This window comes from Diabrotica virgifera, chromosome 7 (genome assembly GCF_917563875.1).
Source record: "Diabrotica virgifera virgifera chromosome 7, PGI_DIABVI_V3a".
Taxonomy (NCBI): Eukaryota; Metazoa; Arthropoda; class Insecta; order Coleoptera; family Chrysomelidae; genus Diabrotica; species Diabrotica virgifera.
The window spans coordinates 26,525,372-26,669,550 of record NC_065449.1 but is presented as its reverse complement, the minus strand read 5'-3'; the positions used below and the strand labels follow the sequence as shown (position 1 = coordinate 26,669,550).

Genomic DNA, 144,179 nt, shown 5'->3' with positions numbered 1-144,179 from the left:
AGGTATAAGAGTCAATGGAAAAATCGTGAATAACATCAGGTACGCCGATGATACAGTACTGATTGCCGGCAGTGAAGAACAACTACAAATTCTGTTAGCCAAAGTAGTGCGAGAAGGAGAACTATATGGCCTTAAGGTGAATGTAAAAAAAAAACTAAAACAATGGTAATTTCAAAAAAGCACACACCAGCTAATAAACATACTAGTCAACAACAGTCTCGTTGAATAAGTGAAAAAGTTTAAGTACTTGGGAGGTTGGATACATGAAACCTCAGACCAAGAACAAAAGATTAAATGTAGAATAAAACAGGTAAGAAACACCTTCTTAAAGATGCGAAAGTTTGTAACGAGGTCATTGCGTTGTCGCTCCAGGCAGCTCCAGGTAACTAAATCAGTCGAAGAAAAGAGTTCGCTTCTTCTTTTTATTTGGAATCAAAACATACCAAAGATAAGATAATTAGCCTTAATTACTCGTTAATTTCGTTAATAAAATACTCCAGGCTGTGGGTGAAAAATAGGTCGATTTCAGGATATAATTCAGGAATTTTTGAAACCTATCAGGTATTGTACAGGACGATGCCAGGAATAACTTCTACTAAAATGTGACCAAAAATATTGTGAGCTTTTTTGTTATTGCGATTTTCATTTGTTAAATTTGCAATTTTTAAAGATTTTTAATTTTGCAGCTTAGGATATTCATTCTAGAGAAAAACTTTTTAATAGATAGTTGTAGTAAATTAAAAAACCTACAATTTGAGCTATGGTAAGTTTAATTTCGTTTATTGGTTATTGCAAAACAGCCTGCGAAAGATCCAAAATGGCCGTTTCTACAATTGCGTTATTTATTGTACAAATAATTTTTTTTATTTCTTAAAGCTTTTAAATGAACATCTTTCAATTCCAAACATAAAAAAAAATTGTAAGGCCGGATCAACGAATTTGTTGCTTAGATATTATAAATTGTTTATCCCAAGAGGTCAAATGTCGAAGGCTCTAACTTTTTGAAAAAAAATCTTAGAGAGTTGGTGAAACAACCAATCTCCTTCTAAAGAGTTATATTTTCATATTCTGATATAAATAAATTCGTAAAACATTTTTAAACCTCTAATTTTTGGGTTTGAAAATAAGGGGGCAATTTCGTTATAAACATTTAGAGCTAAAGCGGCCCTGTACATCCTATGAGTTTCTAACTTACAGATTATTGTTGCTGAAGACGAAACGAAGATTAATAAAAAAATAAAAATTTTCTACAATTAACTGAAGCCGAGATAATTGTTTCTTTTTTTTTAAATCGTAGTGCCTTTATTTATAACAATTAAGAAATTATTTTACAGTCGTTGACTAAAGAAAGACTTATATTATCTTAAAATAAAAATTATTATAAAATATAGTTACATTTAATTATTTAAGATTATTTTTAATTCGGTGCTTTTGCGAGCGGCCGAATTTTGCAAATCACCCGGCTCGCTTCAAATTCGCGCCCTCGGAAAATTTTTACGAAACTTGTATTAAATTTTGACTGAAAACAATTTAATAATATTATCATTATAATATACAGTCTATTTACCACTGTATTTGTTTTTCTTGATAAACTTTAATATGTGAAATCTCATTTCTGAAGAAATAATATTACAAAAATGATACATACATATATAATATATGAAATATATAACTATATTTTTAATTTTTTCATTGTTATATAAATATAATAATAATAATGTTACTTCTTATTATACAATATAAAACTTTTTCTTCTTGTAGTGACTATCCGTTTTTGATGTTGGCGACCATCATGGCAATCTGTACTTGCACACGAAATCGGTACCGCTGCTCTAAAAAGATTTGTAGTTGTTATGTCGAACGACGTATGTAAATTTCTAGCAAGGTAATCCTTCGCCTTCCTGGTTCTCAGTTTCCAAATGGGGTTTGCCAAATTGCAATGATGGTCGCCAACATCCAAAACGGATAGTCACTACAAGAAGAAAAAGTATTATATTGTATAATAAGAAGTAACATTATTATTATTATATTTATATAACAATGAAAAAATTAAAAATATAGTAGTTATATATTTCATATACTTATATGTATCATTTTTGTAATATTATTTCTGCAAAAATGAGATTTCACATATAAAAGTTTATCAAGAAAGACAAATACAGTGGTAAATAGACTGTATATTATAATGGTAATATTATTAAATTTTTTTCGGTCAAAATTTAATACAAATTACGTAAAAATTTTCCGAGCGCGCGGATTTGAAGCGAGCCGGGCGATTTGCAAAATTCGGCCGCTCGCAAAAGCACCGAATTTAAAAATAATTTTTAATAATTAAATGTAACTATATTTTATAATAATTTTTATTTTAATATACTATAAGTCTTTCTTTAGTCAATGAGTGTAAAATAATTTCTTAATTGTTATAAATAAAGGCACTACGATTTAAGAAAAAAGAAACAATTATCTCGGCTTCAGTTGGTTGTAAAATTTTTTTATTTTTTTATAAATCGTCGTTGCGTCTTCAGCATTAATAATCTGTAAGTTAGAAACTCATGGGATGTACAGGGCCGTTTCAGCTCTAAATGTTTATAACGAATTTGCCCCCTTATTTTCAAACCCAAAAATTAGAGGTTTAAAAATGCTTTACGCATTTATTTACATCAGAGTATGAAAATATAACTCTTTAGAAGGAGATTGAATGTTTCACCAACTCTCTACGATTTTTTTAAAAAAAGTTATAGCCTTTGACATTTGACCTCTTGGGATAAATAATTTATAATATCTAAGCAACAAATTTGTTAATCCGGCCTTACAATTTTTTTTATTTTTGGAACTGAAAGATCTTCATTTTAAAGCTTTAAAAAATAAAAAAAAATATTTGTACAATAAATAACGCAATTGTAAAAAACGGTCATTTTGGAATTTCGCAGGCTGTTTTGCAATAACCAGTAAACGAAATTAAACTTACCATAGCTCAAATTGTAGGTTTTTTAATTTAGTACAACTTTCTATAAAAAAGTTTTTCTCTAAAATGAATATCCTAAGCTGCAAAACTAAAAATCTTTAAAAATTGCAAATTTAACAAATGAAAATCGCAATAAAAAAAAGAGCTCACAATATTTTTGGTCACATTTTAGTAGACGTTATTCCTGGCATCGTCCTTTACAACACCTGATAGGTTTCAAAAATTCCTGAATTATATCACGTTTTTTCACCCACAGCCTGGGGTAAAATATATTTATAATGTACGCATCGAGCTTTCTGTTCGTGCCGATGTGATGATATTTTGTACATGAATGAATGATTTTGACGATCGCGTGAAATAGGAATTGCTTTTATTAATACGACATGAATGTATAAGAAAACGGAAGAAAGGAAATCTCGCTCAGCTCGCCAGATAAAAAGACATATTAGGGATATACGATCACCACTCGTATAAGGAAAGGTAAAAGAATAGGTAAGAGGAAAACTGTAGGATTCGCTCAGCTCGCCAGAACGACAGCGGAAAATGGTCGGGAAATACTACCTACATAAACTCACCTCTTATACCTCGCTGTTGTTTATTATTCTTCGATCAACGCTCCAAAAATAATAATCAACTAGTCTTTTCGTTCCGACTTTTATATCGTCCGAGACGGTACAAAAACACGTTTTACTTAATTCATTGGCGTACTCTAAACGATAAAATTATATTATCGTCACAAGTTACTCACTGCCCGCAATCTTGATCTGTCCCTACGATACCATATGATAAAGTGTTATGTATATAGTGTAATATTACACGGCGTGAAAGCTTGGACGTTAACGGTCAGCTCGTCACGATGTTTAGAGAGCTTTGAGATGTGGGTATTTCGTCGTATGCTGAAAATTCCATGGACCGACCGCGTTAGAAATAAAGAAGTTTTAAGGCATATGAATAGAGAGCGTGAACTCACAGAAATTGTCAAGAAACGTAAAACATTATCTTGGACAAACATTTAGACACGACAGGCATAACTTCCTTCAACTTATTACAGCAGGGAAAATAGAAGGAGGACGCGTCCCGGGTAGACGACAAATGACCTCAAAGAATAAACAGATAGACAGACAGAATAGACAGAATAGACAGACTATTAGACTAAAGTCTAATAAGAAAAGCCCAAAATAGAGGAGACTTTGCAGACGTCATCGCCAACCTTCGCTAAGAAGACGGCACCCAAAGAAGAAGAAGTAATATCCACGAAAGCAAGAACAGAATCCAGATTAGATACGCAAGTTCGTTTTTATTATTGTTAATAAAATCTTTATTTTGCAATGAATGTTAAAATAATATAAAAAATATCAACAAACACAATAAAATTCAAACTTGTATTAGTCCATTCTTTCACGGTTTTTGCTCTAAATTTTAAAGAACCGCTTGGATTGAATACGTGATCATGAAATATCATGGAATATCATGAAATTTGGCATACGTATAGCTTACATGTAAACAGCGTTTCTCAACGTTTTACCATTTGCGCCCCAATATTCCATAATTATTTTCACCGCGCCCCCCCCCTCGTTCAATAACAATATATCTATGCAATAATAATAGCATGAAACCTAATAAACTAAAAAGACATTGGGAAACGCTTCATAGTGAGTTCATTAACAAACCCCGAGAATTCTTCGAGTTAAAATTAAAATGGCGTGAAAAGCAAAAATTAGTTTTAATAAAAACTTTGACTGTGAATGAAATAGCTACTTGCCTCTTATAAAGTCTGATAATAAATAGCCAGATCTAAAAAGCCTAACACTATTGGTGAAGATCTTATATTACTAACTGCAATCAAAATTGTAGAAACTGTGTTTGGAGATAATTTTGCTAAAAAATTGGAGTTTATACCTCTATCAAATGATACTGTTGCCCGCCGAATTGGTGATATAGCTGAATATGTACAGGATCAGCTAATCAGGAAGTTGCGTGAAAAGCTGTTTTCGATTCAGCTTGATGAGGCAACAGTAGCAATAAATATGCTCATTTTATTGCCTACGTTCGATTTTGTGATGGCAGATCAGTAGCAAAACTACTTTTCTCCAAACCAATAGAATTGATAGCAAAGTCGCTTGCATTATTTGCTATGTCAAATGATTATAGTAAGTAAGTAAGTAAGTAAGTAAGTAAGTAAGTAAATGATTATATAGATGAAGCAAAAATAGAGACACTGTATGATCAACAGAGAAGCTCTGGCTTGAATATTGTGCTAACTACGGTTGTAAAAATAGCTAATTATCTACATAAAAATGAGACCTTTGAAAACTAGAATCTTTTCTGTACTTTGCAAAGACATGGATGCGGTACATTCAGCATTATTATTTTATTGTGAGGCAAGCTGGTTATTACGTGGGAAATTTTTACAACGTGTTTTGAATTAAGACATGGAATCGCCATTTTTCTAGAAGAAGAAAAGAGGCCGCAAGCCAAGATGTTTCACGATGGTTTATTTTTGATGAAATTGAGTTAGTTGGTTAATATATTCGAGGAACTAAATATTTTGAACTTACAACTTCAAGGGGCCAATACACATATATTTGATACGAATGATAAAGTTAACGCTTTCTGTAGAAAATTGAAATTGTGGAGCAGAATTTTAAAGCAAAAAACCTAGATATATTTGAAAATGTGGATGAATGTTTTAAAACTTACCAGGTTGAAGAACAACACGTGAATTTTTTTTTTGTAACCATTGAAAATCATTTAGCAATGCTGACAAAAAATTTTAGAAAATACTTTTTTGTCGACGACCAATTATTAATACGTACCTAATAGTTATGAGTGGGTCGGGACTCCGTTTCAAATTACACCCGAAGAGCTCTCTACTTCAGAAGAAGAAACCTTCATAGACTTCACAGCAAATGCCGAAATCAAGAAACAGTTTAATGTTAGATCCCTCTTTGAATTTTGGGCAGGGGTAAATGATGAGATTTCTGCACTGAAAACCAGAGCGTTCCGTATACTGTTACCGTTTTCACCATACTACCTTTGCGAAACAGGATTTTCCGCGAGGGCTGCTTAAAAGACCAAATAGAGATCGCAGCTAAATATAGAGAAAGAACTGAGAGCGTCTATTTCTAATATTACACCCTGTTTCGATATGCTTTGCTCTGCCAAACAGGCCCAAGGAAGTCACTAATTTACATTAAACTAGTTGATTTAGTATTCAGTGCTCATAACTATGTATAGCTTCTTGTTCATGGGTATTTTATTTTTTTGTTTGTCAGAATTTTGTTTTGCTTTGATTTTAGTAAATTAGTCAATGTTTTAGGTGTTTTTTTATATTTTCACGCCCCCTCATTGCTAAAAGCGCGCCCCCCTAGGGGGGCGCGCCCCACAGGTTGAGAATCACTGAGTAAGAGAAAAAAGTGGTATGGTGCCGATGTGTTCTTTTGCCCTGGGGGTGACTTTCACCCCCTCTTGGGGGTGAAAAAATATATGTCCAAAATAAGTCCGGAAATGGGTAAACTGACTAATTATAAGTAACTTTTGTTCTATAGAGCTTGTTTGCCAAGTCAACACTTTTCGAGTTATTTGCGAGTGAATATGTTCATTTTTCAACAAAATAACCACATTTTTAGACGGTTTTTCGCAAATAACTCAAAAAGTAAGTATTTTGTCGAAAAAAACGTTCCCAGCAAGAATATAGCCTATAAAAAAGTAAAAAAGATGGTGTAAGCGTTAGGTCTCTGGATCCCGCAGAACCAGAGTTATAGCTAATGAAAAATAGATTCATATTCACCAAATTTCAATCGACGTGAAATATCCAAAAAATTACGCACTTTTGGGGGAAAATCCACTATAACTTTTTTAAATTGTTTAAAAAAGCTTCATTTCTGTTTTTACAGAAAGTTTTTAGCATTAAATGTAAGCAAGTTACGCTCAAAATAAACTTGATCCCTTTTGTTTTTGCAAAAAAAAAATCGGGAAGATCACCCCCTAATTAGCAACTTAAATGAAATTAATCATTACAGCTCCACAAATTATTTTACTTATGTTGTGTTTATATGATCTGTAAGTTTCATCGATTCAAAGTGCTTATTTTTGAAAAAAATTTGGTTTTAAAGTAAAATTTTTAAAAATCTAAGTTTTGAGAAATATGCTTTTTTCAAAATAACTTAAAAATTGTTAGAGATACCAAAAATCTCGAAAAACAAAAAAAGTCAGATTTGCTTTTCTGGATATCATGTATTTTTTTGTTTTTCTGTTAGACAAAAATTGATTAAGATTTGGTGTTTCTAAATTTGCATACATTCGTGATCAGTGACTCGTTCAACCCCTTTTAAATACAGCCATTTCAATAATAAGGAGTTTGAACTGATGAAACTTACAGATCATAAAAATAATATATACACGAGTCAGGAAACTTGTGAAGTCGTAACGATTAAGTTCATTTAAGATAATAATTAGGGGGTGCTTTTCTCGATTTTTTTACCAAAACCCAAATGGATTAACTTTATTTTGAGCGTAACTTGTTTAATTTTGATGCTAGAAATTTTTTTTATAAAACAAAAATGAAGCTTTTTTTAAACACTTTAAATAAGTTGTAATGAGTTTTCCTCGAAATGTGCTTCATTTTTAGTTATTTCACGTTAAAGTATTCCATTTGGAATTTGACGAATATGAACCTATTTTTCATTAGCTATAACTCTTGTTCTACTAAGTGTAGAGACGTGATTTATACACCATTTTTTTAAATTTTTTACAGGCTATATTTTTCCTAGGAATATTTTTTCGACAAAATACTTACTATTTGAGATATTTACGAAAAACCGTCTAAAAGCGTGGTTATTTTGTTGAAAAAATAAACATATTCACTGCCAAATAACTAAAAAAGTATTGACTTAGTGAAAAAACTCTATAGAACAGAAGTTACTTAAAATTAGCCAGTGTATCCATTTCCTGACTTTCTTTGGACGAACATTTTTTCACCCCAAATAGGGGGTGAAAACCACCCCCAAGTCAAAAGCACATATCGGCACAATATCAATTTTTTTGTTTGACTTGTTAGCTATGTGTATGCCAAATTTCATGTCAATCCAAGAGGTTCTTTAAAATTTAGAGGTTTTGCAATATTTTACCGTTAAAGGACGGACTATATTGAGTTTACCATATACCCACACCCAAACTTATATGGAATCACCATGTATTTCAAAGTAATATATATTTCTTTAAAAAAAACTTGTTATTGTTGCGAAAAATAAAGATTTTTATTGAAAATAAATAAATATATAAGACAATCGAATAGTACAACTATTGCAATATTTTATCGTTAAAGGACGGACTATATTAAGTTTACCATATACCCACACCCAAACTTATATGGAATCACCATGTATTTCAAAGTAATATATATTTCTTTAAAAAAAAACTTGTTATTGTTGCGAAAAATAAAGATTTTTATTGAAAATAAATAAATATATAAGACAATCGAATAGTACAACTATTGCAATATTTTATCGTTAAAGGACGGACTATATTAAGTTTACCATATACCCACACCCAAACTTATATGGAATCACCATGTATTTCAAAGTAATATTTATTTCTTTAAAAAAAACTTGTTATTGTTGCGAAAAATAAAGATTTTTATTGAAAATAAATAAATATATAAGACAATCGAATAGTACAACTCGGTACGGTATAGGTTATTTGCTTGAGTTGCAAATTGAACGAAAATAAATAAACTAACTTTTGCGTCCAAAAACAAAAATATGCCTCATGTGGGGTTATAGAACTTACAACGAGAAAAGATTATTGGTCTTGTAGAAAAAGTAACGTTCTCAGAGGGACATAGCTGTAGAGCTAGGCGTAATAGAGAGAGTTCTGTCCAAAACCTATGCTAGGTAACAGGAACTAGGAAAGCTCAAAAATAAAGCAAGGGAAAGTCGCCAAAAGTAATAACGGCTCTCCACGATGGTTTGATTGTCCAGTCAGCTGGAAGACACCCAACCATTTCTCACCTGCAGCTCCAAAGGCAGCTTTTAGAAGCTACAGGTGTAACTGTTTCAGTTGAAACGATAAGAAGAAGAGTTCGTAACAAGTAGTATACAGCAGGAGATCGTTATGAGTTCCCGAGTTATCCAGGAAGCACAAGATTGATCACCTAAATTGGTGTCTTCTCAAATATGCTATTTTCAAAAAAAGGTAGGATTTGTGTAAAATCAAATGACCCACGAAATCGTGTACTTAGAGGTCGAGGAAGACAAGCAAGAACGAAAACTGTCAGATCTGTTCACAAATATACAAGGGGAAGTGTAATGTTCTTGAGAGAAATTGTGATCCGTAAAAAAACTGCTTTAATTGTCATCCAATCAACTTTAGCTACTCACAGGTATATTGATAATCTCTAGTCAGGCTCTAGAGAGATGCAACAGGAGAAAATTTAATTTTATTGCATGATAATTGACCTCCACATACCATTAGAGTGACTACAGACATCATTGAAGCAGAAGGTATCCATTGTTTGGAGTGGCCTGCTTGCTCACCCGAGCTTAATCCTATAGAGTATTTGTGAGATATTCTTAAAAGAAAAATTAGAGCTCGCTGGGATAATCCACAAAACACCGCACGGCTAGTACAAGCTGCTCTTAAAGGATGGAGCAACCTACCACAACAAAATGTTGATAATTTGATTAGGAGGGTGCCGACGCAAACTGAAGCTTGCATAAGGACTAGAAGTGATAAAGCAAGAAACCCATTATGAACGCCCGGCACGGCACAGCACAGGCCGGCACGTCCAAAAACCCATTTGTAACGGCCGGCACGGCACGGCACCGGAAAAATGATCATATATTTTAAAAACTATCGTAAAATAAAAGTTTTTAGAAGAAATAAACTACACAATTTTAATGAATATGCATCATGTTAAAAAAACGAATTCATGGTTAAAAGATAATGTACGTACCTGTCTATTGATCAAAATTTTCGGATATTTGTACCCATGTATTGTCCTTTTTCTTACTATCATGATAACTTAAGTCCGATGCATCATACAAAAATGGCTATTCTCTGACACTCTCAATGAAAAGTTTTTCCATATTATTTTATTTCAAAAGAAACAACGCGCTTTCAATTAAAAAATCAACAATATATCTGCTTATTACCAATTATGACGCACTGGCGCCGACTGGCCGTTCAGGCCGTTCGACTTCAACGGATTTTATTCTCCTCGGAGAATTTTGGCCGTTCCGTTTGCGTGCTGGCCTGTGCCGGGCCGGGCTGGCTGCTCATAATGGGTTACGTTGCATTTAAAACTATACAAATGAATTTGGACTGTCCTGTGCCGGGCCGGGCTGTGCCGTGCCGGCCGTTACAAATGGGTTTCTTGCTTAACTCTGACTACCACAAAATACAAAAAAAAAAATAAATAAAAACAATTTAAATTTTGTATGCTATTGACTTTAAAACAACTACTTTCAATTTGTTTGTTAAATACTTTATTGTTTTATTTATTTGTTATGTATTTGTTATTAAATTGCTTTAAAATAAATATTGTTTGACTTTGTGTGTTTGTTTTTTTTAAATTCACACGAAATAGTAAGAAATATTAGATGATTCCATATAAGTTTGGGTGTGTGTATATTCCAATCTTCCAAAATAATACTCCTAACAAAATTCTCTATCCCGATATCAGAAAAATATGACTTCTGACAAAACACTTACAAAGTTTGAGCAAGAATTGGTACAATTTTTTTATTAAGGGACAATTTTTGGCTGTGCGAATAACAGCATAAATAAAGATAGAAACGCGAAGGCTTCATACGAAGGGATAAAGAAAGCTATCCATAATACAGCAATAACTCCATTCATTGATCCAGCAATATAGTTCAGAGAAATAAGGGAAAAAAATATCGTGTTGGTGACACATCCCCCTCCAGGCTGAAACCAAATTTTTCGAGTAATATGGTCATCTATAATAATAACCTATATGTTTCCTGCAGCCGATTTTGATGATATACATAGTTATAAACAAATGAAGATCAAAAAACGGTAAATTTTTGCTTTTTTCGTCTCTTACTAAAAAATTGGGCATTTTAAACAAATTTGAGAGTAACAAACTCATAAACCGTATAAAAAACTTCAATATGGCGTTCGCAGAATATGTCTATCCTTATTGGTTACTTAAAAAATTGCCAAATAAATCATAAATTTTGAGTTTTTATAAATATTCATAACTTATGTAAAAATTAACTTAGAACCTTCTTATTACATGGAATGGTGAGACTTATGGTGCTTAAGTTACACCCTAAATTCCAAAGCAATTGGTCAAATAGTTTAAAAGTTATTTAATTTGTTTATCCAAAATTAATTTTTTTTGCAACACTGTAAGTCAGAAAATGATGAAGTTACAGTAATATTTTGGATAGTTTATGAAAGAAGAAAATTTACAGTATTAATTTAATTTAAAAAAAATGACAAAAAATAATTATAGATATTGCAAAATAATTTTGCAAAAACATGTAAATTAAAAAATTGGGGGGGCTAACTTTGTCCCTAAACGTCCTAGAACAGTTGTTTTTCTTTCTAAATGTGTATAAAAATTCAGTCTTTCTAAATATGAAAAAATAATTTTTCCACGGGTAACGGTTAAAAAGTTATTCTAATTGTTTATAAGTAAGCAAAAAATGGACATGTTTTTGCAAAATAATTTTACACTGTTTAAAATTATTTTTTGTCATTTATTTTCAATTAAGGTAATAGTATAAATGTTCTTCTTTCATAAACTGTCCGAAGTATTATTGTAACCTCATAATTTTCTGACTTATAGTGTTGCAAAAAAAATGAATTTGGGAAAAATAAATTAAATAACTTTTAAACTATTTGACCAATTGCTTTGAAATTTAAAATATAATTTAAGTACAAGAAGTCTCGGCATTCCGCATAATAAGAAGATTCTAAGTTAATTTTTACCTAAGTTACGAATATTTATAAAAACTCAATATTTATAATTTATTTTACAATTTTCTAAGCAACCAATAAGGTTGGACATATTCAGCGAATGCCATATTGAAGTTTTTTATACGATTTATGAGTTTATTAATCTCAAATTTGTTTAAAGTGCTTAACTTTTTGGTAATAGACGAAAAAAGCGATAATTTACCGTTTTTCGATCTTCATTTGTTTATAACTATGTATATCATCAACATCGGCTGCAGGAAACATATAGGTTAATAATATAGATGTCCATACTACTCAAAAAATTTGGTTTCGGCCTGGAGGGGGATGTGTCACGAGAAAAACCTTATTTCTCTGGACTAATAAAGCATTTCGAATACTTCGAAACATTTTTCTTTATCACTTGTACCGATATAGGAACGTTTTTATTTCTAACTTTGTGAAACCAATTATAAACTATTTGTTCAAAAGGAAAAGTGTTGGTTTTGTCTCTTTTTAAATTATAAATTAACTAGTTTTTCTATTATTTTACATGGTTAAAATATACCTTAAGGCTATGGGTACATAATTCGCAAATATTTTACGCGTATCCCTACTTTTTCTGTCTTTACACGGCAAATTACGTGTAGTAAAATTCACACTGGTACTGATATGTAAACATTACTAGAATGTCATTCTACTTGAAAATGTCATCATTAATTTAAAGAGATGGGTTTTGAATGTTCTTGGATAACTGTTATTTTTATAATTGGAAATTATTAATTCAGTTAATAAATGTGATAATTTTTTCACTAACTATGTATTCAGTGATTGTAATAATTTATTTGTACAACAAAGACTAATACTCAATCGAGAAAAGAAGAAAAGTGTTAAAGTGATTTTTTAATAATATATTGTTATGGAAAGCTTACAATTTTGAACATCTTTAACAACAAAATACTTGGATCACAGAATATATTATCCTGATGTATTCTCTGCTTGGATCTTCCACAAATAATACACAATAAATAACTTTTTATTAAGTTCACGTCTTAAATCAATTATTTATCAAATACACTATATTTCAATAATATTTAATCAATAACTCAACATATTCCCGATGCAATGTCAAATATTTAAAATTGTCACTGATTGTCAGTGTCTGACTGACAATATATGCTGACAATATTATATTCGGCTGAGTGCGTTGTAAGACAAAGATAGATTTGGAAAATATTACCACGGCATTGTGTTTATTTTTTTCGAATCCTGAAAAAACCAATAAATATTTTTGAAAAATTTAAACGCAGAATGAAAGACTAAATTATTACCGAGGGCCGAAAGTCCCTTAGAATAAATAAAAAGTTTATTTTAAATAATATATTTGAAATTAAAAATCACACTAAATTTTCTCTTAGTTTTTCACCCCTGTAACTTATTAACATAAACATTATAGAAGTTCTCAGGGACTTCCGGCCCTCGCTAATAACGTGATCTTTCATTCTGCGTTTAAATTTTTCAAAAATACTTATTAGTTTTCTCAGGATTCGAAAAAAATGAATCCCCATTTGAATAGCATTGCAGCCGAAAATACGTACCGATCCTCTTAAACATAATGTTCTCTTTTAAATCCAACTACTCTACTTATCCAGCTTTAGAATATTTACTTCATTATTCTCACAGCCAGCTTCACAACATGTTTATATTTACATGTTTTGGAACACTGATTAGTAGTTCACGGTCCTTAATATTTTTTGTTTTCTTCCACCCATCTTCGCGAAAGCAGGCCACAAATCCTCAATTTGCTTTATAACACCAGTTGCATCAGCACATTTGCTGATGATCTGACGATCTTAGCGAGAACCGTGAAAGAAGCGAGAACCGCGAAATTATTGAAGAAGCACATATCTTCGAATTGGAGCTAAATGAGGACAAAACCAAATATATGATCATGGGAAGGACAGAAGAAAAAAGAAGATTTTAGTGAGGTCTATAAGTGGTAGAAGCTATAGTTTTAAAAGGATAAACAATTTTGGATATCTTGGTGTAGTATTCGATGAAAATGAAAAAGTGGAAAGGAGTTTAATGCCAGAATGGCAAATGGAAATAAAAAATTAGGCAGTTTAAGAGCTCTAATGAATTCCAAGTACGTGTCAAGAAAATGCAAACTCTGAATATATAAAGCAGTAATTAGACCCACAGTAACCTATGCCTGAGAGGCATGGACATTAAGTAAAAAAGAATAGGATACTATGGATAGATGGGAAAGAAAAATATTGAGATGCATATTCAGAAGAAGGAACACGAACACAGAAGACGGGTGGGAGAGGAGAACCAATAACGAATTAATTTATACAAGGAACTTACCATCACAAGGTTAGTCAAGTCACAAAGAATCAGATGGTTGAGACATGTAGGAAGAATGGCAGCCCACAGCCGGTTTCCGAAACGTTATTCAAATCTCCGATCATCTAATCGGCTGTCAGATTTGATCAACTGTTAACCTGTGATGGGTTTCTCAAACGCCAATTATTGTAAAATTGCATGATCATAGATCATGTAATCGATGATCTGACATACGATTTGGTAGCGATACTGTCACAATTGGCTGTTATCCTTCAAAATTTCAATTATATTAACCTTTAAATCCATACTTGTATCTTTAGATTCTAAAGGTGCATTCTCTCTTACGTACTGTCACTTTTGTTTGGAGCAAGAATTGAACGAGAGCATTTTAAAAATGAGGCTAGATATTGTGACGAAAGTTGGAGATATAAAACAGTTTATTTATGATCTATAATATTTTATAATCTTATTTTTATTTTTGGTCTATATATTTACTTTTTATATTTATTTTTAATTTATTTACCGGCTGTTTTATTGTCTTCAAAGTTAGCTGCTATAATTTCTCACACGTTTTCCCTCTTATTTACATCGCTATAATCATTATGTTCTGCTTTTTAGAGCTCTGGCCTCTCAAAAAATAGCTCCATGAGTCTAGCATCCTTGTTACCTTACATTTTTAAAAGAAAAAAAATATAAATTATATAATCAAATATAAAAAATGTCCGAGATATCCATGTTCTGCAAGTTAAATAAATATTTTAAATTATTTCTTCCATAAAAAAATCTTATTTTTATTGAATAATATGATTTATATCATTTATATATGTGTTATTTGACAATTTTTTTCCGGAATTTTTTAATTACAGTAATTAAAAAACTAAAAAAAACTCTTAACAGCCCGTTAATCGACGGATAGTCGCAGATTAGGTAACAGTCCATTTTTGCCGTCGTTTGACAAGCGAAACTGGTTAATCGACCTTTCGCAGACTCAAAACACTCATGATCGGCTGTTAACTAACGATTAATCTTTTGTCAGGTGATCGACTGTTGTTAAAACTAGTTTGTTTGACGTTTCTGACGCATTTAATCTATTGTTAATCGTCGATTACATAATTTTTGAGATGATCATCCTTTCGGAAACCGGGCGTAAGTTTTTCAACCTAATAAAAATATTTGTAAATTAAATATTTTTAAAAGATTTTTAATTGAAATACTTTATTGGCCCATTTCCTGGTGACAACCTCCAAGGCTTCTACAATATGCAAGCACATGGATGCTGCAGTGAAGACTATGGGGAAGGAATTCTACACTATGCAATTCACAGATAAGAATGCTGGCTGCACTCTCTGATCTGAGTAAAAATTAAGACAGTTTTGGTTTCACACCGCAACTGAATGAATAAAAATGGTATACATTTTTATTTTTATTAGTATTACTCCTATAGAGTAACTAGGTCCATTTTCCGCTGGAACTTTACCACGCTGCAGACGGGGGTTGTGAATTGCATAGTGTAGAATTCCTTCCCCATAGTCTTCACTGCAGCATCCATGTGCTTGCATATTGTAGAAGCCTTGGAGGTTGTCACCAGGAAATGGGCCAATAAAGTATTTCAATTAAAAATCTTTTAAAAATATTTAATTTACAAATATTTTTATTAGGTTGAAAAACTTAGTCTTTTATTTAGCAGATGCCGCTAGGCACCTACTACCATCTCGTCAGTTGCGGTGGGAGATGGATATGTCGAAGATTTTTGCCTGGGCCAGAGAAAAGCAGCCTAGGCAGTCTCTGATGAACCTCTAAAAAGAGGTGAAATCGTCGATAAGAATGCTGGCTGCACTCTCTGATCTGAGTAAAAATTAAGACAGTTTTGGTTTCACACCGCAACTGAATGAATAAAAATGGTATACATTTTTATTTTAAATTTGTTTATACTTAAATTTGAGTTTTGTTTTAAATAATTGTAATTAGGTAATCTTATGATTGGTTTATGAAAATGCCCTAGGTCTTAACAACCTCTTGTGCGCATAAATAAATAATAATAATTTTTATCCTATTTTATGGTCAAAATATATTTTAAAAATAAAATATTCTTTCTTAAACCCCTCTACCACATTTATTCAGCTTCAAAATATCTACATCATTTAGCACCATATTCTCACAGCGAGCTTTACAAAAATTCTTATATTTACATGTTTTGGAACATTGATTAGTTTACGGTCCTTAATATTTTTTGTTTTCTTCTACCCATCTTCGCGAAAGCAGACCACAAATCCTCAACTTGATTTATAGCACCAGTGCTTGACATTTGCTGATGATCTAACGATCTAACCAGTTTCTTTCTTGAAGATTTCTTTCTGACAAGGCTTTTGTAATTCCTTGTTTCCAGGAGGTCGGTGGCCTCCCTCTTTTCCGTTTTTCTGGCGGTATCCATCTCATTGTAATTTTTGGTAATCTTTCATCTCCCATTAGTTGGACGTGTCCATACCAAATAAGTTGGTTTCGTTGTACCTCTTCCACTACTTTTTCTCTGATCTGTTCATTTCGAACATGGTCACATCTCGATATTCTGGCAGATCTTCTAAAAAACTTCATTTCAGTAGTAAGCAGCTTATTTTCGGATTTTTTTGTCATTTGCCACACTTCGGAGCCATTTTTGTACATCCTCATTTTTGTATTCAAATTTATCTTATGCTGCCATAAGACAGAGTTTAGGGCTCTAGTAACCTTTCTAGTCTTCGATGAAAATTAAAAAGAGAAAAGGGAGAAAAAAAATTAAAAAGAGAAAATTAAAAACTCTGAATACATAAAACAGTAATAATACCCACAGTAACCTATGCCTGAAAGGCATGGTTATTAAATAAAAAGGAAGAGGATACTCTGGTTAGATGGAAAAGGAAAATATTGAGAGGCGTATTCAGAATAAGTAACACAGAAGACGTGTGGGAGATAAGAACCAATAACGAATTAATGGCTTTGTACAAGGAACCTACCTTCTATGGGAAATAAGCCACAATTTTACTAAAAAATGAATTTATTAACGTTTCGAAGCCCAAATTTTGGCTATAAGGATTTAATGATTCCCTTTTTAACGTTGATGTTGTGATTTGATTTGTAAAAATTAACAAAATTACTTGTTCTAACGAAAATTCATTTTTAGAAGAAAAAAAATTGTTGAGATCTGTTTTATTAAAAAATGATTATCCTTTATCGTTTATACATAAGGAATTGACAAGATTGGATCGAATGGAACAGAACAACTTAGAACGGGATCCTACAACATTCACAAGAAATAATACGAGGAAAATAACAATACCATATATAAAAGGACTATCCGAGAAACAAACAATAGGAAATAAATTCAACATTTCAACAACATTCAAAACAACAAACACATTGAGATCTATTCTATCTAAAACTAAACTTAACAATGAACAAGAAAGAACAAAGAATTGCATTTATAAAATACCGTGTGAATGTGAACAATTTTATTTAGGTGAAACATTAAGACCATTAAACGTTAGAATAAGTGAACATCAGTTTTATATTAAAAATAGAGAATTTGATAGATCTCAAATATGTCAACACGCATGGGATAATGAACATAGAGTTCAGTGGAGAGTTTCAAGTATAGTCCTGAAAGAAACAGATAGTAAAAAGAGAAAAATCAAACAAGCGGCTCTAATTATACTAAATGAAACCAATTGTGTCGCAAATTCCTCGGTAGAATGCAGTAGGATGTGGTTACCCATACTGGAAGAGGAAGTCAATAGAAAGAAAATACCACGATTAGTATGTCAATAACATATCGAGTTAGTACAAATTTTATATTTTAGTATTACTTATTGTATATCTATGTATTATTAATATTATTTATAATTCAAACATATTAAAGTCAGAATTTGGTATTAGATTTTTGAAGGTAAATTAAATGTAAGACCAAATACTTACGATGTCGGGATAGTTTCACGAGGTTTTTTCCTGGTTTTCCCTCTGATTTACTATGGAATTTCTAACGCGAGAATTTTACTGTCATCGTTGCATTTGGTTGTCTTTTTAAAGACAGATCACATGTTACGATTTTTTTGCGACGAATATTCTTGAGTTGGGATTGATTTCATGTAATCGAATGAACTATCTTTTAGTAAAGTCGTCCCAGGAACGCAACTCATAAATATTGGCGATATCATTTTAAAGTCTTCTACTTTAAAATGTATAATATACGTCTGAATTGCCAATATAAATGAGTCAGATTAAATAAATTATTAGAAGAATTTTTTTAATTAGCAACAACATTTTTGTTTATTTTAATAGTATTTTGTATTTTGACAACGAAACTCGATTTGGGCTTCGAAACGTTAATAAATTCATTTTTAAGTAAAATTGTGGCTTATTTCCCATAGAAAATACTTCATTATAAAAATGCCACAAGGAAATGGCTTCAGAACAACATTAAGGAACCTACCATCACCAGAATATTCAAGCAGGGACGCGCGAAGTAACTTCGGCGCCGTCGTGCGAAATATTGATAAGCGCCTTTACCAAAATTATCAGGGTAGAAATACTATAATCAATCACTCCTTCACATTTCAACGTGGAAATCTATGAAATTTCTTCTACATCTACCTAGATTTTTTAAGGAAACAATAAGTACACAGTACCTACACTTATAAAAAATAATAAGTATAGTAAACACTATATTGCACAATAAAACAGAACAGAATAAAAACTATGTTAAGATTATAAAACATTACTTAAAATTATTAAAAAACTGAAGATCATATAAAACATATTAGATTGCGATTTTTTTTTAAAGAAATACACTTAGTATGATGAAAACCAATGGAAATTTCTTGTAGAAATTGAATTTATCTTGTTTAACCTTTGGCAAATTCATTAATTAGATTTTGAATATTCAAGTCCTTTAAAAACTCCGATTCTATAGAAATAATAGCCGCTTTCTATCCGCTCCTGACCCAATCTAGATCTTATTAAGGGGAAAGGTGCAAAATGTCGCCTGTCAAAATTTTCAATGAGTTTTAAATGTATTCATGTCTTTCGAACCCTCATAATAAGTATTATGAGGGCCGAAAGTCCATTAGAAGAAAAAAAAGTTTCTTTTGAATAAAATATTTGCAATTAAAAATCACACTAAATTTTCTCTTATATTTTTTTTTTTTTTTATTGAAAATTTACCGCATCCACCAAGAGGTGATTAGCGGGAATACAGTGTAGGAGTACAGTTCCAATAACTTACAATCTATAATATAATTCTATGAGTTTTAAATAATTATCGATATTATTATCTATAATTACAGTATGTATCTTAAATTAAGAATACAGTGTAGGTATAACTTCCAGTAATTTAGATTCTATAATATAGCCCTATACATTTTAAATAGTTTGCGATATTGTCATAGTAACCATCTGTGCCTAAAAGTTTGTTGATGTTGTTAGGAATATTGAATCTAATTCGTTCATTTGCAAAAAGTGGACAGTCAATTAAAAAATGTTTTACATTATTTATTTCGTCACAAATTTCACATTTAGGGGGATCGTCTCTTGTAAACAGGTGAGAGTGCGTGTATCTTGTGTGACCTATACGCAGACGTGTGATAACAGTTTGAAGTTTTCGGGCTCGTATTCTCGATAGCCGCGGGTAAACATTATCCTTGATTGTTCTTAAAGATGTCTGTGAATATTTCCATTCTTGGTTCCATTTACACGTGATTCTCTTATATTTTTACTTCTGTAATTTATTAAAATAAACATTAAAGAAATTTTCAGGGACTTTCAGCCCTCAGTAATAATGTAATCTTTCATTCTGCGTTTAAATTTTTCAAAAATATTTATTAGCTTTCTACGGATTCGAAAAAAATTAATACATTTAAAACACATTGAACATTTTGACATGCGACATTTGCGCCTATGACCTTAAGTAGGTAATTCTTAATTAGTTTTAGTTTAGAAAATGATATCCCTGCTGAAGCTACAGAAATCGGTATAGTTAATAATATACGTAACGCAATAGTGAGAATGAGTGGGCTAAGTTATTTTTTGTAATGTAATTAAGTGTTTTTTCCACCTACCTCTACCGAAAGTATACTTTTCCGGACCTGATTTTAGGGAACAAAGTTGTACTTTTCCTCCCTAGGGAGGAAAATATTTTTCCTCCCTAGGGAGGAAAAGTAAAAGTGACGTCATAGTATTTCATTCATGAAATATAACTTATTGACGCCCTGTACAATACCTATTTTCTATTACGTAAGTATCTATACATTTTAACGTTTATTTAAAAACACTCTGTATTTTGCAGAATGGTAAAAAACAGTAAATTGTTATTCTGATTTAACAATGTTTACATTAATAATTTGACTTATATTTGACAGTTGACAGTTATATTGTACCTACTTGTTAGTTTTAGTTCTAATAAATTTTGTTGGTTAGTTACATAAATAAATTAAGTAAAAACGAAAAAATGACTTGTTATTTGAGAAAGGTGGAAAAACCATATGTATAACATGGGAGTAAAGTGCCTTTTCTTCCCTTGAATGATTACTGCCCTCCGCTACGCGTCGGGCAGTAAACTTTATTCTCGGGAGGAAAAGTAGCACTTTCCTCCCTTGTTATACAAATAGCTATTACTACAGATGTTACCTTTCCGTTGCAAATTTGTAGCAATTGTAGTTCGGTGAAAAGTTTCGTTCCGTCTATGTCTCTCTCGTTTCGATTTTTGTCAGTTTCTTCGCTTCTTCAAGTTTTTTATAAAAATTAAATTGATCTTCATCAGAATAGTTGCCGAAATCCTCAGTATTCCACAATAATTTGAAAACATTGACATGGGAGGATAACAGCTCAAACCTCTCATTTACAGATAAAAGAGTAATATCTAGCATTCCAAAAAACAGTTGACTTTGAATTTTAATTATTGGTTTTCAATTGGCTGATCTTCACTTTCATAGGAAAATTGTTTTTTATTCTTCGAGGCCGTAAGGTTTCTGCATTTTTGAATTTCGCATCTACGTCCAAGGCAGTTTTTCTCGATAGAATATTGTAAGCAATAGAGAAGACAAGTAAGTAGGTAGTTAAAACAGCATTATTTCACGACCGGTGCCGGTCAGTATTGGTGGGTAATAAAATTTCACCATTGGTATTAGTAGAAAATTTTTTGTTTTTTTATGTTTATTTTTTGTTTTTTAAGCTTAAAAAAATATTTAGATGGTTGAGATGGTTGAGACCTGTAGAAAAAATGGCAGCCAATCGAATGTCTAAACTAGTTATTAACAGAACTCTAATTGGTACCGTACCAAAAGAAGAAGTAGACCCAGAACAAGGTGGATTAATAAATTTGAGGAAGACCTTAAATACGTGAATGTAAGGGAATGGAAAAGAAAAACACAAAACAGAAGCGAATGGGGAAATATTGTTCATAAGGTTCTTCAGAGTGGTCAAGAAATTTGTATATACTTAAGTTTGAGTTTCGTTTTAAATAATTGTAACTAGTTAATATTTGTTAAATTATTGAAGTTATACTTCTCTAGGCACGAGGGTGAATTTTTACATTCCCTGGCGCATGCGCACACCGACAGTATGGTATTAGTCGCTACATCTTTTAAGTTATGTAGCGCAAATAATTTGTGCGTGAAAAGAATATTATATTATTAGTGTTTTTAGTAAATATATTTATTATTATTTTTGTGTCTTTGGACTTGTCTTCCTCTTGAACAAGATATTTTATAATAATAGTAAGTATATTTAAGGTATTTTTGTATACTTCACTTGGTCTATTAAATTTGTCAGTATGTATAAGAAATCTTGTATCCTGCCAAAACAAAGGGAATATAGCTCAGTGGTAGAGCGTGTGACCGGAGATCGAGAGGTCCCCGCTTCAAATCCATGTGTTTTCTATTTTTTTTATTTTTGTTATTGTTTTAATAAAATTTTTTGGAAAGTAGTAAGTAAAAATTAGTTTAATCTTTAAATAAAATACAAATAACCTGTTGAAAGTATATTTATTTCGTTGAAATCATATAATAGAAGTATAACTTCTTACCTACGTACAAAGTACACACACATTCTTTTTTGTTTTATAAAAATGCCCTAGATCTTATCCTATTTTATGGTCAAAATATATTTTAAAAATAAAATATTCTTTTTTAAATCCCACTATCATATTTATTCAGCTTCAGAATATCTACTTCATTTAGCACCATATTCTCACAGCGAGCTTCACAACATTTTTATATTTACATGTTTTGGAACATTGATTAGTTCACGGTCCTTAATATTTTTTGTTTTCTTCCACCCATCTTCGCGAAAGCAGGCCACAAATCCTCAACTTGATTTATAGCTTCTGAGGGGGGTGGTGTGCTGTTATCACTTCCTAGGACAAAATTAAAGGCCGTACGTGTTCAGTTCGCAGTATACAAGGGAATTGCTTTCGTATCTGCAAAAAAATTGAAACGATTTGTATCGGGATAAATAATGTTTCATTAAAAAGTAATTTAGAAAGCGAAACAGAAAGTGCTTGATTACAGCTGACTCGTATAAGGTATACAAAACAAATATGTTTATAGTGTAACATAAACTAATAATACGGGGGTATTTTTTAATAAATAAAATAATGTACTAAATTCATTATGGAACGGGGTATTCATCGAAAAGGGAATGGTAATAAATAAAAGCAAGACCAAACTAATACAGATCGGTGAAGAGAGAAAGGAGTTAAGAATAGAAATTTAAAGAACACAAATTGTACAAGTGAATACTTTCTGTTATCTAGGTGTAATAATTAATCAGGCAGGCACTCAAGAAACAAAAGTAAAAGTAAAAAGACTAAGTTTTCACTCTAATGGCATATAAAACAACATAATGCTATTCTACATCCCACCAGAATGAAAACAATGGGAACCTTCTCTGGTTACACCTCCGAGGCTTCTACAATTTGCAAGCCATACGGATGCTGAGACTAAGGAAGATGAGGGAATTCTACAATTTACAATTCACGTCCCATCTGCTCAGCGCGGTAAAGTTCCAATGAGAATGGTTCCCTTCATACTCCAATCAGAGTAAATGTAAATCAAAAATGAATAACCATTTTCAATTTCGTTGCAAAACGAAAATACAGCCGAACCATATTCTAGTCTAATCAGAGAGTGCAGCAAGCACCTCCACCGGTTTCGAAACTTATTAGTCTCTCATCAGGAGGCACATATGCTGCTCTCTCTGATCCAACCAAAACAAACCCCCAGCGTGCAGTCCCGGATTGCAACGAACGAAATGGCATAGATGCCCTAGCGGCAACTGCTAGCAAAAAGACTAAGTTTTCACTCTAATGGCATATAAAACAACATAATGCTATTCTACATCCCACCGGAATGAAAACAATGGGAACCTTCTCTGGTTACACCTCCGAGGCTTCTACAATTTGCAAGCCATACGGATGCTGAGACTAAGGAAGATGAGGGAATTCTACAATTTACAATTCACGTCCCATCTGCTCAGCGCGGTAAAGTTCCAACGAGAATGGTTCCCTTCATACTCCAATCAGAGTAAATGTAAATCAAAAATGAATCACCATTTTCAATTTCGTTGCAAAACGAAAATACAGCCGAACCATATTCTAGTCCAATCAGAGAGTGCAGCAAGCACCTCTACCGGTTTCGAAACTTATTAGTCTCTCATCAGGAGGCACATAAAAAGTAAAAGTGTTCAAATAAATTTATAGACCAGTACTAACGTTCGGCAGCGAACCTTGGGTCTTATCAAACCGACAAAAAAGCAAGATCCAAGCCGTGGAAATGAAGTTCCTGAGAAGAGTAAAAGGTGTCACAAAATTAGACCGACTGCGAAATGAATAAATAAGAAGTGAGTTAAAAATACCATCCACATTGGAGTATATAGAGCAAAGACAATTATGTTGGTGGGGACATCTACAACGAATGAAAGAAACTAGACCAGTTCGTAGAGTATGGGAAGCACAAATATGAAAAACCAAGAAGAGAGAAAGACTTAGACAATCGTGCGATAAAACAATAGGAGCTATTCTGCAAAAGAATCAGGATCAACATGGCAACATGGAAAAACTGGATCACAATGGCTGCTTTAAAATTTAACAATAATATGCTCAATAATGTCCCGCCTGTACATCCTACCATTTGACACCAGAGGAACCATCTAACACGGTCTTTGATTTCTTGGTACCCTTGGTCTTGTCCCTACAAGTACTCGACGCCTATCTGAATATCGTCAAAATCTAAGACTCAACTGTGATCAATACTGAATGCCCTTTATTTCTCCATTTTAAATGTGCCCTAGCCCAATCTAAACTTTGACGCCGATATCGTAAGGACAATGCTACACGTCTAAAAGGACGCCTAGATACCAAATCAAATGTTTTATAACATTTTCGAATCTATCATCCAGCCTCAAAAGTCCACTGCTGAACATAGGCCTCCTCCCCTCGTTTCCAACCCCATCTATCCTGCGCCGTCCTCATCCAGTTTTTATTTACCTTTCTTAAGTCGTCAGTCCATCTTGTAGGTGGTCGACCGACGCTTCTCTTGTCTTCTCTTGGCCTCCATTCCAATAACCTCTTCGTCCATCGCCCATCTGTCATTCTGGCTACGTGTCCTGCCCATCTCCACTTCAACCTGGCTATCCTCTCGATGACGTCAGTCACCTTTGTTCTTCTCCTGATTTCTTCGTTTCTGATTTTGTCTCGCAGAGTTATTCCTAACATTGACCGCTCCATTCTTCTCTGCGTGACACTTAGTTTGGTAGCCGAGGCTTTAGTTAAGGTAAGTGTTTCTGATCCGTACGTCAAGACTGGGAGGACGCACTGATCGAATACCTTTCTCTTTAGACATGTGGGTAACTCACTTTTAATTTTCGAATAGATCGAGTGGAAACAAGGATACCAGTGGCATCTTGAAGAGACTGTTACAGTGTTCGTGTAGTAAAAAGGCTCCCTTTGCTCAGTTAGTGATATGTCATCCTGAAGCGTGGTAATTCTAGGCCGACCTCTTCTTTGTAGTTCAGCAATATTTTCGGTATTCTGAAATCTAGACGAAAGTCTAGAAAAATTTTGGCAACTTCGATTCAACACTTTTAAAGACATTGACAATTTTGGCAACTTCGGCTTATTAGGTCTGGACCCCGCGTACCAAAAAATAGCAAGATTAACAGCAAGCTAAAAATTTGTTAATAGCTTAACGGTGTCTAGTCGGACAAACTTTGATGTATGGGAAAACTGGAACAGGGGAAGTTTAATTGTGGAACGTGTCATCCTGACAAGTTCATGATTGTAGAGACTAGCTACCTACATATTTAAGTTTATTCAATAGCAAACTTTATATAATATATGAAAAAAATTTTGTATAACAAATATGTTGGTCATTTTAATTAGCGGTGTGCAAGTACTTGGAGGGGATACGGGAAACGATCGTGCAAGAATAGCGGAGAAATATTGCAACTTTCTTAAATAATATAATTCATGTTGTCAATTGAAATTGTCAAATTGACGTATATTTCATACCTACTGTCATTGAAGAAGAAAAATTATATATTGCTCCACAATATTGATATGATATGCAGTTATTATATGAAGGTAAATTTAATTAATTGTATTTTTCTTGCAGTACTGCATTTTAATAACTAATTTTATTTACTACATACAATTGTTTGCGTTTTAATAACATAACCTGAATCTTATTTTTTCTTCTTATTATTTTTTTGGACTATGGTCTTGACAATTATCCAGTAACCAGGACTAATATAATTGGCCAATATAATTAAAAGTGCGAATATTGTTGCTGAGCGTAGAAACCAGGTGTTGCTTTGCCGAACTTGCACGGTCCCAATAAGTCCGACAGGTAACACTTGTCAAATAGCAGGAATTATATTGGTGGTAAATAGCAGTCTGATTTTTGCATGAGAGTTTAATGAAAAGGTAACAAATCAATTGGAAGTTATGTCCGACAAAATACATGGGACGTTTTCATAGTCTGACGTTCGAAACCTGTAACCCGTTCCACAATTAAAATTTCCTCTGTTCCAGTATTCCCATACATCAAAGTTTGTTGACACTGTTAAGCTATTAACAAATTTTCAGTTTGCTATTAATCAACTTTTTTTTGGTACGCGGGATCCAGGCATATATAGGGCACCATTGTGAAGCATCTCCACAGCCCTGTTGGCTTCATCATGATTTAATTTACGAAGATGCATTATTATTATTATCAACTAATTTATTTGGAGCTTCTAATATAATATAAACAAATCATTGATATTTTATTTTAACTAAAAACGTTGATAATAGGGAACATGCACATTTTTTTTATTACATAATAATGTTCAGTTTTGTTTAAAAATGAGATTTCCAAAATTTCAAGCATCAAAAACTCATACATTTTTTTTTTCTCTCTGATTCTGGCCTTGGTTTAGAACTAGAACCTTTAGCCACGTAATTGTATAACTTATCACTAAATCAGGTGTAATGTGTATTGTGTGTCTTGAGTAAGTGTCTTGATACTTTGCAAAGTCGACGTCATTGTCTTTGCAAAGAGACGCTAATTGTATCTGAACGTCTGCGGTCCCTCCGGTGAGTACCGATCCCACAAGGACAGAAACTATAACTCATACATATTTATATAAAATCTTAAATTTAAAACTTAGAAATACAAATTTAAAATCTTCTGTGTTTTAAAATAGTTCAAAAAACCCGTGATGTCACATAGTTCAACTTTATGGTTATATTTATATTTATGGTTATATTTAGGTATATTCTTCTTCTCATTCTTTAATTTATTGGCCTCCACCGCTCATCGTCGTGGAATAAGGGAAAATATTTATATTCTAATGACATTTATCGTATGTTATTGTAATAATATATACCAGTTTGTTGAGATTGGAGTTTGATACAGTTTTTGAAGGAAAAGAAAGAAAGTTAACTATGGAAAATAAAAGAAAACACTATAAGTATTGTTTAGTGCCATTTTGTAAAAGTACAAGTTTTCTATGTATTTAAAATAGTTCAAACTATCAAACGTATTTTCTACTGACGTTTCTAATGTCTAATTTAAAATCATATACAATTTTGTATACTTTGTTGGTGCCGAATGTAAACACACAACCATATGACGTCACGACGCGTTTTTTGCTAGCTGCAATAATTTGAATTTAGTATCGTCTTTAGGGGTCAAATGGAACACAAAAACAACTTTTTTATCTTTGATACATGTGATTTATAGCATTTTTTTCGAATTTAAAATTTTATGCAAGTTCCCTATTGTTGATGTAGATAAGTGACATGGGCACAATTTTATTGTATTTTTATTTATCTAATTTTTAGCTATATCCCTAACTTATGCCTCACGGTATAATTCCTATTGACCAAATTCTTTATAATTGGTTTTACAAAGCCGTAAATAAAAACGTTCCTACATCTCGGGACAAGTGATAAAGAAAAATGTTTCGAAGTATCCGAAATGCTTTATTGCTGGCTCAATCATTGCTGTATTATGGATGGCTTTCTTTATCCCTTCGTATGAAGCCTTCCCGTTTTCATATTTATTTAAGTTATTTATTTTCGAAGCCAACAATGGTCCCTTTATAAAAAAAATTGTACTGATTCTTGTATCAAACCTTGTAAATTTTATTTGTATCAGTTTTTCTTTTACTTTGCTTTGACAAGTTATGTTTTGCTGCTATTAGTGCAGTCACTGAAGGTTTTCACCTCCGATTTCGTTGAACCTCCATCGATTTTTATGAAAATTGGTGAGTAATTAGAAGATACCCCAAGGAACAAAGGTGATGTGATGCCAACTTGCGCTTTTACCCTGGGGGTGGATGCCACCCCTTCTTGTGGGTAAAAATTATTTTATTAAAAATAATACCATAATTCAATAGAGGGACAAATTATAAGCAAAATTTGTTATATAAAGTTATTAAAATAAATCAACACTTTTTGAGTTATTAATGACCAAAGATTTTATTTTTTCGTAAAAAAATGCATGTTTTAAATCGGTTTTTCACGTATAAATCAAATACTATAAGCTTTTACAAAAAAGTTATTATTACTGAAATTGAAGACAATAAAAAATTGAATACATTTCTCACATAAACAACTAAACTTATGTTACTTCAAAGTGAGTTATTCGCAATTGAATGTGTATTTTTTTTTGACGGGTACTCAAATCTAAGTATTTAAGCTTAAATAACGGGCAATGTATAAAATGCAATATACATATAAGATGCAATGTATAAAATATTCCTGCACAACATTTGCCAAAGTACTTCGGAATACCTATCAAATGAGCTTCAGAACAAGGTAATAGCGTCAAAATTAAGCAAGTTATAATGAAAATAAAAGAAACGTTTCGAATTTTTTAGGAAAAAGTGAAAAATAAAACATACGCCATTTCCACAAAAATTAAAATTTATAGTAATCCTTACAAGAACTTTTTTATATTAGCATAAGTAATGTGTTAAATAATTTTGACCGGTTTAGAATGCATATTTTTGAAAAAAATATATAATTTAAAAAAATCATAATTTTTAAAATTATTGTAATTCTCATATTATTTCGATAATAACTCCAAAAATACTCAATATACGTAAAAAAGTATATATAACCAAATTTTAGTTTTTTCTGTGCCAAATATTTTACCTGTTTTACTATTTCTATAGACTAAAAAAAAATAACCGAGATAGAAACGTTTAAATCTTAAATTTTGCTGTGGGAACCATGCAACCGGGGTCATTTAACCTTTTATTTTTAAAAAAGTAAGTAAGGAGTTTAAGAGATGAAGTTTAACGTGCTTAAATAGCACTTGAAATTAACTTTCAAACAGTTTTTAGATGAACCTGATGTCGTAAAAACGAACGGAGTTATTAAAAAAAAACAATAACATTTTTTGAAAAAAATTTTAAAAGATAAATTTTGAAAAAATTTTGGAGCATAAATTTTAACGCTATCAACATGTTCGGGGACTCATTTGATAGATATTTTTAAGTACTTTGACAAATGTTTAAAAAGTTTATGTTATAAAATGCATCAATTTTCCGTTATTTCAGTTTGAATACTTAGAAGTGAAAGGCAGAATTTACAAAACAGTCATCAGAGCAATAATGACATACGTGGCAGAAACACGACCTGATACAGAAAGGACAAAAAGAATGCTAGAAACAGCAGAGATGAACATTGCGAAAAATCGATGGTAAGACGCTGTGTGATAGAGCTAGAAGTGCAGATATACGAAGGAGATGCAAGGTGGACAACATTAATAACTGGGTGAAAAGCAGAAGAGTAGAATGGAACGACCACATAAGCCGAATGACAACAAATAGAGTAGCAAGGACGGCGAGAGACGGTTTCTCCAATAGGAAGACGATCAGTGGGAAGACCACGAAAAATATGAAATGACAACTTACTGGAGGCACATTGAGAAACAGACAGAGTAATGTCTATATAAAAAGAAAAAGAAGAAGAAGAAGAAGAAGAAGAAGAAGAAGAAGAAGACTTAGAGTTTTTTACTCGCCGAAAAAAATATACATCAATTAAATATAACTCACTTTTAGTTAACATTAAAAGGTTTTTCTAGTAAGGGGTTTATTTCATTTTTATTAGCTTTAATTTTGATAATAATAACTTTTTTTGTAAAAACTTACACTTTTTGAGTTATTGATGAAAAATTGGTTGAAAACATGCATTTTTCTCAAGAAAAATTAAAATCTTTGATCTTTAATAACTCAAAAAGTTTTGATTTATTTTAATAACTTTATATAACAAATTTTGCTTGAAATTTTTCCCTACATCGAATTATGGGGTTAATTTTAATAAAATAATTTTCATCCCGAGAAAGGGTGGCATCCACCCCCAGCGTAAACGCGCAAGTTGGCACCATGTCACCTTAATTCCTTGAGATATCCTCTAACCACTCACCAATTTTCATGCAAATCGATGGAGGTTCAACGAAATCGGAGGTAATAGCTCATATCCACCTTCAGTGACTCAACTATACAGGGTGAGGCAAATAAAGGGCCTATTAGAAATATCTCGAGAACTAAAGGCAACAGAATCATGAAAATTTAAATTAAGGGGTTTTGAAGAGTCATCTATTTAATGAAAATATTTTCATCTATTTGCTACTTCCGGTTATACCGGAAGTTGCTTATAACTTCGTTTTTTTAAATGGGACACCCTGTATATTTTTACATTGATTGATTCTCTTCGATGTCTTCTTTCTGAAGGTATGAGGTTTTGTAATGTTATACAGGGTATTTTAAAAGATAATTACGTTTTTTTATTAATTTCGTAGCAACATTCACACCCTGTAGATTTGTACTAGTTTGACAACTAAAACTCTACTTACGTTCAAATGATTTTTAATATAGCCTACTATTGTTAAGAATCATTAGTATAGCTAAATTTTTAACTTTAGTATACAGGGTTGGTCGAAACTCGGAATGAGTATTTTCTGAATTTTCTTAAATGGAACACGCTGTATTTTAGTATTGTAATGAAATGATATTTTATGGTACTTTTTTATTTCTTAAGCATTCCCTATACCTAACTGCTTTAATTTGTGCTTAATTGTTAATCGCACCAACAATCTTAACTACGTTGGTATTTTGATAGCTAAACCATTATTGGTAATTTTAAGGATCAGGCTGGATTAATATGTATTTATTTCTGAAAAATTATTTGTAATTGAATTTTTTCACGGCCAACCTAATAAAATTTTACGTATTTTTTGTTGCAATTAATGTTTGTAGGGAATACTTATAAAATAAAAAAGTACCATGAAATATCATTTCATTACAATACTAAAATACAGGGTGTTCCATTTAAGAAAACTCAGAAAATATTCATTCCGGGTTTCGACTAACCCTGTATACTAAAATTTCAAAATTAGCTATACTAATGATTCTTAACAATAGTAGACTATATTAAAAATCACTTGAACGTAATCAGAGTTTTTAATGTCAAACTATTACAAATCTACAGGGTGTGAATATTGCTACGAAATTAATAAAAAAACGTAAATATCTTTTAAAATACTCTGTATAATATTACAAAACCTCATATTTTAAGAAAGAAGTTATTGAGGAGAATCCAAACATGTAAAAATATACAGGGTGTCCCATTTAAAAAACGAAGTTATAAGCAACTTCCGGTATAACCGGAAGTTTTAAAGAGATGAAAATATTTTCATTTAATAGATCATCCTTCAAAACCCCTTCAGTCCAATCTTCATGATTCTGTTGTCTTTAGTTCTCGAGATATTTTTAATAGGCCAGTTATCTGCCTCACCCTATATACAGTTGTCGCCAAATTCTCATCGTGTGCGGTATTAACTTTATTCCTCTATAGTTAATAAAAGTACTAAATGTTCTGTTCATAGAACACAACGATACCATCGTCACATAACTCACATATACAACGATACCGTCACACTCTCTCTTCGTGCAGTAAGCATCCTATCTTCCTCATATTATATATTATGATTATATCTTCTACGAACATCTCAAATCCTGAACAGTTTTATAACAGCTAATGTAATAAAATGAACAATAAGCCAAATTTGTTCAGTACCACTGGCGTAAAACAGACGACCGAAAAAGAACTGTTTAAATGCAAATGGTAGGGGAGCAAAGTATGCTAAATGTGCAGTCACTCGAGCGTTATGGGGACCTATTGGGTTGTGAAGAGTAGGTCCTAAAACCAAAAAAAGTTAAGTAAAGTTTTCCATTTTAGTGGGCGCTTGCCATTTTTTAATTTAATTTTCCATTTCTAATAATCGTTTTTTCCGATTATAACGCCATCTATCCAAAATTCGAAAAAATGCTTCGAATAAAAGTTACTTATTTTTACGTAAGAAATCCATATCTGCAATAAAAAATTGGGGCTTCTATTTAAGATTTTAAAGTAACCCCCCACCCCATTTCATTGGGGGGTCGTGTTTGGTGCCATTCGATATATTTTTTAAAAGTATCGAATAAGTGTATTTTACAGTTTTTCGATCTGATGTTCATTTCGCGAAATATCGCGGGATTTGTATTTAAAATATTAAATTTACCCCCACCCCTCTCCGTGGGAAGTCGTGTTTGGTATCATTCGATAGATTTTTAAAATATATTGAGCACATATTTTTTAGTTTTTCGATCTGTCATTTATTTCGCGAAATATTCGCTTTTCCCTTGTGAAATTTTGGGACTCACCCATTTCCTTACGCCCGGCTCAAATCGTCAGATTTTTGAAATATACACTCTTTTGTATGTACTTAACTTACCTTATCTTAATCTGACAATTTCGAGTATTTTTAATGATAGATTTTTTTTTCGGGCCCCCCTTAACGAACTCCCCTGTGTTAAGAGCCAATATATGGTAGAGGTACATCTGCAGGGTATCAGGTTTCTCCCATATGCTAATCTGTCGCGCTCGAGTAACTGCAAAAATCCCCGCTTGGGCTCCCCTACCAAAACGTATCCAATAAGAAACTCTTTTCTGCGAAAATTTGGGCCCTATCCCAAGTGTGAAATGATGCAATAATAATATGAAACATAATTTTTCACATAATTTAGTTTTAATTTTGACTGTAATCCTCCTCGATTCTTTTATCAACAATCGCCACTTTCCCCAATCGCCGCAATCTGCTCCAAAAGTTATACGATATGCATAGAACACCAGAAGTGCCTTGCGGCGCCTCGGTATATGATTTATGGAGCCCCAAGGAGCATCGGCGTTCACTTAAGGACCGATGACCTAAAGCTTTTGGGAAACATTAGATATATCCCTACACAAATCGTGTATCGTTTGAGCATTCCCGTTTTTCAATTTGTTTATAAAGTTTTAAGTAGCGATTCTCTTTAGATAAAACGATCTTTTTTAAAATTTATAAGAGTGAAAAACGTTTTTGTCATCTCTAATATACACAGTGGCGTAACAAACTCCGTCGGGGCCCTCCCGCAGAATTTGAAATGGGGCCCCAACTTTTTATCATTTTCCGTGATAACTTAATGAACAATTTTGCAACATAACTTTCCACTTGTAAGTGCCTCGAAGAAAATTGTAGTAATGCTTAGGATTTTTTTTTTATTTTTTTTAATTTCATTTTAATTTTTTTTTTTGGTGGAATTTATCGCTTTGGTGGGAACCAATTAGTTTTAAAATTGTTAGAAATAGACATTTTTAAAATAACAAGCAAACACAAATATTATAAAATTGAAATTTGTTTTAAATTCGTATTGTTAGATTTTGTTCTACGCGCGACTGCTTACGTGACAGAAGTGAGCGCGACTGCTATACGACTTATTTAACAAAAACTTTTTTGTGTTAGCGTTATCATTCACTGTTCATAACAACTTACATTTCTCATCTTTATCGGTATACAGACCCATTCCAAAAAAGTGTGTTTGCGTAGCTTGGAACATATGGGAAACTTTTTTATTACATATCTATATTACGAAAAAAAAGTTATTCTTCATAAAATGCTCTGCATGGTATAAAACCTAAGTTGCAATAATCAGATATTAAATTTTATTGATTTTATACGAGGTATATCAAAAAATATTAATTTCGCTTAATAGTACCTGTACCACCTTTATATTTTACAATATTGAAAAATTTTATTATAAAAAGTTGTTCGCAATTAAAAACTATGTTTAAATACGCAATTATATCATTCCAGTTGAAATATTGTGAACTATAAAGGTACTTAACTCTTAGAGAGAAATTCATATTTTTCGACGTACCTCGTATAAAGTTGGTAAAATGTGATATACAGTAGAACCCCGATTATCCCTGCTCCTCGGGACCGAAGGGTGGCACGGATAATTGAAAAGCACGGATAATTCGAACAAGTATTTCTTATGTATAATACATATGTACGTATACACATACATATGCACCTACCATAAAAAATAACAGAAACAAATAAATCTTTCATTATGAGTATCTCTTTCGTCATATAGAGTTTCCGTCAAGTGATTTACGATGACGCTATTTTGATAAAACCTTAAAAATGCAACTTGAGTAATAGAAAATCATAGCACGGATAATCCGCAGCACGGATAATCCGCACCCGGATAATCGGGGTTCTACTGTATTACGATTGAATCTTCGTTTTGAGATAATGCAGAGCTTTTTATAAAGAATCTGATAAGAATTTTATAAAGAATTTTTTCGTAAAATTAAAAAATTAATAATAAAATAGTTATTATAATTATTGTAATAAAATGATGTTGGTTATCGGTAATTTGAGAAATATTTGGAAAATTTAATTATTTATATACAAGGATGTAATTACATATTAAAATTTAAGTCGTATATTGTTAAATATAAAAGTACTTTATCCTTGAGTTAAATTCTTATTTTTTGACTTAGCTCGTATAAAATTGATAAGCTTTGATATCTGATGGTTTATCTGGCTTATTTTGTATCTCAGATTTAAGACCATTCAGAGCATTTCAGGAAGAATAACTTTTTTCGTAAAATTGATAATAAAAATGTTTCCCATATGGTTCGAAGCCACGCAGACATACTGTATAAGCGCTCAAAAAAATTTATTTTGAATTTTCAAATTGTAATGTCTGACAGGGCCGTAACTACCATTGGGTCAACCAGGGCAGTGCCTCGGGGCCCCCGGCGAAGGGGGCCCCGCGATTGTAATCGCGTTATACTGCCTATAGGCAATATAACGCGATTAAAAGCCTACATTATAGCCGAAGAATGTAAGTAACATTATATGTAGTATATTTTTTATGAAAACAGAAAAGATGTTATATTGATGGAGTGTAGGGTTGTGTTGCAGAGGTAGTACCTTTTATCGGAACGACCACATCGAGTGTCATAGACAGGAGATGATTCTTGATAACTGGTCCTCGCAAGACACCTAACTCTCACTTATGGCTCCACGTGCCACACCCCGGGCAACTGCATTGGTCTGCAGGCTAAACTAAGTGAGGGTAACCAGATATGGTGAAACTGTAACGTCTGTACCCAGAGTGGGCGGTTACAAACGGCGTCTGACCCAGAGTGGGCGGCCTAAACTCAAGCCAAGAAATGGCATGAAGGAAGGCAACGGGATACCACTTTCATTACTTATTATCCCAAGAGAATCACAATGACGTCATTTAATTATAAAATTTCCGGAGTTATAAACAGTTCCCCAATCGGATCTCCGGGGGGAACGCAGTTAAATGATAAAAGCCTAACCCAATTGAACTTACGAAGTAAAATGAAGATCGGAACATGGAACGTGCAAAGTTTGTATGAAGCTGGGAAGCTGACTAACGTAATCCAAGAAGTAAAGAGATTGAAGATAGATGTCTTGGGGATAGCAGAAACATGGTGGTCAGATGTAGGAAGGTGTGCTGTCGAAGGGGCAGTTATGTACTATTCTGGAAACCAGGATAAAAACCACAGAAAGGGAGTAGGTATAATAATCACGAGCAAATTATCTGCATCGGTAATACAGTTCTTCCCACTCTCAGACCGTATGGCCTTACTCAAACTGAAAGCCAGTCCAGTCAATATCAACATAATTCAGGTTTATGCCCCAACATCGGACTCAACAGAAGAAGATATAGAAATGTTCTACGCAGAACTTAAACAACTGCTTAGTAACGTGAAGAGACATGAAGTAAACCTCATAATGGGCGACTTTAATGCCAAGATAGGGAGAGGCAGAGACGACGATTTAATAGGCCCGTACGGCCTGGGAGAGAGAAATGACCGAGGCGAACGACTATATCAATTTTGCCAAGAGGAAGATATGAAAATATCTAATACCTGGTTCAAGCTACCACCTAGATGATTATATACATGGAAAGCCCCAGCGGACCGCCCCGAGAGTATAGTTCGAAACCAGATCGATTACATAATGGTTAACAAAAGATTTGGATCATCAATAACTAGAACTTGTACATACCCTGGCGCCGATGTTCCATCAGACCATGTCCTTCTCTTAGCAGAAATAAAAATAAAAATCACTAATATGAGGAGACCTAAACCAGAACCAACAATAGACTATGCTAAACTTAAAGATGAGAATACCAGAAGAGAATTAAGTATGAAATTAAACAAAGAACTAACAAAGAATACAAAAGTAGAACTAGAAAGAGAAGTTAATTTGGATAACACATGGAGAGCCATAGAGGAAACAATGACGGATACAGTTAAAAAAGAATTAGGTTATAAACAAAAACTACAAAAGAAAAGTTGGATGACTGACGAAATCCTGGCAATGTTCGAAGAAAGAAGAAAACAAAAAAACCAAGGGAACCGAGACAAATATCGAGAACAACAACAACGCATAAGAAGAGAGATAAGAATGGCAAAAAATAAGTGGCTAAAGAAACAGTGTCAGGAAATGGAACAGTTACAAAAACTACATGATGACCACAACCTACATAAGAAACTAAAGGAGGTAGCTGGAATATACAGAAAAAAGAAATTTTCTAACTTAGAAAATGAACAAGGAAAAATGGCACAAGATGATAGAGAGAGGAAACTCATATGGGAAAAATACATCAAAAATCTCTTTGCAGACGAGAGGCCTGAGATAGAAGTCGTTCAGGAACAAGTGATAGATATTAACAACCTATCTGGTCCCGAGATCACAATTGAAGAAATTACTAGAGCAATAAATACCTCGAAAGACGGGAAAGCAGTTGGACCTGATAAAATTCCTGTTGAGTTACTCAGATTGTTAGATGAAGAGGGAATTACGATACTCCAAAGATTTTTCAACCAAATCTATAAAAAAGGAAAATTCCCTGTCCAATGGCTTGTATCTACCTTTATCCCTTTGCCAAAAAAGAACAACGCAACAAAGTGTCAAGAGCACCGACTGATAAGTCTGATGAGCCATTCTTTAAAAATATTCCTCAAAGTTCTTCACTACAGAATCTCCACAAAATGCGATAAGGTTATTGGTTGCTCACAATTTGTATTTCGAAAAGGCCTGGGTACCAGGGAAGCACTAGGTGCAACCCAAGTGCTAGCTCAGAACTGCTACGATCAAAGGAAATATGTAATGATGTGCTTTATAGATTATGAAAAAGCCTTCGATCGAGTACAACATCATAAACTCGTACATATACTGAAACAACTCGACATAGATCAAAAAGACATTCGTTGCATAGAGGCTCTTTACTGGAATCAAACAGCTGTCGTCAAGGTGGACAATGAAACAACGCAAGCTCAAAAAATTCTCAGAGGTGTAAGACAGGGATGCATTCTCTCCCCACTACTGTTCAATCTATATTCAGAAAGTATCTTCCAGGAAGCTCTTGAGGAATGCGAAAGCGGCATCAAAGTGAATGGTACCTGGGTCAATAATATACGATATGCGGATGATTCGGTCTTAATAGCAGACAATATAGAAGACCTCCAAAACCTTCTTAATAAAATTGGAGAGCATAGCGAGAACATGGGACTTAGCATCAACATAAAAAAGACAAAGTTCCTTATAATCAGCCGTCAATTATGTCAACATCAAAATGCAAGACTAGCATATAACAACCAAGATGTAGAGCGCGTAAGAAAGTTTAAGTACCTGGGAACCTGGCTATGTGAAGACTGGATGTCGGATATGGAAATTAAATGTCGGATAGAAAGAGCCAGAAGTGCATTCATGAAATTCAGAAACGTCTTTACGAACTCTGACTTTGACCTAAACCTAAGATTAAGATTCACAAAATGCTATATATGGTCGGTGCTCCTATATGGCATGGAAGGATGGACTTTAAAAATAAACACAATGAATAAGCTAGAGGCATTTGAGATGTGGATCTATCGACGAATCCTTAAAGTTCCCTGGACCGCAAGAATAACAAATGAAGAAATCCTGAGAAGAATTGGTACAGAACGACAACTGATGTGCACAATTAAACAGAGAAAAACGGCATACCTGGGACACATAATTAGAAATGAAAGATATCAGTTTCTGCAAACCTTAATTGAAGGAAAGATCGAAGGAAGAAGAGGAGTGGGCAGGAAGAAAATGTCATGGCTCCGTAATGTCAAACAATGGACAGGACTAAAAAACATAGGAGACCTAATACATACTGCAAGGGATAGAGAAAAATGGTCAAACGTGATCGCGAACATCCATTAGTGGATTGCATAAGAAGAAGAAGAAGTTATATTGATGGTAAATATTTAGCTTAAAATAATGTGATTTCAATTTTTTTTGTGTTGGTCAACTAAAATAGCAATATGTAGGTAGGTACAGGAAACTTCAGTCATGGAGTACATTAAAATGCGTTTTCAAGTGGTTAAATATCAATTTTCCCGGACTCCTTCTGCTGGGTGATTAACCCCAGACCTCCCGGTAGGGGGGGCCCCCAGCCCAACATCGTACTTATGGCCCTGATTTAATGACATGTTCGAATTCAGCATAATCAAAAAGCAAATAGAAACATTTTTGAACAAAGTAAAATGATGAATTCGCCGATATCTATTTTAAAATTATTTAATATAAAAGAGTTTTATTGTTTAAAGAATTAATAAACAATTAGAGGCATCTGTGAGTAGAACTTTTCACTTTAAGATAAGATATATAAACTAACAAAAAATGTTTTAGAAAAATATAAGCTTGTTTGATTTTTTCCGAAACCGAAACAATGCAAGCTTTTCTACATTGACTCCCCTAAAGCGTAACTGTTATAAGTTATAATTTCCTTATCTTACCGTTTATCTGTTGAGAGATTGCCAATGATTACCTACACAAGAAAAGTCGTCAATAATTGTTAAATAAATGCGTACCAATACCAAACTGATGCAACTATAACCGTAAAACAACACAAACATAAATAACATTCAATGCAAACAACCAATATGAAATTACTGGCGATAATTGTATCGAAATACTAAAAGTAGGTAAAGAACAGAGAGAAAGAAAACCCATTTTTAGATTATTGTTCTTAAATTCGTCAAATTGCAATTCTAATATCTTTCAATAGTCACGTACAAAGCATTATATTGTCGCTGCCATAAAATTTCGGTAGGCCGGAAGGGATTAAGTTTCTAGATATTATGAGAGGATTCACTTGGCAAATACGTCTAGTTAGAAATTTTTACGTTTTTAAATTTAAACAGACAACGTAAAAATAATATAACAATAACAGATTTTTACATAATATCAGATGACAAGATGGGGCCCTTAAGCGATTGGGGCTCCCCCGCAAGCTTCACGCTGCGGGGCCCTCTGTTACGCCCCTGAATATACACACACCCAAACTTATATGGAATCACCATGTATTTCTAAATAATATTTATTTCTCTTGAAGAAACTTGTTATTATTGCGAAGAATAAAGGTTTTTATTGAAAATAAACAAATCTATAAGACAATCAAATAGTACAGCTCGGTACGGTATAGGTTATTTGCTTGAGTTGCAAATTGAACGAAAATAAATAAACTAACACTTGCGTCCAAAAACGAAAATATGCCTGATGTGGGGTTATAGAACTTACAACGAGGAAAGATTATTGGTCTTGTGGAGAAAGTAATGTTCTCAGAGGGACATAGCTGTAGAGCTAGGCGTAATACAGGGCATTCTGTCCAAAACCTATGCACCCATGTTTTTAAATGCAACACCCTATATTTTATCTTATATTCGAAATCTTCTTAACAAAATATAAAAGTATGTTATGATATACAAGGTATTTACAAAGTTATAACGAATTTTCTATGAAAAACGTAACAAATTCAGCTCTCTGTATAAATAAAAATAAGCACAACAGCAATGGTTTATTGGTGCCATATTTTTTTGTTGATTGTGAAAATTTTTAAGAATGGGTGATATTGCTAATTTTCTTTATATCGAATACAGGGTGAGTCAAAACGCAAGTACATTATTTTCTCAGTAATTTTAAATGGAACACCCTATATTTTATGTCACTATCAGAAAGTACCGTTACCGTACTTTAATTTTTGTATAATATTCCCTATGTCTAAATTTATTAGTGTTCAAGATATTTTTATTTTTTAGAGCAAATTATTAATTAGGCGTCTAAATCTTTCCAAATTTTAAGTAAGCCATGACTGAATTTTTTAAAACTGATAGTAAGATTACTGGTTATCAATCTGCTAATCAATGTATCAATGAAGCAAATAAAGAAAGAAAACTAATTTATTAGTAATAAATTTTACAAAATAAAACACAACCACCACATACAACATTTTTGACACAATTAAAAACTACTTTTGTATGTAAATGTCACAAATAAAGAAAGAAAAATAATTTATTAGTTATAAATTTTACAAAAAAAAAAACACAAACACGAAATACAACATTTTGTGAACACAATTAAAAACTACTTTTGTATGTAAATGTAACAATGTAACAAATAAAGAACGAGAAATAATTTATCAGTAAAAAATTTTACAAAAAAAGCATGAACACAAAATACAACACTTTTGAAAAAATTAAAAGCTACTTTTAGTAAAATATTTTATATATTTAATTATAGAAGGTGTTCAAAATGAGTTGAGTGAATGAGTTAGGTACTTACATTGCGAATCATTTGTAAATTAACACTTCAAAATACACTTTGTATTCTATTTTTCATCCCATACCTTGTTGTTGGAGAAATTTTATAACCTTCATTCTTAACGTAACCCCAAAAAATTAAGTCCAGTCTATTAAATTTTGGTGATATGGGTGGCCACACTACTGGTCCATTGACAAATGAAAATATCTCGAAAACTAATAAATTTAGACATAGGGAATGTTGTATACAAATTAAAGCACGATAATGGTACTTTTCAATAGTGATATAAAATACAGGGTGTTCTATTTAAAATTACTTAGAAAATAATGTACTTACGTTTGGACTCACCCTGTATTCGATATAAAGAAAATTAGGAATGTCAATCATTTTTAAAAAATTTGACATTAATTAAAAAAATATAGGGTGTTCTATTTAAAATTACTGAGAAAATAATGTACTTGCGTTTTGAGTCACTCTGTATTTGATATAAAGAAAATTAGCAATATCGACCATTCTTGAAAATTTTGACAATACGTTAAAAAATATGGCATCAATAAACCATTGCCGTTGTGCTTATTTTTATTTATACAGGGCGCTTAAATTTTTACGATTTTCATAGAAAATTGGCTATAACTTTGTAAATACCTTGTATAACATAACAGACCTTTATATTTTTGTAATGGGGAAGTTAAGAAAATTTCGAATATAAGATAAAATCTAGGGTGTTGCATTTAAAAAAACATAAGTTTGGTCTGCCACGATGTTATCGAACACCCTGTAACATTCTAATTAATTTTAAAATGTAAAGCTCAAAGTTGCCTACAATTTTTGTTATTAACTTTTATTGCTATCTATTACTATAGCGGATCTATTGAGCTTTACTCCACTTATCAATCACCCTGTATGTATAAGAAAATTAATTGATAAGAATTATTCCCCAATAAGAAAATTAATTGATGTATAGAAATTTTGAGAAAGGGTACCTATCGAGAACATCGTAGACAAAACAGAAATTAAAAAGTGGAAGTCGAGAGCCAATTATTTTGGTTTTTAGAATAAAAAAAAGCAAAAATAAAAGATCCTTATATTTTTTAAAAACAAGAAGAGAGAATTTTTTTTTTAGAAAACTGCGAATTAATTACATCCTGAAGAAAGTTATCCGCTTCTTTGTTTTTTATACTTTACGTATTTCTGTAGAGATGCCGCCACGACTTTGAGATTAGCGTGTAGCGATACCTGATTAAAAATTTCAGATAATTTTTGATGTTCTTTAAATTAATATTTATATTTCTACAAATTTTTCCACAGACATATAATTATTCTTATGTTTTTTTAGGAAGCTAAACAGTAAAACAGTTATAATACTTCAGTTAATACATACAACTTTATTTCGTCTGAATTCGATAGGACTCTACGCCATCTCGTTATGCGAAAGTTAGTAAACTTTTCCATAGATGTCAGAACTGAAGTGGTGAAAGGAGTATTTATTTAATTCAATGGGAATATTTTAAAATCATTTCAAAATAAAACCAAAATTATGCTTAATATGTTTTAATCTTATCACATTCTATATAAAATTAACGAATTTATAATATTTTTGATATTACTACTTTATCTTTGTTTTGTTCGTTCCGTTAAAGAGGAGAACTTTCTTTAATAGCTGTTCATAGGCGCATAGATGTCGCTAGTACTACAATTTAAATTAATCGAGGCGATAAGTTTATCCAAATTACCAAAGATCTTTTCTGATAAAACATCATAACAATAGTGAAAAGATAAATGTATACCTAGTTTAGTGTTGACAAAAAAAAACAAACACAAAAGCAAAGTATCAGAAATAGATTGAAGGATAAGTAAAAGCTATTGAGGATGTACACACACCCAAACTTAATATGGAATCACCATGTATTTCAAAGTAATATTTATTTCTTTCGAAAATACTTGTTATTGTTGCGAAGAATAAAGGCTTTTATTGAAAATAAACAAATACAGGGTGTCCAGAAACTCTACCGACAAACGAAGACAGGAGATTCCTCAGATAATTTTAAGACAATTTAACCCAATTCACCTTAGTTCGAAAATGCTTCTGAAGGGAGCTAGAGCTCTTTGAAGATGGCGTCATGAAATTAGTTTTTCTTAAATACCTCCAGAAGGCTTCTATTTAGAAAAACTAAAATTGATATGCTTATTTACTTTTCAGAGATGAATCGATTCCATCGATTGCAAATTTCTAGTACCGGTCATAGGCGTCCGTTTTGGGTAGAGCAACGGGTATTTTATCGTATAACTTTTTTGTCCTTAACTTTTATGCATTTTTGACACCGGATTATTAAATTGTGAGGTATTCTAGTACTAAAAGGTACTCTTGCTTTAAGTCGGTAGGATGCACCGTTTTCTAGAAAAATCGATTTGAAAGTTTTTCGTTTTTGGAATTTGAAAAAAAATTGAAAGAACTTTTCAACAAAAAACGAAGTATTTTACCAACATAAAGTAAGAGTAACTTTTAGTACTCGAATACCTCATAATTTAATAATCTAATGTCAAAAATGCTCGAAAATTCAAGACAAAACATTATGCTATAAAATAACTGTTGACCTACCCAAAACGGACGCCTATGACCAGTACTAGAAATTCGCAATTAATGAAATCGATTTATCTCTGGAATATAAATAAATGTACCAGTTTTCGTCTTTCTAAACAGTTTTTTTTTGAAATTTTTTTTTTGTAATTCAGAAAGTGAAAAATTTTCAAATCGATTTTTCTACAAAACGGTGTGTCCTACTGATTTAAAACAAGAGTACCTTTTAGTACTAGAATACTTCACAATTTAATAATCCAGTGTCAGAAATGCATAAAAGTTAAAGATAAAAAAGTTATGCGATAAAATAACCGTTGCCCTACCCAAAACGGAGGCCTATGATCGGTACTAGAAATTTGCAATGTATGGATTAGATTTATATCTTGAAGATAAATACGGGTACCAATTTTTGTTTTTCTAAATAGAAGCGTTCTGGAGGTATTTAAGAAAAACTAATTACAAGACTCCATCTTCAAAGAGCTCTAGCTCCCTTAAGAAGCATTTTCGGACTAAGTGAATTGGGTTAAATTATCTTAAATTTACCTGAGGAATCTCCTGTCTTCGTTTGTCGGTAGAGTTTCTGGACACCCTGTATATAAGACAATCAGATAGTACAGCTCTGTACGGTAAAGCTTTTTTGCTTGAGTTGTAAATTGAACGAAAAAACGAAAATATGCCTGATATGGGGTTATAGAACTTACAACGAGGAAAGATTATATTGGTCTTGTGGAGAAAGTAATGTTCTCAGAGGGACATAGCTGTAGAGCTAGGCGTAATACCATAATTTCTGTCCAAAACCTATGCTAGGTAACATGGACTAGGAAAGCTCAAAAATAAAGCAAGGGAAAGTCGCCAAAAGTAATAACGGCTCTCCAAGATCGTTTAGTTGTCCAATCAGCTGGAAGATACCCAACCATTTCTCACCTGCAGCTCCAAAGGCAGCTTTTGGAAGCTACAGGTGTAACTGTTTCAGTTGAAACGATAAGAAGAAGAGTTCGTACCAAGAAGTATACACTAGGACTAGGAGACAGTTATGGGTTCCCAAGTTATCCAGGCAGCACAAGATTGATCGCCTAAATTGGTGTCTTCATCACAAAAACTGGAACATTGGGAATTGACAAAATGTGCCATTTTCAAAAAAAGTCGGGATTTGTGTAAAATCAGATGACCCATGAAATCGTGTACTTAGAGGTCGAGGAAGACAAGCAAGAACGAAAACTGTCAGATCTGTTTACAAATATACAAGGGAGTATACAACATTACATATATATGTAATGTTCTGGAGAGGAATTGTGATCCGTAAAAAAACTCCTTTAATTTTCATCCAATCAACTTTAACTGCTCACAGGTATGTTGATAATCTGTAGTCAGGCTCTGGAGAGGTGAAACAGGAGAAAATTTAATTTTATTACATGATAATAGACCTCTACATACCATTAGAGTAACTACAGACATTATTGAAGCAGAAGGTATCCCTTGTTTGGAGTGGCCTGCTTGCTCACCCGAGCTTAATCTTATAGAGTATTTGTGGCATATGCTTAAAAGAAAAATTAGAGCTCGCCGGGATAATCCACAAAACACCGCACGGCTAGCACAAGCTGCTCTTAAAGGATGGAGCAACCTACCACAACAAAATGTTGATAATTTGATTAGGAGCTTTCCTACGCAAACTGAAGCTTGCATAAGGACTAAAGGTGATAACACTGACTACCACAAAATACAAAAAAAAATGAATAAAAACAATTTAAACATTATTCGTTTTACATTGAAATTTTGTATGGTACTGACTTTAAAATAACTACTTTCAATTTGTTTGTTTTTGTAAAAGATACTTTAATGTTTTATTTAATTGTTATGTATTTGTTATTAACCCAGATAGCACAAGTACGTTTTATGGACATCCAATGGACGTACATCTGTGTAAATTGGAACGTCCAATGGACGTCCCGCTAAGGTACAATGGACATCCGATGGACGTCCAACGAATGTCCAGAGTTCACAAAATTGGACGTCCATAGAACGTCCGCTACAAACGTACATTGTACGTTGTATTGGAGCTTTCAGTGTACACCTTATGTACATTCAATGTACGTCTTATGGACATTTGTAGGGCACTTTTCAGAAAGCAATCTAGTATCCATAATTTTGTGAATACATAGCAAAAAGCCTTTATAGGAAATAGTTCCTTATAATACTAAACTTATACTTAAAAATATTACACAAAAGACCTTTTTTATTTCTCTTTACTATAACTTCATTATAATATGTACTTTATTATAGGAACTAGGAACTTCATTAATGCACGACTGCACTTGCACGATAAACAGAAAACACAAATATATCACAGGATGTATTTTCATAAAGACGAGATTCAGATAATGACGCCCTAGGAAGCATGCACATTAAAAGAGGTTTAATCTCTGTTCTGTTTCTGTTCCAAACTATTTTTATAGTCAGTACCGTTGTTGTATATTATAAGCGCGTTTGCCATTCTGTGAATTATCATAAATAAACCATCCTTCAGTATTCCACAACAATTAACAGCGATAATCCCCAAAAGTACCTGCCTAATACTACCTTTCACGACCGATAGCGCGAAGAGCGACAACGTTGTCAAGAAGATTCTCATTTAGTTTGTATTGGGACTTAATATAATATTCGCGTTTTGTGTAAAATATCCATGGACCACAAATGGATGTCCAATGTACGTTGAAATCAAACGTCCAATGGACGTCCCGTAATGTACGTACATAGTACGTCCAGTTTTGGTCCATGGACGTTTGGACTTTAAATGTACGTTATATGGACGTACATCGGACGTTAAGTGCTATATGGGAAATTGCTTTTAAATAAATATTGTTTGACTTCGTGTGTTTTTTTTTAAATTCTCCCGAAATAATAAGCATTATCAGATGATTCCATATAAGTTTGGGTGTGTGTATTGTTATATTCCTATGTGACATGAGAAAGAAAAAAAGACTATATTTATATTTAAAATTCAAATTAAAATAAAAATTTTCATATTTCTCAACCACGAGCATATAAATTTTGAACACCCTGTATAAGACAAATTTTGTAAAAATAGTTATAGCTAGTTTTTAAGTAAGTGTTTTCGCAGAAGTGTTTACTAGCCCCATGAACAATGCGTTTTAAGTAAGCATTTAGGGTGCTGGTTTTAAGAAAGTGTTCTTTGAACTGTTTATCAAAACCACAGACATTATATTTTATAAACAAAAGAATAGGTCATTAAGTTTTTCAAGATATGCGGGTAGGTAATTCATTAGCCGCAGGGTACATAATAGATAGTTAAAATATACCTGTGTATTAAGATTCTTAAACATAGACAAAAATATGATTAGTGTAGAAAATAGAATTAAAATAGACGGAATATTATTTTTTCTTGAAAATCCATAAAGACATGTTTAGAGAAAAAGGAAAGAGTTTTTTGGTAAATACGTCATGATTAAAAGTTGTTGTGATTGGGTGGAAAACTAATTCTGGAGGGGAAAAATTTGGAAGGAGCAGAATGAATGAGGAGAGAAAGCAGTCTCTTTTGTTGGGTCGAAAGGAAGAGTCCAGTTTAGAGGATAGTGTACAAAGAAAGTAAAACGCCGGTTTTGTTTTTGTAAAGTGACAAGCATTATATCGTGGAATGAGTAATAGGCCAAGTCGAGAGATGATATAATTCCTTGAGTCTAAAGTATCCAGTGTTTTTTTAAGTGTTTCAAAAAGTTGGAATACTACATCAGGAGAAAGCCGGAACGAGTACTGTACGAGGCATAGTGAGGAAAGGGAGAACGAGTTTGCAGAGGAGCAGGGACATTATTGGAAAACGTGGACGAGTTTCTTTGGATCGCAACACCAGCAAAGAAGGAAACGTTTTGTGTGAAGACATTGTCGAATCATCAGCAAAGGTCAGTTTTATTTTCTTTGTTGAGACATGAATGTATGGTTTTGCGTATTAAATACCACAGTGCATATTGAACTATACATTTCTCTATTATAAAATCATCAAACCTCAATCAATTTGTCACTTATAAATCATTATACTTGATGTTTTTTATACAATAAAAATTTTTTATATAAAAAAAAGTTGAACAGGTAGAACATCCTGTATAGCAGAGGTAGAGAGATCCATAGTTAATTATTAAAAAAAAAAATTTGGAGACAAAAAGAAATAAGATTCCTATTTTCATAAGTGTTAGATAAAATAAAGATAGAAGAATAAATAAAATTTGCAATATTAAACATATATTTCCGTTAGATAAAATAAACGACTTTTATAATTTCTAATTGAAATTCATATGTGTATTATTTTATTCTCTTTTGTCTATTCCTATTAGGAAGCCACTGAGAAATATTTTGAATCCACGAAAGTAAGTATTGATAGCTTAATTTAGCCCTGAGATTTACAATTTATTTATGTTTGATTTGTTTGATTAATGAGATAATTAATTGATTAACTAATCAACGTAGATCACAATAGTATATTGGATACACTATCCTCATCAACAAGTTCAAAAGAAACAGTCATCATCAGCAACCCGTACGTATCCACTGCTGGACATATGTCTCCCATAGCTCTTTCCTTCTTTCTCTGCCCTGTGCGGCTTGCATCCAGTTACTGAGTGATAACACGCTTCAGATCGTCGGTTCATCTGGTTGGTGGGCGTTCTCTACAAAAGAAAGAGTAACGTTAATAAAACAGATATTTGTAATAAACTTGACAGCTTGAAAACAGGTTAAGCTATATTCATTTAAGGAAACAAGGAAAACATTAAATTGAGAATTAGGTATACTCCTCGTCCCGGGCCCTAATCAACTTAAATTGATTTACAAATAAGGCATAATTAGACAAGGTAATTTTTCACGTTTTTAATATTGACTTTTCACTGCAACACAGTTACTTTTTACTGCAATACAAAAGCGATAAGAGTGAGATAGGTAATATTACCTAAGGATAAACATGGGGAACAGATGCTGATATTTAAGCCAATTCATTCAATGTGTTGCATCAAATACTTAACTGCATCATCATTATATTTATACACTGTTCTTAGGCTTCAACGTCATTCGGTAGGGATCTATGGAGGAGTATCACCAAGCCGCAAGCTCTTATCCCTTGCCGTACCGCTCCTCCATAGGCCGATCAGACGCCAGTTTATTCCAGACCAAGTCGTAGATTCTATTGAATTTTATACTACGGCGTTGGCCTTTTTATTAATTTCAAATGACCTGGCTGAGGCTCGAAACTCAATCGCAAATCCACTGAACTTGTCGATCGACTGGGCCTCAGCCAACTAAGCCGTCTAGACGGCCATCATCATTATGTTTGCATTTAAATTGCCAATGATCAATATCATCAGCATAACCATTGTAATTGCAAAGTTCTGATTCGAAAAATTGTAGTCCCTACTAGCGGTATGTCTTTGACAGAAAATGGAATTATTAAAGAAACATCTAACAAACATGGAATATATATTTCTATTGGGATAACTTCTGTGGGCAAAAGGTTTAGTGGGTAAAACAGAATAAATTTTGGCAAAGAGAGTGTAGCTTCGATTGCAGAAAGCGTACTACTCAATATCCCATTAGATCGCTTCTAAAGCTATTTCTGATCCTTTTAAGACTAACTCTTTAGAGAGGTGACAGACATTTGCTTTGTTATTACTGGAAATACCAAAGTGTCCCTTTGCTCAGATGAAACTTTCAGAAGAATGTTTTCCCAGCTGCTTTACTTGGTTTTCTAAAATTTGAGCAACAAAACTATTTTTAAATATATAGGTAAATGTTTACGTAACTTTTATAAAGATACATAAACTAAGAATAACACAGACCTTGAAACTGGTGTAACTACATCTTGGTGGTTACCTAGAAATTTTTTATTGAGAGCCCATTCTAGAACTCGATAAATTGCAAACATTTCTGCAGAGTATAGGGAGCATCGTTAATCTAACGAACTTTAGGAATTCTTTAAAGTCCATAAGGAAAAAATTTCATGTAGCTGTATACCATTAATTACAAAAATTGAAGAAAAAAAATCTTCTGTGTAAAAGGTATATTTATTTGAAAACCCCAATAAAGCCGTACATTAAAAAACAGAACGTTTTTGCTCTAAAGAGAGCATCATCAGTGTCCTTTGAATTTTTTAGTGGTTTGAAATATAATATGTTACTGGCAAAACCCGATTTAAGGATAAACTAGTTTGTTCTAAACGCGTTAGGATAAACTAGTTTAGCCTAGGCCAAACCAGTTTATCCTGATATTATACAGACTCTGCAAGACAAACTGGTAAAGCCTAGTATAAACGTTATAGTATACTTACAAACCCAAAACAAAATGGATAAACGGAATAAAATACTCTGAAATTGGATGTAAGATAATTATTTTTATTAAAACGATAATGATTCGTCGTTAAAACTAGTGGACAATTGGTAATACAAACAATCATATTATAAACAACCTCAATTATAAAAAAATATTATTTATTTTCTTATGGAGTGCTTTGGTAACACTTATATAATTGCATAGTATCATTGCCTTCTTGCACTTGCAAGTTTCAAACCCCCTTCTTCAAGATCCTGAAGAGATCTTTGTCATTATTTTTATTACAAAGCTGTTATTTTTAATTATTAACAATTATCGCTATAGTCCAGGATGTATTGTCGCCCCCGTTAGTGAAGATATTCCGATTCAATTTTTTGCACCAAATTCACTCAAAGAGAGTTCCTTATAACATATCCACAGGGTGCCGGGCGGTGCCGTGATAGAAAAATTGTTTAAATATTTTTTTTAAACAAATTCACAAAAATATTTTTTTTACTTCGACCAATTTTTTTTAGATAAAATTTGTGACATTCTGGGCAAAAAAGTTTCTTGTGATTTTTCTCTAAAATTGATTTTTTTCGAGTTATACGCGATTTAAAATTTGAAAAATACGAAAATGGCCGTAGAACTCGACAACAATCAATTTTAGAGAAAATCGCAAGAGACCTTTTTTGCTGAGAATAACCTAAATTATCTAAAAAATTATTTTTTGAATTTGTTTAAAAAAATTTTTAAACAATTTTTCCACCATGGCACTACCCAGCACCCTGTGGATGTGTTATAAGGACCTCTTTTTGAGCACGTTTGTGCAAAAAAATCTAATCAAAATAGTTTCGCTAACGGGTGCGACGATACAGTTGGACTATATCGCTAATTGTTAATAATTAAGAATAGCAGCTTTGTAATAAAATAATGACAAAATCCCTTCAGGACCTTGAAGAAAGGGTTTAAAACTTGATTTAGTCACTTTTTGAATTTCATAATAATAATTTTTAATCGAGTTATTAAGAGGAAACAGTAGCGATCAACAGGTAGCAAAAACGCGTTCCAAGATTGCGGCTGTAATTTTGAATATTTTTTCGAGATATTTGGCACACGTATTCGTAATATAATAAAGAATGGCGGTACAGAGCCCAATTTGAAAAATATATTAATATGTGGAAATTACTCTGTAATTAAATACAATATTAAAAAAACGAGCCTGTACCGCCATTAAGAAGAACAAAAAAATACACTTTCTTCAAATAAACTTTTTTATCCGATGCCTAGATTGTGTGTCATTTTGGAACTACTAATGAAATAAAAAATTTTAGTAGTTCCAAAATGACACAAAATCTAGGCATCGGATAAAAAAGTTTATTTGAAGAAAGTGAATTTTTTTGTTCTTCTTAATGGCGGTACAAGCTCGTTTTTTTAAAATTATATTTAATTACAGAGTTATTTCCACATATTAATATATTTTTCAAATTGAGCTCTGTACCGCCATTCTTTATTATATTACGAATAAGTGTGCCAAATATCTGGAAAAAATATTCAAAATTACAGCCGCAATCTTGGAACGCGTTTTTGCTACCTGTTGATCGCTACTGTTTCCTCATAAGCCGTGAAAATGGTCATTTTCGCATTGTTCAAATTTTTAATCGCATAGAATTCGACAACAATCAATTTTAGAGAAGAAGGACAAGAGACCTTTTTTGGTCAGAATGACCCAAGTTATGTAAAAAAATATTGTTCGAAATATTGTTCGAAAAAATTATTTTTGTGAATTTGTTTTAAAAAAAATTTTTAAACAATTTTTCGATTACGGCGCCTTCCGGCACCCTGTGAATATATTATAAGGACCTCTTTTTGAGTAAGTTTGTGCACAAAAATCGAATCGGAATAATTTCTCTAACGGGGGCGACGATAGAGCCCGGTCTAAATGCAAGAAGACAATGATATTCCGCAATTCTAAGTGTCCCAAAGCACTCCATGAAAAAACAAATACTAATTTTTATAATTGAGGTATAATTATTGTTTTTATAAAAGAGACACTGATTATTTTTTATATGATTTTTTGTATTTCTAATTGTCCATTAGTTTATGCCGAGTCATTATCGTTTTAATAAAACTGATAGTCTATTATTCAATTACAGAGTATTTTTTTCAGTTTATCTATTTTTTGTTTTGGCTTATATCAGTTTTACTATAATGTTTATACAAGGCCGTACTAGTTTAGCCTGCAGTGCCCGTATTACTATGAAGATAAACTAGTTTGGTCTAGGCTAAACTAGTTTATCCTATCGCGTTTAGGACAAACTAGTTTGTCCTAGACCAAATTAGTTTATCCTGAAATCGGGTTTGGCCGGTAACATAATTAGGTCTGGATCCCGCGTATGAAAAAAAAAGTCGATTAATAGCAAGCTGAAAATTTGTTAATAGCTTAAGGGTGTCTAGTCGGACAAACTTTGATATATGGGAACACTGGAACAGGGGAAGTTTTAATTGTGGAACGGGTTAAAATTTTGGAACGGTCAGACCACGAAAACGGCACATGTATTTTGTCCGACAGAACAGACTTAAACTCTCCGAACAGAGATTAAACTCTCATGCAAAAATGAGGCGCTCAGAGCAACAGTGGCCTAACCCACATCCCACAATTTTACCAAAACGCTTTGATTACATTAAAGTTATGCATTACTTAAGAATTTTCAGATGCAGAGTGGATCAAGCAACCATTGCTTGAGCTACTCTGCATCTGAAAATACTTAAATAAGGGATAACTTTAATGTATTAAAAGCATTTTGGTAAAATTGCGGGATGTGGGTTAGGCCACTGTTGCTCTGAGCGCCTCAAATCAGAGTGCTATTTATCACCAAATGGGCGTTTTAATGAGTGGAACATGTAGAATATGTCAAATGACAGGAATTATGACAGGTGATAAATAGCAGTCTGATTTTTGCATGAGAATTTAATCTCTGTTCGGAGAGTTTAAGTCTATTCTGTCGGACAAAATAAATGTGCCGTTTTCGTAGTCTGACCGTTCCAAATTTTTAACCAGTTCCACAATTAAAACTGCCCCTGTTCCAGTGTTCCCATATATCAAAGTTTATCCGACTAGACACCCTTAAGCTATTAACAAATTTTCAGCTTGCTATTAATCAACTTTTTTTCATACGCGGGATCCAGACCTAAATATACAGCACAACCGACTACAAATCTTGATTTTGGACAATTCGTAAAAATTTTGCATGGATTATCAAGCTGCTATCTGATGCTGAATATAAACTGGAGTCTCGTTGTCACAATTTGGGAAACAAACATTGACTTGGCATAGGAAACATGGAAATTCGATTGAGAAGTTAATTAACCTGAATAGGGTGCGTGTTTCTGAAAATATAATTTTCCTTATTTTCCATAACTTTTCCAAGATAACATTTTTCGTTATCACGACTTGCCGTTATGCCTTTTTTCCAGGTTCTTTATCGTGAAAATGACAAATTTTTAAGAGTTGTCATGTATAGTTCAAAATTAACACCATTAGGTCACCGGTAGCCCTTATTAGACAAGACGAAAACGGCGCGTTCGTTGGAAAAATATTCCCATGAGATTTTTTTGCATAATCACATTCGTCAGACACCCTAGAATAAGGTTCAAGAAGTCGCCCACGCGAAAAGTGGTACAAATTTTTTTTAACAATTTTTTTTTAATCAAATTGCAAAAATCAATATTTTGACCAGGACAAATTTTTTTAGATTTTTCGGACCATTTCGGACAAAAAAGGTTTCTTGTAATTTTTCTCTAAAGTTGATCGTGTTCAAGTTATAAGCAATTTAAAATTTCAAAACGCGAAAATGGCCATTTTTAAAACTTAATAACTCGGTTAACAATTATTATTTAGAAAGTTAGAAAGTGACTAAATCAAATTTAAAGCCCCCCTACATGATGCTGAAGAAATTTGTGTCATTAATTTATTACTAAGCTGTTATTTTTAATTATTAATAATGAGCGATAAGATCGTATTGACGCGGCTGTAAATGTAAGTGCGAGTGAGATGAGCCATTGAACTGCCTGAATGGCATCTCTATCGCACTCATTATGGACGTCCGCCTAATACGTGCATGGCGCTCATTATTATAACTTAAAAATAACAACTTAGTAATCAAATAATGACAAAAATTTCTTCAGGATCTTGTAGGAGGGGATTTAAACTTTGATTTAGTCGCTTTCTGATTTTCATAGTAATACATATCTTTTAAACGAGTTAAGCCTTGAAAATCGCCATTTTTCGTTTCTTTCAATTTTAAAATGTTTTTACCTCGAAAACGATCAACTTTAGAGAAAAATTATATATGATTAAAAAAATTGCTAAAAAAAATTTGGACCACTTTTTGCGTGGGCGACTTCTTGAATCTTATTCTGGAATGTCTCACGAATGTGATAATGCAAAAAAACCTCATGGGAATATTTTCTCCAAAGAACCCGCCGTTTTCGCTTTGTCTATATACCAACATTTTTAAAAATAGAGTCAATATTTTCTATGGATTCATAAAATTGTATAAGGTAGAAAATCGTCGCAACACATGCGATTTTCTTAACAAAAGGAAATTCAATTTTCCTGTGAAAGTTTCCTAGGAAACCGAGAGTTTTCACAAATTTTACTCTCATTGAGTGCTCACGATTTCTATCTATTTATCAAATTATCTAATTATCCAATTCTGTGCATTACCTCGATGTTGGTGCGACATGTTCGGTGCAGGATAAAGAAGAATGCGTCGGTACACCCACATTTCAAATGCTTCTAGTTTTTCATTTTTCAATTACAAATTCCACTAACATTATACTATCTCTGGTTCTTCGTACCCCTACCACGCTCTCTCTCTCATTTCTCTATCAACAGTAACTCCTTTTCTAGTGTTGATAAACTAGTTAAGAAACTTAGTTATACCTGCATTCCTAGCTATTTAAAATAAAAATTTATTGAAAACAAAAAACGACACCTGTAATTTAAATGACAACAAGTACCAAAGTACCTTAACAAAACTGTAAAGCAATCACCTAACAATATTTAATACCGTGAAGCAGACAAAGTAGGGATATCTTCAGCAAGAAATCGAGTAGGCCAGTCACGGTGAGCTGTTTGGTAGCGCACGAGTACCCATTTCTTGTTTTCTTCTTGTGATATCAACAGAGGTACCACCGGCGCGAGATACGCAAATTATAATACACGTAAGAAAGTGCATCTCTGCGCTCTATTTCTACATTTTTTTTATGCAATTTGGCTGTTATCTACATCCAACATTCCTGTGTATATTTCGGTTGATACAAGGTGGTGAAAGTACTTCTTGTGAAACTTTGTTGTGTTCTAGTGGAAGTGTTTTCTCGACTTTTTGGTGTTTATGACTGTTGATACATTGAGGATACAAATTTTTTTGGGAACAAGAATATTTTACTTGGTGAGTTTATATTTATATTTATTGGTAATATAAAATTAATCTATATGAATGCACTTTTACATGTTAAATGGAAAAGTTTTAAAAAACATTAATAAGGGTTACAAATTTAAATAAGTAAATTAAACATATACCTATATCGATACATTTCGTCACATTTTTGTATAGGAATTTTTTAAATTCAAAATTCAAATTAATTTACTGATGTAAGTTTGCCAATAGCCTAACTAACACACGTCAAAAATAAAAGCAGAAGAACAAGAATTATTAAAAAATCCTAAATTCTAGATACTTAAAAATAAAAAACACATATCAGTTTGACTTAAAATAGTTTAAAATTGAAGTTTCATATATTTCTCACTACTATTAATTATACTTTTAATTTGAGTTCTGTGACGACCCTTTAAGGCCATCGGTACATAATTCGCAAATATTTTACGGCTATCCCTACTTTTTCTATCTTTACATGGCAAATTACGTGTAGTAAACTTCACTGGTATGGATATGCAAACATTACTAGAATGTCATTCCACTTAAAAATGTCAAATATCTGTGGCAAAAAGTTTATCTAATGCCATCCCCTCTTTGTGAACACACACACACACACACACACTTGAAAATGTCATCATTAACTTAAAGAGATGGCTTTTGAATGTCCTTGGATAACTGTTATTTGTATAATTGCAAATTATTAATTCAGTTAATAAATGTGATAATTTTTTCACTAACTATGTATTCAGTGATTGTAATAATTTATATGTACAACAAAAACTAATACTCCATCGAGAAAAGAGGAAAAGTGTTGAAGTGATATTTTAATAATATATTGTTACTATGGAACGCATAGAATTTTGAACATCTTTAACAACAAATTACTTGGATCGGAGAATATATTATCCTGATGTATTCTCTGCTTGGATCTTCCACAAATAATACACAATAAATAACTTTTTATTAAGTTCACGTCTTAAATCCATTATTTATCAAATACACTATCAATATTATTTAATCAACAACTCAAATAAATATTCCCGATGCCATGTCGCCATGTCAAATATTTAAAATTGTCACTGATTGACACTGTCTGGCTGACAATATGCTGACAATATTCTATTGACTGAGTGCGTTGTAAGACAAAGATAGATTTGGAAAATATTACCACGGATATTGTGTTCATTTTTTTGGAATCCTAAAAAAACCAATAAATATTTTTGAAAAATTTAAACGCGGAATGAAAGACTAAATTATTACCGAAGGCCGAAAGTCCCTTAGAATAAATAAAAAGTTTATTTTGAATGAGATATTTGAAATTAAAAATCACCAGTGCACAGATAGTGCATTCGATTACATGAAATCAACCCCAACTCAAGAATATCCGTCACAAAGAAATCATAGCATGTGATCTGTCTTTAAAAAGACAACCACATGCAACGGTGACATTAAAGTTCTCGCGTTAGAGATCTCATAGTAAATCACGATTTTAAAATAAATTTGTTTTTCCTGGTTTTCCCTCGTGATTTACTATGAGATCTCTAACGCGAGAATTTTAATGTCACCGTTGCATGTGGTTGTCTTTTTAAAGACAGATCACATGCTATGATTTTTTTGTGACGGATATTCTTGAGTTGGGGTTGATTTCATGTAATCGAATGAACTATCTTTCAGTAAAGTCGTCCCAGGAACGCAACTCATAAATATTGGCAATATCATTTTAAAGTCTTCTACTTTAAAATGTATCATATGTATCTGAATTGCCGATATAAATGAGTCAAATTAAATAAATTATTAGAAGAATTTTTTTACTAAGCAACAACATTTTTGTTTATGTTAGTAGTATTTTGTATTTTGACAACGGCACCCGATTTGGGCGTCGAAACGTTAATAAAAATCATTTTTTAATAATATTGTGGCTTATTTCCCATTATAAATAGTTAAAATTGTAAAAATGCCACAAGAAAATAGCTTCAGAACAACATTTTTAAACTTAACCTCAAATATATGTTCTTAACAGAAGTCATTATTTTTGGTGCAGAAAACAGAGTTTGGTTTATAGGATACTTATAGCAATCTTTAAAGCAATAAATTTAGATTATTAGAGTATTAGATCATTGTCATACTTACAGCAAAGTTTTTTTATTTAGAATAAATGACTCGACAACTCAGGCCATAGGCATGGTACTAGTCCATGTGGTGAAACCGCTCCCGTCTGGAAAAATTTCTGATTCGGTTTCTTTGTGGATTCCTGTTCAAAAATGTCCCCTTTAAACAAATCCGAAGGGTGCCGGGCGGTATTTTTGGGCAGAAATTGTTTAAACAATTTTTTTTTTAAATAAATATCACGTTTTTTAAATAAATTTTAAAGATCACGTTCTTTTGGTCTCGAACATATATTTTTAGGTTTTTTGGATCATTACAAATAAGAAAGGTATCCTTTAATTTTTCTCAAAAATTGATAGTTTTTGAGTTATAGGCGATTTAAAATCTGAAAAATGAAAAAATACGCATTTGCGAGGCTTAAAAACTCATATTTAGATTAGTATTTTTAAGGGTGCCATATACTTAAATTAAAGATTAAACATTCAGCTTAAAGATTCTGAAGAGTGATCTCGTCTACCCTTAACTTATACCATTGTTTTTTAATTGTTAAATATGCGTGTTTATCCGATTTTTTTGCCGGTGCGGCGCGCTCTATTTCAAAAATCTCATATTTTCCTCCGAAAAATATTTTTTCTAGATTCTTTGGTATATTCTAAATAAAATAAGTTTCTTAAATTTTTTCTGAAAACTGAAGAGTTTTAAAGTTATAAGCGATTTAAAATCCGAAAAGTGCCAAAAAAACGCATTTTCGGATTTTAAATCGCTTATAACTTTTGAGAAAAATGTCAAGAAACTTATTTTACTTAGAATGTCCCAAAGAATTTAGAAAAAATATTTTTCGGAGGAAAATAGGAGATTTTTTAAATAGAGCGCGCCGCACCGGTAAAAAAATCGGATGGACATGCATAATTTAACAGTTACAAAACAACGGTTTAAATTAAGGTTGGACGCGACCACTCTTCAGAATCTTGAAGATGAATGTTTAAACTTCAATTTAAGTATATAGAAACCTCAAAAATATTAATTTAAATATGAGTTTTTAAGATTTTCAGATTTTAAATCGCTTATAACTCGAAAACTATCAATTTTTGAGAAAATTTATAAGATAACTTTCTTGTTTAGAATGACCCACAAAACTTAAAAATATATGTTCCGGAGCAAAAAAAACGTTATCTTTTGTATTTGTTTAAAAAAATTGTTTAAACAAATTCTGCCCAAAAATTCCGGCCAGCACCCTTCAAATTTGTTTAAAGGGCACATTTTTGAATAGGAATCCACGAAGAAACTGAATCAGAAATTTTTCAAGGCGGGAGCGGTCTCAACTATACATATAGTCGTAAGCGGACTCACCACAGTTGATTTCGCAATCAGATTATAGCGTAATGTGTTTGTTGAGTAAATATCTTGTTACTTAGTAAAGTCGACTTCATTTTACGTACAAAAAGACGCTAATTATATCCGAACGTCTGCGGTTCCTCCGGTGGGTGCCGGTCAGCAAAGTTTTTGTTGGATGAAAATGTGAGATTTTTTTAGCTGAAAATCAGTCAACTACATAACTCAAACAGCGATGCCAATATAACGAAACGTAATTTCCCTTATAAATAGGCAATTACCTTTATTTTAGAATAACAAAAATTCTTTAAATTACAAAATCTGACTTAAAGAGAAAGTATTATTGGCGATAATGACGAAAAAATAGACCAGGATATAGCAAAAATAGGAAGGAAATTACCTATTAAGATAATATTTATAAGTTTTAACACAAAAAGAGACTACGCAACTTAGTTTTTGTCACATATATTCTACATAAACTTGAAAGTGACTTAATTTAGGAGCACAACGAGGAAAGGTAAATAATGATTCGTGTTGTTTGTTTAGTAGTGAAGCAGGTTTATGTAAGAACGGTCGCGAACAAGTTGTACATACACATACTGTTAAACCGAAAGTGTGTTACTGGGAAATACAGCAGTTATTAATTTTACTGACAAACTTTTATTTATTATAGCGTGCCAATGATAAGGAGCTTTATATTAGCAAATAAAGCTAACAATGGAATGTAAGACAGGCATCAGACAGATAATCTACCAAGTAAATGATTCGAAGTCATTTTAGTGACACTTTTAATGATACCAAGCAATTGGATTTCTTAAAACTTAAGTTTTCACCCTATGTGACCGGAAGTCGAACTGAAATTCGATATTTGTACGAGTTTAAAATAGTACTCCCAATTGCAACTCTGAAACCGGAAGTCCGAGGTCAAATTTCTCACCTTTAAAACTAGCTTTTGATTATAAGCTCTTATTCGACATCTCGTTTGTCATTCTATCTTTTTTAATGCTGAAGGAGTTGTGTTCGCGAACACACAGACGGACGCACAGACAGACACGAACCGGAAGTATATATTTTTTCTCTTCTTGTTAAGGCACGTCGAAAAATATATAGCTTTATTTCGGCCACTTTAGAACAGTACTTCCTATTACAACTCTGAAACCGGAAATCCCAGATCAAATTTCTCAACCCTAATACCATCTTTCAGTTATAAGCTTTTGATTGACACGTCATTTGTCATTTTATCTGTTTTAATAACGGAGAAGTAATATTCGCGGACATACGGACAGACGGACAGACAGGCATGAAACCGGAAGTATATATTTGTTCTCGGCTAACGCGCGTCGAATAATACACCGCTTGTACAATTTCGGGGACTTTAAAACAGTACATCCGGTTTCAACTCTAAAACTGGAACTCCGATGTCAAATTTCTCACTAGTAGCACCATCTCTGGCTTATAAACCATTTCTTACGCCCATATTTTCTTCGGTAAATCTAGATCTATTGCTCCTACAAAAAAAGTTTCGTTTTTTAGTTTTACATTTGGCGAGATAGGAAATGTAATGTTTATTGTTTAAAAAATAGCAATAATTGGGACAAACCTGAAATAAATGGAGTTTTTCCTTAAATTTTTTTAAGAACACATAGTAAAACTGAAATGTGTGTGAAAATGTGCGTGAAAATTGTTGAAAAATATTGCAAATTTGTCAAATTATGCTTGGCCCAAAATAGGCACTTTAAAGTCATAAAATTATTTATTGCAAATATCCCTCTTGGTAATTATAATAGGTGTTTGAAAATATAACTAAAAAAAGATTAACATCGGATGAAAGAAAGCCGAGAAAATGTAATTTTTTGAAATAGCTGATTCCCTTTTGGCTCTGCGATTTAACTCCCCCCACCATAGCTTTAAAAAAATCCCTACTCTCCAAGTTGTCAGATTTAAATTATTCAAAGTGCATTTGAAAAGCTGAGTTTTTTTTTCTAAATGTAACAAAACTTTCGAATATTCAAATTGCTTATTTTGGGCCCAGCACAATTTTTCAAATTTGAAATTCTTTATGCGAAATCTGGATTGTAAAATTAATATGCAAAATTATTAAACCGATCCTAACGAAATTTAGCACAACTTGCAGTCGTATTATAACGATTTTGTAGGCAGTTTATAAAGGCTCTAAGTTATATTTAGATGTCGAAACAACTTAAAAAAAAACACCATATAGCTTAGCATCATAGTCCATGATCTTTAATTTTAATGACTCACCCTGTATATTTTATGTCATTTTAAGCTACTTAACGAGCTCATCTCAAAAAGTATGTTATGTGAAGTCTACTATGAATAATACAAGGTGAAACTTTTAAATTATTTAAAAATTTCGTCAAGGTATTAAATACAATACCCAATAATATTGATACCTACTTACTTTATAAAATTGATGTCTTTATTCAGTAAATTTGAAAAATGATACCCTTATTTAAAGTGTGAAAAATTATTAATTTAAAAATTTTATGTAGGTATTTAATATCTTGACGAAAATTATACATTGAAATTTTCACCTTGTATTATTACAAGTGCCAATCTTGTGCGAATCACTCTGTTATTGCAAATTAATCTTTAAACTTCAACTTGTTATTGTAAATTAATGTTTAAATTTTAGTAAATTGTATTTGTTATTGTTTTTATTTATGATTCTTGTAAGCTTTGTCTATAAAATTATTAAATTTTTCATGACAATAAAGCATATAGACTAAGAGCCGCTATAGGTGAAATTTATTAATCATTTTAGGCACGATGGGACCCTATAACTTAAATAGTAGAACCTAAAAGAAAAGGTTTGAACACTGTGCCGTCACTTTTCAGTGGCACATGCGTCGACAGTGGCGCATCAAACTTTCCACTTATGGACGGGATAAATAAATTTAAAGGTACCCTCCCTTAATAACAGAATTCAATTTTTTTATTTTTTTAAGTTCTATGTGATTAACACATAAGGTTCAGCGTAATTCTAACCCACCACCCCTTCCCCCTGCCCCCACCATCAAAAACTTCATTTTTCGTTTTTATTTTTTTTTGCTGGGATGCAATCAATTTTAAGATTTCAAAAAATTCACAGGCATAGTTGAGGCTTTTATAAAACATATTTATTTTTTACAGACCCGTAGGTAGAGTGTACATAACCTCAAAAAATAAAAAAAAAATTTTGAAAAAAGCGTATAACTTTTTTTGGGGAATAGCTGCAGGTCTAATTTTTTCTTAATCTTGTGTGTTTTATCAAACACTATATTTCTAATTTTTTTTTAGATTTTTCCGTAATGCTCACCACCTTCAAGAATCCGAAAAACTGCTTTTTGGGGGGGTTTTGGGGGATTTTCCCTATTTTATAGACTTCATAATATATCAAATCAATTTCGATTTTATAGGATATATGTAACTTGAAGTAAGTGAGTCCTTTAGAATATTTAAAAATGGGAGAAACACGTTCAAACCTCCCAAAACCCCCTTAAAAAACAGTTTTTTGGATTTTTGAAGGTGACCAGCGTTAGAGAAAAATCTGAAAAAATTTAAAAATATAGTGTTTGATAAAATACACAAGACTAAGAAAAAATTAGAGCTGTAGCTATCCCCAAAATAAAGTTATATATTTTTTTCCAAAAAAAGAATTTTAAAATTTTTTTGAGGTTATGTAAACATAACCTACAGGTCTATAAAAAGTAGACGTATTTTATAAAAGCCTTAACTATGCGTGTGAATTTTTTGAAATTTTAAAATTGATTGCATCCCACCAAAAAAAATAAAATCGAAAAATAAAGTTTTTGATGGTGGGGGCAGGGGGAAGGGGGTGGTGGCTTAAAATTACGATGAATCTTATGTCTCAATCACATAGAACTTAAATAAATGAAAAAAATTGAATCCTGGTAGTGAGGGAAGGTATTTTTTAATTTATGTATCCCGACCATAAGTGAAAAGTTTGATGCGCCACTGTCGACGCATTTTCCACTGAAAAGTGACGGCACAGTGTTCAAACCTTTTCTATTAGGTTCTACTATTTAAGTTATAGGGTCCCGTCGTGCCTAAAATGATTAAGAAATTTCACCTATAGCGGCTCTTAGTCTAATATTTCTATTCAATTCTAAACAGTGCATATTTGAATTTAAAAATTGACGCAGCTTATCGTTTTTTACAATTTTTTAAAATAATGACACAAACAATTTTATTCCATAAGTGGTTTCCATACATTATAATTTCAAATTTCCACCCTGTATTATTTATAATACAGCATACATAATATAGTTCATTGAAATCAGGTTTTTAAGCAGCTTTTAAAAATGTACAAATATATAGGGTATTCCCTTAAAAATAACGCTTATGCTAGGCTTGCGTGAATTATCTTGTACATGCGAATTTGTTTAAAAAGCGCGCATTTATATACAGGGTAGCGATAAAGTATGGAAACGGTAATTTCTCGGAAACCGCTAGAACGATTTTTATAGATTTTGGTGGGTAAGGGTCTTCTAATGAAGCCGATATTATAGTGGTAATTACATTGTTGTCAAATCTTCCGTTTTTCTGGATATCTAATGAACTTTCTTATTTTAAATGGAATACCTTGTATATTTTTTGCGTTTTGAAGTCCTTAAGAAATCCTGATTACTTTTCATTAGATATTCCCTATACCTAAATGGTATAATTTCGGAGTTATTGCTACATTTATTAAAAAAAAAAAAGATTTTAAACAAACTATAAAAATCATTTTTTTCGGCCCGGATAGACATTATTTTAGCATCTTTGGATTATTGCAAACAAAAAAGGTCTTTTGTCATTTTCCTCTAAAGTTAATCGTTTCGAGTTATAAACAATTTAAAACTGAAAAAATTCTAATAATGACGATAGTCTAGGTTAAAAAACACAAGTAAAAAATATTATTTTTGAAACTTTGAAGCACTTAAATTCAAGTTCAAAGCTCATTGTATCCGCTAGCGATAAGTGATTTGGTCTTCTTTCATTTTAAAACATCGTTTTTTAAATGTTAATGTAACCCGATTGCCTGTTCTCTCATATGCGCTTCATTAACAATTAAAAAAACAATATTTTAGAATAAAACGTGCCAAAAACTTTTATAGGGAGCTGATAGAAGAAAGTTTGAACTTGAATTTACGTACTTCGTAATTTTTAAAATTATGTTTTTTACTTGTGTTTTTGAACCTTAATTGAACCTTCAGTTTTAAATAATTGTTTATAACTCAGAAACGATTAACTTTAGAGGAAAATGACAAAAGACCTGTTTTGTTTCTAATGATCCAAAAAACCTAAAATAAAATCTGCTCGGGCCGAAAAAAAAAATGATTTTTATAATTTGTTTAATTTTTTTTTTATAATAAATGTAGCAATAACTCCGAAATTATAGCATTTAGGTATAGGGAATATAACATGAAAAATAATTAGTATTTCTTAGGGACTTCAAAACGCAAAAAAATACAGGGTGTTCTATTTAAAATAAGAAAGTTCATTAGATTTACAGAAAAACAGAAGGTTTGACAACAATGTAATTACCACCATAATATCGGCCTCATTATAAGACCCTTAACCACCAAAATCTATAAAAATCGTTCGAGCGGTTTCCGATAAATTACCGTGTTTCCATACTTTATCTCTACCCTGTATATAAAAATCGAAGGGTCTCAGCATTTTTTATGATTTTGTAAAACAAGTACAGATATAATTTTATTCCACAAGAGCCCTTCACCCTATATAAGGTGCATGGTGAAGTGACTCCAGCAAAAAAGTATAGATTCTTATGGAAATGGTCCAATTCAAAACAGATCTCCTCTGGACTAATAAAATAAAATAAATAATTCAGTTTACATCAAAATCTCAGTCTTAAAAAAATGTCACGCTACCGAAAATTAGTGTTTTTCAGGTCTCCCCAGGCTTCCAGACTTGCGTACGCCCTCGAATTACCCCGTCTCGGTCTGAAAAACACCACTTTCGGGTATTGTAACGTAAATTTCTATTTTAATCTAACTACTGACATATCTATTTTGGGGTTGTTTGTGCTTTATATAATTAATGTGTGTATCAAAAATATTGCATAGGTGAAAAGGTGAAAATCTTGTAACTGAAAAATTTGTATAAAATGAGTTACTTCGGTTTTCGCTTTAGAATAAGTATATCGGCACCTATTAAACAGCGGCAACGGTTACAGCTGGGAAAATTTCCGGAAGGCTTCCAGAAGGCTTTCCCAGCTGTAACCGCTGCGCTGTTTAATTTGTGCCGATACATATCTAAATAAAACTTCTGCAAATTCTTGCAAAAATGCTCACTATAAATAGGCATATTTTGGAAAATTGAAGAAATTAAAATAAGCAAATTCCTTTCTTTTGAATTAAGAATAGATTATATGTCCATGATTACTTCATTCCTAGGAGATTAGACCAATAGAAAGCTACATAAATACAAATTACAGCGATTATTTTTTAATGATTTTAACTTCCAATCGTATAGTAAGATATTTGATCACGTGTTTAATTCCGTCCAATCAGATTAAAATTATACTGAGAATTATCTACTGTAGAAAATTACCGACAGAATTTTTTTAAGTAGATTGTTTCTGTTTAATGCCAACCAGTTTCCTAGTTTTGACAACTGTCATATTTAAGGAAATATCCATAATATACGTATTAAAAAATAATCTTACGAATATCACACGACAGTAAGAATAAATAATAATAATAATGCTTCATTTTTACTCAAATTTGTTGTCATTGGGCAATAACCACTCGAGCCCTGCGGGCTCTCGTGTTTATTGCCAGACAACAAATTTTCGAAAAACTGTCGCATTATTTTCAATTTATTCTCACTCTTTTGTGATATTATACCCGATTATTTCATTCATAGGAGATTCTGACCAATAGAAAGCTACAGAAATGCAAATTAAGGTGATAATTTTTGATAATATCCCGTCGTTAAGCATATTACGTCAGATGCCCTTCGTTGCTAGGAAAAAATACATTCAGTGACATTAAGGTGAAACAGTAGCGATCAACAGGTAGCGAAAACGCGTTCCAAGATTGCGGCTGTAATTTTGAATATTTTTTCGAGATATTTGGCACACGTATTCGTAATATAATAAAGAATGGCGGTACAGAGCCCAATTTGAAAAATATATTAATATGTGGAAATTACTCTGTAATTAAATACAATATTAAAAAAACGAGCTTGTACCGCCATTAAGAAGAACAAAAAATACACTTTCTTCAAATAAACTTTTTTATCCGATGCCTAGATTTTGTGTAATTTTGGAACTACTAATGAAATAAAAAATTTTAGTAGTTCCAAAATGACACAAAATCTAGGCATCGGATAAAAAAGTTTATTTGAAGAAAGTGTATTTTTTTGTTCTTCTTAATGGCGGTACAGGCTCATTTTTTTAATAATGTAATTAATTACAAAGTAATTTCCACATATTAATATATTTTTCAAATTGGGCTCTGTACCGCCAATCTTTATTATATTACGAATACGTGTGCCAAATATCTCGAAAAAATATTCAAAATTACAGCCGCAATCTTGGAACGCGTATTTGCTACCTGTTGATCGCTACTGTTTCCTCTTAATGACAATTAATGTTTTAAAAATTATAAAAGTGATGACTTTCAATCGTCATATTATATTTATAAAAACTGTGTGTTTAATGGTACTTTGTACTTACATAAATAAATTACAATTAAATTTTGGTTTTGAACAGTTTTATTCATGAAATAATCGCAACAAATTGTACGCGATCTCTGAAATTAATATAGAATTTTTACTCTCGTGACATTTTGACATAAATTCACTCGCCTTCGGCTCGTGAAATTAAAACTGTCAAAGTGTCACTCGGGAAAAATTCAATAATTTCAGAGCTCTTGTGCAATTACTACTGATTATTTCATTCATAAGAGATTCTGACCAATAGAAAGCTACAGAAATGCAAATTAAGGTGATAATTTTTGATAATATCCCGTCGTTAAGTATATTACGTCAGATGCCCTTCGTTGCTACGAAAAAATACATTCAGTGACATTAATGACAATTAATGTTTTAAAAATTATAAAAGTGATGACTTTCAATCGTCAAATATTTATAAAAACTGTGTGTTTAATGGTACTAATTTGTACTTACATAAATAAATTACAATAAAATTTTGGTTTTTAACAGTTTTATTCATGAAATAATCGCAACAAATTGCACTCGATCTCTGAAATTAATATAGAATTTCAGAGCTCTTGTGCAATTACTACTGATAATTTTTGATAATATTCCGTCGTCAAGCATTACGTCAGATGCCCTTCGTTACTACACTGAATTGAACATTCAGTGACAATAATGACAATTAATGTTTTACAAACTTTCACAGAGCACACCAAGAAACAGGTTTAGCAAATATTCAGGTGAAGATATCAATAGAATATTAGTTAAAATTATAAATTATAAATTACATATAATATGTAAAAATTATACTCGATCTCTAAAATTATTACCTACCGACTTGTTGCCCTTGTGACACTTTCGACATAATTTCACTACCTAAACTGTGAAAATTTCAGTCTCGGAACAAATCGATAATTTTAGAGCTCTCGTGCAATTACTACTGATAATATTGGGATAGTATACGCTTTTAATGGTTCTAAGCTCTTAGTATTTTACATATTATGCAATAATAATATTATATTACGCAACGAGCATTTAATGATGGTCATTATGAAGCGAGTATGAGGGATAAGAAACGAGCCGTATGAGGCGAGTTTCTTATAGAGTACGAGCTTCATAATGATAATTAAATGCAAGTGTCATACGCTATGAGCTCGTAGGTAGAGGGGATAATTAAAAATTCGCGAGCGCCAATAGTGACAAGTCTGTAAGCTTTTACTGGAAATTTGACATAAATGTCAAAGTGATTAATTTAAAACATTGAAATTAAAAACATTAATAGGAAATAATATTAGTTGGTCAAAGCTGTGGTGTATATTTTTACCGTAAATATACTTACATTTTAAATACTGAATTTAAGTTTTTTTAATATTTCGTAATATGTAATTATAAATTGATCTAAGCGCCATCTACACGATAATTGTGAAAGTATCCGAAGTGAGAAATTAATAATAGAACGTTAAAATGATTAGCAAAACCTTTAAAAAATCGATTACAATTTAATTACTTTTTTGCGTTGTAAATATTAAACGATAACAATTAAATAATAAATTTAAAAATTACCGGTGAAAGTTGCATTAGTAATCCGCTAGAAGCGACACCAGCGAAGCTCAGAGCGTATACACTATTTTTTCTATGATCATTCACAACAAAAATATATTCAAATTTATTAATTTTGTAACGCAAACAAATTAAGTAGTTTGTCAGTGTGACAGTTTGTTTACATATTGAGAACTGTCAAAACGTATGTATCGCGAATGCCATATCACGATTCTATTGGTTAAAAGTCTGTAATTTAATGAAAATCTGTATCATAATGGTAGGGGAGCCCAAGAGGGGGTTTTTGCAGTTACTCGAGCGCGTCAGATTAGCATATGGGAGAAACCTGGTACCCTGCAGATGTACCTCTAACATATATTGGCTCTTAACACAGGGGAGTTCGTTAAGGGGGGCCCGAAAAAAAAAATCTATCCTTAAAAAAACTCGAAATTGTCAGATTAAGATAAGGTAAGTTAAGTACATGCAAAAGAGTGTATATTTAAAAAATCTGACGATTTGAGCCTGGCGTAAGGAAATGGGTGAGTCCCAAAGTTTCACAAGAAAAAAGCGAGTATTTAGCGAAATGAATGACAGATCGAAAAACTAAAAAATATGTGCCCAATATTTTTTAAAAATCTATCGAATGATACCAAACACGTCTTCCCGCGGAGAGGGGTGGGGGGTAAATTTAATATTTTAAATACGAATCCCGCGATATTTCGCGAAATGAACATCAGATCGAAAAACTGTAAAATACACTTATTCAATATTTTTGAAAAATCTATCGAATGGTACCAAACACGACCCCCCATGGATGTGGGGTGGGGGGTTACTTTAAAATCTTAAATAGGAGCCCTCATTTTTTTTGCAGATTTGGATTCCTTACGTAAAAATAAGTAACTTTTATTCGAAACATTTTTTTGAATTATGGACAGATGGCGTTATAATCGGAAAAAACGATTGTTGGAAATGGAAAATTAAATTAAAAAATGGCAAGCGCCCACTAAAATGGAAAACTTTACTTAACTTTTTTTGGTTTTAGGACCTACTCTTCACAACCCAATAGGTCCCCAAAGCGCTCGAGTGACTGCACATTTAGCATACTTTGCTCCCCTACCATAATGAAGTTCATTATGATACAGGTAGTGACATCATAATTGATATATTATAGTATGAGAACAGAAAAATATAAATGCTGATCCAATAAACTTTCATTATTAGTTCCCATATCTTTAGTTAAGAGTACTCAGATTAAGTTAGGTAAAAATAGGTCGCTTAAACCAATTCAGTTGCACAGTTGTTTATTTACTTTTCCATTATTATCAAAATTAAAGTATACTTGTTCGTAACGTTTTCGGACCTATAAGTTCATCCTCAGTGAACTCTTATACATACTTGCTTCATAGCCCCAAAACCAAACAGTGGTTGGATTTAAAACGCAATTTACATTGCTAAATTGTAAAATTGAAACGGCTTAAAGCCGATGAATACATTAACATGAATCGGGAATATGAAGAATCTCTACACGAACAAAATCAATCAACCATCTTGGTCTACATACGTCTGCCAACAAAATAACTATTTATAAATCTATTTATCCGTTTTAAAACGAATATTTATCTGATAAATAGACTCATAAATAGTTACAATATGACGAACAAACAATAGAATAGAACACATGCCTAGTTAAAATTATACTCAAGTAAGCATCATTGATGTAAAAACAATGGCATATCAAAAAATATTTATTGGCATGTTCGTAAATTATTGTTACATTTTACGAACGTGACTGAACTATAAAACATTTATTACCACTCATTAGCTTGTAAATTAAGAAATAACTCTTTAGTTGTTGTTTTTGCGAACAAGTTTAGCTGTCAATTTCCGTTCAAAACAATATAGTCCAGGCTGTATGCACGCCCCAGTTAGGTAAATTATTCCGATTAGTATTTTTTACACAAACTTACTCAAAGAGAGGTCCTTATATCAAATCCTTTATTCCAGACATTTTTTTCAATTATGGATAGATGGCGCTATAATAGCAAAAAACGATTGTTGGAAATGGAAAATTAAATTAAAAAATGGAAAGTGTCCACGTAAATTTATTAATTAAATTAATTAAATGGATTATTAATTAAATGGAAAAATTTACTGCTGTAAATAGTTGGGGGAGATGGTGTCACCGTGTCTAATTCCTCGCTCAATTCTATATATATCGGTAATGTCATGGAGTTTAGCAGATGCTGTTGGATCTGTTGTCTTCAATTCTTCCTGTGTTCTGCCCAGTTGCATTTTAACATGGCAATATTTTGGATTACTTCTGTTACTTTCGATCATCTTACATCTTCAATAAATTTGCGATTGCTGGAGCTTAATGTGGAGCATTCTCAGCTCCATAGCTCCCTGAGTCACTTTTTTTGAGTCATGGCAGGGTCAACCTGGCAGGGTGCCAGGAGGTATCGTGGTCGGAAAACTGTTTACACCTTTCCTTTAATGTTACTGGGAAGGAACAGGTGTAACTATTGCTGTTTACTTTCCATTTATTTTATTTATTTATACAAAACCATACAAAAACTTAAATATATTTTTTTGTGACGTTAATTACTGAAAAGGTACAGGTGTACCTAGGTATAGACACCCCAGCAAGTTTCGGGTGGGTGTTTTAAAATTTAAAAATTAATATTAAATTTAGATATAATGGGTTTCCCTTTTACCAAGGATATTTGCCTATTACCATATGTTGGGCTTGCAATGCAGTGCATCATAAAAATAATCTTTAAAATAATAATAAAACCATTTAAATCTATTGTAGGTACATGTGTATTACCTTTTAGGAAATCGACGTATTTGTAATATTTATAATATTTTAGGTAAAATTGCCGGTATTATAAAGGTTAAACAATTTTTTTAAACAAATTCAAAATATAAATTTTTTCACTTCGTACAATTTCTTATTCAGATTCCTTGGTTCATTGTGAGCAAACAATTTTGTAATGAATCTCGTGTGATTTTTCTCTAAAATTGATTGTTGTCGAGTTATACGCGATTCAAAATTTTAAAAACGCAAAAATGGCCATTTTCAGTGCTTAAAAACTCGGTAAAGTTGTATTTTTTAAATGGAACACCCTGTATATTAAATCATTTTTGAATATATTATTTAAAAATATGAAAAATTTGTAAAAGGTCTTATAGGCCTGAAGTTAATAATTTTCGAAATATTTACATTTTTATTGAGAAAAATGGTAATATTTATAGGGTTGTGGATTATGTTTCCAAGGAAATAAAAATTTAGGTGATAGGTCAAAGTTTTTAAAATATAGTGTTATTTTTAAATCATTTAATATTTTTTACTTTTAGCCATAAAATATACAGTGTGATCACTATTTGCAAATACAAAATTTTCTCATTTTTTTTAAATGGGACACCCTGTATATTATTTTTGCGTTTTGTAGTAAATATTACAATTTTTCTTTTGGTATAAGGTTGTATGTACCTAGCGTGTTTCGTTTTGTAGATATTTAAAAAAAAACTATAGATTTTACGTTTTTGCGGATTTTTTATTTATAAATTTTTTTGCAAAAAAAATAATTATAATCTGGTTTTAGAAACATACACTAAAATATAAAATATGAAAATAAAGACGTAATTAAAAATTAAAATAAATCGTATGCTAGTACAATTCAATTGAATTTAATAACTTTAAATTATTTTACAAAAAATATTTTACCCTATTAATGAATCCATAAATTAGTTACTAAATTTAATAAACAACCAAATTTTAAATCAACCGTAGTAATCCTTCTACCGCAGCAACTTTCCTGTACCAAATTAATTGTTAGTTATATTGTAATTACGAGTAAGATCAGTTAATAACTTTTTAATTTACCTACATCTTGAAAACGTATAAAGTATACTTTGAAACAAATGAACGTTATGGAAGTATACTAAGAAGCAAATATGTAGTATACCCTATTCCACGAACATACGCCTGTTTTGGATTACTTCGACAACGAATATTTTACTGTGCAAAATAAGAAGAACGAAAGTAAATTGCAAATTACATTGTTGTTTATTAGAATAATTATTAGCGCCATTTACTTTCGTACTTCTTATGTTGCACAGTAAAATATTCGTTGTCGAAGTAATCCAAAACAGGCGTATGTTCGTGGAATGGCCCATATCTATGTACCTACTCGTGTCACAAAAGCTGGTAATAATTTCTAATGGTTTCGCCCAAAACAAATATCATATCCAAAAATTTTTCGGTTAAAAAATTAAAATTTACAATATAAAAAATTGTTACAAAAATTGCAACTACAAAAGTATTACCAGCTTTTGTGACACCAGTAAATACTATTTATATTAATAAATAATTTGGCTGATACATTTAACAATTCATTTGTTTCAAAGCATACTTTATAATAATTTTTATATTCTCAAGATTATGTAAGTAAATTTAAAAGGTAAATTAAAAGTACATATAACTAAATACAATTTAACTAACAATTAATTTGGTACAGGAAAGTTGCTGTAGTAGAAAAATTACTACGGTTGATTTAAAATTTGGTTGTTTATTTAATTTAGTAACTAATTTATGCATTCATTAATATGGTAAAATATTTTTTGTAAAATAATTTGAAGTTATTAAATTCAATTGAATTGTACTAGCATACGATTTATTTTAATCTCTAATTACGTTTTTATTTTCATATTTTATATTTTAGTGTATGTTTCTAAAACCAGATTATAATTATTTTTTTTGCAAAAAAATTTTTAAATAAAAAATCCGCAAAAACGTAAAATCTACAGTTTTTTAAAATATCTACAAAACGAAACACGCTAGGTACATACAACCTTATACCAAAAAAAAGGTTGTAATATTTAATACAAAATGCAAAACTAATATACAGGGTGTCCCATTTAAAAAAACTGAGAAAATTTTGTATTTGCAAATAGTGATCACACTGTATATTTTATGGCTAAAAGAAAAAAATATTAAATTATTTAAAAATAACACTATATTCTAAAAATTTTGACCTATCACTTAAATTTTTATTTCCTTGGAAACATAATCCACAACCCTATAAATATTACCATTTTTTTCAATAAAAATGTAAATATTTCGAAAATTATTAACTTTAGGCCTATAAGACCTTATACAAATGTTTCATAATTTTAAATAATATATTCAAAAATGATTTAATATACAGGGTGTTCCATTTAAAAAAAATAAACTTTAGTTCATACCGTCGTTCTGACTCACCCTGTATAATCAAAAATAATTTTAGAATATAGACCTCTTTGATACACATTAGTTTTGTTATAAACATTTTTTTGTATATCTTATAGTTTAGCCGTAATCAAAGAAAACCAGAGGTTTGGCGCACCCTGTATATGCTAAACGGTGACCTATATGGAATTCGAATCGAGTTGGGGGCACTTTTCATCATCTTACCCAGCTAGGCCCTTTTAGAAACATGGTATTTTTCTAGATAAATTACTACACATTAGATTGTTGAACAATCATTGTAATATAATGTTGTCTTAATATAACATTAGATTTATTGCCTTCACATAACTATAACAAAACATACAAACTCAGTCTACGTCTGCATTGTGCATTCAGCGCGATAATTGAAATTTTGTAACTGAAGGAAAAGCTTTGAAGCTTAGGTTAAAACGTTTAATTACGTTTGGAAACTGCATGTAAACGACGTGTTAAATTAGATTTCACTGTCAATAATTTGATATTTGACATATTAGAGAGTGGTGCTGCTGGAAAGTGATCGTTGAAAAAGGATCGATGTTTGATATTTTCCTATCGTGTTTCCAAGAAGCTAAAAATTGTACCAAACAGAGAGTTTTTGAAGCGAAGCTTTTATATTGACCTAATAATTTTGCTCTAGAGTAAAACGAAAAATAAAACACCTAAAAACTAATAAATCTCCAGGAAGTGATGGTACTCCCGCAGAACTTATTAAATGTGGAGGTGACTAATTGCGTTTTGACTAATCAAATATATAAAATAATACTGAGAGCCTGGAATCTGAGAGTGTGAGAGGAACAAATCACGGAAGAGTGGTGTATTGGAATCGTTTACCCGCTACACAAAAAGGGTGATCAATTGGAATGTAGAAACTATGGGAGAATAACCCTCCTTAATACAGCATTCAAAATATATTTTCGAATATATTTTTATTATATGGTCGCCTGAGTGCGTATTCAGGCGAATATGCATTCTTGTCGAATATCAAAGTGGTTTCAGGCCAGGTCGTTTAAAGGTCTTTGTGCTAAGGCAAATACTGGAAAAACCAAGGAATTCAATATCGATACATTTTCGTATATTTTAAATCGGCCTATGATAGTGTCCTAAGAAATAAATTATATGAAGCCATGGATGAATTTCACATCCCCAATAAACTGTTAAGATTTATTAAGGCTACAATGCGTAAAGTTGTTTGCAAAGTCGAAATACAAGGCGAACAATCACAGGCGTTTGAAATGCATGTTGGTCTACGACAGGGAGATGCGCTGGCCTCTTTCCTTTTCAACATAGCTCTGGAAAAGGCGGTCGGGGATGCCTAAATAGACAACAGAGGAAATATTTTTAATAAATCATCTTAAATTTTGGCATATTATGCAGATGATTCTAGTTGTCCGCACAACACGAAAGCTAGAAGAAACGTATACCACCTTCTCAAATGCCTCAAAAAATATAGGCCTGGAGGTAAATAAGGCGAAAATTAAGATGATGGTATTAACACGCAGCAATAGAGCCAGAAACATCGGTCACCAATTCACGGTTGATAACTACTCTACCTTTGAAGTGGTGAACAAATTCACATACTTAGGCTCCTTGATCATCAAGGAGAACGTCATGACGGAAAAAATCAAGCGAAGGAAATCAATCCTAGCAAATAAATGCTATTTTGGACTGAGTAGACATATGAGAAGCAGAAACTTAAGCAAAAAAAAGAGTGTGTGTACTTGTGTACGCACGTAAAAAGTTATACTTCTTTGTCGTCATAAAAAACAGTTTTTTTATATACCTCATACAAAATCGATAATATTTGATATAAGATGGTTATATTTTAGGTTTTAGATCATGCAGAACATTCTATAACTTTTCTTTCGTAAAATTAATAACAAAAGTTATCATAATTGAAATAACAGAAAATAATGTTGATGATATATGCCGAGAAAAATTTTTAATTTCTTTTTCAATTAGAAGGATGTAATTGCATATTAGAATATAGTTCTAATTCCAATTAACTGTTCATAATAACAATGTTCAATATTGTAAAAATAAAGCTACTTTTCTCTTGAGTGAAATTCATATTTTTTGACATACCCTGTGTAATACCCATAAAAATTTACTATCTGATGGTTGAATCAGAGATTCTAGATATTGCAGAATCTTTTATGTAGAACAACTATTTTTCGTAAAATGAATAATAAAAAAGTTTTCCATAATATGGTTCCAACTTACAGGGACATACTCTATATTATGACAAAAATATTTTTAAATCTGTAGGCAAGTCAAAAGTGTAAACTCAACCTTAATTTAACAAGAGTTATAGTCGGTTCGCTAAACTCAGACACAACTGGCTAGTGTTTTTAGTAGATATTTTTTTTTGTTTTTGGCCAATTTTGCGAAAATTGGCAAAATTACCAACTGTTTAGTAATTATTTTCTTGTTAACTTTACAAAATTGGCAAAATTACTTACTAAATTCACTAGCCATTTGTAGTAACACTGGTGGTACTCATTATTTTCTTTTAAAATATCATACAATATATTATTTACAAAAGTATAAGTATACAAATCCCGTATAATATCCCTATTTTATAGCATTTTCAATATCTTCCGTAAGTCCAAACGGTGAGTTTAAATTTTTTTTTCAAGGCGTCCAACTTTCTTTGAAGCGAAGCTGAATTGTTCAAATATAAAAAAACTCTCCTGCGGTGTTGTCCGTATGAGATGATATGCCAGTCTTTAATGCATCATTGTCCTCTATGTTTACTTTTTGATTTATCTGTATAGCCTACAAAAAAAATTAATCCAATTTAGATCCAATCCAATTTAGATCACAACTACACCTGATATGAATAACATTGTAACTCCACTTATAATGTTTTTCAACTATTGTTTAAATGATTTCTATAAAGGACAACTTTCATTTTGATCCAAAATCTTTTATCCTATCATGTACCTAAATATAAAGTTTTTTAATGAAATAACCTCATTGTAAGTGCAAATTTTGAATCACTCGGTGGGAAAAACTTGTAACCAATGTTACAATACTATAAATTTCTATTATTGATGAATATTTTTATAAACACATTGTAACATCTATATAATTTACGAGTGAACTAACTTCCACTGTTATATCTGATGTTCACAGTGGATTACATGTTCAATTACAACAGCGGAAACCCCTTCCTGCATCAAAGGCATTAGTTTTATTATTAGATACGTCTGCTAAGGAAAAATTTCCAAAGAAGAAAAATCTTGGAAAGGAGAGACAAAGAGGTGTTTCCAAAATTAATATTTTGAAGAAACTGAGGAACCCTGACCAAGAATACACTAGAAAAACTGTAAAATTAACGTAAATGAGAGAATTGGGACCTCGATGTAATGATAAATGTAAATCGAAATTATATAAAAAAAAGAATGACTCAATTCATTTAATAATTTTTGGGCAATAGCTGATCATTATAATTTGGGCAATAGCTGATCATATAGTGATTTATGTAGAGTTTGTAGAGCATACTTATGCAGATATAGTCCGTCCGCTATAACTTTTCCCATACGGTATGAATCATATTCAATCAAACTAAATCAAAACATAAATTAAAACGATCGTCGATGTGTATATACATTTTGTATACTGTATACTATATACTACACACATCGGCATACGTTCCACTTCCTGTTTTGACTTAATTTGATTGAAAATGAATCGTACCGCATGGGAAAAGTTGTAGCGGACGGACTATTCTCAAACAATAGAGAAAAGTTAAATGAGTCCACGTAAAACTGGTAAATATGAATATAATTTGCAGTTAGCAGAACACTGACACCAAGTTCGTAAGAAACATTTTTGGATACTTTACCAGATAATATATGGTTAACTACGCTATTAAAAAAAAGTGGCATTGCAGCTCGACTTAAATCAGAACCATTAATGCTAACAACAATGTGATACATGAAAGCGAAAAGCTGAGGAAAAGTTATAAAATATGGATTAAGAAAATGGTAGCTGGAGCATCACATGAGCTAATGGTTTATTGCATATAAGGAGACAGTCTGCAGTTCTGCTGCAAGAAGTTGCAGCTAAATAGAACATGTTCATGCAATTTTTCTGCAATTGTTATATATAACATATATTATAATTTTCTCAATAATCTAACCTTTTTAATCTAATATCTGATAACTCTACTTAAAAAATCACATTTAATTTATAAAAACAACATAACCTAAAATTTATGGTTAGGTCAAAGTTTCTGTCTATTTCATGTCAGCTTATGCAATTACTTGTACCACCGAACAACCCGAAGGCACAGTCGACTCGGCGGGAAGAGTTCACGCATCTGGTTTGCGCACGACCGGCGGCCATTTTGTCGGTCCACAGGTCCGCTGCTGGCACGATCAATTTGTGATTGTTGTTGTCAGATCACGCTTGTTTCGGGGTTACTTTGATTTTGGGTTGTTCTGTTACGTGATTTTGTTTTTGTGCATTGTGCAATAATAATTATGGATATGGACAAAAAGAAAGGCAGTTCGAATTCAATCTGTGCAGCGATCAACTGTAAAAACACGGTATCAAATTGCAGCTATAGTTTTTTCCGTTTTCCAAAAGACAAATCAAGGTAAGCATTTTTAAATTCAGAATGTTTTTATAAATGTGTATGTACTTGCATGTACCTACTTAAATGGGTAGGTACTTGAAAATTTGGTGTTAACTATGAAACTTTACCTAATCAATTATTTTCAATGGGAAATAAGCCCCAATTTTACCAAAAAATTATTTATTAACGTTACGACGCCCATCCACTATCCACTACTTATTTAATTCCTCATTGAGTACTGGCATCTTTCCTGATTTTTGTAAAACTAGTTATTTAACACCAATTTTCAAGTCTGGTAATAAAAATAATATTGAAAATTGTTGTTTGGTGCTTGTACCCTGTAATCATTTTATTGCAGAAATCTAGTTGTAAGTTGCAACTGATTGCAGATGTTCTTGCTGCAAGAACTTGTGCTATAAATTTCGCAATTATTTGCAATGTGTAAAGTGGCTATGTTTAAATGTAGGAACCAAATTTTATCAACTTATTTTTAAAACACTTACCAGTAATCATTGACAGTAATAACTGGATTCTCCGATTCTTTAGTTTTGAATAAGTGAGATCGTAAATCGTTCCGGGTTGATTGATGTTATCCACAACAGTTCTCCACACTCTACCTCTTCGAGCGAATAGGTTTTTATCAGTAATTTTGCGATTGAAAATCGCACTCACACAGTTTGGGCTTCCACAATGACATGCAACATGCATGTTAATAAGTCCAAAAATATGATATGAAAACTATTTAAAAAGGCAGTATAACAACCACTCTATATTTATCAATCAACGACATAACCAAAAACCGTCCAAACCACAGCTATGTTACAGCTGCCATATTGGATAATTTTTGACATATCATTTGAACATCCAACCAATCAGAACAAAGGTATAATGCGCATGAGCCCGGTCGCTAGGTTTTACCATATAAAAATTCACCCTCTATCGCCGGTAAAGAAGTATAACTTCAAAAAAAAAACAGAAAAACCCTTATACAACCAGTGCAGTGTTGGCATATTGATCGGAGACATGGACTATCTCCAATGCAGATGAAAATCTTGTGCTTATATTTGAACGAAGGATCCTGAGAGGAATATTCGGTGGCATCTGTGAAAATGGTGTTTGGAGGAGGTACAACTACGAGATATACCACATATTATATAAACATATATTTAGTGGTAAAGACGTAGTTTTTCTTATAGAAATAGGCAGACTAAGATGGGCAGGACACCTAGCAAGATCACATGAGCAGAACAATTTTTCTAGAAGAATCCTTATGTCACAATATGTGGGAAGTAGAAATAGGGGTCGGCCAAAACTCAGATGGAAGGATGGTGTAGGCGAGGATAAGAAAGATAGGCGCAGAAAACTGGCAACAGTTTGAAATGAATAGAACTGACTTTTATAGATCTGTAGCACTATTGATGATGAAAACTAAAAATCGTGACGATCGACAGAGATACGTTATACAGAGGGAAGAGCCAATTTACTCAGCAAGAGGAGTCCTTTATACAAATGTAAACACTACATTTAATTATAAAACCTAATATTTCTACTAACCTTTTTAACGCTAGTGGTTAATAAATTAATTTCAAACTATAAGTACTCAAGTTTTATTTTTAAACAACTTAATTAGTTTATATAATCATTCAATTTACTATAAAATGATATTTATTTATATTTTATTAATAATTTAATATTTAGTCTGGCTTTGATGGGTTTGTCAGACGTAAAAAACGTATGCTTTGTTGATAAGGTAGCAGGTGGCGCTACGAGCAAACATAATATTTGAATTATTTTAACGATTTCGTTCACCGTGTCCTCAATTGAGGACAATCGGTTCTATAATTTCTTGTATGTATCTCCATGTATTTTTACCCTTGTAACACATTGTCCCCAATTATGGACATCCTATTCCGTCCAATGTGTACTTTTGCTGACATCTAACAGCTTTTGAACAAAATATTTAATTTGTTGAAATATTAGTTTTTATAGTTATTTATCACTGGTATATGTATATACAATGTATATACAATGCAATGTTCATCTCTGTATAAGCAAAGAAAAAATTATTAATAAAATACCATACATTTCTTATAAAATACTTTAGTTTTTGTTTTTTGTCAGTAAAAAAATATCTAATATTTTTACTCCATTGGCTCACGATATTTTTAAATGAGGACATCTTGTAGTGACCAAAGTGTGCATTTTGAAAAATTAAAAGTAATATCAAAAATTCACAAAAAAAATCATTCTCGATATGTTGCAAATTTCAGATTTTTAGCTTAAAGAAATTTAATTCCTACACGAAAGAATTAGTAAAATATAATTTGTTTAAAATATTAAATATTAAATAAAAAATATAATTTGTTTATTCAATTATGAGGATATAGGCGCAAAATTTCGGCTCCAATGCGTTTTAAATGCATTAATTTTTTTTTGAAAATTTTAAACGAAGAATGGATGATTACGTTATTACAGAGGAAGTGCTTGAAAACTTTCATAATGTTTATTTTAATAAGTTGCAGGGGTGAAAAACATTGAAAATTGAGTGAGATTTTTAATTTTAAATATCTCGTTTAATTTTTTTTATTCTAAGTAAGTTTTGGCCCTCGGTAATAATCTTTCATTCTGCGCTAAAATTTTCAAAAATATTTATTAGCTTTCTCAGGTTTCGAAAAAAATTAATGCATTTAAAAAGCATTTTAGCCGAAATCTTGCACCTACGTCCATTTAAAAATATTTTTAAATCTAATTTGGTCTTTGCTATGGATAATGAATTTCAATTACTTTTTTTTATTGGTTTGGAGTTAATAAATAATTTTAAATTAATCCAAAATAAAAATCCTTTAGTCATAACGTTAAACATTAAACATTAAACAAATAATAATACAAAACAAATTAATAATAAATTGTTTTATGTAAAAAATATCAACATCTAGAGATTTCTATCACAGTTAATTAAATTCTCCATTACGAAGAAAATTTACATACGAAGATAAATACTTATAATCTTACAAATTAATGAATAATTTAGATTTAGATCGACACATTGAATTGAAATTGAAATCTACTCAATAAATACACTCGCGATCATAAAAAGCGGGTCACTCGATGAGTTATTCAAGTTAGATGTCTCGAATTTTCTAAACCTGCTGTCCGATTTGAGTGATTTTTTTAGTATGTTATAGCCTTATTGTTTAGCAATATCTCTATAATAATATTGTTGCTATACCGGTAAATTGTCATTGTATACCGGGTGTAACAATCATACTGTGTTTATTCCTAAAAGTTCGGAACACCCTGTGGAATGTTTTAGCATAGATAAAATATTGAAATTAAAACTCAATTGTAGCCTTAGGCTCTCTTAACATTTTACTTTTTGATTTATTTGTTTATGTTGGATAACAAAAAAGTTAAGCACGATAATAACTAGCCATGTTCTTAATCAATACAGGGTGTTTCTAAATAAGTGCGACAAACTTTATGTTTATAATAAGTGCTTTAGATGTTGAAATTTTTCTTACAAACTGACGATTTATTTATTGCTCTAAAACCAACAGATATATGCAAATGAAATTTGGTAGGTTTTAAGAGGCAGTTATTGTGTATTTTTTGACATACAATTAATAATTCTATATTCACCATTGGCGTGCATACGGGTACAAACATTTTAGATACATCTCGTATGCACGCCAATGGTGAATATAAAATTCTTAATTGTATGTCAAAAAATGCACCATAACTACCTCTTAACAACTATCAAATTTCATTTGCATATCTCAACCGGTTTTAGAGCAATAAATAAATCGTCAGTTTGTAAGCAAATTTTAACATCCCGTATCTTTGAAACGAAGCATTTGCGGACATATGTTTATAAAGCAAACTGTCATTATTTTTCATACAGAATTACCCCTTAAAGTTTGTCGCACTTATTTAGAAACACCCTGTATTGATGAAGAACATGGCTAGTTATTAACGTGCTTAACTTTTTTATTATCCAACATAAACAAATAAATCAAAAAAGAAAATGTTAAGAGGGCCTAAGGCTACAAGTGAGTTTTAATTTCAATATTTTATCTATGCTAAAACATTCCACCACAGGGTGTTCCGGACTTTCAGGAATAAACACAGTATGATTTTTACACCCGGTATACAATGACAATTTACTGGTCTAGCAACAATAATATTATAGCGATATTGCTAAAGAATAATGCTATAAAATACTAAAAAAGTCACTCAAATCGGACAACAGGTTTAGAAAATTCGAGACATCTAACTTGAATAATTCATCGAGTGACCCGCTTTTTATGATCGCGAGTGTATAAATCAGTATTTCCTGAAGTCAAATGTGATGTTTGGAATGTACAATAATAATAGTCTCCCGTTGTATAATAATAGTCTCCCGTTTTATACTGCTGACGCGATTTTGAGATTATAGCAGGGTGGTCTGCTATATCTAGGGCCTACGGTATACAAGGAAGGTAACAGGGCCATTGCTACGCTTCAATCACCTATTATTACCCCTGGTTTTACCCAAGGTACTCATATTATTCAGGCTGAGTCGACCTGGGGCCTATAGACCTTTTTTTTTGTTAAATGTCTAGCTGTTCTTGCCGGCGCTGGAATTTAAACCCCGGCCTACTTGCATGGAAGTCAGACATCCTACCGCCTGAACTACTCCGGCCCAATATAAAAATACAGAGTATCCGTGAGGAAATATACAATAGAATAATGTCAGAAAATCGTTGCATGTATGCACGCAATAGAATACTCAGAAGCAAAAATACATACAAAACGGCTAAATAAACAACGTACAAAAATGTAATCAAACAATGGTTACGTGTACTTCTGAAATCTAGACTATGACAAAAACTGAGCGAGGGAAAACAATACGCCGAAAGATATTTATCGAAAAAATGATAAACAATCTGTGTACATGAAGAACAAACAAAGAGTTAGTAGAATTATACAGGGTGTCCCGGAAAATAGTGCGTTCCTTTAAGGTATGGAGAGAATACACAATTTGGAACAAAAAAGTCCTATACCATTTTTTTCTAAAGTTAACCGTTTCAAAAAAAAAAATTAACATTGTTTTCCATATACCTGTATTTTAATGTTTGGGAATTTTAATAAACTGACAACATCGTATGCACTACGGAATAATAACAGATAATAAGAACTCGTTTCTGATTGTGATTTATAGTATTTATAATAATCCAACCTAATAGTAGGTAATACTTATAGACCAGGGCGCATCTGTAAAAATATTAGTACATTTGGACGTTGAGAGGTGACTCAAATTTTTTTGCAGAAATTGCTTGAAAATAACTCAGATAATAATATTTGAGTTATCCTCCCTCTCAAAAAGGTCCGGAACATTGCTTAAATAATCAAAATGTCAGAAAATGAAGGAAAAATTCGATCTTTTTCTTCGTTTTTTGATTATAACTGTAAAAGTATTCATTTCCGAGAAAAGTTGTACTAACATAAAAGTTGCATAATTAAATTTCCTACAATAAAGAATTGGTTAAAAATTTAAAAAATAGTCACCCTTGTTGCAAAATAGCAATAATTGCGAAAAAACCATAAAAAAACAACTATTCGCAGTTTATGTTTTTCAAACATTTATGCTATATATAGGACATTCATTTGTCACCCAAAAAAACTTTATGATACAGTAAAATAATACTGTAAATTTCATTAAGATCGGTTCAATAGATTTTGCAAAATAAATTTTGCAATCCAGCTTTTGCAAAAAAAATTCATTTTTTCAAAATGTTACAGAACTGAAAATAAAGAAGACAGCAAGTTGAAATTTTTTTTGCTTATAGAAGTATACTGTACCTTTCATTTACAATTTGCAAAACTAAAATCCATTAACTACCACGGCGTCAGGAATTTTTTTTATATAACCATTAATTATTGGTGCTACGCGCAGGACAGCGGATAATTTGCTCTGATTGGGCATTCCAATGACCTTTGATAATGATTAATACATTTTAATTTTTATTACATTTTGATATAAATAAATAAATTTGTTTATTGAAAAATAAAAACACATACTCTATCCTTTGAAATAACACTTTTTTTAGCAAAAACTTTGTTCATATATTTTAACTTAGAGAATAAAAGTTTATTATTTTTAAACATATGCAATTGTTTAAACAATATTTCACAAACAATAATAAAATTAGTTTGATGTTTGTGGAATTAAAATACAACAAAATATGAGTAAGAAAATAATATATTAGATAAAGATTGGAAGAAATTTTGGTGGAATTAAACTTGTGTGAATCGAACACCGCTGTCCTGCGCGTAGAACCAAAAATTTTTCTTTATTTAAAAAATTTCCTGACGCCGTGGTAATTAATCGATTTTAATTTTGCAAATTGCAAATGAAAGGTACAGTACACTTCTATAAGCAAAAAAAAATTCAACTTGCTATCTGCTTTATTTTTAGTCCTGCAACATTTAAAAAAAATGAATTTTTTTTGTGAAAGCTGGATTGCAAAATTTATTTTGCAAAATCTATTAAACCGATCTTAATAAAATTTACAGTGTTGTTTTCCTATATCATAAAGTTTTTCTGGGTAAAACATGAAGTTCCTAACTGCAGCATAAATGGTTGAAAAACGTAAATTGCGAATACTTGTTTTTGTATGGTTTTTTCGCAATTATTGGTATTTATCAACAAGGGTGACTATTTTTTAAATTTTTAACCCATTCTATATTGTAGAAAATTTAATTACGCAACTTTTATGTTAGTACAACTTTTCTCGGAAATGAATACTTTTACAGTTATAATCAAAAAACGAAGAAAAAGATCGAATTTTTCCTTCATTTTCTGACATTTTGATTATTTAAACAATGTTCCGGACCATTTTGAGTGGGAGGATAACTCAAATATTATTATTTGAGTTATTTTCAAGCAATTTCTGCAAAACAATTTGAGTCACCTCTCAACGTCCATCTCAAAACAGATGCGCCCTGGACTATTATGTATTTACTATTTGTTTACTAAAATTATTTTCTTTTGAAACGTATTGAAATACCTGTTGCATAATTTTAAACGAATTACACATCTTTTAACATAAAAACACATCTTTTAACTGAACTAGTATTATGTATTTAGTAAGGTTTAAATGGGTTGAATGCTGAGTATTGCTGAGGGCTTTAACTGAATTACTTAGTTTTAATAGTTTACACTGGAACTTAAATACACCAGATAATGTCTCAGTAATTTGTTTACTTGTGAACTGAAATAACTAAGTTGTACTTGAAAATATTTATTATACCGAATAGATGTTTCAAGTAACCTTTTACAAACACCATTTCACAAAAACCAAAACATTTTGAAAGAAATTAATTATAGTATGCCTCTCCATTTAGTGATCTGCCATAAATAATCAACGTAATAACATAATAGGTAATACACTCACGATTCGAAAACATTTTCGGCATTGACACTAAACAGGATTCTTTAAAACTATCTGTTTACTATCTATCTTCTATCTATTTACATGGGACTATCTATGCTTAAATTTGCGTACCGCGAATCCTTAGTTGTCAGATTTAAATTTGGATACCAAAATGTATTTTAATTTTTTGGTCAAACGGTTGCATTTAGAAAAAAATGTTATAAGAGTTTTTTGTTCTACATGGTGCCTTCTACCTATACCTTTAAGGAACGCACTATTTTCCGGGACACCCTGTATAAGGAGCCTAATATATTGTAGTAATAATGCTTGTTAAGTATGTACTATAATAGGTGCCAAAAGAGGGAGAAAAAGGAGAAGGCCTAAAAAAAGATGGAGCCATGAAGTTAATGACGATCTGAGATATCTCACTTTAAGTAATCAGAAAGAAAAAGCAAAGAACAAACAGGAAAAGAAGAAGATTATAAACCAAGCCATGAGCCTGCTTGGCTCGAAATGCTAATATATTATTACTACTATTTTAATTTCTCATTGTCTTAAAATTTTGAAAGATACCATTTAAATCTATTTAAACCTAAATATATACCTTATAAATTAACTGTTTGAATTCCAAATTTTATTGTAATTTTCAATGAAAACTTTTCGTTTATAAATTCGAAAAGTCTGTCTGTTTGTGCGTCGTCACTCCTGCAATATTTAGAGGCCACCCAGTAATGGTTTCCTATGTAGTTTTGTCTTCTGAATCCAAATCTGAAAACGGCATTTCGGTATATCTAACAATCTTCGAGATATCCGACCTCAAAGTCGTCACAATCATTCTTCAAATATTAATTTTCTTTCGACAGAGAAACGTCAACACACCTTGTTTTCGTTTGATGCAACTAAACGTCAACATAAAATTTAAACGTCAAATAAATAATTTTATTTTTTTATGTTAATGTAATATATAATGTAATATATAATGTTAAGTTATAGTTCACAATTTTCAACTAAAACTTTGTTTATTTTGTCTTTATTTATTTTTTCAAGAAAATAGTTTAAATATTAATTTTTTAATTAACTATTTTTAATGGAAAATAAGCCACAATTTTACTAAAAAAAATGAATTAGCGATATAAATGATTCAAACTAAATAAATTATTAGAAGAATTTTTTACTAAGCGACAACATTTTTGTTTAATTCATTAATATTTGTTGTATTTTGACAACGGCATCCGATTTGGACGTCGAAATGTTAATAAAATCAATTTTTTTAGTAACATCACATTCGTCTGGCTTCGGGTATAAACGCCTGTAGTCGTAATCATCCCGGCCTGCCCGAGACGCTTGTTTTATTTGAGCTGTCTACTCAATGATATATAATAATTATGTAGTATATTATATTTATGTATTATTATATACAGCGTGTCTACTTAAATTGGACACATATTATGGGAAACTTTTTTTATTTTTAATTTTACGAAAAAGGTTACTCTTCATAAAAAGTTCTGTATGGTCGAAAACCGAATATTCAACCATCATATTATACGAGGTGTATCAAAAAATATGAAGTTCGATAAAGATTAAACTATTTTTATTTTTCACAATATTGAAAAGTGTTGTTATAAAAAGTTGTTTGGAGTTAAAAACTATAGTTTTTCTCAAATTACGGATACCAACATCATTTTCATTTATAACTCTTTTATTATTAATTTTACGAAGAAGAGTTATTCTTCATAAAAAGATCTGCATGGCCTAAAATATAAGATGCAATCATCATATTATCAATTTTATTCGAGGTATGTCAAAAAATATGAATTTCGCTCGAGAGTAAAGTACCTATATAATTCACAATATTTAAATTAGAAGGATATAATTACGTATTAAAACATATCTTTTAATACTTAACAAATTTTCATAATAGAAATTTCCCATATTATAAATTTAAATACGTAAATAAACAAAGTATTCGTTATGATATTGCTCGCATTTTCAGCTTGGTTTTTCTAAATTATATAATATTTTAATGAGCTATCTGTATGCCACACTCTGTATTTACTGAGGGCAGTATTTGTCACTTTTTAGCTAATTTTAACGTTTCATCAATTTCAATCAACTCCTGTTTTTACCAGCTCATATTAAAAAATATCCTAAAAAGTGAAAACAGAAGGAGCAATATGCCTAGTTTAAAAAAAAGTGACTAATTGGAGATTAATTCTAAAATTTATTGTTTTTACAAAAAAAACCTCTTTTTATTGCATCTGAGAGATTAATGTCTTAATTTCGCCGACCAATTACACGAATTTTTTTCTTAATGGCATTCATTAATAAAACGACAGAAATTGGTAAGATTTATGCATACCATTTACATAATAAATTGTTCTTAGTCCTCCTCCAACGAGACTGCTAAAGAAAAAAACTTCTAAATTGAATCTAATATGTCAATAGATGAGAAGGTTAGAGTTCATCTTGCGTGTGTCTAGATATTTTTCGGCGAAAGTTTGTTTTAAAATTCTTGAATAATAATGATCGTGTTTTATTGAATAAAAAGTAAGAGCAAGTATTTTATTAAATACGCACTTCCCATATGGGTATTTTAATTAGAATGCAATCGAAATCGGTTCTGTTATTTATTTGATGGTTTTTACTTTCTATTTACCGACGAAAGCCTTATTTCGTTTCGTGTATAAAATGTAACATTGCAGAGTTTTTATTAGCATTTTATTTATATTCGTAATAAAAACTCAAGAGATATAAGGTAGGAATTACTTAGAGCACTTACGATTTTAATTAATTTCAATTTAATTGCAAAATACACTCCGATTGTAAAAAGTAAAACAAATATGGTTTGATTACACTATAATAAAACGTTAAACTTGTAGTCCAAGAACAGAAGCTTTTCTCGCAATTTTTACAGAATGGATCGATTTGCTTGAAAATTTAAGAATAAGTAGTGGCTAGGCCAAGGATCAAAATCTATATGATGCCGAAAGGCGCTTTTACCATAGGTTTGGTTGCTACCCGATCTCGGTGTGGAAATTTTTTATTAGGTATATTCTGACCGCAAAACTTGATAAAAACGTTCATTTTAAGGAAAAAATGTTTTATACATATTTTTGATAAAATTAATAGTTTTCGATTTATTCGCTATCGAAAGTACTAGTTTTTATTCGAAAAATTCAATGTTTTTCGATATTATACTTATTTACGATTCGCTCAATTCTTGCCGCAGAATTTTTTTTTTCAAACCAAGTTCTTGGGAATTACATAACCTACAATTTCATATTTAAAAATTTTTTCGTATCTCTGATGCTAATCTTTCTATTTTGAAGAAAATTGCATTTTTTACAAAACTACAAAAATTCGTTATTCGCTTTTAACTCCTGTTTTTTAAAAACTAATTATTGTAAACCAGTCAAACTTCTATAATCTATTAATAATACATGAATAAAAAAGCGTAAATAAGGCCAATGACTAAAAACACCGCTAACTTACATTATTATGCTTCCAATTGTATTTCTCCTTTTTTTTTTTCAAAAAATATATTGATTTTTTAAACGTAACTTTTTATTTTATATCCTAGAAAGTTTGTTAAAAAATAATTTTGTAGGTTTTTACAAGATCTATAAGGCTGTTAATATGAAATCCCTTTAAAATTGTCAGTTACAAAAAGAGGTGACTTTGAAAAGGTTGGCAAAGATGGTTTTTGCATGTTATTATAAGTTTCAATTGCCAATAGCTCACTTAATTTTTGACGTAGAAAAATTTTTTGCAAACCGCATCCTTGGGAATTAAATAAGCTACATTTTTATATTTAAATATTTTTTCGTATCTCTGATGCTAATCTTTCTATTCTGACGAAAAAGGCATTTTTTACCAAACTACAAAAATTCGTTATTCGTTTTAACTCAATTTTTTTTAAAAACTAATCATTCTAAACCGGTTAAGCCTCTAGAACCTATTAATAATACCTAAATAAAGAAGACCAAATAAGGTCAATGAATAATTTTAATTAGGGTGGTAAGTAGGGGGTTTCCAATCATTTTTTTTTCGCTAAAAAAATAGGGACTGGCATTATTTTTTATTATAAATCACTTAATTTTTGAGCTAGACATTTTTAAATACTTTAAATTAATTTGAACAAGTTATCCTCGAAAATGCATAGTTTTCTCGTCTTTTGACTTTGAAACTACAATATTTAGCATTTGACGAAGAATAGCTGACATATAATAAAGTATAGTTCGATTACTATTGGTCTTAAAGAAAATTAAAAAAAAAACGGGTTTGTTTATCTTTTCAAAAGGTACATTTTTACAATTTTAACTATTTATAATGGGAAATAAGCCACAATATTATTAAAAAATGATTTTTATTAACGTTTCGACGCCCAAATCGGGTGCCGTTGTCAAAATACAAAATACTACTAACATAAACAAAAATGTTGTTGCTTAGTAAAAAAATTCTTCTAATAATTTATTTAATTTGACTCATGTATATCGGCAATTCAGGTACATATGATACATTTTAAAGTAGAAGACTTTAAAATGATATTGCCAATATTTATGAGTTGAGGTCCTGGGACGACTTTACTGAAAGATAGTTCATTCGATTACATGAAATCAACCCCAACTCAAGAATATCCGTCACAAAAACATCACAGCATGTGATCTGTCTTTAAAAAGACAACCACATGCAACGGTGACATTAAAATTCTCGCGTTAGAGATCTCATAGTAAATCACAAGGGAAAACCAGGAAAAACCTCGTGATACTATCCCGACATCGTAAGTATTTGGTCTTACATTTAATTTACTCTCAAAATTAATACCAAATTCTGACTTTACTATAATTTTGTTTAAATTATAAATAATATCAATAACACATGGATATATAAGTAATACTAAAATATAAAATAAGTACTAACTCTACTATTGACTTACTAATTGTGGTATTTTCTTTCTATTGACTTCCTCTTTCAGTATGGGTATCCACATCCTACTGCATTCACATTCATCAACACACGTTGCATGTGGTTGTTTTTTAAAGACAGATCACATGCTATGATTTTTTGTGACGGATATTCTTGAGTTGGGGTTGATTTCATGTAATCGAATGAACTATCTTTCAGTAAAGTCGTCCCAGGAACGCAACTCATAAATATTGGCAATATCATTTTAAAGTCTTCTACTTTAAAATGTACCATATGTATCTGAATTGCCGAAATAAATGAGTCAATTTAAATAAATTATTAGAAGAATTTTTTTACTAAGTAACAACATTTTTGTTTATGTTAGTAGTATTTTGTATTTTGAAAACGGCACCCGATTTGGGCGTCGAAACGTTAATAAAAATCATTTTTTAATAATATTGTGGCTCATTTCCCATTATAAATAGTTAAAATTGTAAAAATGCCACAAGAAAATAGCTTCAGAACAATATTAAGGTACATTTTTGTTAAGCATAGTTGTTTTGATAAAACCAAAACTTCTTGAGTTATTAGCAGAAAACTGATTAAAAATATTGATTTTTTCGATATAAAACTAACACTTTCGATAGCGAATAAATCGAAAACTATCAATGTTATCAAAAAAATGTATGGAACTTTTTTTGCTTAGAATGAATGTTTTTACCAACTTTTGTGGTCAAAATAAAATAAAAAATTTCCACCCCCAAGATGGAGTGGCAACCACCCCCATCGTAAAAGCGCCTTTCGGCCTCATATAGATTTTGATCCTTGGACTATCCACTACTTATTCTCAAATTTTCAAACAAATCGATCCATTCTGTAAAAATTGCGAGGTTTTTGTCCCATTTTAAGCTTCATTACTTGGACTATTGTAAAAGAGTATAAAACAAATAAAAGACACGGAGAAGAAAAACTAGAAGAGAATGTAAGATACCGGAAAAATATTAGATCTGTGGTCAAAATGACAAGCTCAGCAGTCTGAGCTTTCTTTCTAACTTATACATTCTTTTGCTTGTGGGCTTTATTCCATCAATAAAAAATGACATCTGCATGCTTCCATCTTCGTCCATAGGAACTTTTCAAGCATTTTCATCTAATGATACTCCTAATTTTTTGAAGAAATCACCTCTTATTGTTAGAGACGTTTTTACTTTTTAAAAATTCGTTTTAGCAGGTATTTCCTAGTTTATTTCTTCTTCTTGATGTGCCTATCCGTGACGAATGTTGGTGATCGTCATGGCAATCTTTATGTTATGTGCAGCACGAAAAAGCTGCAGTATGTTCTTCTTATTCCTAGATTTCGCTTTTTCTAAATATTTTTCCAATAACCTTTCCAATAACCTACCTGAATTAAAACACGAAATAGAAATCAGTTTTCAGGAAGATAGTCCAGGAACCGAAGCTTTTCACCTCGCAATTTTTACAGAATGGATCGATTTGTTTGAAAATTTGAGAATAAGTGAGTAGGGTCATTCCAAAGTGAGTCTTATCCATTTTTTATAAAAATTAAGTTGGCACTGAATATCGCTGTACCATTGATTTGGACATACTATTATAACAAAATACTGTTGCAAATCGCTTCTTGTTCTATATAAAACAAGTTTAAATATTGCGCATCTTTCCAAAATGCGCGTTATCCACGAGCAGTGTCATCTCAAAGCGAGCCTTATCCTTTCAGCCAATGGCTGCCTCCGATTTTTAGCCACATGATCGTTTTGATCTGCAAAGGAATGTCTCAAAGTTGTGCAATCTTGGCATTTTAAAATATCCCACTATAAGCGAATCATTGTAGAAAAAAAGAATAAAGGAGATGTTACAGTAAGAGGAGAAGAATATTACAGTAGTGACTTTTGTCAATCATTGTCTCTCTGGAAACGTGGAAAAAATATTTCAAAAATGGTACTAAAAATGCCAAAATTAAAGATATTTTATTAAAAAGTCACTTTGGTTCGGAATGGAAAAACAATCCTGAGTGTTCGTTTTTAAAAAACTTTATGGAAGAAGTTATTGTTGCTCCAAATAACATCACAGAGCCTAACACCTAGTAAGAAATAGAGAGAGATTACTGCGAAAGTTATTTTCCAGAACCTGCTGAATTAAGAGTTTAATAACTAAAAAATGTGTTTAGTGTTTTTGTTTTTTGACATAACATTATTTTTATTTTAGCCAAAGTCTGTTAGGTATAAGATTATTGTTTCGAATAAAAATATTCGTTCACACTACTTCCTTTGTCTACATTATTGTTATTCCAAAAAGCGTCTTATCCACTGCGTTGTTCCAAAGTGCGTCTTATCCAAATTATAATTAGGTTTTTTGAGCTAATGACGCAAAAACGATTTGAAAAACCTTAACGTATACTAATGTTATGAATTATTAATGAACACTAAAAAGTTTCATACAAAAAGAACCATCTGATAATAAAAAAATGGTTTTTTCTAATTCTTCAACATTTTTCTAGAAGGGATAAGATTTACTTTGGAATGACCCTACTCAAGTAGTGGATAGTCCAAGGATCAAAATCTATATAATTCCGAATGGCGCTTTTACCATGGGGGTGGTTGCCACCCCATCTCGGAGGTGGAAATTTTTTATTATATTTTGACCGCGAAAGTTGATAAAAACATTCATTCTAAGCCAAAAACATTTTTTTGATAAAATTTATAGTTTTCGATTCATTCGCTATCGAAAGTGTTAGTTTTATATAAAAAAAATCGACGTTTTTCGATATACTTACTCATTTATACGATTCATTCAATTTTTGCCGTAGAAAAAAGTTTTTCAATCCAAGTTCTTGGGAATTACATAAGCTACAATTTTATATTTAAATATTTTTTCGTATCTCTGATGCTAATCTTTCTATTTTGGAGAAAAGGGCATTTTTTACCAAACTACAAAAAAATTCTTTATTCGCTTTTAATTCCATTTTTGTTAACTAATCATTATAAGCTAGTCAAACTTCTGGAATCTATTAATAATACATAAATAAAGAAGAATGGATAAGGCTGATGACTGAGAACACAGCTAACTTACATTTTTATGCTTCCAATTTGATATCTCCCTTTTTTTTCAAAAAAAAATATATTGATTTTTTAACAGTAACTTCTTTATTTTTATCTTAGAAAGTTTGTTAAAAAAGAATTTTGTAGGTTTTTACAGGACCTATAAGGCTAATAATATTAATTCTCTTTAAAATCCTCATTCGCAAAAAGAGGTGACTTTGAATGGGTTGGTAAAGGTGATTTTTGCATGATATTACAAGTTTTAATTATCAATAGCTCACTCAATTTGTACCATGGAAAAAAGTTTTGCAATCCAAGTTCTTGGGAATTAAATAAGCTACAATTTTATATTTAAATATTTTTTCGTATCTCTGATGCTAATCTTTATATTCTGAAGAAAAGGGCATTTTTTGCCTTACTACAAAAACTCGTTATTTGCTTTTAACTCAAGTTTTTTTAAAAAGTAATCATTCTAAGTTAGTCAAACTTCTAAAATCTATTAATAATACATAAACAAAGAAGAATGAATAAAGCCAATGACTAAAAACACCGCTAACTTACATTAATATGGTTCCAATTGGATTTCTCCTTTTTTTTTCAAAAAAATATATTGATTTTTTAACCGCAACATTTTTATTTTTTATCTTAGAAAGTTTGGTAAAAAGAATTTTGTAGGTTTTATAAGACTTGTAAGACTTTTAATATTAAATCTTTTTAAATTCCTCAGCCGCAAAAAGAAGTGACTTTGAAAGGATTGATAAAGGTGGTTTTTGCATGTTATTACAAGTTTGAATTGTCAATAGCTCACTCAATTTTTGCCGTAGAAAATATTTTTGCAAACCAGGTTCTTGGAAATTAAATTAGCTACAGTTTCATGTTTCAACATTTTTTCGTATCTCTAATGCTAATCTTTCTATTCTGAAGAAAAGCTCTTTTTTCCAAATTACAAAAATTCGTTATTCGCTTCTAACTCCATTTTTTTAAACTAATCATTCTAAGCCGGTCAAACTTCTAGAAGCTATTAATAATACATAAATAAAGAAGACCAAATAAGGATAATGACTAATTTTAATTAGGGTAGTGATTAGGGGGTTGCTTCCGATCACTTTTTAGCTGAAAAAAATAGGGACTGGGATAGATATTTTTAAATACTTTAAATTAGTTTAAACAAGTTATCCTCGAAAAATGCATAGTTTTCCCGTCTTTTGACTTTGAAATTACAATATTTAGCATTTGACGAAGAAGAACTAATATACAGGGTGTCCCAAAAGTAGTGGAACGGTCGAATATTTCGCGAACTAAACATCGGATCAAAAAACTGAAAAATACGTGTTCAATCATTTTCAAAAATCTATCCAATGACACCAAACACCAACCCCCACTACACCCCCTGGAGGTGGGGTGGGGGGTAACTTTAAAATCTCAAATGGAAACCCCTAGTTTTTCTTGCAGATTTGGATTCGTTACGTAAAAGTAAGCAACTTTTATTCAAGATATTTTTTCGAACTGTGGATAGATGGCGCTATAATTGAGAAAAACGATTTATCCTGATACCATAGGTAAATTATAGAAACGGTCTAATATCTCGAGAAATGCACTTCCAAATGAGAAACCAAAAAAAAGGTTTTTAATAGTTTTCGAAAACCTATCGAATAACACTAAACATGACCCTCTAACCCACCCTCTGGATGTGGGGTGGGGGGTAACTTTAAAATCTTAAATAGCAACCCCCACTTTTTATTACAGATTCGGATTCGTCATGAAAAATTAAGCAACATTTATTCGAAACATTTTTTAGAATTGTTGATAGATGGCGCTTTAATTGGAAAAATACGATTTATTAGCGCCATCTATCAGCAATTTTAAAAAATGTTTCGAATAAATGTAGCTTAATTTTTCATGACGAATTCGAATCTGCAATAAAAAGTGGGGGTTGCTATTTAAGATTTTAAATTTATCCCCCACCTCGTCTCCATGGGGTGGGTTGGAGGGTCATTTTTGGTGTTTGTCGATAGGTTTTCGAAAAATATTAAAAACCTGTTTTTTGGTTTCTCATTTGGAAGTGTATTTCTCGAGATATTAGACCGTTTCTATAATTTACCTATGGTATCAGGATAAATTGTTTCAGCGAAAAATAACTTTTGTCCTTTCTCTTTCAAATTACGTTTAGTAGAAGTCACTAGAATTTATATTTTCCGAAATAGGATTTTTCAAAGTTCGCCGCTCACAGCAGTTTTAGGGCCATTTTCCCCATTATTTCGCAAACATTGTTCTGTAACCTTTTTCTACGCATTTCTAGGTATATGTAATGGTACATTTAGTAGAAATAGAAGTCCATTACCTTTAAATTATTCTATTGTATAAGGTTGTGTGACTATTTTTAAGCAAGTTATGCTTTTTCAAGATTTTATAGTTTTAATGGTTTTTGATATTTTTTATGATTATTGTATAAATTTCTTATTATGACTTTTTGTCTTGTACATTTAGGTACATATATTGTGCAATAAAAAAGCATATTTTCTTTACTTTAAAATGATGTATTGCAAAAAATTCTAGGACTAATTTTAAACAAGATATCCGTAGGTTATTAAAGGCTATTTAAATTTTTTTATTTTTTTCAGTTAGAAGAATATAGTTGCATATTATAACATAATTTTTAATTCCAAATAACTTTTCTTAATATCACTTTTCGATATTGTCAAATATAAAGGCATTTCACTCCTAAGCGAAATTCATATTTTTTAACATACCTCGTACACTATTGATAAAATTTTATATCTGATATTTGCATCTCAGGTTTTAAATTATGCAGAGCAATTTATAAGGATTTTTTTTCCTAAAGTTAATAATAAAAAAGTTTCCACATGGTTCCAGCTTAGTGGACCTGTGGCATGTGTATATGTCACATTTTAAAAATGCATATCTTGTTTAAAAATAGTCCTAGAATTTTTTACAATACACCACTTTAAAGTACAGAAAATAAGCAAAAATAATCGAAAAATATATCAAAAGTCATTAAAAGTATACAATTTTCAAAAACTATATATTGCTTAAAAATAGTCATACAGTCTTCTACAATAGGTCATTTTAAAGGTAATTGACTTTTCTTTTTACTAAATGTACCATTGCATATACCAAAAGCTGCGTAGAAAAACGTTACAGAACAATGTTTGCGACGTAACAAGGAAAATGGGTCAAAATCGCTGTGAGTAGCTAAGTTTGAAAAATCATATTTTGGAAACTATAAATTATAGAGACTATTACCAAACACTATTTTAAAGAGGAACGATGGAAGTTTTTTTTATGTGAAGCAATGCCTATACCTATATCCCCATGGGAAAAAGTTATGGGGCGAAAAACAAAATTGGTATCTTTCGTTTTGCGCTTTTCTTTTGAATATATTTTTGTAAAAAAAATATTTTTAACTTTGAAATGTGATATTTCAATAGTAAATTTACTCAGGAACAATTTTCTTGTAGACGTGTTTGTACCAAAAGTGCATATAACTCAGACTAATTCGCCCTAAGACTAGGGACTAATTCACCCCTTTCTCTAAAACACAACCATTTAAATGGTAGCACTCTGCGGTTTTTTCATATTTAGAGGTCCATTAACTATGTTAAACAATAAAACCCCGATAATGTTGTAGTTTTTGTTTATAATACATAATCAATTAATTATAGCCTACTTATATCTTTCGTAACAATTTTAGGAGATGACTTATGAGACTTTCGGTATTCTTCGCATTGTTTTGGCTTCTGGTTTTTTGGACGTGCAATAAACTCATATATCAGCTATTTTGTTATTTTTCTTCAGTAACTTTATGATTATTGCTATTGATTCTCTGTCCATTAGTTTGAGTAGTTCTGCTTGTATATTATCTGTGACTGCTACTTTGCCATTCTTAAGTCTTAAGCTGTATTATTACTAAACAAACGTTTTGCTGTAATACTCTTGGTCTACCATTGTTCAATTCATCTTCTTCTAACTTTCCTTTGCTTTTTTTTCTTCCGCTTCTCTGATTTTACTTCTCATCCCTGTGGGAGTGTTTTGTCAGTTCTCCTATTTCGCGCGCCTCCCTGCGAATGTGGGATGCTTTTTGAGTATTCGTAGCGCCAATACCCAGTGGATAGCAGGGATACTGTGGAACAAAAACTGACACCTGGCAGTAGGTACAAAATGCACACCCATGAGAATTGAGTTTAATAGTTATTTGTTTAGGATCGTTGCCTGGGGATCGCCAGGGTACTTCTGGAGCCGGCGCTGGTCCTGACAGCCTGCGAGACGTCGCGCGTCGGTGGCAGAGTGTTGAGGAGGCGAGCCCCTGTTATACAATCAGCTACTGCCCAACCACAACAACCACAAGCGAGCCAAACAACGTGATTTTACTTCTTATTGTTATATATTTATTATTACTTTAAGAAGAAGAGTAACCTAAGGAAAACATTAGTCATTGCACACACAAACCTCAAGAATAGCAGCTCCATTGTTGTAATTAGAAAACTATTTTGATGATATTAGAAAGAATTTATTATTAACATAACACGGATACAATAATTTATTATCCGTGATATACAAATAAAGAAAACTAATTGAAAATAATGTTTACTGCTATACTTTTATTATCATATAAATACAGTAAAAAAACTTAGTGAAAGTCCAAGAATTCACATTTGCATAATTCTTCGTTGAGAAAGACATGTAGCAGACAGACATTATGAAAACCAATTATAGCCATTATCCTATAACAAGTGCTGATTTCTTTTATAGTCGCGATGATTTATTAGTGCATACATTACATATGGACAGTAAATAGTTAATAAAATAGTAGCCATAATAGTAAACTATGCATGTTTTTACTTATTGCTATAAAAAGTAAAAATACACAAATACTTAATAAAAAGTAAGAATACACAAATACGTTGAGTTCTTATTTTTTTCTCCTATATTTGAAATAGGAACTAGGAATACCATTGAATATAGCAAACCTTAACATATTCATTCAAAAAAAGACACCCAACTCATCAGCTCTAAAAGGGAATAAAATGAAAAATACTAGTCAAACAAACAAATGGCAAGCATATCATTAAAAATCTTCTTCTTCTTTACCTTTTTCCCATTATGAATTGACTGTTTTCGTCCTCCAAAGCACTATTGTATACTTCCAGTTACCTTTTATGAGGTCTCTATCTATCATACAGTGCGCTTGAATAAGCATTACCCCCCTTATTAACTAATTTATTTTTAGTACATAAGCAAAACGCTCGGACAGGTCGATTTTTAAAATATTCATAGTATATTATAGCATCAACATTTCGAACTTTACGCGATCCCTCTTCAGGTGACAGGTATAACTTTGATTTTTTTAAATAGGAAACTACATCATGTGACACCTCATTTAAAAGCTTTTGAAATACAGATGACAAAAATGTATAAAACTTTACTCCTTTTTGAGAGCGTAGGCGCAAAATTGTTTTTAAAGACATTTATTTTTTTTTCGAATCCTGAGAAGTATTTTTGAAAAATTTAAACGCATAATGAAAGATTTACGTTATTACCGAGGGCAGAAAGTCCCTTAGAAAAAACAAAAAGTTTCTTTTGAATGATATATTTGAAATTAAAAATCAGACTAAATTTTCTCTTTTTTTCACCCCTGTGACTTATTAAAATAAACATTATAGAAGTTCTTAGTGACTTTCAACCATCGATAATACTGTAATATTTCATTCTGCGTTTAAATTTTTCAAAAATACTTATTAGTTTTCTCAGGATTTGAAAAAAATGAAAGCATTTAAAAATAATTCAATCGAAATTTTGCGCCTACGCTCTAAAAAAGGATTAAAGTAATATACATTTTTGTAATCAGTATTTCAAAAGCTTTTAAATGAGGTGTCACATGATGTACTTTAGGCTATTGCTTATATTCAAAATAAGATAGCTAAAAGGAACTACAACGTTAACGGGGTTTTATTATTTCATATGGTCACTGGACATCTATGTATGAAAAAACCGCGGAGTGCTACCATTTAAAGGGGTGCGTTTTTGAGAAATGGGTGAATTAGTCCCTGGGCACAGGTTACATTAGGGTGAGTTCTATGCACTTTTGGTACAAACATACTTACATAAAAATTGTTCCTGGTTAAATTTCCTATCTAAATATCACTTTTTAAAGTCAATGATACTTTTTTTTACAAAAATATATTCAAAAGAAAAAGCATAAAGAAACCCAAAAGAAAGAGATTTTGTTTTTTGTCCCATAACTTTTGTCCACGAGGATATAGGTATAGACATTGCTTTACAGAAAGAAAACCTACATATTTTTTCTTTAAAATGTTGTTTAGTAGAGGTAATTAGGATTTATAGTTTTCGAAAGATGATTTTTCAAAGTTCGCCACTCACATCAATTTTGGGCAATTGTCCTTGTTATTTTGCAAATATTGTTCTGTAACTTTTTTCTACGTAACTTTAGGTATATGCAATGGTACACGTAATAGAAATAGAAGTCAATTACCTTTAAAATGGTCTACTGTATAACGTTGTACGACTTTCTTTTAAAGAGATTATGGTTTTTAAAGGTTTTATACTTTTAACGATTTTTTATAATATAATATAAAAATAAAATATCTAATATTATTATATAATATACTATATATTATATAATATTATATTATATTTTATATAATACCTAATATAAAAAAATATCATTTTTTACGATTATTTTTGAAATTTCTCATTATAACTTTTTTTCTTCTACATTTAGGTATATATTATATTACATAATAAAAAAGCTTATTTTTTTACTTTAATGGTGTACTTCAAAAAATTCAAAAATAAAAAAACTACAGATATTTTTTTTCAAAATGTAGTATCTAAGTACTTGCAACGATTTTTAATTTTAGGATTATTTTTTAAATTTCTCATTATAACTTTTTTTTTCTTGTACATGAATATATTATATATTGCTCAATAAAGAGGGCTTACTTTCTGTTCTTTAAATGGTGTATCATCTATATTTAAATAATGGAAACCGAGTGATTCTTTGATGTCTTTTTACCTGTATTATTTAAAATTATTTCTTTTACAAAAATTACATAAACATTAGTCTTAGAAAACGTCACTTCAGTTAAAATTATTTAAACGTTGACATTTAAAAATTTTTCAAAATCAAAGTCCATTTCTTCGTTGGCATTAGCTTCAATATCTTCCTCTGACACCTCAGTTATCTTAGAGTTCCCACAATTAGTACCCATGCACATGCACCTTTGCAGAATATTGAACAACTAATTCCTATCTTCCTACAACCGCAGTTTTTTGTACATCCTTTGGTACATTTACATGCTATTTTTTTCAAGCAAAGCTTGTGGTGCAGGAGCTTTGACAGTAAATATTGGAATTAATCCATATTTTGAAGTTTGCCCGGCCGAGTCAAGTGGATCCAAAGTATTACCTATAAAAAATAAGATTCAATCATAACACACAATCACATATAAAAGTTATAATGAGAAATTTAAAAAATAATCCTAAAATCAAAAATCGTTACAAGTACTTATTACATTTTGGAAAAGAATATCTTTTTCAAAAATAATCCTAGAATTTTTTATATTACACCATTTTAAAGTAAACAGAATAAGCTTTCTTTTTTATTATATAATATATACCTAAATGTAGAAAAAAAAGTTATAATGGGTAATTTAAAAAAATAATCGTAAAAAATATAAAAACTCGTTAAAAGTATAAAATCTTGAAAAAGATAACCTCTTTAAAAGAAGTCGTACAACATTATACAGTAGAACATTTTAAAGGTCATTGATTTCTGTTCCTCTTACGTGTACCATTACATATTCCTAAAGTTGCGTATAAAAAAGTTACAGAAAAATATTTGCGAAATAACAAGGAAAATTGCCCAAAATTGCTGTGAGTGGCGAACTTTGAAAAATCATATTTCGAAAACTGTAAACTCTAATGACCTCTACCAAACATCATTTTAAAGAGAAAATATGTAAGTTTTTTTTCTGTGAAGCAATGCCTATACCTATATCCCTGTAGACAAAAGTTATGGGACAAAAAACAAAATTTCTTTCTTTTGGGTTTCTTTGTGCTTTTTCTTTTGAATATATTTTTGTAAAAAAAGTATCTTTGACTTTAAAAAGTTATATTCAGATAGGGAATTTAACCAGGAACAATTTTTATGTAGACGTGTTTGTACCAAAAGTGCATAGAACTCACCCTAATGTAACCTGTGCCCAGGGACTAATTCACCCATTTCTCAAAAACGCACCCCTTTAAATGATAGCACTCCGCGGTTTTTTCATATATAGAGATTCATTGACCATATTAAATAATAAAACCCCGTTAACGTTGTAGTTCCTTTCTATAGTACATAATCAATAGCCTACTTTCCTGTTTAAAAAAATCAAAGTTATGACTGTCACCTGAAGAGGAATCACGTAAAGTTCGAAACATTGATGTTATAATATACTATAATTATTTTAAAAATTGACCTGTCCGAGCGTTTTGCTTATATGCTTAGGGGGTTACACTTATTCCAGTGTACTGTAGAATTTCCTGTGTACGTTTTCCATCTTGTAGCAGGTCTTACTCTCAGTCTCCTTCACAGCGGGCCCAATATTCTTTTAGGCCACCCGTGCTCTGGCATTCTTTTTACATGCCCGTCTTCCAAATTTTTCTAATTCATCATCTACTTCAGATAGCACATCAGCAATCAGCTCAAAATTACAAGAAATAATATTTCAAGAAAATGAAGAAGCCACTACCGCAGATAATCGACAACCTGCTTTATCCCACCGCTGTCACCAATCTTACACTTATTTCTAACCACTGTTATTCACAACAGCAAACAGTATTACCATACTTGTTATTAACTTTAACTGAATAACAGAACTATTTAAAAAATAAAATACAACAAGAAAAAGATTTAAATTTTAATAAAAAAGACAAATAGTTAAGTAAGAACAAAATTGGTGCGCAAGCCTCCTATCTAATATTGTTTCATTAACTAATGTCGAATCTGAACAAACAGTCTCATTATCTTCCATAGTTGAACCAGACACAATTAAAACTAGCAAAATTTTAAAACCACCCAAATTCGATGGTCACACAGGATGGGGAATTTATCGTTTCCAATTTGAAGCTGCAGATAGGGCAAATGGTTGCACTGAGAAAAAACAGCAGTTTTCTAGGTAGTGTCACTTCAACCATAAACAAGGCAGAGACCGTCTTGAAATTTCGTTTCCAGGATTCACCTAGTTATGACTCCCTTTATCAAGCCTTAGAGACAAGATATCGACAGCAGCATCTAAAGCAGGTTTTCCAAAGTCAGCTAAAAGTACGATATCAAAAACGTAACGAAAGCCTGCCAAAATTTAAAGCCGGTATTAAAAGATCATTACACTTGGTAGATCCTTATGCACCTAAAGACTAAAAACTTTCTGAAACAGATTGGGATACAAGCATTTTAAAACGACTCTGTAAAAGATCGCGGGAAAACTGGAAGACAACGTCACAAAACAGGCTTAAAGCCGAATAAAAGAAGAACATCAACAATAAGAAACTTCTTCTTCTCTAGGTGCTGTCTCCGCTTCGAAGGTTGCCAATAATCAGAGCTATTTTTACTTTTGAGACCGCGGTTCTAAATAATTCGTTGTTACTACATCCAAACCATTCCCTAATCAGCCGTGAGTTACGTCTATGGATCTTTTTCCCTGGATTTTCCTTGCATAAATCACCTGGAGTATTAGATATTTATCTCCTCTCATCCCATATATCTCAGTTTTCTTCTCTTAATTGTTAGAAGTGCTTCTCTTTCCTTATGTATTCGTCTCATTACCTCTACGTTGGTTATTCTATCTACCCATGAGATTCTCAGTATTCTTCGGTACATCCACATCTAGAATTCTTCCAGTCTCCTCACGTCAATTTTCCTCAGTGTCCATGCTTCCACCCCGTAGTATAATACGGATAGCACATAGCACCTTGACAGTCGTATTTTTAACTCAAGGTTTAAGTACCGGCAGCAGAGGAGCCTCTTCATTCTTGTAAATGTGCTTCTGGCCTGTTCAATTCTGATACGTAAGTATTTCTTGAGAGCTTTCAGTGTTTTCATTAATGGTTGTTTCTAGGTATTTGAATTCTCTTACTCTCTCAATAGGTTGATTCTGTACATATATCTCACGAATGTCCTGAGTTGTCTTTGTTATTATCATATATTTCGTCTTGCTTATGTTGAGCGGTAGTCCATATTCTTCACTTACCGCGGTCACTTTATTAAGAGTGTCTGTAAGTATTCATGTGCTTTGGCTAATAGAACTGTATCATCAGTGTACCTCAGGTTATTTATGATCATGCCATTAATTCTAATGCCTACGTTTAGTTTATCTATTGCCTTACTTAATATGTTTTCTGAGTATATATTACATAATATTGGTGAAAGTATACATCCTTATCGAACACCTCTTTGTATTTCTATTTCTTGTGATGTTATGTATTCTATTCTCACTAATGCTTTTTGGCAATGGCAATAGTATAAGTTTGAAATTATTCTTATATCTCTGAGGTCTAATTTTCTTTTTTCTAATGCTTCAATCAGTTGGTCATGCCTAACCCTATCAAAAGCCTTATTATAGTCTATTAAACACAGCTACAGTTCTTGATTCATATCTAGACATATTTGTGAGAAGACGCTGTGTGCGAACAGTGCCTCTTTTGTTAAGAATGGGAAGGAGAAGGAGAAGTTTCTTAAGAAGAAACTTAACTTAACCTTAATAATTAGGTAAATATTTTATTATCTCTGTATTAGGTACCTCTGCATTCACATATAGACGAAGCAATAAATCACTAAAATCGGCCTCACCTCCGAAAAAAAAGGACAAGACGGATCTTAATAATTCTTTTTGCATTCGATTCGTGAATGCGCCAGGAAACTTTGTGACCCGGAGCCATGATATAATATTGAAAAACTACATACAAAAAATGCATTCTTAAAGTGCATCTCAAACAGACAATAAAAAAAATCAGAACTCCTAAATTATCGGCGGAAATGAGTTCAATTTTGTTACTCGGGGATTTTGGGGTCGCTGAAATGGAATATGACGTCAAAAGTAATCTCCGGAGTACCTGGTGCCCAGGGTACTTACTGTTTACCTCGTCTTGTGAAGTTTTCAGCAAATTCATTAAAAATTAGTCAAAAATCATTATTCGGGGATTTTTGGGGTCGCTAACGACGAACATAACGTCGGAAGTGATTTTCGGAGTACCTGGTACCCAGGGTACTTACTGTTTACCTCTCTTGTGGAGTTTTCGGCAAAAAAATTATTGAAAAATTAGTCAAAAATAATCACTTGGGGGTTTTTGGGGTCGCTGACGACAAATATGACGTCGGAAGTGCTCTACGGAGTACCTGGTACCCAGGTTACCTACTGTTTACCTCGTTGTCTGGAGTTTTCGGCAAATTCATTAAAAAATTTGTCAAAAATCATTAGTCACGAGATAAACAGTAGGTACTCTGGGCACCAGGTACACCGGAGGTCACTTCCGATGTCTTATTCGTCATCAGAGACCTCAAAAACCCATGAGTAATGAATGTTGACTAATTTTTTAATGAATTTGCTAGAAACTCCAGAAAACGAGCTAAACAGTAGATATCCTGGGTACCAAGTACTCCGTAGAGGACTTCCGATGTCATATTCGTCGTTAGCGACCCAAAAAGCCCCGACTAATAATTTTTGGCTAATTTTTTAATGAATTTGCCGAAAACTCCATAAGAAGTAGGTACCCTGGGCACCAGGTATTCCGAAGATCGCTTACGATGTCATATTCGTCGTTAGCGACCCCAAAAACCCCCCGAGTAATGATTTTTGACTAATTTTTAATGAATTTGCCGAAACTCCACAAGATGAGGTACACAATAGGTACCCTGGGCATCAGCTACTCCGGAGATCACTTTTGAAGTCATATTCGTTTTCAGCGACCCCAAAAACCCCCGAGTAACAAAATTGAACTCATTTCCACTGATAATTGACGAGTTCTGAATTTTTTTTATTGTCTGTTTGAGATGCACTTTAAGAATGCATTTTTTTTTATGCAGTTTTTCAATATTATACAGGGTGTCCCGAAAAGATTGGTCATAAATTATACCACACATTCTGGGGTCAAAAATAGTTCGATTGAACCTAACTTACCTTAGTACAAATGTGCTCATAAAAAAAGTTACAGCCCTTTGAAGTTACAAAATGAAAATCGATTTTTTTTCAATAAGTCGAAAACTATTAGACATTTTTTGTTGAAAATGGACATGTATCATTATTATGGCAGGAACATCTTAAAACAAAATTATCGTGAGATTTTTCCACCCCATAAAAATTTTATGGGGGTTTTGTTCCCTTAAACCCCCCCAAACTTTGGTGTACGTTCCAATTAATTCGTTATTGTGGTACCATTAGTTAAACACAACGTTTTTAAAACTTTTTGTCTCTGATTATTTTGTCGATAAGCCAGTTTTTATCGAGATGCGGCTTCTTTTTTAATATGTTTACATAAAAATTTTAAGGGAGTTTTGTTCCTTTAAACCCCCCAAATATTTGTGTAAGTTCTAAATAAACTATTATTGTGGTACCATTAGTTAAATACAGTATTTTTAAAACTTTTTTGCCTCTTAGTCTTTTTTTGATAAGTCACCTTTTATCGAGATGTGGCTTCTTTTTCAAAATATACCTAAAAATGTAAATTATAAATAAATTTTCAGATTATTAACAGGTCGCTACAATCGTACTTAAGAGGATCGGTATGTATTTTCGGCTGCAATGCTATTCAAATGGGGATTCATTTTTTTCGAATCCTGAGAAAACTAATAAGTATTTTTGAAAAATTTAAACGCAGAATGAAAGATTACGTTATTAGCGAGGGCCAAAAGTCCCTGAGAACTTCTATAATGTTTATTTTAATAAGTTACAGGGATGAAAAAACTAAGAGAAAATTTAGTGTGATTTTTAATTTCAAATATCTCATTCAAAATAAACTTTTTATTTATTCTAAGGGACTTTCGGCCCTCGGTAATAATTTATTCTTTCATTCTGCATTTAAATTTTTCAAAAATATTTATTGGTTTTTTCAGGATTTGAAAAAAATGAACACAATGCCGTGGTAATATTTTCCAAATCTGTCTTTGTCTTACAACGCACTCAACCGAATATAATATTGTCAGCATATATTGTCAGTCAGACACTGACAATCAGTGACAATTTTAAATATTTGACATTGCATCGGGAATATTTTGAGAAATTGATTAAATATTATTGATATATAGTGTATTTGATAAATAATTGATTTAAGACGTGAACTTAATAAAAAGTTATTTATTGTGTATTATTTATGGAAGATCCAAGCAGAGAATACATCAGATATATCCTGTGATCCAAGTATTTTGTTGTTAGAGATGTTCAAAATTGTAAGCGTTCCAAAATAACAACATATTATTAAAAAATCACTTTAACACTTTTCCTCTTTTCTCGATTGATTATTAGTTTTTGTTGTACAAATAAATTATTACAATCACTGAAAACATAGTTAGTGAAAAAATTATCACATTTATTAACTGAATTAATAATTTGCAATTATAAAAATAACAGTTATCCAAGAACATTCAAAAGCCATCTCTTTAAATTAATTATGACATTTTCAAGTAGAATGACATTCTAGTAATGTTTACATATCCACACCAGTGTGAATTTTACTACACGTAATTTGCCGTGTAAAGACAGAAAAAGTAGGGATACACGTAAAATATTTGCGAATTATGTACCCATAGCCTTAACCATATACAAATATGTGGTGGATTCGACAAATATTCAAAATATCTCGATAAACACTGGCTTATCGAAAAAGTACTAAGAGGCAAAAAAGTTTTAAAAATATTGTGTTTAACTAATGGTGCCACAATAATAATTTAATTGGAACGTACTCCAAAGTTTGGGGGGGCTTAAGGGAACGAAACCCCCATAAAATTTTTATGGGGTGCACAAATTTAACTTTATTTTTTTTTAAGATGTTGCTATCATAAGAGTGCCACATGTCCATTTTCAATAAAAAATCTCTAAGAGTTTTCGATATATGAAAAAAAATCGATTTTCATTTTGTAACTTCAAAGGGCTGTAACTTTTTTTGTGTGCACTATTGTATATAGGTAAGTGAGATTCAATCAACCTAGTTTTGACCCCAGAATCTGTGGTATAATTTATGACCAATCTTTTCGGGACACCCTGTATAATTTCTCTGGGTCACAATGTTTCCTGGTGTGTCCACGAATCGAATGCAAAAAGAATTATTAAGATCCTTCTTGTCTTGTCCTTTTTTCTTTTTTCGGAGGTTCAGTCCTTTATTGCTTCGACTAATAATACAACTATAATTTGCCCAAAGATCAAGAACCCCAAAAGTTTAATAACCCAACAAATCTAACAGCAATTACAATTATATTTACACGAAATTACATGGCTACCCAGTAACCCAGTATACTGAATGTTAAACACATTAAAGTGATATTTATATAACAATTATAACAACAACAAACTACAATTTGTATCAAGTCCTTCAACGGGATAATAATGAAAAATGTTATACGAAACCGAATCGTTTTCGCACTCTGATTCTTTTATAAAAAATTCAAATTAGAGATGCAAAATTAACATCGAATGCAATCACCGAGTTAGAACAGAAGCGTGCTTCGTGAGCTCTGCTCGAAGAAAACATTGGCGCGCGAGATTAATCCGCGGGGAATAATGGAGAACACTATTGAAAGCGAGCAAAAATTATTTAACATCAATGCTTTTAAAACGGGTTGAACAATTTAAAACTATTTTGGAGCTTTAAAAGTTTGGAGTTTTAATTTTTTTAATTGATCAAAATGGTTTTATATGAAATTCGAACATGGTTAATTAATTAGAGTAGTTTAATATACGTTTATTCATATCAATAGATATTACAATAATTTACAATTTCAGTTTATTTACAATAAAATAAACGTAAAAAAGTCTTAAAAGCATAAACATGCTTGTTGACTTAATCTGTCTAATATTGACAGGTTTACGTTTATTGTTTTTTTTACAAATCATTATTTTATTTTCACAGTTTCTAATCGAATTTCTATGTTTTTTTATCTAGTATAATTTAAATTTATTAAATTGTTACACAAGTTACATATTATGGGAAACTATTTTATTTTTAATTTTACGTAAAAAGTTATTCTTCATAAAAAGTTCTGTATGGTCTAAAACCGAATATTCAACCATCAGATATCAAATCTATATTATACGAGTTATATAAAAAAATATGAAGTTCGATCAAGATTAAAGTATCTTTATTTTTCACAATATTGAAAAGTGTTATTATAAAAATTTGTTAAAGTTAAAAGGTACCTATGTTCTAATATATTACTCAGGAAAAGTTATTTACCAGCAATTTTATACTGGAATCGAATCTTATGAATCTATATATTAATAATATAGGCACGCAAAGTCCGCAGATAGTGTGCTACTTTTTTATAAACAAAATGGCGCCCGAAAATCGTGTTTTTTCAATTTTTGCTCCATAACTTCAAAGATTTTAACTTTACACCAAAAACACTCACTGTAATTAAATTCTGCATAGAGACGTGTTTTTCCCGATTTACTGCTACGAAAATTTTTCCCGTAGAATGCGGTTTTTTCCAACAAAATCTTTAATTTTCAACTAAAATTTTAGATAAGTATTTGTTTATCAATAATTAAATAACTTGGAAATATAAAATACCTTTTTATATAGATTATAATTCCATAAGCCGATGGAAATTTAATGAACAGTTTAGCAACAATTGAATTGTTAATTAAAAATTTACGGTCGCTATAATAACCACAATAATTATGATACATAAAAATAACTACGATTTTTATATAAAAAGACACTAATCTAATGTACTTTACAGAATTAAAATTGGGCCACTTAAGCGGCCTCAGGAATGTTTTAAAATTATAAACAATTTTTTTGCTTATAAACAAATAGAATATCTCGGGAAAAGTTAAATTAAATTAAATCATGAAAACGGTATTGAAAAAAAAGCGACAGGATGCTTCTTATAAAAGAAAAAACGTTTAATTGTGATGAGTGGTTCCTAAGATACAACCGGTCAAAATTGACCGGCATTTACTGCAAAGATGTAAGCAATAGGATCATAATTTTTGAACCATCTCCTTTTAATTTTTGTCCTCTTTTTCCACACTAATTTTAAATTATTTAAAGTACTCATAACATATATTATTATAAAAAAATTATCGATATTACGAGTGAAAATTGCCAAAAATAGCAAAATTTAAATAAAAAAATTGATACCTTAAAAATATGCATTTTCTCGGCTTCCCATGGAGCTTAAATCATTAGTAATTTTCCTAACTTTGACCTCTGCCCATATCTCAAAACGTCTACGAGCAAAGACCATCACATTAGTACAAGTGTCTACAATCAAGCTTTTTCGTACTTAGCTACATTAGTAACATTCCCACTCGAACGTTGTCTTTCTCATTACTAACACAACATTCTCTGTTTCTCAACACACATCTTCCTTCAGGATCTATTCAAATTTCAGTATGTTTTGACCTACGAAGCATGTCCGCTTACCCTGTCCTTCACCTAGCTATCCTATTAGCATAAGTTGGACGTTTAAACATGTTATCGATGAACTTGTAACGCATCCTTTGTAACGGCATGTAAGTAGATCAAAATGATATTATTATTTATTTTTTGAATTTTGGAAGCATTATTTTTGATAGAAAAACTTTTAATAAAGTTTTTTAATAATTTTTAATGGTTTTTTGAAAATTTTTAAAATTTCAACTCGTTCAACAAACCGCATGCATCCATGTGCGTATGCATGCTTATGAGTATCTATTTCTCATATGTGTGCATATGTATATATCAGTTTGTTGTTCCGAAATGTTAACAGTTGCATACTTTTCAAATTTTGGCTTTCTATTAGCATTTGTACAACCAGACAATGTTCTAACTCTGGCTTTCTTTAATTGTAGCATTTAACTACCTACTTGTAACGCCGACCTGAAGATGATCTGAATAGTGTAGAGATCGAAACCGGTCGTCAAAGTATTATTAAATGATTGTGAGTAAGTCTGTGTTTATTTACTTCATTTAAATTTTATCAATTTTATTCGAGGTATGCAAAAAAATATGAATTTCGCTCGAGAGTAGAGTATCTACCTTTATATTTAAATTAGGATATAATTGCGTATTAAAACATAGCTTTTAATAATAAACAACTTTTTGTAATAGAAATTTTTCATATTATTAATAAAATAAACATTCTTATTTCATAAAATCACGCAGAATTACTTTAACTTTATTAGTTTCTGACTCTGCAAAAAAAAATAATTCGGCAATCTGCAATAAAATATATCCAAGTATTCATTAAGACAAAGGTATACGCCACTGAGAATAGGTGTAATCAAACTAAAACTACTCCTTTACGATTTTGCACTTTAACAAAAAATAACAAAGAAATCTATGCACGATTATATACAAAGTAATGTACTCATAGTTTTATAATTATGACTCAGAACTTTGATTGTGATCTGAGTAACTTTAATAATTAAAACGCATTAACCTATATTTTAACAATGTAGCCAACGTTCAAAGTTTTCAGTTTTAGTAGACTCCAACTTCTTAAACTATGTTAATCTATCCATGTTCGAATTAATCAAATAAATTTGTAGGAAAACTTTGGAAATTTCGTTCAATATGGAAGGCTGTCTGATACTCCAGCGAAACAAGCAAAAAAGACCCTGTTCGAGACTTTGATAAATCTGGGTATCTGAATTTTTGAAGTGAATACTTCTTATCGCGCGTATGGAATTTTGACGGGACTAAAATTGTATTTGTCGTGATTCAAAAATCGTGATATTTACTTCTTTTAACTTTCTTAGTAGAGTAAGTAGTACAGATTCCGAATTTTCTTTTGTTTGACTAGATTTCAAGTATCAAGATTAGGATTGACTGATGCTATAGAGAGAATATCAATATTGAAATGGAACTGAGCAGATCTAGTTGCTCGAATGACAGATACATAACAAATGAGGAAAGTTGATACTGGAATTGAGACAAGAGAAGATGCCTACTAAAGTTGAAGTAATCCACCAACACGATGCACTGACGATCTAGAACGTTGAAAAAAAAAACTAGATACAAGGTGCACAAAATTGAAACCGTTTGAAAATTATGAGAGATAAATGATGGATTCGACCGTTACTTGATGGAATTCATTTTACCTAACAATAAAACACTGAAAACGTTTGTTTTCTATACTTCCACAAAATTTATTATAACTAAGTGACTACAGCTGTTTCGGCAGAGTGCCTTTCTCAAGTGATTTAGTTTACTATGTGTTTGCTTTTTTAAAGTCTTTAACTGAAGAGGTTGAGGAGTGGGGTGCTGTTTGTCTCGAGTTGGTCATTCAGAATTATATCTGTATTTTTCAATTTATTAATTTCCATAGATTCTAATAAAGATAGCTTAAGGCCTTTATTTTGAATATGCAGAATTTGAAACTCTTCATTAAAATAATGATTATGATCTAGAAGTGCGTATGTAGAAGTGTCTGTTTTTCTATTGTTGAAAGCCCTTTTATGTTCTGCTATCCGTTTGTCAAAGGTTCTGCCAGTTTGATCGATGTAAGTTTTCGGACAGTCACCACAAGTTAGTTTGTAGACACCACTCTGTAGTTGTTTTCTCTTTCGGCTCTTATTGTTTTTAATATATTTGCTTAAGTTGTTGTTAGTTCTACTGGCAAGATAACAACAGAAATAGCCAGATACATAAAAAAGAAAGGAATAACAGCAGCTTTCAGAACTATTAACTTAAGCAAATATATTAGAACAATAAGAGCCGAAAGAGAAAACAACTACAGAGTGGTGTCTACAAACTAACTTGTGGTGACTGTCCAAAAACTTACATCGGTCAAACTGGCAGAACCTTTGACAAACGGATAGCAGAACACAAAAGGACTTTCAACAATATAAAAACAGACACTTCTACATACGCACTTCACCTTCTAGAACATAATCATTCTTTTAATGAAGAGTTTTTAAATTATGCATATTCAAAATAAAGGCCTTAAGCTATCTTTATTTGAATCTATGGAAATTAATAAATTAAAAAATACAGATATAATTCTGAATGACCAACTCGAGACAAACAGCTCCCCACTCCTAAACCTCTTCAGTTAAAGACTTTAAAATGCAAACACATAGTAAACTAAATCACTTGAGAAAGACACTCTGCCGAAACAGCTGTAGTCACATAGTTATAATAAATTTTGTGGAAGTATAGAAAACAAACGTTTTCAGTGTTTTATTGTTAGAATTATGAGATATATATGTTGAGTAGTAAACAAGGAAAAATTGAATGATGATGATGATCTTAGTATTGGTGTTTCTTATATTTTTTTATTACTGGTAGGCGTTATTTTTTATTAATACAGTATCTGCCTTTCTCTAATTTTATGCCAAATTTGTGATTTGTGTGACAAACCATGGCTTTGGCAATTTTGTTGTGTTAAGGTAAATTTTCCTGGCGCGTAAACTGTCTTTTGCGTAATATTTTGTATATAAACAGATTTTATTATGGTAGGGGAACAAAGTATGCTAAATGTGCAGTCACTCGAGCGCTTTGGGGATCTATTGGGTTGTGAAGAGTAGGTCCTAAAACCAAAAAAAGCTAAGTAAAGTTTTCCAGTTTAGTGGGGACTTGTCCATTTTTAATTTAATTTTCCATTTCCAAGAATCGTTTTTTTAGATTATAGCGCCATCTATCCATAATTCGAAAAAATGTCTATAATAAAAGGTACTTATTTTTACGTAAGGAATCCAAATCTGCAATAAAAAATGGGGGCTCCCATTTAAGATTTTAAAGTAACCCCCTACTCCTCCTCCGTGGGGGGTCGTCTTTGTTGCCGTTCGATAGATTTTTAAAAAAATTTGAATAAGTTTTTTTTCAGTTTTTCGATCTGATGTTCATTTCGCGAAATAATTCGTATTTAAAATATTAAATTTATCCCCCCCCTCCCCGTGGGAAATCGTGTTTGGTATCATTCGATAGATTTTTGAAAACAATATTCGCTTTTTTCTTGTGAAACTTTAGGACTCGCCCATTTCCTTACGCCCCGCTCAAATCGTCAGATTTTTGAAATATACACTGTTTTGCATGTACTTAATTTACCTTATCTTTATGTGACGATTTCGAGTTTTTCTAAGGATAGACGAATTCCTCTGCATTAAGAGCCAATATATCGTAGAGGTACATTTTCAGGGTACAAGGTTTCTCCCCATATAATTATGTGACGCGCTCGAGTAACTGCAAAAATCCCCGCTTGGGCTCCCCTACCATTAATATAGTCGGTTCACTAATCTTAGACCGAACTCTAGTAAATTTAGTAATTATTTTTTTGCAAAGTTAATTATATTTTTGTAGACTAGAAGTAGCTTGAAAGTATACAACCAAACACACGTGCTTAAAGCCAATATTAAGAGTAAACAAACAGAAACAAAATAAAACTTCCATCAATCAATGTTTATTTGTTTTAACCACAATCTAATGAATTCCTAACAAATAAGAAATTTATTTATTGTACAAAATACAAATATTTTGAGAAAATAAAATCCACAAAAGTAGACAGTCAGTCACATACTTCATTGTTGTTAATATTTTCGTGGAATATACCATATTCAAACATTGATTTTATTGTCTTACAAATAAAATAATGGTAGGGGACACCAAGCGGGAATTTTTGCAGGTACTCGAGCGCGTCAGATTATTACATGGGGAGAAACCTTATACTCTGAAAATGTACCTCTACCATATATTGGCTCTTAATGCTGGGGAGTTCGTTAAGGGGGCCCTAAAAAAATCTATCCTTAGAAAAACTCGAAATCGTCAGATTAAGATAAGGTAAGTTAAGTGCAGGCAAAACAGTGTATATTTTAAAAAAATCTGACGACTTGAGCGTAACGAAATATGTGAGTACCTACCAAAGTTTCATAAGAAAAAAGCGAATATTTCGCGAAATGAATGACGGATCGATAAACTAAAAAATACGTACTCAATATTTTTCAAAATTCTATCGAATGATGCCAAACACGACTTCTTACGGAGAGGGGTGGGGGGTAAATTTAATATTTTAAAAACGACTCTCGCGATATTTCGAGAAATGAACATCAGATCGAAAAACTGAAAAATACACTTATTCAATATTTTTGAAAAATCTATCGAATGGCATCAAACTCGATCCCCAACGGAGGTGGGGTGGGGGGTTACTTTAAAATATTAAATGGGAGCCTCCATTTTTTATTGCGGATTTGGATTCCTTACGTAAAAATAAGTAACTTTTACTCGAGACATTTTTTCGAAATATGGATAGATGGCGCTATAATCTAAAAAAACGATTGTTGGAAATGGAAAATTAAATTAAAAATGGACAAGTCCCCACTAAAATAAAAAACTTTACTTAACTTTTTTTTTGGTTTTATGACCTACTCTTCACATCCAATAGGTCACCAAAGCGCTCGAGTGACTGCACATTTAGCATACTTTGCTCCCCTACCATAAGATAAATTATTATTTTGGTTTCCAAGCTAAATATAAGATACTGGTTCTCTATCGAAAGAGGATTTAGTAAAGTAAATAGTAGTAATTTTGACAATAATTAGTAGTAATTTTTACTCATTAAAATTCGACAATGTTGAAAACTTCCATGTACCTAAGTATAAACAAGTTTAAAGTTAATTTAAATTATTTATACTTTACTTACTTACTTAATCCAGAACTTTTCTACCTTTTGGTGTAAGTTATTTATATTTTAATAGAACTATATTAAGAGGCTACATCTGCGCATCATCAAGACGGAAAACGCGTTCCAAGATTGCAGCTTTTATTTTGAATATTTTGGTATTTTGCACATATTTAATGTAACAAATCGACACCCATATCGAATAAGGTTGTAACTCAGTTTTAGCGATTTTACAGGAGAGGCAAAAAACGAAATCATAAATTTTTAAAAATTTGTAACGAAATGATTAGACTATTTTATATTGTGTTGTTCTGAAGCTATTTTCTTGTGGCATTTTTACAATTTTAACTATTTAGAATGGGAAATAAGCCACAATATTATTAAAAATTGATTTTTATTAACGTTTCGACGCCCAAATCTTTATATTATAAATTATAATTATAATTATTATTATAATTTTTATATTACTTATATACCCATGTATTATTGATATTATTTATAATTTAAACAAAATTATAGTAAGTAAAGTCAGAATTTGGTATTAATTTTGAGAGTAAATTAAATGTAAGACCAAGTACTTACGATGTCGGGATAGTATCACGAGGTTTTTCCTGGTTTTCCCTCGTGATTTACTATGAGATCTCTAACGCGAGAATTTTAATGTCACCGTTGCATGTGGTTGCCTTTTTAAAGACAGATCACATGCTATGATTTTTTTGTGACGGATATTCTTGAGTTGGGGTTGATTTCATGTAATCGAATGAACTATCTTTCAGTAAAGTCGTCCCAGGAACGCAACTCATAAATATTGGCAATATCATTTTAAAGTCTTCTACTTTAAAATGTATCATATGTATCTGAATTGCCGATATAAATGAGTCAAATTAAATAAATTATTAGAAGAATTTTTTTACTAAGCAACAACATTTTTGTTTATATTAATAGTATTTTGTATTTTGACAACGGCACCCGATTTGGGCGTCGAAACGTTAATAAAAATCATTTTTTAATAATATTGTGGCTTATTTCCCATTCTAAATAGTTAAAATTAATATTTTATATTGTGATATGATATTTATAATATAATAGGGAATTACTGTGAGATGTATGCTTTGTATTTTTATTAGCTATTAAAAATCTTGAGTTTGATTGAGATACAACCTTAATATTGAACATGAGTATTAGTAGACAAATGTTGTAACTCTCCTAACAACCATTTTACACTCTCCGTGGTAATTATTTTTCCCGTTTAACTATTAAAAGGTTGTATGTTTCGAGTTATTTGCACTATAGCTAGGACGAAATTAGTTTTTATGGTATATTTAAACAAAATATCAACACACAGTTTACAAAATTTTAATTGGAAATTATAAATTTTACCATAACAATCATATTCTATCACTATGAAAAAAACATGGTATAAAATATCTCAAATTTTTCGCATTTTTATTGCGTATCTGTAAATATTAAAATTTTATATCATTTTACTTTATTAGTTTACTCTTTTACTATTAATATCTACCTCAAAATTAACATATGTGTCCTTAAACAGTTTAAAATTTAGAATTTGCTTCTGATTTATTTCAGTTGCGGATTTAGGCTTGCCTGATGCTTGGGCATATCGTTTCATGGTTATTCATTGGTGTGGAGCTTATACGACCTAATGTTTTTTCCGTTTTTCTATAAGGGCATGCATTGAATCACTCAACTTTTGTGAATGTGCTATTTCAAAAAATACATGTGAAATGTTAATAGTAAACTTTTTCACTACATATAAGTAGGTAGCAAACACTATTCTATACTTGTCACCACAACTATTGTCAAAAAGGAAAAAAAGTCTGTTAACCCATTTTTACTTTTATTTCGATAAATTGACTTATGAGATATGTTTGAATACTTTATAAATTAAACATATTTGCAACAAAGTTGTAACTCATTTAAAAACCTTGTTAATCGTGAAGTATAAAGAGAGTAAATATTACCCATAAGGAGTATCCAGTGTTACTGCCTTTTTTACGCTAAAATGGCACACGTATGTAGTTTAAAATAAAACTTTTTTCAATGGAGTATTAGCCAAACTATTGAGAATTAAACTATGTCGTTTATATTGATGTGTGCGCAATTTTTTGCTGAATTCGCCTGTGTTGAAATCTGAAAAAAGATGTAACTTGAGTTACAACCTTGTTCGATGGGGGTGTCGAAATAATAATGTCAAGTTTATTTGATCTGTTAATGGCGCGAGGTAGGAATTTTTGTGTTGTAGGTTACCTACTATAAATCTGTCAAAATTCGTCTGAAATGAGCGAATTTACTTTAAAAAGCAATTGTTTTTAATGCAACTAATTTTCCAAATTGTTCCATTGGTTATTAATCATATAAAGCTATTTCAATAATTACTAGGTATTTATTTTATGCTGCTATTACAAAACATTATATTTATAAAATGCTTCTACTAATAATAACGTTACCAGTTATGATTTTGAAAGTTTTTCGTTTACTGAGACCTCTGCTTAGAATAATTACATATTTTGTATAACTTTAATGTGTATATTTACCTGTTACGCCAAAATATGTTAAGAAGTATTTGTGAAGACATCAAGTACCCTAGTTTTCAATATTAATTTACGTTAATAAAGGTATTACGTCAGCCAGTTTTATAATATTCAAGAGAAAATTGTAGTTACTTCATTTGTATTGAATTAAATATTAAATGTTTTGGCATTTTTTTGTATCGCTATAATTAAGAATGAAAATTATGTAAATTATGGGAGAGAGAATAATTGTTACATCAATGTTAACACAAAGACAAGTTTGTACTTATTCTTCTCCATTATCGTTATATCTGAATGTAAATAATAAGTTTTTACATTGTTTCTTTTTATTGTATTGCTGTCATGTGTAGTGGTCATTGTAATAACATGTACTTATGGTCCATCTTCATAGATTTCTGTCTCTGATCATTTCTATTACATCGTGCTTAGGACTTTTGAAATTTCCTGTGATCTGGTCATCATCGTCATCATCTTTGGCTCGACAATCCGTTGTGAATCCTGGCCTACTCCTAGATTAGTCGCTATCATGTTCAGGACCTGGACCATCGTGTATTGGGACCCTTAATATTTCTTTTATAAGTCAATGATTTGATCAATTTTTTAACTGCAGATCATACAGTTCTCTATGCAGATGATTCAACAATTGTAGTTGACGCATCAACTGAAGTCGAACTCATATCCAAAATGAACTTGGTAGCACCGGAGTTTACAACATGGTGTAAAAGAAACTCTAATGGTAAATGCAAAGAAAACTATTTGTATGCAGTTCTACTCGCGCTGTAAGCCATCCCATGATAATCAGATCACAGTTAGTTCTGAGGAAATACCTTTAAATGATACAAGATTATTTTTTGGTAGCATTCTAGAAAGTAGTATGACATGGGATGAAAATGTTACTAAAGTGTGCAAAACAATCAATAAGGGTTACTATGCGATCCTTCAGTTGAAAACTCTATTTAATACCAATCAATTGATAATTATGTACTATGAATTGGTTTATTCATATATGGCCTATAATGTTGTCTTGTTGGGAAACTCTAGGAACTCTTCGAAAGCTTTTATAACTCAAAAGCGAATTCTTAGATTGATAGTCAATATTGATAATCGAGAATCATGTCGTAAATATTTTATTGAACACAGACTGTTGACTTTCCATGCTTTATATATTTATAAGTGTATTATTCACGTCAAAACTAAATTTCAAAATTTTACCCTCAACACTGACTTTCAAAATTACCCGACAAGGCACGGGAGGTTGATACGCGTGTGTAAACACTCCACAACTCTTTTTGAAACTAGTCCTGATTTTGCAGGATCTAAATTTTACAATTGTTTGCCACTTGATATGAGAAATGAAAATAATATTCAAAAATTTAAAAATAAATTGAAATCATGCTTGATCCAATTATGCGTTTACAACCTAAATGATTATTTTGATTTAATAGAAGACTAAAGGGAATGAGGACCGACGAGGTTCAGAGACGCTCTATATTGCATATCTTTTTATATTAATCTATATTTTGTTGATTATGTTTTATGTAATTGCCCTATATAACTTATTGATTATTTTTTATGTAACCATATGACTTGTGCTATATCACAATGTGATCTGTTTGGATTAATAAAGAATATTCTATTCTATTCTATTCTATTCTATTCTATTCTATTCTATTCTATTCTATTCTATTCTATTCTATTCTATTCTATTCTATTCTATTCTATTCTATTCTATTCTATTCTATTCTATTCTATTCTATTCTATTCTATTCTATTAGCGATCTGTTGTCATCTTCTGATTTTTAATGTCCCTAAGTCGGCTTCAACTTTATCTAATCTCCTAATTCGCGGTCGGCATCTGCTTCTTCTTCCTACAGGTTTCCTGTGTTTAACTTTTTAGCAATCGTGTTACGTCTGGCATTCGTATTATGTGTCCAGCACACCTCTCTGTGTTTTAATGAACGTTGTGCTGAAGTCTTTTTCATTAAAGAAGAGATCATTTGTGCCACTGCCCTTGGTAGTTTATACATAGATCCTTTCATCTTTCTACGGTAGAGTGCATATTTTTGCTCCATATGTGATTACTGACCTTAAGAGTATTTTTTATATAATAATTTTAACTCTTTGGATGTTTCTTGAGTGGAAATATTTTTGGAGTCCACAGTATGCGCAGTAGGTAAGGTTTATTCTTATTTTAATTTCTTTGCTTGTTGTGTTAGTGCGGCAACCTTAGGTGCCTATAAAATGGCTACAGCCTGAAGGTCCCGACATATATGAATAAGTGCACCGTTGCTCTTTACAGTATTAGGAGGGGTCGGGGTCGGTAGATAAAAAAATTAAAGAAAATTGGAAAGAAAACGAAGAAGAAAACGAAAAGTTGGACGCCAACCTACTTGCGTAGGATTTTACCTTACCTTACCTTAGCTTACTTTGTGGATACAATCGAACAGGAACTAGCTGATAGCCAAATTACTCTGTAAAATTATCTGAAATGTAGGTGGATTAAATAAAAAAATTAAAGATAATAAAAAAATGACAATCGTAAAAAAATGACAAATATTGGTAATTTATTTTATAAAGAAGTCTTAACAATAATGTAGCAAAGAAACAAAAAAAACTAAACATAAAATAGTCAAACAAGATAGAAAACACAAACCCGTTAAATATATAAAAAAATTAACTTGTAAAACCTAAAGGTACTATTTGTAGATAACGCTTATTTATACTACTATTTAACCCAAATTAAATTTAATAAAGACCGAATTAAAAACTATAAAAACTGAACAAAAAAAAATGCCAGCACTTTAGGTTTTATGTAGGTAGGTACCTGAGATGCTGAGCTCAACAAATTATAGATATTATTAATGATATAAATGAAACATAAACTAAATACACAGACGTTATCATTTTTTTATACGAATCTAGCACCAAAATAAAAGGTTTTTGTTCTGTACTTATTGGAACAGTCCACCCACTTTAACTGATAAAATTTAGCAATATATTTTTGAGATAAAGTCAAGTCAAAATTGATACCTGAGATATGGCACTTTACTTAACCACTTTCCAAATAAATAATATGTTCGTGCAAACGTACTGCTACTAAAAGCCTCCACGGTACGGTAACTGACAAAACATTGGGCTTACAGTGTAGACTAATCCATCCTTTGCACAACCTCCAACAAAGATTTGCTTGTCTTTAAAAAAAATCAGCACCAACCAATACTCTTCTCCACTCAATAACCAGAATACTCTTTCTAAATGATCCAGATCATCCACTGTACGACATTTACTTATTTTTCTATAAAAATTGACCAAAAACTTCCACCATCATAACTGAAAGACCTCTCGCCTTTTTCAAAAACGTCCTAAGTGACAGTCTTGTTCTCGGCGTCTCGGTAAGTTTGGTTGCATAAGTGTAGTAGTGTATTTTCTGAGAATAATACACTGCTACATTAGTAGAAGTCACTAGTAAAGCCAAGATATGTGAAACTGACACGAACTGTCAAGACGTTCAAAGATATGACTTCCAGAGACTGTTTCCAGTTTCTCATTTGCTATTGGATCCTAGGTAACCGACACGTATTTAGTGTTGTGTTTGTTCATGACTAGACCGACCTGTTTTGCCAATGCTAGGAAATATTGCTCAACATTTCTCTTGCTACGCCCTATTATGCCAATATCGTCATTGTATGCTAAGATTTGTATTGATCTATTGTAAATAGCACCGCAAACAAGAGTGTTTGACCAGTGCATACTCCCAATTCTCACATACGCATGCCAAACATGGACCTTGACCAAGGCAAACATGGATAAAATAATAAAGACACAAAGAGCCATGGAGAGAGCAATGTTAGGAGTAAAATTGACAGACAAAAAGCAAAACAACTGGGTCAGAAATAGAACAAAAGTCAAAGACGCAGGTCAACATATAACCAGGCTAAAATGGAGCTTCGCAGGTCATAACGCTAGACAAACGGACAATAGGTGGAATAGCACGATACAACAATGGAGACCATGGACAGGAAAGAGAGCAAGAGGACGACCCCAGATGAGATGGGGAGACGACATTAAAAAGATAGGAGGAACGCACTGGAAACAGAAAGCACTAAACAGAAGCGAATGGAGGAAACTGGGGGAAGCCTATGTTCAAAATTTGACGAATTAAAGGGCAAAAGAAGAAATAGCACCGCCGTCTTTAATTCGAGTATCTTGGACTCCCTTTTCTAAGGCCATATTGGCAATATTATGTAAGCCAGGTCATTTCCTTGTCTGAGTACATCCTTTTCTCAAAGATTCTAAAATTCTCTCCATGTATTATAGCACTGGCTTTTAAGTTAGACATTGCCATTCTGGTTAGTCGGATAAGTTTCTCGGGTATGCCAATATCATGTGTGACCTGGTTAATCCATCTTATTGGAGATCTTGCACGTGGTGTGTGACTTTATACCTTTCCTTGAATGCTGAATCTCTTTAAATTAATGATTAGCTGAGCATCTCCGTTATTTATTTTATGCGTTAAGTACTATGCTTTTTTGCCCTTATCCGTCTTTTAAATTGCAAAAATATCTTAAGATTCTATTAGCATATACTTCACTATGTTTGTATGTTCATAATCAATATTTTAGCACATAATGACCATATCAACCAGCTTCTTTGTCTTCTTCGATTTCGAGGATTTCTCTTTCGTATTCAGAGAACAAGTAGTTAAACACACTGTCAGATCAAAGTTTTTGTTTTTTTAAGTTGCGTGATCAACTTAATATTAGATTTATTTAAATTCACAGCTGTTACAGGAACGACATCTCAAATTCTCACCAAAGCTTTTGTCGTTAGGAACTCTTCATCATTGATCTCTAGAACTCAATTTTTACCATTCAATATAGATTCAAATATACTATTCGGAGATAAAAGTTCTCGACAATTAATCTTGTTGTTTAACTGTGGTCTGGCCAATGGATATTGACATATTAGCTTCGCCATAATGTATTAACTATTTCACCAGTTGCCGTTCTAAGCCACTGTTGCAGGCGACAATTTAAGATGGCCTTATAGTACTTCTTGATGTGCAATAGTTCTTGTTGTACCTGTACTTACCAAAACGATCTACATTTATTATTAATACGCACCTTGCTGTACAAGCTACGAGTTCCACTAGAGAACGAATTGTTAACAGTTGCTGTGGGGGTGTTGTTTCTCGAGATTTGCAGTTTTCTCTTGATGTCGACCCCTCCTTTTTTTCTGACTTTTGTATTATTTTCTTGTAATTACGGAGAATGTAGCCTATCTCGTTAAAATTCCAACATCTGGGCTCGAAGTACTACGTTCCAAATAGTGTTATGAACTACTTTCCGTATCATATCCTCCAGATGTTCATGGCTTTCTTCATTGTTGCCTCAATCGTCGCCATCTTCAAGAGTCTCGTACTTGATGGCTCCGTGAAGTTTGGATAACTGTTTCGTTTTCCAAGGCAATAGTTAGCGCTTCATCTAAAACGTTTTTGTCTTGCTAGTCGTAAAGCGTTCTATAGTTCACTGTCTTTAAACTCATTGAGAGGTACCTACAGCCATTTCTTTTCAAAATTTTGTCTGGTGCCTCCGCATAAGCCAACTGCACTATTCGATTCCAATTTATTCAGTGTCTTCAAACTTTACTATTACACATAATATTTAAAAATGATTACATAATATTTTGTTTCCATGATGTTCGTTTACATGCGTGTAGTCAGGAGAATAAGCTTATCTGGCTTATTCTGATTTGGCCCCATTCGATTATTATGTCTTATATCCCAAATCTGAAGCGATGGCTCGTAAATTAAAAAATCAACTCAAAAAAAGAGACGAAACTAACACCTATTCTACAGAATAGGGTTATTCGGACGGCAGAAATAAGTTAATAAATCGCTGGAATAGTTGTATTGAGCTAAAATGAGACTATATCAAATAAAATAAAAGAATTTTCTCGAGAACATGTTTTTCATTTCAAAGGAGGTTACTTATCAGATGATTTAACAGCAAAAAATATAGTAACATTCAAATATAATATCAAGAAGAGATAGTATGTGCAGCCTAGTCGGATAAAAATATCAATATAGATATATGTAGCCGACATGGCCTAGTTAACACTGATAATTTCGTCTTTATTCCTCTTTACTCAAGATAACTTCAACATTAAGAAGTTTAAGTACCTACTCTAGAACCATTTCGTAATTTAACTGTTATTTTAATACTGTAATTTAGATGCAAATTATTGATTTATACCGATTTTTACAGAATTCATTAACTGCTTTCTTTTTAGTAGTGAATATAACCGAATGTTTAATGTAATCATGTTTAAAACGCTTTCACTGAGTTATGCGTATTCTTTATGGTCTATTGTTATTATTTCATAGCAAAGAACCCTATTTTTAATACGAGTAAAAGTCACTGAACCTTCTGTTATTTACAAGTTGTTTCATAAATACCAATAGAAAAGAACGCAGTTCCAAAAGTTAAAAATTTTAAAAACAAATTTTAGTAACAGAAACAGTTGAGATTTGTCTGACATCTCACAAAAACAAAATAGCGAATTGATCAAAATATAATATGAAAATATAATTGAAAAACGGTTACAAAATCTAACCCAGCTCACTCAAAAAATTTTAGTTCGTAATATTAATTAACAGTGATTATTGAGAATAGTATTTCGTTGTAACAACAATTTAATTTTTTTGTTTCAACCAACTTTTAGACATTGATGAATGTATTTGGTTACTGTCACAATGATTGAATAATAATTGTGAAAATAACTAGAGTACATTAAACAATAACGCTCAATTTATTTAGCCAATAAGTTAGTTTCGTATATTTAATAAATAATGGTAATTGTGGCAGCAAAACACTTTCTTGATTTCAAAGATGATAAGCAATTACCTTGGTTTATCGTGACAACGTACAGATTTCATTAAAACAATGTACAAATGTTGTTAATATAGAGTAATATTTGATTATTCCATAGATGTAAACTGATTGTTATGACAACAAATTCATTAGTCAATCTACTACTGCGTTTAATAACCAGAATCAATGCGTTCATGGTAACAATAAACGTAGTTGTTGAAACAATAAATGTTTTGCTTGACCTTTTGAAATGTAACGGCTTTTTCTTATCGTGATACCTCGAGCTTCTCTGTGTTACCACTGCTTAAAAAAGAATTATTTGTTAAACAATGCTCTTACCTCTGCCGAAGTGCCGAATAATTTCATTTAGTTTCCAAGTGTAGTCTGTACTGGAAGGAAGTTTTCGTGTGTCTACTATTGTATTAATTATTTTTTTTGAATCCTGAGAAAACTAATTAGTATTTTTGAAAAATTTAAACGCAGAATAAAATATTACAGTATTATCGAGGGTCTGAAGTCCCTGAGAATTTCTATAATGATTATTTTAATAAGTCACAGGGGTGAAAAAGAGAAAATTTAGTATGATTTTTTATAAACAAATATACCATTCAAAAGAAACTTTTTGTTTATTCTAAGGGACTTTCAGCCCTCGGTAATAATCTAATCTTTTATTCTGCGTTGAAATTTTTCTAAAATACTTATTAGTTTTCTCAGGATAAAAAAAATGAATGCTTAAAAATATTTAAAATGTTTAAAAAGAATTCGATCGAAATTTTGCACCTGCGCTCTCAAAAAGGATTAAAGTGTTATACATTTTTGGAATCACTATTTCAAACGCTTTTAAATGAGCTGTCACATGATGTACTTTCCCATTTAAAAAATCAAAGTTGTGCCTGTCACCCGAAGAAGGATCGCGTAAAGTTCGAAACATTGATGTTATAATATACATTGATTATTTTAAAAATCGACCTGTCCGAGCGTTTTGCTTATGTCTAGAAATATATAAAGGGGGACCCTTATTAACCCCCCTTATTAATTTAACAAGCCCCCTTGTTATTACAGCGCACTGTATAAGTGAAATCATATAAGAAATGACACAGTGAAAAGTCCATTAGGTTTAGGACAAAAAAGGCGGATTTGCAAAATTATTATTAATCAATTTAATATCATACATTGATCTAATGCATTCAGTAATTATTAATATAAAATACGTTCATAGTAGGAATGAACGGAACTGATTGTAGCAATGAATAGAATTGCTTGTAAGAATAACCGTATTTATTGTGGGAATGAACGGAATTAATTCTAGGGCCGGCAGACTAAAGCACATAAGTCGAAAAAACCGATTTTTCTTTTTGTACATGCACATGTCCATATATTTTTTCTCCACCGACTGACTCAAGCACATACGTCATACACGTTTATTTCATATTGATTTTAAGTAGCGTACTTTTTCAACCTTTCAATTACTATAAACCTTTAGACGTTATAAAGAACATAAGTTGACTTATGTGAAAAGTACAACTGATATATTCAGTTTTGCTGATTTATAAGCATGACTTAAGTTGTTAGGTACATTAAGTACTTGACGTTATCGTCTTCCTTGTTTAAGAATATACAGATATTTAACTTTAGGTACCTACTTAAAACATGGCTAAGAGAGAAGCGACATTCAATGAATATTGGGTAATGTAATGGGTATATACAGCCGGAAAAATGAAAGAATGCCCATGAACGATCACATCAATCACTTATTTTGTATTTGCTGTCTTTTTCTATAAATAACAAACGTTTGTCATAGAAAAAGACAGCAAATACAAAATGAGTGATTGATGTGATCGTTCAGGTCTGCTTACATGTCATCATTAATAGAGATTGTAGAAAAAGCTTCTCAAAGACAACGCGAAATATACCCTGAAAACAGAAATTTCGTATGAAGACGTATAAATATTTTGTTGTAATAGATGTACTGCGTTAAGCTATTTGTAGGGGGTGGCAATGAAGAAACGGTCTTCAGTAGGTGGTACAAAAATTAATGATATGCGTGGAACAACTGTACCTAAAAATAAAATATCCGAGGACAAAAGGAAAGAAATAAAAAACCATATCTTGTCTCTTCCGTCGTAAGAAAGTCACTACACCAAAAGAGTACATCAAAGAAGTATTTGCCTTCCCTCCTAACAATCACCAAAATATATCAACTATTTGTCTATCAAACCTCCTTCAGACCAGATCAAACCAGATCAAGCTTACGAATCTAAAAAAAAAACGACACACAGATGTATCAAAATGATAGTACCTTACAAGTGCATACAATACATGTGACTTACAACAGTGTTTACCGACCCCATCATTGACTTATTATGTAGCTTTTTATAAACGTCAATTGTGGACGTTCAATTTGACCGTACATGACAATAAGACTAGAAGGGCTTTATGATATGTGTGGTATGAATCTACTACTGCTCGAGGAGCGAATCAGATTGCATCTTGTCTCTTTAAACATCTTCAAATAAACCTACCTAATACCTAATAACACAAGAAGTGTAATATTTTACTCTGATACCTGTGGAGGTCAGAATAGAAATGCTCACGTGGGTTCTATGTTTACGTGGGCTGTACATAACTTACAGTAGAGAGAATCAACCATCAATTTATGGTTCCTGAACATAGCCATTTAGAAGTTAAACAGTTCATGGAATAATAGAAAGAAAAAAGAAAACAGAAATCCATATATATCTTCCTCATGACTGGAGTCAACTTATTAGACCAGCAGTAACAAATTTCAAGTTGTGGAAATACTGACTTTTTGGATTTTTGGACTTTTACTTTGGTATTAAGAAATAAAGATGTAGATGGAAAGCAGTTTAATGGTTGGACAAAAGGTGGCTCCGCTATGATACGGAATTTAGAATGGTATCTTACAAAGACACCTTACAAATGGAAGCAAATTTTCACAAGATACATTTAAGACGGAGGGCATCCTTTATGGGTCGCCCCCAAAATCTCAATATCATCAACACGCCTAACTTCACGCACAACTTTGATACATCATTGATTAAATTTCTATAATATTCTAAATATTTATTTTTCTTAATATTATGTATCCGAGTTGCTGTGAATATGGTAGGTCGTATGCAACTTGGGGCCTATACTTTTTGGATACCTATATCAAAGTTGCGCGTGAAGTTAAGCGTGTTGATGACAGTTAATCTTTTGGGCTGCACCCATTCTTTATACCTAATAACATTCCAATTATATCACTATTGCCTTTATCCTCTAACTATATCAAAAGACAAAAAGATGACTTAGTTTCTCTACTAACAATAATACCAAATTAATGTTTTCCATAAATTTTATATAGATTTGCCTAGTAAGGAAAATGTAGCTAATATGGATTGATGGAAGAAAATATTGTGTTGTAACAACCTAAAATTCCTAGTTGTACTGTTAGACGTAAGTCATATATACTTGTGTTCTTTTTAACATAAGTCAGGAAAAACAATTTTCTATACTTTTTTATAGTCATACTTAGCTACAAGTAAGGATGTTATACACACTCTCATAAAATGCAATAAATGATTTTAAGAAATATTGAATTATTTTTTTATACAGTTTTATTCGATTTCTGAAAATCTATAGTTTTTGACTTATGTGCTTTACTTTTCCGACCCTACAATTGTAAAAATATACGGAAAAAATTGTAGAAATAAACGAAATTTATTGGATGCATGAAACAGTATACGTGAGGAGAAATAACACTGTTATTGACACAACGAATAGTCTTCGTTAGTCAATTAACGACGTTGTTGTTTTAATGAATAGTGTTCGTTGACTCAGTGAACAGTGTTCGTAATATCAATAAAGTGATATTATGGTATACATAATGAAAGTATTATATATTAATAAATGGATGTTCATCCATTCAATAAACGTAATACATTGGATCAACTAACGAAAATAATGAATTGATGAACATCGCTTTGTTGTTCCAATACAACCAAGAATTGGACAAATTTTAAGTATTGCTTTTGTTGTCTGAATTAACATTTTTCTTAATATTACGTACCTTTTTCGTTGAGTGTTGGCAAAACAATTAAAAAGCATAAGAGAGGATAAAATTAAAAATTTACGAAATTAAAATGGAAACACTACAAGCACAAGCTACTACAAAAGCAAAAGCACAAGCAAAATATGAAGGGCTGACTTCAGAATTTAAAAAAATCAAATTTGTTGTTAACATGTTTTGAAATTTTTGAAGAAAAAAGTGAATTTCTTTTATTTATTTAGCATACGGTGATGAGTGCACTAAGAACTGGCCAAATAACGTAAAATATGGAAAACATATACGTTGTGAAATAGAAAAAAATGAAACTAGTAGAGGTAAGAAATTATCAATAGAAACCTATAAATTTACATTACATTGATAGTTTCCCACCTGTAGACGTATCAAAAATTGACCCTTGACCTGGAATTTTCAAAAATATTGTACCTCCTGATAGTGTCTCTGTTTCATTTTGTTCCGGTCACCCTGTATATTAATTTGACTCGTTTGTTGTAGCCGACTCAATTAAAACTAGACGGATGATCATCTATATATTGCAATTTACTATTTTTGTTGGAAATAAACTATAATTTTATTTTAAAATAAGTTTAATTGAAGTTTCGATCTCCACTTCGGAAATCGTTTTCAAAATACAAATTATCCATCATTATCAAGGCTTTTCATTGTGGATGGAATTTTAGCCGCTCCTACTTCGAGCTCTCTGATTCGCTTAATACGGTGATCACTCCGTATTCCACTTGTGTGTTGTCAAAATTTGTTGTATGACTTGGCTTTCGTTAAAATTTTCTTCCACTCATTTTTATATGTGCCTATTTCCCTCTAGTTTCTCACTTTCAGAATTTTGATCTCTCTCACGACCTGCCCAGACAATCAAGTAACGTCAATAACGCCGAGGAAACGTCAGTTTTTGGTTGAATATATACACGTGTTTGAACATTACGTCATATAAACGTCTTTTGTAGGTGATTTTAAATATGTAATATTAATGACGTTAAAATACGTTTAAAAACACGTTTTCATTTCCGACAGTCCAAGTCTGACGCCACAGAATTGGGAGGAGCTTAAAGAGTTAATGCTTATAATGTTGTATATTGACTCAAAACTGTCAAAACAATTTTGTTTATAGTTTATAAGCTTAAATGGCCATAAGAAATTTTTTTTATTGTTTACGTGCTTTGTGTGGTAAAATAAGACTTTTCATTTAGATATTTGGTTGAAGAAACGTGTTAATTAAGAGATTTTTATTCGTTTTTCTTAAGTGAGTTAGTATAATGCAATTATTTTTCTTGAAAACTGTGAGAGGTTATGTTTTGGTGTTTATTTTCTGTTGATGAACTAATTATGTGTTGTTCGCGATCCTTTTTCATTTAATGGACAGCGTTAAGATATGTTGGCTAATTTGTTAATAAATTATTTATTAGTTTATATGTTGTTTCAGTTTTGACACAGGAAGTATACCTATATAAAAAGTGAAAATTCTTTAATGTTGCATTGAGGATATTGTTATTCTGTGCATTTTATAAAGTCTTCCATTTGGTTTTACTTTTAGCCTATAAGCTAATTTAAAACAGTTAAATGAAAAATTGCAATACCAACAATGCCCATACGAATAATTACTGTGTGTTTTTAAAACCATAAAATGAAAAATAATCTAAAAAAACGACATAAAAACTACGTTTTTAATATCACGTATTTAAAACGTGATAAATACTGTCGTCAGTTATGGTGCGACATATTCACGTGACTGTCGAAGTCGAAAAAGTGTGATAAACTGACGTGGTTTGGTGATAATTATGACATCTTTTCAACGTTTTGTAAACGTTATTTGGTTGCCTGGGTGATCCTCCCATGTCTCTATGCTTATCATGGCTCCTATTTTTCAGCGTTGCTTATGGTATAAATTCGATATAATCCCGAGATCATTATAGTCTATCTTCTTTGATTCAGACATGCATTCATTTTTCATGCCGTACTTTGTCGAATGCTTTATTATAGTAAAGAAAACTCGCATATATATCTTGATTGACGTAAAGGCACCTTTGTATTAGTATACTAAGTGAAAAAAGAGTTTAACACGTTCCGAGCCCCCTTTGCAAAACCCAAAGTGGGTATCATTAATGTCTATGTCTATGAAGGACATACAGACTCAAAAATGAAGTAATGGGAAACAGACCTAAAATAAACCGATACTTGACATAATAAAGGAGAAAAAATTAGCATGGTTCAGCGATACAATATGAATGGAAACGACAGGCAAGTAAAGGGAATGTGGAAAACTAAACCAACAGGGAAAAGCAGAAGTGACATACCAATAAAAGAGTGGAATAGCGAAATAGCAGAGCTATTACAAAATAAGGGAAATCTTGGCAAAAAAAACACAAATAGCGAAGAACAGGAAAGAATGGAGAACATTCATCAAAGCCTAGAAGCATCCCCCTCTCTCGCATTCCCCTCGCTAAAAGAGGAACGATTATGTATGTATGTTTTATACATCTATCTCTTATTTGAATTTATTTAAAGTTATTGCATAACTACATTAATATGTAAGTTCATAAATAACAATATTATTAAAAGAGCCAATAAAAACAAGTAAATAAAATCAATCCCTAGGATTTAAACGTTTTACACTATCATATATCTTGTAGCAGGCAGTTCTAGATCACAATTGTACAGTTTAAAATCAGGAATTAAAAGAAATTCAACTAATTGTCAGCTTAACCTAGAAACTTGAACTGTTAGCAGAGCCATATTAGTAGTTTTATACGCGCTACGAAAAAAATTTCACTTCTTCATACTATACCGTCTGCTGTCGATCTGTTATTTTACTAGAATTGTAGATCGGTGAGATACGCTTGTATGAATATACCGGGTATACTGAAAAGTTTTAGACAGATGATTAATAATATCTTGATTTTTAGTGTAAATGTAGGCATTAAACATTCTTCTATTTCTTCTCCCTTTTTGTGGTGATTTATCTCTTACTATTTTGATCACACGGGACTGTCCCATTCTGCTTATAATGTGGTTAATATTGTTCTCAGACTATTTTCTTATACAAATTATTATTTTAGTTGGGAATAAGCCAGAATTTAAGTTTGAAATTAAATTTATTTAATATTTCAATTTACACTTCGGATATCGTTATCAAAATACGAAACATTAATAAATGAAATTAATTTTGTATTCGTTGCTTAGTAAAAAATGCTTCTAATAATTCAATTTTATCTGACTCATTTATATTGAAAATTTAGACATATATTATACATTTTAAAGTGGATGACTTATGATCTGATAAAATTATATTGCCAATATTTATGAGTTGCATTCCTGGGACGACTTTATTGGAAGATCAGTCATTCGATTACATAAAATTACCTTTAATTTAAAAATATATCCGTTTGCTATGGGATCACTAAAACAAGAATTTTACTGTCGTTGTTGCATGTGGTTGTCTTCCATGATTAAATTGAAGAGCATAGGGCTCAATGAGTCCCTCTGTCTTATTGCGCTCTCTATATCTATAGATTGTGTAAGTTGTCCATCTTTTTTTACTTCCATTTTGTTAATTTGGTGCATGTTTTTAATAGTTTTTATGATATTTAGGGGAACTTTTCTATTATACAGCAGATGTATTACAGTTTTTAATCTAACTCTGTCAAATGCTGCCTTTAAGTCAATATATGTACAAACTATGTAGACCTGTACAAAACCATAGAGCAAGCGGGATTTCGATCAAAGTTTGGAATCAAAAACAACCAGTAAACGATAAAACAGCCCACTGAAAAACCCATAAAACACAACAGACCTCTGGTATTGGTGTTTATAGATTTCTACAAAGCGTTGGAGTTGGTAGAACTAGATTGTGTAATTGAAGCATTAAATGAAAGTCGCATTGATAGCCGTCATTCCAGATTAGTATACAATGTTTATAGAAATTCGATAAAGGCATTAAATTACACGAAAAAAGTAACGAAACCAAACTCAAGAGGTGTCAGACAGGATGACACACTATCACCAAAGCATTAATTTTATAACTGCCCTAGACTGTGCTTTTAAAACCCTTGATTATGATCATAAAGGGGTGTGTCGACGGAGAAGGACTATACCACCTGAGTTTTCAAGAGCCTTCAGAGTAATCGCTTTAAAAATAAATATCTCCAAAACAAAATAAAATACTATGCACAACACCACAACAGGCATACGATAATTATAAGACTATAAGAAACGAAACACATTCAGTCGTAAGAAGAATAAAAAATGATCACTGGGAACGTTTTTCTAAAGAAATGGAACATGATTTTTATGGTCTCCAAAAGGAAATATGGCGCTTTAGAAGAGGTCAAAGAGCGGAGGTAAAGGAACTAATAGAACCAAAACACATAGAAAGGAATACATGGATTGACTATCTAAAAAAGCTCTATGCAGAGGAAGAACAAGATAGAACCGGAAACACCAGAAATTACCACAAATGAATATGTTAATATAAGTACACGGGAAGTTCGAAAAACACTCAAAAAACTGAAGAACAGAAAAGCTGCAGGTAAGGATGGAATACCAAACGAATTACTGAAATATTGTGGAGCAGCAATGACAGAACAATTAACACCATTAATTAACAAAATCATAAAACACAATAAAATACCGGAAGAATGGAGAACGAGCTAACTAATTCTACTATTCAAAAAAGGAGATAAAAAGCAGCCAGAAAACTACAGAGGTAGCAACTTGTTAAATACTACCCTAAAACTTACAACTAAAATTTTACAAGACCTAATGAATCGGAGAATAAATTTAGCAGACGAATAACAAGGTTTTCATACTGGAAGATCATGTACAGATGCTATATTCGTCATAGAGCAAATTACTGAAATATCACTAGAGTATAATAGACCAGCATTTCTATGTCTGATTGACTTGAAGAAAGCATTTGACAGAGTAAGACTCAAAGATGTAATCCATCTTCTGTATAATAGAGAAGTCCATCTAGATATGATAAAAACTATTGAAAACATCTACCAAAGCAACCAAATGGAAGTCATAATAGATGGACCACTTACTGAACCTCTAGATATAGGCAGCGGAATAAGACAGGGAGACTCATTAACTCCTATGCTCTTCAATTTAATCATGGATGAAATCATCAAAAACGTCAACAAAAGAAGGGGATGTAGAATGGGAAACAAAGAAGTAAAAATACTGCTATGCGGACGACGCAATATTGATAGCCTAAGATGAAGATAGTTTGCAAAGATTAGTCCACAGATTTAACATTAGAGCAAACGAATTCAATATGACAATTACATCTCAGAAAACCAAAACAATAGTAGTCAGTAAATAACCAATCAAATATAAAATAGAAACCTATACAGCCACAACACAAAGACTATTGGGAACGGCAGAGGTGAGAGTACTGTGAAGAATTACAGGAACTACACTGAGAGATCGAAAGAGGAGTGAATATATCAGAAGAAAATGTAACGTACCGTGTATAAACGAATGGACACTAAATAGAAAAAAGAATGGAACAACCACATAACCAGAATGGAGGAGACACGTGTGGTCAAACTCCAAAGATGGAGTGACAACATTCCATAGAGGTATCAATCCTTTAATAAACAAGTAGAAATTCTTATAAAAAGGAAGAAGGAGAAGAAGAAGAAAACAAAATACATGACAAAAAATTCAGAAAGACAAAGTAGAACTTGTTTATATATACATATACATATACCTTGGACACGAAATTAGGATAGGTAAGGACAACCAAACAGATGAGCTATCAAGAAGGGCAGCACATGGATGGGTAGCATATGGAGCTTTTAAAAATGTATTTAATGATGTCAACATACCGACTAATCTGAAGGGGAAAGTTTTGGATTAGTGTGTTCTGCAAGTAATCAGCTACGCCTACGGTGCGGAAAAACTGTTCCTTTAACGCTATTTTCACACACTAAGAACTTGAACGTGCGATGGTTGGAACGCACGATGACATTCCAATGGTGGCTCGAGCAATCTTATGGTAATACGTTTCTCATTACACGGCGACTTCACGGAACGTTCCAACCGCCGTTCCTTGGGGCTTGCTTATATGCAGGCGGTTTGCCAACGTCGACTGCGCGGTTTACCTGTTTTACTTGATCTCACCCTAATGCCGCCTTTGCAGTTTCACCCTAATACCAAGGAAAATAGGGGGAAAACAGGTTAATCGCGACGTTTACGTTGGCAAACCGCCCTATATAAACAAGGCCTTAGGAACATAAAAAGGGATAGTAACCACTAACGCGCCGTATTCGGCCTATATTTCAATTGCATAGGTAGAAAATATAGAAAATAATTTATACCCCGTGGGTCGGGTTAATGAGCATATTATGTGAACCAAGCGCAAAAGCAAATAAAAATAAATCAAACAAAAATATTAATAACAAATTAACGAATCTCTCATTTTCGAAGTGCAAACAGCAAGTAATCAATATTGCAGTGTAATTGTATCATCAAAGTCATTCATCAAAAGCGTTCAAAAGCATCAAAAGAATTTGTGACCCAAATGCTAACACCGTTACAGAATACCGCGGCACCTACCCCGTGGATCTCAATCTCATAAGCAGCACAGTTACCTTCAAATCAATTTACACCTCTTGAACATTAAAGTACCAAATCTAACTGTATGTACGATCGATTATAATCGCTTCTAAGCGCCATTCTTCTACAAATCGTGCATTTCTCACCGACTCAATACTTTTTCGTTAAAATCATACAAAAAAAATTCAAACGCCATATGTCTCTCGTTAGTTACTTACCTACCTACATACTTAAAGTAAGATGATGAATTAAATGAACAAAAATCGTTCCACTCTTGCGGTATTGGTTACGGGAAGCCATTTAATAATATTTTATGTCATATGCCAGACGTTAACAACTATTCAATTGAGTAGTTTTTGTTTTTCTAGTTGCAAAATGAGTATTGTTTTCGTCTTGGTTTGATGTAGCATTAACTGTCTATAAGCCGTGTGCATTGACGGTAAAGAGGATGACTGATTTTTAAGTGTTGACGGTAATTGCATAATAAAAGATATTGTTTAAGTAAATGTTTTACTTTAAATTTCGTTGTTAATAACGTTTTCATCATTGTGTTACTTTGTGTAGGTATATAAAGTGTGAGATACTGTTAATTGTAAATTTAAGTTTATTTTCGAATTTATATATCTTTAAATGTAATTTTACTAGGGCACTAGGATGTTAATATGTCATATTCGATTTTTTTTTTGTAAAAAGTACATAAATATATCATTTTTATACAACCAACAAACAAAATATCAAATTCGGTTATAGGTTCGGCAATTTTGTTTTTTAATTATTAAAATCTCAGAAAATTTACAATCTGTTTTGCATTAAAAAATAGGTAAAGTTGGTTGTCTTTACAATGTTGATCTAGTAACCAAGAGTCTTTAGCATTTTATTATTCTAACCAGCAATATTACCAGACTAGGAAAATTCAGGCGTAAAATACATATTATGCGGAATAATATTCAGAAAATTAAATATAACATAAAACAAAATACACTGAATTTTAAATTATAGGTTATACTTCAGATTTTTCATAAACGCAGTAGACAATTAAAAAATATTTCTCAAAATTTTCTTTTAAATATTTGTAGTAAGGGAGGCAAGTAATGTAAATTTGCAGTTACTCGAGTGTTATGGGGACCTATTTGGTTGTGAAGATTAGGTCCTAAAACCAAAAAAGTTCAGTTCTCCATTTTAGTGGGGACTTTTCATTTTTTAATTTAATTTTCCATTTCCAACAATGGTTTTTTTCGATTATAGCGCCATCTATCCATAATTCGAAAAAATGTTCTGAATAAAAGTTACTTCTTTTTACGTAAGAAATCCAAATTTGCAATGAAAAAATGAGCGCTACCCCACCCCCGTGGGTGGTCGTGTTTGATGTCATTCGACAGATTTTTAAAAAATATTGAACACGCATGTTTCAGTTTTTTGAGCTGATGTTCATTTCGCGAAATATTCGCTTTTTTGTGAAACTTTGTGACTCGTCCATTTCCTTACGCCTAGCTCAAATATTCTTGTCAGATTTTTGAAATATACACTTATTCCTGTCCCCAAGGGGGTACAACGGTCTCCTTTATTCAGATGGACTTACCCAAGTTTTTTATATATTTTTGCCCGTAGAACACGACTTTTTTGGGTAACAGTTGATCCGGATATCGATAAAGTTGTTGGTGTGAGTTTTTATTCAATCTCACCCCACCGTGGCAAAAATGGTTTAATTATTACCTTTTGCCTAATTGGACATAGGTGAATATTTTAGGACCACACCCGTATGTCCCGTCCTTCGATATAAACAAAATAGTGAACTTTTAGGAGAACTGGTTCGAATAATTTGATTTGGTCTGGTTTTAAAGGTGCTAATTAATACGATAGAAAGGGTTGTGTATTAGCGATAAATAAGGGTATCCGGCGAACAAAACATTTATTAACAAAAAAAAACAACGAATTTAACAAATAAGCGGCTTAACGATAAATGATATTCTTAATAGCGAACGAGAGAGAGTAAGAGTCTTTTTAATCTATTAATTATTGCGGAGAGAGTATTTTTACGGCGAAGAGAGACGCACAAGCGAACAAAGTGTTCAACTCGGAGAGCAGAAAGAGACTCCTGAAATTCTATTCAAATCTCTGCACTATTATCTTTGATAGTTTAGTTTACACCATTCGCCCTGAAAAGGGCCAAACACATGTTACATTTCTTTGGCAAAATGACCTGCTTTTACCCCGAAACTATAAAAAATGCAGATGTATATTTTATGAAACACACAACGCTACACTCAAGTTTTTCAGAGAATTAAATATTTTAAACACAATACAGATTGTCCCAACAGATTTATAGAGAGATATTTTTATAAAAGCAAATTAATGTAAATAACTGTTGTTTTCACAACATACTCCCCCGCGTTGAAGCACTGGCTTTAACATAAACCTAACCTAACATAAATCAACTTACAATGTTCTTAAGCGAAAACACTAAACTTAACTTAATTTTAACAGTCATTTGGTAGAGGACACAATTTATTAATAGAGCGCTTGAAGACTCCATCTTTAGTTTTGACCGATGCAACTCTTACTCGGCCATCCTTTCCGGGAAAGACATCAATCACTCTTGCTAGAGCCCAGTAAAGAGGAGGAGTGTTATCTTCAATCAACAAGACGAGATCGTTGGGCTCTAGGTTCTTATGAGGAAGAAACCATTTAGGGCGATTTTGGAGTCTGTTCAAGTAGTCAATTGACCATTTTTTCCAAAACATTTGCTGGAGTTTAGAGAGATGTTGCCATAAACTTAATCTATTTTCGGGAATGTGGATTACATCCCTTTCAGGAAATGACGTAAGAGATTGTCCAATCAAGAAATGTCCAGGGGTCAGATAGGTTAGATCAGAGGGATCATTTGAGAGGGAGCAAAGCGGTCGAGAGTTGAGCACAGCTTCAATTTGAGTGAGAACAGTGGTAAATTCTTCAAAAGTGAGCTTAATATCACCCATGAGTCTACGGATATGATGCTTTGCGCTCTTTATAGCGCTTTCCCAGATGCCACCATGATGAGGGGCTCGAGGAACTATGGTTTTCCAGCGAATATGCGATGATGCCAAAAAATCATTAATAGAGCGAGAGTGCTCTTTATCTTTTAAAAACTTATAAAGTTCAAACAACTGATTACGAGCTCCCAAAAAGTTCGTAGCGTTGTCACTGAATATAGTCTGAGGGAGGCCTCTACGGCTAATAAAACGTTTTAGAGCGAAAAGAAACGTCTCTGTAGAAAGGCCGGACACGACTTCGATGTGAAGAGCTCGAGTCGATAGACAAACGAAAAGAGCAATATAAGATTTTATCAAGGGAGCTTTGCGGAGTTTGGAAGCTTTAATCTGAAAGGGGCCACCAAAATCTAATCCGACATGAGCGAATACTCGAGAGGATTGCAAACGTTCCTTTGGCAAATCTGCCATAATCTGAATAGCGGGTTTGGCATTAAATCTAAAACAAACCATACATTGGTGTATGACCTTTTTAACTTCACGTAGTCCATTTAAAGGCCAATATTTAAGTCGATTTGAGATAAAGTATTTTGAGGACCAGAGTGACAAAGTCTGATATGTTCTCTCTGAAGAATGAGACGTACTACACGATTTTTTGAGGGAAGGAGAAGAGGATATTTTTGATCAAATGTGACGTCTGAGTTACCAAGGCGACCTCCTACACGCAGCATTTCATTTTCATCCAAAAAGGGGTTTAAGCGTAAAATAGACTTATTGGATAGAGTTTTACCTTTTTTAATCTCAGAAATCTCAAGCGAGAAAGAAGAATACTGAAGCATCTTAACAATCTTCAGTTCAGCGTTTTGAAGTTCGCTTACTTCAAGAGAATTTGATAACTTATGAGAAGGCGATTTGGCATTATTGGCAAACCTGAATATAAATGCTAAAGTTCTTACAAACCTTGAAAAATTAGAGAACCTATCAGAAAGAGAGGTGAAAAAATCTATTTGATCATTTCGAATGTGAAGAGTTACTTTCCTTTCTTCGGGTAACTTGGAGGTATAAACTTTTGGATTGTATTTCAACAAATCCAACCGAGATTGATTCAAAAATTGAGGACCATGAAACCACAAAGAAGATTTAAGTATTTCAGCGGGTAGCATTCCTCGGGAGAGTATGTCGGCAGGATTCTCTTTGGATCGTACGTGCCTCCAATGAGCGTTAGGAGAATTATCTAAAATTTGTGCAACCCTATTTGCTACAAATTGAGTCCAACGAGAGGGATGCGAACGAAGCCAAGCGAGAACAATTTCTGAATCCGACCACATATTTATAGAGTCTAAGCGAGAGAGTTTTTCTTCAATAATATTAGCAATCCTTGCTGTGAGCTTACTACACAATAGCGCACCCATGAGTTCCAATCTTGGGAGAGTCAAGGGTTTTAGCGGAGCGACACGACTCTTAGATGCTAAAAGTGAACAAGATACTTGTTCTGATCTATAAATCACACGTAGGTAGATGCAAGCTCCATAAGCCTTTAAACTTGCATCCGAGAATGCGTGAATCTCAACACTAGTGATTTCTTGACTTAAAAAGAGACACCGAGGTATATTTAAATCCTTAAAATTAGAGAGACTGCGAACAAAATTTAGCCACTCATGCAACGTATCTGCATCTATGATATCGTTCCAATTAATTTTGGAAATCCAAATTTTTTGCATGACTAATTTAGCGACAACTGTAACTGGGTTAATTAGGCCTTGAGGATCAAATATTTGGGCAATCATTGACAGTACTTCTCTCTTGGTGTATGAGTCCTTTAGGGTAAAATTTGGGAGAGAGATTGAGAACTTGTCAAGAATAGGATTCCAACATAAACCTAAAACCTTATTGGAGCCATTATCTGGAGCTATTACATAAGTAATGTTCGAAGAGAGAGAAGAGATATTTTTTAAAAACAAGTCTGAGTTAGAACACCATTTATGGAGAGAGATACAAGCGGTTTCAAGCAAACTAGTTATTTCCTTATGAGCTTTAAGGAGAGTCTGTACATCATTAGCGCCATAGAGAATGTCATCAATGTAACAACTATTTTGAAGAGCATCACTGGCCAGAGGATACTCAATCTGATGAGTTTGTGCCAGTTCCATTAAACAGCGAGTACTCTGAAAGCTAGCGCTTTTAGTTCCATACGTGACGGTTTGCAATTCAAGACACTCAATGTCTTTTTCAGGGGAGTCACGCCACAAAATATTTAAAAGAGAGGTTTGAGCAGGATTTATTCTAACTTGTCTATACATTTTTTGTATATCCGTTGTAAAAACGAAAAAATACAATCTAAACCGTAGCAAAATGTCAAAAAGTTCCGGTTGAAGAGTAGGACCTTTGAGTAAAATATCATTGAGCGAATAACCACTAGAGCTTTTCATCGAACCATCAAAAACAACCCTAAGCTTTGTTGTTAAGGATTCTTCCTTAAACACACAGTGATGCGGTAGAAAATATTTATTTTCTAACTTTTCGTTGGTTAGAGAGAGAGGCACTATTTTCGCATGTTCGAGAAGAAGATATTCATTAATGAAAGATTTATATTGAGCGTATGTACTTTCGTTTTTTAAGAGCCTATGTTCTAAATTCATAAATCTTTTAAAGGCCATTTTAAAGGATTCACCTAACATTTTATTAGCGTTTTCAGAGACAAATGGAAGATTTACTTGAAAGCGGCCTGAAGGTAACACAAGAGTAGTTTTGCTAAATATTTGTTCCGCTAATTCTTCATCGGGAGTTAATTTACTAACGAGGGGAACTTCTTCAATTGCGAAAAATTGTTGAAGCAACTTATCCAACTGATTTTCTTCGGGTTCGGATTGAACAAAGAGAGAAACATTTGACTGAGAGATAGCCAAATGTGAATTACGGTGAAAAACCTGAGGATTAATTGTACCAAAAATAACATAGCCTAAGTGAGTATTCTGAAGAATGGGAAGATTTTTTCCTAGCCGTATAAATCCATCCGTCAATAATTCACTATAGATATCACCAGCCAGAAGCAAATCAATTTTACCCGGAACAGAATACGAGGGATCTGCGAGAGTGAGATCCTGTGGGACTTTTATTTTACTTCTATCTATAGTAGCTCTAGGAAGCCTACAAGTTATACTATCGAGTACAGCGAAAGAAGTTTTAAAACTTCTGTCCTTTACATTATAGGGGAAAAATTCTAAGTTTAACATTTCGTTTGAGAGTGAGGTGTTTTCGGATATGGTTGATATCTGTAGCTGTTTAAAATAAGGGATGAGTTTTAACTTCTCAACCAAATCACGAGAGATAAACGAATGTTGGCTCCCATTATCTAGGAGCGCTCTGGCATGCATGGGTCTGCCGTCTTTCGAATAAATGGTTACTAAAGCGGTAGCCAACAGTACATCAGTTTTAACTGATAAAGCTGAGAGAGACGTGGCTGCCTGAGAATCTGGAGAGTTTTGCATATCTAGAGGAGGTCTGAATGAGCTAGTAGAAGCTTCATTTTGGCTGCGATTATTAAAAGAATGCTGAGTGGATATGGGAGCGACAACACGAGAAGCACCTTGAGAATTTTGAGGAGTTTGAGCATTGCGCTCACGAGAGAGAGCTTGCCTATTGATGTTCCTAGAGGAAGAGACATTTTCAGAGGTTCCATGGAGGGATGAGTGATGATGACCCCCACACAAAGTACATGATCGAGTAGAGCCGCAATCTTGAGAGAAATGTTTACTACCCAAACAATTAAAACACAGTTTCTTACCTTTTACAAAATTAAATTTTTCCTGTAAAGAGAGGCATTTAAAATCATTACACTGATAAACCTTATGAGCATTACTTCTGCAAAAAGTACAATTATTATCAGAGAAAGAGTGTGATGGTTGGTCAACTGATGAGAAGAAAGATGTTTTTGATTGAGACCTGTTATTAACCTTTTTATCATGATCTGAAACATTTAATTTTTCCTGAATATCACACTTTTTCTCGAGAAATTTAAAAAACTGTGAAAGGGTAGGTAAGGTCTTTGTCCCAATATCATATTCAAAGGCCCTATGTGTAGAAAAATCTAATTTTTGTAAAAATATTTCAATTAATAGTAAATCCCAATGCTCAATTGGTACGGACATATTTTTCAAAGCGAGCAGCGTCTGCTGAGCTAGAGTTAAAAATTCGCGTAACGCCTTTGAATTACTTTTAACTAGAGATGGAGCCTTTAACAATTTTTGAATGTGTAAGCTAATCACTCGCGATTTGTTTTCGTAACGATCTTTGAGAGTTTTTACAGCTATATCGAAATTTTCGTCGATAACTTCGATGTTGTCGATCAACTGGAGGGGTTCATTTCGCAGGAACGATTTAAGGTAAATAAATCGTTGCACATTATTGAGTTCTTCATTGTTCACTATTAGCGTCTCGAAGAGCTGGTAGAACGAGTTGAACTCAGAGAATGACCCGCAGAACGTTTGCATGGTGATCTCCGGAAGCCTAACCTTAGCAGTGGCCACAGTTGACTGAGTGCTATTTGATCTGAGAGGAGGGGGGCCCAACAATAACTCGTCCATCTTACGCTGTAGGCCCGCGAGAATAGAGAAATATTTTTGCTCAGTTGTTACCCTGTCTTCTGCTTCAGTACCGGCTTCATCAATCTCGTCTATCTGATCCATTATTTCTTCATATTTTAAAAAACAGGTTTTTAATTCTGTTTGCCGAAATTGAAATTGTAGCGCATCCTTTTCCGTACTAGCCTTTTGTGAGAGCCAGTTTTCGATTCTTGTAATTTTAGCCTTCAAAGGCGTCCTTTTTTTCTTGAGGTCTTCCATTTCTATCTCGAATTCGATTGAACACACGGCGAGAGAGAGTCTATCGATACGCGGCAAAATCTAAATTACACTGGAGAGTTTTTTGTCAATTAACAAGCGCGGCGAGAGAATAAGAGTCTAAGTTTCACAGAGAGATACAGCGTCTACGTTAAATGTCTACAAAAGTGTTTTTGACCGTAAAATGTCTTTGAGCAGAGTTTACCTTGGATCAGCAATAAAAGTTTTAAAAAATGGAAAAATCTCACCAAATTAGTCCAATTGATAAAGCAACAGGTGGCAGCTACTAACCACACACAATAACTTCACTTTCTTTTACTTAGAGTTTATCGCGACGCGAACTAACAAGTCTTGTAGAGGTATTACACACAAAAATGTCCGAAAAAGCGGCACAAACGCGAAAACCAACCAAAAATCCGGGTCGATGTAGACCATCAAATGGTGTGAGTTTTTATTCAATCTCACCCCACCGTGGCAAAAATGGTTTAATTATTACCTTTTGCCTAATTGGACATAGGTGAATATTTTAGGACCACACCCGTATGTCCCGTCCTTCGATATAAACAAAATAGTGAACTTTTAGGAGAACTGGTTCGAATAATTTGATTTGGTCTGGTTTTAAAGGTGCTAATTAATACGATAGAAAGGGTTGTGTATTAGCGATAAATAAGGGTATCCGGCGAACAAAACATTTATTAACAAAAAAAAACAACGAATTTAACAAATAAGCGGCTTAACGATAAATGATATTCTTAATAGCGAACGAGAGAGAGTAAGAGTCTTTTTAATCTATTAATTATTGCGGAGAGAGTATTTTTACGGCGAAGAGAGACGCACAAGCGAACAAAGTGTTCAACTCGGAGAGCAGAAAGAGACTCCTGAAATTCTATTCAAATCTCTGCACTATTATCTTTGATAGTTTAGTTTACACCATTCGCCCTGAAAAGGGCCAAACACATGTTACACTTCTTTGGCAAAATGACCTGCTTTTACCCCGAAACTATAAAAAATGCAGATGTATATTTTATGAAACACACAACGCTACACTCAAGTTTTTCAGAGAATTAAATATTTTAAACACAATACAGATTGTCCCAACAGATTTATAGAGAGATATTTTTATAAAAGCAAATTAATGTAAATAACTGTTGTTTTCACAACAGTTGTTATAAACAAAGAACTTGAGGAATTACATAACAGCGATTTCTCGTAAAACAAAACTTTTTTTGTATCTTTTGGGTCATTGTAAGCAAAACAAATTTTTTCGTAGGATGCATAGTTTTCGAGATAAACGCAGTAGAACTTTAAAAAATTCGAAAAATTGCAATTTTTGAACCCGAATAACTTTTGATTAAAAAGAAAATAGCAATTCTGCTTACCGTATTTGAAAGTTCAAGTCAAATTATATCGGTTTTGATTATTGGCATGGCTAAAAATTAATTTTTTTTATTGTTAAAAAAAGCTATAACCACATAGTGTTTCCCGTGAACAATACATGCGTTTTAACGCATGCTACGCAGAA

The 144,179-nt window shown here is 31.8% G+C and overlaps 1 protein-coding gene across 1 annotated transcript; it reads right to left on the bottom strand.

The window, feature by feature from the left end:
- Positions 1–47,829: 47,829 nt before the first annotated feature.
- LOC126888085 (uncharacterized) lies at positions 47,830–142,660 on the bottom strand. The gene is made up of 3 exons (XM_050656107.1): positions 141,224–142,660; positions 140,534–141,097; positions 47,830–47,988 (listed from the first exon to the last, which is right to left on the bottom strand). Exons 1-3 carry the CDS (start codon positions 142,658–142,660, stop codon positions 47,830–47,832), a joined length of 2,160 nt encoding a protein of 719 aa, XP_050512064.1.
- Between the last annotated feature and the right edge of the window lie 1,519 nt (positions 142,661–144,179).

Excerpts from the sequence above, each read along its gene's own strand:
- LOC126888085 (XM_050656107.1), bottom strand. The coding sequence starts at position 142,660 with ATGGAAGACCTCAAGAAAAAAAGGACGCCTTTGAAGGCTAAAATTACA. Across the intron at positions 141,098-141,223 it reads TACTGTTGGCTACCGCTTTA|CTACAGATATCAACCATATC; the intron begins GTAACCATTTAT and ends TATTTTAAACAG. Across the intron at positions 47,989-140,533 it reads TACCTTCAGGCCGCTTTCAA|AGAACGCCCACCAACCAGAT; the intron begins GTAAATCTTCCA and ends TTTCTTTTGTAG.